The 144,179-nt window shown below is 38.2% G+C and overlaps 2 protein-coding genes across 3 annotated transcripts; one reads left to right on the top strand and one right to left on the bottom strand.

Moving 5' to 3' along the window:
- Nucleotides 1-80,629: 80,629 nt before the first annotated feature.
- Nucleotides 80,630-99,206, bottom strand: FAM76B (family with sequence similarity 76 member B). 2 transcript variants are annotated; one of them, XM_043579896.1, is made up of 10 exons: nucleotides 98,726-99,206; nucleotides 97,836-97,900; nucleotides 96,906-96,960; nucleotides 95,717-95,872; nucleotides 93,752-93,951; nucleotides 90,185-90,232; nucleotides 89,914-89,994; nucleotides 89,115-89,247; nucleotides 86,309-86,410; nucleotides 80,630-81,793 (listed from the first exon to the last, which is right to left on the bottom strand). In XM_043579896.1, the coding sequence occupies exons 1-10, from the start codon at nucleotides 98,810-98,812 to the stop codon at nucleotides 81,704-81,706; spliced, it is 1,017 nt and encodes a 338-aa protein (XP_043435831.1). In that variant the 5' UTR covers nucleotides 98,813-99,206; the 3' UTR covers nucleotides 80,630-81,703. The 2 variants fall into 2 exon arrangements, with proteins under 2 accessions (XP_043435831.1, XP_043435830.1); XM_043579895.1 differs by having other exon boundaries at nucleotides 89,115-89,250; nucleotides 98,726-99,203.
- A 365-nt stretch (nucleotides 99,207-99,571) lies between these two features.
- CEP57 (centrosomal protein 57) lies at nucleotides 99,572-140,942 on the top strand. The gene is made up of 11 exons (XM_043579894.1): nucleotides 99,572-100,093; nucleotides 114,347-114,503; nucleotides 123,492-123,671; nucleotides 124,050-124,171; nucleotides 125,511-125,627; nucleotides 126,214-126,291; nucleotides 129,266-129,373; nucleotides 129,932-130,009; nucleotides 136,508-136,749; nucleotides 137,326-137,470; nucleotides 139,114-140,942. The coding sequence occupies exons 1-11, from the start codon at nucleotides 100,049-100,051 to the stop codon at nucleotides 139,345-139,347; spliced, it is 1,506 nt and encodes a 501-aa protein (XP_043435829.1). The 5' UTR covers nucleotides 99,572-100,048; the 3' UTR covers nucleotides 139,348-140,942.
- Nucleotides 140,943-144,179: the final 3,237 nt, after the last annotated feature.

Genomic DNA, 144,179 nt, shown 5'->3' with positions numbered 1-144,179 from the left:
AGCTTCCCAAGACAGTGCTCCTTTCAGAGTGTTTTCTACATGTCATCAGAGTGACCTTTCTAAAAATAAAGTCTGCCCCTATCTATCTCTTACTCAAAACTTTCAATGGCTCCCCATTGCTTACACAATAAGGTACAAGCACCTTACCAAGTCATGCAAGGCCCTACTGCCTCCCCAGCCTCATTACCCACTGCTCCCTCCTTATACTCTCTGGCTCAGCAACCCTGACCCATTTGTAACTGCCCCCAACACATTCTGTTGTAGGAGGAGAGAGAGTAAAGAGAGGTGTTACTGCGAACAGAAGTAAAAAATATTTGAGATTGAGGAAGACTTCAGCAGGGTCAAGAAAGATCTGAAAATGCTTTCATAGTTAGGGGGCACCAAGGGCTTTAGAGAGAGCAACTCTGGGAGGAATGGGACAGAAGTGAGGAGTGGGGACAGCTGGACAGACGGCTCTGTCAAGAACTTGATCTTTAGAGGAAAAGAAGCAATACAAACATAGTCAAAGTGAAAGCCAGGGTAAACAGCAGACCTTTTTAAGTTACAGATTTAGGATCGATCATATTGACAGGTTGATAGGGAAAAACAACAGAGAAAGGTACACTGACAATACAGGCAAGAGAAAAGGCACCTTTATGAGCAAGCTCACTGCCCCCATAAAGCCATCTTTGAGCAGCCCCGCCACGTAACCCCAAACTAGGCGAGGGGCATTGCTTCTTCCCCAGGACACTGTGTACACCCTGTTGTAGCTCTATCATACCAAATTAAAATTCTCTGTGGATTTCCTCATCTCATACCCTGTAAGCCACTTCAATGAGTTGACTGTTGCTGCCCCGTAAACTTGGGGCGCTGGGTGGCTCAGTGGTTTGAGTGTCTGACTTCAGCTCAGGTCATGATCTCTTGGTTTGTGAGCTCAAACCCTGTGTTGGGCTCTGTGCTGACAGTTCAGAGCCTGGAGCCTGCTTGGATTCTGTGTCTCCCTCTCTCTCTGTCTCTCCCCCACTTGTACTCTCTGTCTCAAAAATAAATAAACATTAAAACAAATTTTAATAAATGCCCATAAACTTCGTGGCTTAAAACAACAAAAATGTATTATCTCACAGTGCTGGATATCAGAAGTTTAATATGGGTCTTATGGGTCTAAAATCAAGGTGTTGGTAAAACTGTGTCCCTTCTGGAGGCTCTAGGGGTCAATCCATTTCCTTCCCTTTTCCGGCTTCTAGAGGCTGCCCACTTTTCTTGAGTTAAGGCTCCTTTTTCAAATCACACAGACCTCTGCTTCCATTATCACATCACCTTCTCTCTGACTCTGATTTTACTGCCTCCCTCTTTCTCTTATAAGGACCCTTGTAATTACAGTAGACATACCAGATAATTCATGATAACCTTCTTATCTTAAGAGCCTTAACTTAACCACACCTACAAAATCTTTTGCCAGGCAAGGTAACATATTCACAGATTGGGAGGATTAGGATGTGGACTTTGGGGGGACCTTCAATCTGTTTATCACACCCTTCAAGGGCAGGTCCTCTATTAGTCATTCCTATATCCCAAATGCCTGGATAGTAGTATATTCTCAATAAATGTCAGTCATCTTTTCTGTCTACACTTTATACAGTGCTTTCATGTATTCTTTTATTCAGTTTGTACAGCTGCCCTATTGGAGATAAAATATTGTTATTTAGGAAAAAGTACGCCGGATTAGAAATAAGGGATCCAGGTTATTAGTCCCAGGGTCCCCATTTCCAAATGGGCAAACTGAGGCTCAGACCTCAGACCATAGTTAAATTACTATGCCATACCCAAGTGGTAAAGCTAGAATTGAAGCCCACTTTTTGTCATCTTAGTGCACTATTTTATAAGCCTGGAAGCAGGCTGTTTTACTATGCTGTGAAGGCAGGTCAAGATCCTGATCAACATCTTATGCCAATTAAGGGGGTTAGATGGAGTGGGTATTTGTAACAGTCTTAACTTCTCCAGAGGTTAGGTATGCATTTACTTAATCAGTAACCCTAAAGAAGTTATGCTTTGTTCTTACTGAGTAATTTTCCTTTTACCTCATTTGATTTCCAACTGTTTATTTCCAAAGGAAAGAATAATCCATGAACTTTTGGACCTTATGGTGCCAAACATAGGCCACACTTCCCTGTATTGTACTCTTTGTGTGATTCCTGACATTGGCACAAGCCTCCATCCAGATGAAGCTGTTTTATATCCTCTCTGGAAATTTCCTCTGGTGCTCAGGCTGCCTGGGGTTGGCTGTGTTGGTTTGCAGACAGGAATTCTGGCTGAGGTCACCATTGCACTTTCCAGCTCTTTAAAGCTTTGAAGGCATATCTGCATACCTTCTCATATCCACATATCTTCCCAGACAAAACTCCCACCTTTGCTCCTTCTTTCTTTCTCACTGCAAATCCACTTTGAGGTTTGAGTCTTCCAGGAAATCCACTCGATGCCATCCTAAACCAACAAGTAGATGACATTTAAACCGGTGAGACCACTTATTTCTGTCAATATCCATTACTCTAGTCCTCAAACATTTCCAAACTTCAGTTTATCCTACTTTTAATAGCACACTCTACTATTAACTATTCTTCAATACCGAAAACTTTCAAATGTTTAGGATGATCTTCAAATATTTTTGTCATTGTGATCATTGTTTTTAATTTCATTTCCTCTCTACCAATTTGTCCTTTTCCTCCTGCATTTCTTGCCTTATTATTCCACTTTGCATCTACTCCCTTTCCAAAGTTGGGAAAGGATTTAATTCTTTTTTTTTCATCTCTATAGTGAATGTTAGTTGTTTTGCCTGCTAAATATCGCTTGTCTTTTTTTTTTCCTTTTACAGGTAACTGTTTCTTTGGAGGTAACTGCTTTTACCTCCCTCAAAAAACAGTGTGATCTGGGGAGCTGCCAATATAGTTCCCCACACACGCAAACACACACATATGTATACGCACACCACCTGCCACAGGAGTGGACAAGCGACAAGGGCCGGTCCAGGTATAGTCCAGTTACAGCAATGTGGTAGGCTCGTGACCTTAGTTGAGCAAATCTGATTCTTTCACTGTGATTTATATGCATTGAAGCAGGGTGGAAAAGGTCCATCTGTTCCTCCGTGGTCACTGAGCTGGGAAGATTTTCCTTAAGCCTGGAACAATGAATAAATCATGTGAGCTACCTTGGCCATTTGCATGGAGAAAATATATCTACCATAGGACAAAAAAGTACCACCAGGCAAAGGAGAGCAGAGACAGTAGAGATGCAAAGAGAGACTCCTGGTATCCAGCTGACCTGAAAGCCAGTTGTACTTCATTCTTTCTAGCTTCATGAACCAATGAATCCCATTTCTTTAAGTTAATTTTGTTACTTACAATCAAAAAGTTCCCAATTAATACACTGGTTTTTCCCCACTCCTTCTTTTTTTCTTTTATTATATTTAGAATCTTTTATACAAACTTTATTTCTTCTTTACAGCTAATCTTATATCCTAAATCATTGTTAACCAACTCACAATCCCCTAAAACCAATAATGGATAGAATAAAACTTCATCTTGCTGGAGCATCAATAACCCAAAGATATACCCTTTCCCAAGATTGAGATGTGCCTTCCTGGAATACTCAACCTCTGATTCAGTTCTGAACATTATGGTATGCAGCATACATTGAATACTAAAGAATGTTACAATAATTTATGTACATAAAAACCCTGGCTCTCCTAACTGGAGTCCTCTGGTGCCATTAGACTTTTGGAATAGCTCCAAGTGCAAAAAAGCCCAGGAAACTTCAACAGAGCAAAGCAAAAAGTTCTCAGTGGTAGAGAAGCAATTTCTAAAACCCAAAATCAAATGAAGGAAACACAGAATTCTGAGGAGTTAAATTCCTCCCATGACTATGGGAAATGTAGGAAAAGACTCTCATTAGATGGCAATATCTATATATTTCATTATCCAAGAAATGTGAATAAAATGAGAGAAAATGTAAGAGGTTAGAAAGAAGGAAAGTAGAAAAAAAAGGAAAGAGGGAGACAAATGTGAATTAATATGGAGGTCATGGCAGAGATGGACACCACAGGTGAGAAGTTGCTTTTCTGGCACCATGAGAATGCCCACTGGGGGAAGATAGTTAAGAACTTGGCCAAGGGGAAAGAAGTCAAAGGAGAGTGCCAGCAGAACATAGGAGATCATAGGAGATGGGATTGGAAAAGAGGAGAAGCCACAGCCACCTGCCCTGTATCCCATACTCATTGAAACATCCAGGGACCTCATCAAAGGCACACCTGGCATATGGCTTAGTAGTCGGTGGAGTTATTTTCTGTTCACTGCATCAAGGCAGAACTAAGACTTAACAGTTACTTTGCTGGCACCATATTGTAAGCAAATTTTGGCATCTCAGTGAAATTATTCCTTGATACAAATTTCATTATTTTTTAATGAAAGGCAAAGTGCACAAATTTACAACATATTTTATGATCTTAAAAAAGAAAATAGACTATGTTCCCAGCTGCCCTAACTAGTACTGGATCATAGTGTTTGCTTGTTTGGTTGTCTGCACAGCTTTTGGGAGTAGGGAGTAGGGGAAGGAGGATAGGAATGGGGATCAGGGGCATGGGCAAAGGCACTGTTATGAGCAAAAGGTAACTCCTAAAGTCCTGTTGAGAAAATTACCCAAGACAGGATTTCCCTTCTGACAGGCAATGAACGGTGGATGGGGGGGGGGGGGGGGGGGGGGAGGGGGAGGAGGGGTCCAGGAAGAGCAATATATGGTGAAAAAGCTTAAGCTTTCCCTTTCTCCCTTCTGTTTGTATTTCCCAAGCCATCAGTCACTTTTGTTAACCTCATCAATGCTTTGGGAAATTAAGGACAGGGCCTGGGTCCATACAGGGACGTATCAGTTCAAGGAAAACAGCACTAACCTCGAGACTGTTATGGCAAGAGATGCTCAGAGCACAGAGAAGTCACCGGGAACAGAATGATCAGCTGAGGGGAAAGCCACACAAGGATAGATTTGTGGGGCATGTAGACATTCTTTGGGGATTCTCAGGAATATGTGGGGATGAATGATGATGAAATACAGCATTTTCTGGTCCTATGGAGAGGATGCTTACATCATCATCATCATCATCATTAATTATTCAGAGTAAGGGACCCTTAAAGACTAGAGAATTTGAGGACACAGAGCTTTCACTGAAAAGCAAGAAGAATGCTATAAAACATATACGTTGTTGAGGCATCTGGGTGGCTCAGTCGGTTAAGCATCTAACTTTGGCTTAGGTCATGATCTTGTGGTGCATGGGTTCGAGCCCCACATTAGGCTCTGCTGACAGCTCAGAGCCTGGGGCCTGCTTTGGATTCTGTGTCTCCCTCTCTCTCTGTTCCTCCCCTACTCACTTTCCCTCTCTCTCTCTCTCTCTCTCTCTCTATCTCTCTCTCTCAAAAATAAGTAAAAACATTTAAAATTTTTTTTTAAAAAATACAAGTTGGGGGCGCCTGAGTGGCTCAGTCGGTTGAGCATCTGACTTTGGCTCGGGTCATGATCTCGCAGTTGAAGAATTGGAGCCCTGCGTCGGGCTCTGTGCTGACAGCTCAGAGCCTGGAGTCTGCTTCAGATTCTGCATCTCCCTCTCTCTCTGCCCCTTCCCTGCTCATGCTCTCTCTTTGTCTCAAAAATAAATAAGCATTAAAAAAAATTTTTTTAAACATACAAGTTGGTCAGAACAACATTGTTTATTTACCTGCTGTGATATTGGTAATATGAAGAGGCAACTTTAGCCATTCATCCAAGCTTGCAGAGATAGAGTAAAGATGCACCTTTCATAAACCAAAGAGTTCACACACTTTCTCTAGTTTCCAGCCATACAACACCCTAATTATCCTATTTCTGGTTGAATGCTCAATAAAAAATCATGTTTTATGAATAATTGAAGCTGATGTAATCGTGTACATTTATACAAGGCTAATTTTCATGTCTCCAACCAAGGTATGGCAAACCAAAGTTAAATATAGTTGGAGAAAAAGATTCATTAAATCACATCTCACCAGAGAAGCTGCAAGTGGAAAAAAAAATATTTTGAAGATGTTTTCACTATCAGTGATGCAGAAACCAGAGAAAAAAATTAATTGCACTCACACAAGAAAACATCTCACCATACCCCACTAAAATATATGATGATTTTTTACCATATGGAGGTTATTGTGATAATATAAGGCATTGCATGACTAATTAGACTTGTATGAGTGGCTGGTCACACCTGAAGTGTATGATGTCATTCCTAAACTCAGTCACATAGGAAAGAGGCAAGTCTGGAAATACGGAATCCAGAACAAATCTGAAGATTCTTCTACAACAAGAGGATAGCAGACTTTTTCCCTTTTAAAAAAACTATTAAAGAACCCATTTATTTTGGGAGAGCTTGTGGGTTCCAGGAATGAAGATTACATTTCTTAGTCACCTTTGTGACTAGGTATAACCAACCATACGACCAAGTTTTGGCCAATGGGATGCAAATAAATCTGGAAAGTGTCCCACAAGGGAGAAGGGATGATTTTCTCTTCTCTTTTCCCCTTTCTGTTGACTGGTATATTCTGTTTATGTTGTGTGGGTATAATTGGGGCTCCAGCAGACATCTTGGAATACACACAGTGCCCCTAAGGGACAGCAGAGAGGTTAACCAGAGGAAGCCAGAGGGTCTAATGTACTTGGAGGATGTAGATTTCTAAGAAAGTGTTTATTGGGTAGCACATTTAAAAACTGATAATCAACTCATGGAGTCGAGCCGGATCCTAGAAAGTTACAGACCGAGGTCAATCGTTTTTACATCTCTGGGGTACAGATGGAATGGGACAGATCCTACAAGACCCGGAAGCAATTATACCTTGGAGGCCAGATTGTTTAGATTCATCCTACATAGGATCCTTCCAACTCTCCATAATTATTTCCCTACTTTTTTCCTTTACCAGGTAACGGAGTTTGGTTTGATTTGTTTTCCTTTTCCTCAAGCCTGAGTCTGGCCTGAGAGGACTTGAGGAAAGGAGCTTTATCCACGCTTAGGACAAAATGTAAAGAAGGAGGACATCCTGACGCTTTCAGACCCTTGTGGAGGTGGTAGCCGAAATAAGTAAGAAACACCTAAATGAGTGGTTCTACCCACCCCTCCCAAACCAGCAACATCTTTTTGGAACAAATATGTTGTAACCCTCTCTCCATTACCCTAAGACAAAATTCAGAGGGAATATAACTGATCTACATGTATGAATAAAGAAGTTAACATAATTCCCAAACTATAATATGATAGAAAAATGAAATATAAAGCATGTGCGTTTTTTTCTATGTACAATCACAATAGGAAAGCGTCCCCACCTTTTTTAGTGTTCCCCGGGGAAATGCTCCCTTGGAAGGTGATAAAACTCTGGGGTCAGAGTAATGTCTCATTCATCCCTACAGGAGTTTCTCCTTCCAGGAACAACACTGAAGGTGTTGATAGTTTTATTTTATTCAGAAACATAGCATTTTCTTATAGCAATATTACTTCAAATGTGTTCTTTAGCAAAAAAATTTTCTATTAATAGGTGTTATGTTTAAAAACATAAAATCTAATAGTTTTACAAACATTAGTTTAAGCAAATTGGAATGTGTTTTTCTGGCTCTAGGACATTTCTAGTGACATTTCCTGAAGATGTCACTGTGTGCTGTGAGTCTAATTCCCAAACGTATTTCATCACAGAATCCTTTTTCACTGAAACATCTCATAAGTCCAGTTTTTCATGGAAAAGACTTACAGAAACACTGCCTTACAGCCTGTCAAAGAGCACATCACCAGAGAGAAGGGAGGCCCTTCTGGAGGATCCAAACTCCACACATGAACAGCCTTTACTGAACTAATTCATTTTGCAGGAAGTGGCCAGAGCAGACTGTCTCAAAAGTCACAAATTTGCCATGTTCACCTGAATTTCATGAGAGGCAAATAAATGAGTAAAACTAATCTGACATCAGAGTCAATTTCAGGAAAGCACAATGCTAATGCTGTAGTGGTATTGACACGTATCTACACCCAGCTTTCCTACTGCAGGCACCTATCAATTTTAACAAGACATCACAGAAATTATCTATTTGTAACATTGGCAATGAGGCATTCCTATGTGGCTTGATATCTTTAAAGAGCGTGTTTCACAAGTAATATAATATTTATCATTTCGGAAATTCCTATTTTGTGTGGGAATGTTTTTATAATCATTGTTTCATTTCACACACAGAACACACTTATGAGCTACCATTGGTCCTATCTTACACATAAAGAATCTGCAACTCAGGCTTGTTAAGTCCCAACGTCACAGAATTTTTTAATGTTTATTTATTTTTGAGAGAGAGAGAGCAGGGGAGGGGCAGAGAGAGACAGAGACATAGAATCCAAAGCAGGCTCCAGGCTCTGAGCTGTCAGCACAGAGCCCGACACGGGGCTTGAACCCACGAACTGTGAGATTATGCCCTGAGTCAAAGTCAGACGCTTAACTGAGGGAGCCACCCAGGAATCCCCGCAGAGCTTTTTAGTTGCAAAACTTGGACTCAGCCTGGGTCTAGCCTGCTCTAAAGCCCTTGTTTTTTTCCATCACCTCCCTTAATTAAGGGAAAATTTCAGAACGTTTTCCATTTTGAAAACAATCAGTTACAGCAATTACAAGTCAGCCATTAACTACCAGGAAAAAAAGCCGTCATGATTACCAGGATCACTCATTCCTTGAGGATGCCGTAGCCTGTGTTTCAGTGCACATATTTTAACCGATGAACCTCCACAGAACTGCTAAAAGTTTATAAGGGCTAAAAGATGATCATGTTTTTCTTCCTCCCTTGGTGTCACCTGTTTTAACTTCAAGGTGTGTTCTTTGAAAACCACTTGTTTCCAGTGACTCATTTTGAAATCACTGATTTCATCTTCCTGGTTCTGTGCAAAGCCAGGAAGAGAGATCAACACCACATTGTTTTCACCTTCAAACACATTTACCCTGTAACCGGAAGAATCCAGAACTGTTATTGTTAATTCGTTGAATAATATGCTTTTCTTTCATCTTTTCACAAGAGCAGAAATTCATTCTGAAAACAGCGTGTCTTGCTTGCCATCTGTTTCACCCAATGGCAACATAAAGGATTCACCTACTTAGTCAACACATATTTACTGAACACCTGCTTTGTTCCAGATATTGTTCTGCATTGCGAGAGCGCCATAGCAAGACAGACTAGATCTTTTCTCTTTGGGGTTTACACTCTAACGACAAACATACAGCCAAAAATTGGCCTTTCCAGATAGTGAAAGGATCTATGAAGGAGAAATAAAAGGGGGTGGTGTACCACAGTGGGCCTGAGGTGAAAGCTTTCCTTAGATTTAGGCAGCCTTCCTGAGGAGGTAACATTTGAGCTGAGATCAGAATAATAATAAGACAGAAATGAGGTGATTTGGAGGAAGAGAGTTGGAGGTGGAAAGAAGAGCCTTAAAACAAGAACAAAACTTGGAAGCTTGAGAAATAGAAAGGAGTCAGGTGCACCTAGAAAGTGGTAAGAGAAAAGAAAAATAGTAGGTGAGATCAGAAACGTTAACGGCGTCCAGAGCCCATGATAGAGAACGTGGGTTTTATGCCAAGTGCAGCAAAAAGACATTAAAGGATTTTGAGGCTGAATTATTGACTCTAGTTTGGCAAAAATGGAGCAGCAAGGCCAGATAGGTCACAGACACATGAAAAGTGATTTATATCACTAATCATCAGGGAAATGCAAATCAAAACTACAATGAAATATCACCTCCCAGCTGTCAGAATGGCTAAAGTCAACAACACTGGAAACAACAAGTGTTGGAGAGGATACAGAGAAAGAACCTTCTTGCACTGCTGGTGGGAATGCAAACTGGGGCAGCCAGTCTGGAAAACAGTATGGAGACTCCTCAAAAAGTTAAAAATAAAACTACCCTATGATTCAGCAATCTCACTAGTAGGTGTTAATTATCCAAAGAATACAAAAAATAAAAATTCAAAGGGAGACATGCACCCCAATGTTTATAGCAGTATTTTCTAGAATAGCCAAATTAGGGAAACATCTCAAATGTCTATGGACTGATGAAAGGATAAAGGAGAAGTGGTGCATATACACAATGGAATGTTACTCAGCCATAAAAAAGAATGAAATCTTAACATTTGCAACGACATGGATGGATCCAGAGAGTATTAGGCTAAGCAAAATAAGTCTGTCGAAGGAAGACAAATACCACATGATTTCACTTATATGTGGAATTTAAGAAACAAAACAAACAAGGAAAGACAAAAAAAAAAAAAGGAGACACCAATGAAGAAACAGAGTCTTTTCTTTCTTTCTTTTAGTGAGACGGAGGGAGGGACAGAGGGAGAGGGAGAGAGAATCTTAAGCAGGCTCCACACTGAGGGGGCTTGACCCCACAAGCCATTGGTCATGACCTGAGCCAAAATCAAGAGCTGGACTCTCAATCGACTAAGCCACCCAGGCGCCCCAGCCAACTCTTAACTATAGAGAACAAACTAATGGTCACTAGAGGTACAGTGGGGGGGGGGGGGGAATGGGAGAAATACAGGACGGGGATTAAAGAGGGCATTGTCATGTTGAGCACCGGGTGTTGTATGGAAGTGTTGAGTCACTATATTGTACCCCTGAAACTAATATTACACTCTATGTTAACTAACTGGAGTTTAAATAAAAACTTTAAGAAAAGAAAAAGAAAAAGACCAGTCAGGCCAATTGCATATTTCAGGTGAGAAATAATAATGCTTGAACTGGATAGTTCAGTGAAGATGGGAAGAGGGAAATGACTCTCAGGGTGGAACTACCAGAATTGGCTGATAGATTGAGGGAAGTGAGAAGGGTTTCTAGAACCTTTCCTAGACAACCGGATTGATAATTGGTGATGCTTTCTGAACTGGCAAAGAGTAGAAGAGGCACAGATTTAGGGAAGGGATAGAAAATGCCATGTGCATTTGCACATGTTAACTCTGAGATCCCTTTTAGTCATCTAATAGAGGTGTCAAGGAGGCAGCTGAGTATACAAGAGGTCGGAGGAGGGGTCATAGCTAGAGATAGAGTCTCTTAAGGCCCTGACGGCTGAACTCTTTGCAAAGTGCTACCCCAGCTTTCCAACACAGTCATTCCCAATTCTCCAGGTGTAACTGACATGCCTAGAGAAAAATTTCCCCACAGAAGTATTAGTTTCAGTCTGATTTCCCACTCCCCCTGGGCTCTTTCTGGGCTCTCTCCCCTTATCGTGAGTGTCTTCTCTAAACGCAAACAGTATTGGTAGCCAACTAAACTAAAATTAAAAAAAAAAAAATGAAACAAAATCTTCTTCAGTAAGGTTGTAACTTGCATTCTAAGACAATCTATATGACTTTTGTAGGTTTCTTAAGAAGGATGGCTTCTGACCACCAGTCTGACCCTTGTCCTTTTCACCAGCCTTCACCTCTTCTTCATTCACTCCTGCACTCTTTACTTCCCCTTTCCAGGTACCTACCTGCCTTCCCCATTCATATAGGTCCTAGAGTTTGACCAATCAAAACTAATTAATCCTTGGATGTTTAAAAAACATTTTTTTTTACATTTATTTATTTTTGAGAGAGAGACAGAGCACAAATGGGGAGGGGCAGAGAGAGAAGGAGACACAGAATCTGAAGCAGGCTCCAGGCTCTGAGCTGTCAGCACAGAGCCCAACGTGGGGCTCCGGCTCACAAACCACGAGATCATGACCTGAGCCGAAGTTGGAGGCTCAACCAACTGAGCCACCCAGGAGCCCCAATCTTTGGATGTTTAAAGTCCTACTTATCTCCAGGTATATTTGTTTTTTACCTGAGAGATGGAAAGAACAAAAGATCTTGAGGATCAAATAAATGGCCCTCAGATGGTTGGAATTTGAGCAGAATTTCTCCAATCTTAACTGTGGCCTGCTCTCTCCATTGTTTTCTCGTATTTTCCATCTTGAAAATTCCCTTCCCCATGAAATTCTAACATATGCTATAACATGGATGAACCTTAAGGACATTATACTAAGTGAAATAGGCCATCACAAGAAGACAAATACTGTTGATTCCACTTATATGAGGTACCTAGAGTAGTCAAATTCATAGAAACAGAAAGTAGAATGGTGGTTTCCAGGGACTGAGGAGAGAGAAATGGAGAGTTGTTACTTAATAAGGTAGAGAGTTTCAGTTTTGCAAGATGAAGAAGTTCTGAATGTTGGTTGCACAACAATGTGAATATACCTAACGCTACTGAATTCTATACTTAAAACGGTTAAGATGGCGAATTTTATGTTATGTGTGTTTTACGACAATTAAAAAATTCTTTTTTAATTTTTTACGTTTATTTGTTTTTGGGAAAGAGCACAAATGGAGAGGAACGGGGGGGGGGGGGGAGACACAAAATCTGAAGCAGGCTTCAGGCTCCGAGATGTAAGCACAGAGCCCAATGTGGGGCTTGAACCCATGAACTATGAGATCATGAACTATGAGACCTGAGCCAGAGTTGGATGCTTAACTGACTGAGCCACCCAGGTTCCCCTAAATTTTTTTTTAAATACAAGCTAGTAGCGAAAAGAAAAGAAAAGAAAAGAAAAGAAAAGAAAAGAAAAGAAAAAAGAAAAGAAAAAAAAGAAAAAGAAAGATTTGCAGCATGAAAGGATTCATTTCATTGTGGCTTTGAAGATGGAGGGGACCACATGGTGAGGAATTCAGGTGCTATAACCATAAGGAACTTAATTCTGCTAACAACCTAAAAGAACTTGGAAGTAGATTCTTCCTTAGATTCTCCCCATAAGAGCCAACCTAAATGACACCTTGATTTTAGCCTTGGGAGACCCTGAGGAGGAAACCCAGTTAAGTCATGACAGACTTCTCATATACATATCTGTATGATAAATATGAGATAATAAGTGGGTGTTTAAGCCACTAAAAAAAATCTGTTCCTTAACCTCAAGCCCTTTTCTCCATAAGCTCCCATTCCACCTCTTCTTTCCTTTACAGCCACATTGTCATTCAATTTCTCCTTCGGCTCTTCCAATGACTCTACCTTCCCCCCAAAACGTCAGTGACTTCCTTTAGTTTCCAGTTCCAGTGGACATTCCAAAAGTTTTCTCTTACTTGACCTCTGTGACATTTGATGCTCTGGACTACTTTATTTTTTATGTAATGACTTTACTTTCTTCTTTGGATTCTGTAACTCAGTTCTCACCTGGTTTCCCTCTTACCATTCTTGCTGCTTCTTCCCAATCTCCTTGTAGATTCTGCAATCACTAATTAATTCTTAAATATTTTGTCCTCCAGAGCTCTGTTATTACCCTAGCTTTCCCACGCCATGTATTCTCCTTGAAGAATGCACCTACATACACAGTTTCAATTCTTAATTATGTGTGTATTATTGACTCCAAACATATTTCTTTGGCTTGTATCTCTTGGCCAAGCTTGAGATCTACATACGTAATTTCTTATGAGACAGTTACTCCTGGAAACCCCAAAGGGCTTCCAAGTCATTACATCCAATCAATCTTTACTTAGCATATCTGCACATTTTCTTACAGTTGCAACCTTGATAAATATCGGTCTTTCTAACTCAGTCACCCAAAGGAGAAGAAAATAAGTTTTGGCCATATTCCCCTTCACCCATGACCACCTTTGCCACAATCCAACTGCTTAGCCAAGTTTAGTAGATTCTACCTCCTAAATATCTCTTAAATCTGCCCCTATCTATATGTACTGTCAGTTCTTAGTCTGTGCTCTTTCACTTTATGCTTGATTATAATAATAGTTTCCTAACTCTTTTCCTAACAATTTCCTAATTTGTCATTTGATTTTCATTTTATTCCATTACAATTCATTCTCCATACCAGAGTGACCTTTCTAAAATGCAAAGCTGATAATATCACTTCTCTTGATTAAACTTCCATAATAACTCTTCATTTTTTTTTTTCTAATCTTTTTCTTAGCATGCAACACCCTACAAAGTCTGGCACTAGCCAAACTCCTTAACTCATCCTCTCTCTATGGACCTTTTGGTTGGGACGTAAGAAATTACTACGAATTCAATAATATGTCAAGCTATTTCTTATCTTTATTCCTTTGGACATGTTGTTCCTTTTGTCCATAATTCACCAATGCATTCTTCAAATCTTAGCCTCTTTAAAACCTGTTCTAATGACAGTTGCATTTACGTGTCCTCGTTATATCCTTTAACGTTGTACCCTGTGTAAATTGATAGCACTATGTCCTTCACAGTTCCATTAATAGTGGTCTTCTCTGGATCTGCCATTAGAATGTACACTCTTTGAGGATAGAGGATGGGCCTTATTGACCTTGCACACCTAATATCTAACAGTGCTGGGCACCAATCAGTGAAACAAGTATATTTTAATACATGCATGCATGAATTGTTCTTTATTCATTGCTTATTGAGAGCTGGCCATAGTTGAAAAGTGACACCAAGACAAAGATATTATTTTGCCAGCCTAGTAATAATAATAATAATAATAATAATAGCTAATACTTACTATGGGCTGGGTACTATGCCACTTTACCTTTGTGATTTCATTTTACTTAGAACATTTTTAAAAGATGTAAGTACTATAGTTATCCCATATTTTATTTTTTTAATATGAAATTTATTGTCAAATTGGTTTCCATACAACACCCAGTGCTCATCCCAACAGGTGCCCTCCTCAATGCCAATCACCCACCCTCCCCTCCCTCCCACCCCCCATCAACCCTCAGTTTGTTTTCAGTTTTTAAGAGTCTCTTATGGTTTGGCTCCCTCCCTAACTTTTTTTTTTCCTTATTTTAGTTGAGAAAACTGAGGCATAGGGAAATCAAGTAATTTGCCCTAAATCCTCAAATATGAAATCAAGATTCAAAACTCGATCTTTCTGCCTCCATATATAAACTGCCAACCATATATAATAAGCTATATAGACAGTCTAGGCTTTGAAATACTCTTTTCCATTATCAGACAATGTACCAGACCAAAATTTTAGTTCAGAAAATTGAACGTATCAGTATGTGGTGAATATATGAAAATGAGATAATAAAAAGAATGTTTTTTTCTTTCTTTTTTTCCCAAAACAATTGATCCACATACCTGGTCATGTAAGCAAACAGCTGTCCTCATAGTTGTTCATCTGATATGTGTTGTGTGTGTGTTCAAATAACTCACCACAAAGCAAGTTTCACACTGGCTACATTTTGAAAAGTAGTCCTTTCTTTTATTTACTTATTTTTAATGTTTTTTTCAATGTTTATTATTTTTGAGAGACAGAGCACAAGTGGGGGAGGGTCAGAGGGAGACACAGAATCTGAAGCAGGCTCTAGGCTGTGAGTCAGCACAGAGCCCGACGTGGGGCTGGAACTCACGGACCTGTGAGATCATGGCCTGAGCTGAAGTCGGACACTCAACTGACTGAGCCATCCAGGCATCTCTATGTATTTATTTTTTAATTTTTAATGTTTACTTGTTTTTGAAAGAGAGAGAGACAGACATACAAAGCGCGAGTAGGGGGAGGGGCAGAGAGAGACACACACAGAATCCGAAGCAGGCTCCAGGCTCTGAGCTGCCAGCACAGAGCCTGACGTGGGGCCTGAACTCATGAGCCTTGAGATCATAACCTGAGCCGAAGTCGGATGCTTCATCAACTGAGCCACCCAGGAGCCCCAGGAGCCCTCTTTTTAAAATAACATTTGAACTTTGGAAGTGCCTGAGTGGCTTAGTCAGTTGAGTGTCCAACTCTTGATTTCAGCCAAGGTCATGATCCCAGGGCTGTGAAATCGAGCCCCATGATGGGCTTCACACTGGGCATGGAGCCTGCTTGAGATTTTCTCTCTCCAACTTGCACACCCATGCACTCTCTCTAAAATAATAACAACAGTAATAATAATGATGCTTGGACTGTTTACATTTTGTAGTAGAATGTAACCAAGTTCCTGCTGCACAGAAAAGGTATGATGAAATTGCCCAAAGCTCCATAGGGCCCATCTGTTCCTCAGTGATGTGGGTGCAGTTGAAAAGAGGACTGGGCAACACGTAGACTGATGAGCATTTCAGACTCTGAGTCCTCGTAGTGGTTTCCACCTCTGTGGCTTCACTTTGACCTGTCTTACTTTACTAGACTGCTTTGCAAGATTTTATTTGAGAAAAAAGAAGTTTTATTTTAAATAAAGCTGGAAAACCATTCAGATTATGAAAGCAAATTTTCTATGACTCTGTAGTGAATTTTCCCAGGGAAGAATTTTTTTTGTCTGGGGGTGCGTGGTGGCTTTCCTTTAGGATGCTCCTTGCATATCTGCCACTTAAAACACGTTTTTCTCCTTCTGGTCAATGGGTTCTCCTCTAGATATTCTGAAGACTATAAGCCTGAAACATAAAATAGACTTATCCCACTCGATTATAATACAACAGTTTGAATTTAGGCAGAGTTGTGTTTGAATTGCATATGTAAGATCGAGTGTAAATTTCAGGTGCACCTGAAATTCACATCCTAGCTCTGCTACTTTCCAGTTGTGTGACCTTAGACAAGTCACTTAACCTCTCTCCACCTCCGTGTCTTCATCTGTAAAACAAAGTTATTAATAGAAGCTACTTTACAGTGCCGTGGTTAGGATCAAACAAGTTAAAATATGTAAAGCTCTTCAAAGAGCCTGGCATACAGTATGAGTTCAATAATTGATCATTCTACTGCTCTTATTACTTGTGCATGAGCATCCAATCCCTGAGGGCCACAGGAGCCAGCACTACTCCTGGCCAGCTCCATAAGAAGGACACTGTTGTTTTCATTTAAAGGCAACCTAAACCAACATAGCATTCATCTAGTCCTCACCCTTATGAAGACCCATTGATAAGTCTGCAAATTCTACCTCTCAGGGGAGGACCCGGTTGCTTAGGAACCCAGAAGCTTCCAAACTGATGCTCATCCATGTTCTTCACGGTGGGTGTGCTATTCCTTGCCTGAGAATGTGGAACCAGATACGTTGTTACCTCTGGGAGGAATTTGTTGTTATAAGTAGAATACAGAGAAGGAGCCACTGTTCAGCTTTTGTAAGAGAGGATATTGAAGCCCATGGCAAAACAGGAGGGATGAAAATCAGAGTTTGCTCAGAAATAAAGGTGTTCCTAAAGTTCAATAGCTTGGCTTTTCATACTAGGAGCAAAACTTGAAAATTTGAAACAAAATTTTATTATAAACTCTAGATAGAGAGAAATAGTAGGGATTACAATTTAAAGGAAGGTGCCACCCACCTAAGCAATGAGAAGGAGGCAGAAGGAACTTCTGACTTGAGGGACACTGGTCAGTTAGGGAGATCTAAAAAAGACCAGAGAGTGGAGAGAATGACCGGAGGTTCCTGAGTATATCCCCAGTACAGCAGCCAGGTGTGTGTGGAGAGAGGAAGATGTTGCCAGAATAGAGATCGCCACGATAACCCGCGACTTGTTGATGTGGAAATCAAGAACATTGGTGCCAGCGCCCTGTTCCCCAAGCTGTCCAAGCTGGCCTTGCAGCAGTAAAGCAGGGAAGAGTGGAGGAAGCGTCTGCAGAGGGGATCCGAGGACGGCATGCCTGACTCTGGTGTGGCACATCTGGTGCGGTGCTTATATTGTTTGGAAGGAACCCAGAAACTTCTGGATGCCTCACGGAATGTGGACCATAAGTGCTGGCTGTGAACTTGCTAGAGGCAAAGATAGGCCGAGCAGGGGATGGAACAGAGTCACCGGGGAGCTGAAGCAGTAACAAGAGTCAAGATGGGCCTCATTGACAAGAGGCAACGGCCAGGCTCTTTGGCAGCAAGCACTCTGTGCCGTCCATCCTGGACGAACCAAACTGAGTCATAACTGCTGATGCTCCACAGCAGTTTTAATGTGAATAGAGGCTGACTCCCAAAGACCAGGTGCGAGATGCTAAAGCAGAGGCCCAGAAGGAAGTAAAGGAGGACAACATTTAAATGATTCTTCACCTCTAGTCCATGCAAATATTCCCCCACTCAGACTCCAACAAGTCTCTTGAGAGAGAGAACCTGTGCAGCTTCTGGTTATCCAAAAGAGATAGAGTTGCCTTGAAAGGGGCAAGTTTAAGGTTTTCCAGCATTGCCAGAGATGAAGACACCAGAGCAAGATGAAGTCAGTTACCAAAAAAAAATTGAAAAGTACATACTTTGGCCCATCTAAGTGGTAAGTTATCAAATCCGGCCCGTTGATACTATTACCGAGTATTCATAGTGTGATGGGAACTAAGAAAGTCAGTTTTTTCAACTATGGAGTTAGAAAAAGCTTTCTAGAGCAGTAACATGGAAAGCAATTTTTGAAGGGCAAGCAGGCGTTATCCAGCTATGAGGAAGAAGTACATTTCAAGAAATGCAAAAAAGATGACTCAAGGTACACTGGTAAAATTAAGAACAGTATGTTCAAGGAAAGCAAAGTTGTCTGAGAGGAGGCCTGAGCTTAGGAGCAAAGAGAAAGGAGGTTGAACAGGTAGGCTGCAGGACCCTGCCAATGGCTGTAGAGGTTGTGACCTGCAAGGGCCTCCGAGTGGTTGGAGGCTGGAAAACAGCCTGTGCTCTGCCCCACAAGGACACCGTGTACCCCACAGAGGAGAGGATGCACCCTGAGGATGCAACCACCCTTTACAGTTCACGCGAAGACTTGCTTCGCCCTCCAAGTAGCCCACAGGGGGCGCCGTCTCAATTTTGCACATTAGCAGGGATCCTTTACATAGGGTCAGAATATGGAAGACCTTGGAAGTTACTTTAAAGAATTCGGACTATAAAGAAGAGAGCAGCCACTGAAGGTTTTCGGACAGCACTGTGACATGACAAAAGAAATTATTCCATAGCAGCTGTATGCAGGGTAGATTGGAGCCTAGAGATTGAGGAAGTTACTGCAGTGGTCCAGGCATGAAGCAAAAACAGAGATTCACTGGTATCCATGGTAACAGAAAGGGAAAGATATGGAAATTATTTTGAAGGCAGAAACAACAGGACTTGATTACTGATTGGATATGAGTGTATGGAAGAGGCGGCGGTAATAAATGACTCAGGGGTTTTGAGCTTAGAAAGCTATTAGAGTAAATCTGAAATAGGGATGCTGATCAGGAGGGCTGCTTTGAGAGGGAAAATAGAGAGTCTGGTTTCAAGCATGTTGAATTTCACATAATGATGCAATGTATAAGTGGAAATGCTCTCCATACACTAAAAAGGGCAAGTCTGGCATTCTTCCTTTTCTTTCTTTCTTTCTTTCTTTCTTTCTTTCTTTCTTTCTTTCTTTTTCTTTCTCCTTCCTTCCTTTTCTTTCTTCCTTCTCTTTCTTTCTTCCTTTCTTTCTTTTCTTTCTTTTTCCTTTCTCTTTCTACTATTTTTGCTTTCTCTCTATAATTCTGACTGTGTCTGAAGCTTTTTCTGAGGGCTTTTGGGAACAAATTTACTGCTCTCCTTACTATTCATAAACTCTGAAGGACGTTGTCGTCATTATCCTCACCAACCTTGCTTTCAAGGTATCACAAAGTGTTTTCCAACACCTATTTGTGTTTGTCACTTTTGTAGACACAGCTCACAGTTACAGATTCCATGCCCTTGAGAGATTTCCACTCTATGACAGCCGATATTTACAGGATCATTGCTTAGAAAACACACAGAGTGGAATAATCATTGAAACGAAATCTACACAAGATTAGAAGTAGTATTTTTGCTCTACAAACGGAAATAGGAAAGAAGAGGAGCAAAAAGACAAGAGGAATGGCATCGTGCTAGATAAGACCAGCGGTGGGATGTTGGTGGTTGGAGATAAAAAGAAAATTAGCTAGAATTTCTTTTCTGGACAGGGCTCATATAAGTCATCATCTCCTTAGGAAAGAAAGATGGATTTGGGATGCTGCTTAGATAATAACAATGATTATTTTCATTCATCTAGGACTTGACACTCTCTTTCCATTATCTCATCCTCTCCATGGATTCCAGGATTTGTACAAGAGCACATAACTATTTTTCAGGGAATCTGGGTCTCGAGCTCAACAGATTTCCAGTACAGCAGGCTGAATCACTTGAATGATGATAAGAGAGATCACTGTACTTTGTAAGGACTTTCAGCTACTTGAAAAAATTTAGATTGTAAGAACCCAAAAATATTGTTAAGGGCAGCTACTGTGGAAAGCTTTTTCTCTACCTTTTACAAACCGAGGTCCTTCTGGAGGAAAGATCCCAAGGGTGGGCTACTCATCTCTGCCCATTTGAAGAGCACATCCCTTTCACTCATTTGTCCGTTTGCCTTTGCTGCCGTTCCATGTATGGAGCGTTCTGTGGGTTTGTGGGAAATCAGCTACCTGTTACGTGCTCTCCCACTACCTTAGAGAGGAGGGTCAACTTTGAGCAAAGAGAGAGGAAGAAGTAACATGTTTTCTTCCTTTTCTACTTTATTAGTTTCCATTGAAGTTTAACATTGTGGGTCAAAATCTGGGCTCAGAGTCCAGTGACTCGGTTCATGTTTTTGGTCCACTGATGAGCAAATTGTTTAACTTCTGTGCCAGTGTTTCCTCTGATGCTAAAGAGGTTCACTAAAGCCTTGGATGGACGTTGAGAAAATTAAGTTCAATCAAGACGATGCCTTCTGGATACAGGTACCATTCAAATCAAAGTCAGCTGGTGCTGATAGAGTCCCCATTCCCACCTATACAAAACCCTGGGATTAATTTAAGTTTCCTTGTAAGTTGTAACCATCAAACATTCACCTTTTACTTACACAATGTGTTTTCTTCAAGTTTCCCTTGAATTGTTCACTATACTAAATAGAGGGACTTTTTCTCAAGTATCTTTATCTTTTGCAGCTAGTTCAATATATGAAAGCTTGATTTCTCTGCTACCCACACAGTTTCCTCTGGGGCCTTAGCCTTACCAGTATTCTATGACTCATTGCTTTACTTTTCATAAATAGATGCTAAATAACTGTCCCTGGGTCTGTTGGAAATGTCAAATAGAAATACTCAAGGAAAAATCTTAATTAACAAAGTTAGATATTCCCCTTCTCCTTTTTTTGTCTCCTTCTCTCTCTTTTTTTTCCCCTGCTCTCAGCTTGCTTGTCATAAACAGTGGTTGCCAATCTCTGTCAGATAACTGTTCACTGTATTTCTCCTTCCCCACAATACACAGCCTTTTATTAGAAGGGGAAGTGGGAGCCTTTGGTCTTCCTCTCTCTTTCCTCTTACCGTTCATTTGTCCAGCCCCCCCCCAACACTATATCCTTTCCTCTCCTTTTAATTCACTCCTCCTTGTACCTAGGTCAATCATATGTCACTGTTTACCCCAGAAAAAATTACTTCCTCCTACCAGTGACCTACTGGATTAGTCATCTTTCTTGGTTGCAAAGATCCCTAGGAATCCTTACTGGTTCTGACTCAAGGAAAACAAAGATACCCAGCGTAATTCCAAACCCAGCTTGAGAGCAGAAACTGGAGGTAGTGAGAACACTTGTATTCCAATTAAGAAGGTGGTCTAGAAATAGCAGTGGAAGAGAGAGAACACGCGTCGGGCATGGATACCACATTCTTTCAAGACAGTGTCTCCATGGGACTCTCATGTTTCTGAACATCTCATGAGTAGAGGCAATGACGTCCTTTGTTTTGGACTATCTTATCAAGGATATTTGTATAGAAAGTACCTTGGGAGATAGAGTGTTCCTTCCAGAGCAAAGGACTGAGCTACTTACTGTCCATTGTAGTGGATTTGGGACCCCCAAGCCCAGGGTTCCTCTCCTGCCATGCAACCTACTGCAAGTGCAGGTGTCACCCGGTCCTTTTTGTGGCACTTTGTAGGAACTGGGGCTCAGTGAACTGCCACAGAAAAATTTTGATACTCTGCTCCTTCTCTGAGTAATAAAGTTATCTGTCTCTGACCCAGGAGTCTTGTGTCTTCTGCCAGGATCCATGCAGCTGTAGCAGGCTAATGTATTAGCTTACAAGTAGGGTAGAATCTCAACCCTTCACAGTTCTTGACAGTTTCCAGACATTATGAGGTTTTAGGCTGTCGGTAAGAATATTAGACAGATCATAACATAGAGGCAAACTTTTTTTTTTTGCTATCAATATCTTGAAATAGTTAAATACTTCTCCCCCTCCCCTTCATCTCCCGCCTCCATCTCTAATGTACTTTCTTAACCTTGATAATGATGGGCTTTAATGGCCCATTTATTCAGTGGAGTGGATTTCTAAAACCCATTTCCAGATTACAGTTTGTGTGCCAGGATTACATTTGTTTTCATTAATAGAGAAAGGAGTCGGGCAGCAGATTAGGGCTGACTTTTCAATCACTTAGTCAGCAAATGCATCCTGAGCAACTTTGTGTGTTGTGTTAAGTGCTGCACAAAGCAGCCTCAGTTCTCAGGGCATTTTAACTTCCTTCACTCCAATGAAGAAAAACTTCCCTATAAAAAGAACCCAAATGTCCAAGCAATTCATACAGGCAGTAACCTGGAGAAACATTTCTAGAAGAGGGTTTTTAAAAGTATTCTCCCTCATCTATCCTTCTCCTAAGCAGGAAAGCAAACTCAGGACCCAGAGTCAATACACCTTTTTTTTTTCCTTTTTTTTTTTTTTTAAGAGAGCCAGCACTCACACAAGGGGGAGAGAGGGGCAGAGGGAGGGAGAGGGAGAGGGAGAGGGAGATATGTGCCCTTAAAAAAACAAAACACCTCTGACTTTTAGGGAACTCAAAGACTAAAATGCCCAGACCTACCAAGGCAACATATTCTGGTACTATTGATTTATAATAATAATAAAATAAAACCTTGCCATCTATCATTTCCAGTTAATTCAATACAGCATGATAATTGTTGGGGGAAAGAAGGCAGTGAATCACGGTAAGGCTCTGATAGCTGATAAAAGAGCCATGTGAACACAGATACACATAGACATACAGAGACAGTCACAGACTGACATACACGTACACACACACACACATCTTCACATCAACTTGAATCATGGCATTTCTTTAACAATTGTACTCAAAGGATAAACACATTCAGCCCAAACTATAACCTGTCCTCAGTCCTCCTAAGTCTCTGTGATCCCTAATTCAGTCCAGAAATTAGCCTCCAACCCAAAACAGTCCTGACCACTTTAGTTTCAACCACTGTCTTCAGAGAGACAAAGCTAGCTAACTGGTGCAGCTTGGTTATATGTGGAGATGAGGTAAGTCTGAAACCTCACTGAGTTCTATTACCAGGATACCTAGCAACCAGCCACTAAGCTAGTGAAGGGTTTATAAAGGATGGAATATTCTCAGGCCTTGCGTTCTTTCTATGGGAAAAAGCTGTTCTCCTCTCTCTGACCTACCCAACTATTCACAGCTGATTGCTTTTAGCAACACTGCCTGTTTTCTTTGTGCTGGTTTCCCTTTAGAAAAAGGACTACAGCATTCATCAGAGTGTGCCACAGGCACTGCTTCTGTTGTGGCCCCAAGACAAGAATGAGAACGAGTACCCAAGGGTGAAGAAAGATCCTTTCTAGGGTTGCATAACCGAATGGACAAAAAATGGTTAAAGACCTCCACGTACACCAAGAAGATCGAGGAATTAGCCTAAAGTTAATGACACTTTCATGACGACAAAGACTGCTGGGTCGTTCTACTTGGATGTTGTTTTCTCCTCAATTAAAAGCCAGAGTTTTATATATATGTATGTATATATATATATATAACTATACACACTGCCTCCACTAAGTGAGAGGACTGAAAAAAATTAAAACGTGAGGCATAGGAGTTAAGTCATTCTTAGGTGACCAATGCTGTGAGCTGACTGAAAAAAAAAATTAACCACAATTTCCAGCCTTACACAGAGTCTGCAGTAGTACTTAGGGAGAGGGGTAATTAGAGCTAAAGAAACACAGCTGACAGAAACTCATCTTCAAGTGTGAACTCCAACCAGCTGCAAACAGAGAGCCTAAGAAATCTCCATAGTCTAAGAACTCTGATTCGAGAAGTCACTGTTGCAAGACAGACCTATTAGAAACATGGAACAGCATGTCACGTAGATGATAAAATCATGTCCTAGAATTTGACAAAAAGTGGGAGGAAAGATGGAGACCTATATGTGGATTGAGCATAGACATTTCTCTTGGGCATTCCTGGCTAAATCTTTTACCAGTTCCCTGATGAGTTAAGATCCTGTGATTGCTTGAGTATATACTCTTTGTAGTTTCATGTGCGCATGTGCACGTGTGCATTTACTTGTTAACTATTCAGAACTTGGACGCAGTACATTCTTTGATATGTGTTTAATTATCCTCATTTAATCCTTTCTGTGTTCATTATAACAACCGATGTGAAACTCCCCCACAAATACTGTGAGGGATAAATGAGCTGGACTGGATGTGCCCAATGGACAATCATAACCAAGATTCTGGTGATTAGAGTAAACATTAGCCATAGCCCTTCCAGAATATTGCTTCAGCAGGATTATTTCTATCTGGGTATGCCACACTACATACTGGCAGATCACAGGGCTGCAGAAGAAGGGTCCCAAGGGATTTGGTTGCTATATATAACTCTTCTCAAAGACAGTGTGATTTGACAGAATCAAACGACCTACCTACCCCCAAATCATCTCCTTCACTAGCCTGACATGTGCCTAAAATTCTTCACTCCCTTTGTTAAAGCAGGCATAATGTTAAAATGTAATTGGGAGAAAGGAATGATTAACACTTTTAGCTCTTAACGTTACAAACACTGAAAAGGCCATTTCTTGATATTAACAAGCAAGGGGTCTTGAATACAGTGAACATAGTTTAAACTTGACCCAAATCTAGAATTGGTTGCACAAGTAAAAATGTAATTATGAACTTTAAAAATTTTTGAAGTCACAACAGTACTAGAAGAACAAATGTTAGGTTATCATAGGCATGAAACGAGGTTGTTTTCATGGAGAAAAAGGATGATGAGGCAACAGATCTGGGTGGAATGGAAGAGTGTGGGGCCATCATCACCAGGGAGCCTCACAGCATTTGCAAGAAGAATAGGAAAACGGGAAGGGAAAGGGAATCAGCTGGTTCTAAAAAACAAAATGTCACAAGGCTGCCCTAGGTGGGACTTTATGCTTCCACTTCGCCCTCAATATTTTTGCTGCAGGCTTCAGGGGAATAAAAAGTAAAGGAAAAGTGAGCAAATATAAAATATCTTTCTTCAACACAAAATATGGAGAAAGTGGATGCTCAACTCGCTATTTTCTGAGTCCCTATTCTGAGTCAAGTCCTGAGCCCAGCACTCTTCTTCCATTGGGCCTAGGACCAAGCCATAGAATACATGTTACAATAGCAACCAGTGAAAACACCTCACGTACCACCAACACTGAACTTTCTATTCTAAATATTCCTAATATTCATCTCCAATAGAAATAGACTTTTCTTCACACTTCTGAGAAAGGGCTGCAATTATTTATTGTTTATTAATTAATTTATTTATTGCCATAAAATTTAGCAATATCACGCAAAACCTAAGCCTTGGAAAAGAAATAAAATAGACCTTCAATGGGCATGCAAGTTGTTTTTCTTTGAAACACTACCATCTACTTGACATCCGGGCAGAATATTAAGAGCTCTTAATGCAACTCTCAATTCCATCTGCCAAAATGAGCTTTAATAATATCTTTAAGAAATAAATTTCCCAGCCCCTACCCCTCAAAATGTCACAAAAGAGTTAAAGAGTTAAAATTAAAGTTGTAAGAAATACTCCAACAAAGGCATGATGATACTTTTATCCAGTTGGGAAGCTCCTTACTTCAGATTTAAGGAAGGGTGGAGCTGGAGTCCGACCTTGCCTGGTCACCTAGTGCTGGCTCTTCCTGTCTTGGTTGGAGGGCGCCACCTACTGCATCTGCCCCACTACTTTCCTCACAACCATCCCTTCCTCAAGGCCAAGCATCCCAAATGCCCATGGCTTTGCAAGCCCAGAGCCATCTCTAATATTTATAAGCATCAATCGGACAAGTGTGTCTTGAACTGTAGGATAAAGAAAGAGGTAAGAACGGCCAGCTTTGAAGCCTGGAAAGAGTCGTATATTGGAAATTTGGAAGAAGGGTTTTAGATTTCTTCTTACCACCTAGCAGCCTGGTCTGACACACTCTGCTCCAGTCCACTTTTTCAGCCTCATCTGCCACCAGGTCTCTTCACCAGACTGGATTGCTCATGTCCTATATTTTTTTCTCATGTCTTTTCCCATTTCATTCCCATTGCCTTGGCCTCACCACTTAGCCCAAACCTGTCTATCTTTCAAGGACTAGTTAAGAGTATTTTCCTCCCTTCATGAAAGCTTTCTTGTCAGTCTTTACAGTTCTTCATACTACACGTGGTCGGTAACAGTTACTTATCAGTGAAACTGTCTAGTGGCACCTCTTATAAGTTTTATTATGTAACTCTTTCCTGGTCCTATAAGTAGGACCATGTTTTGGGGTGCCATTGCCAACAGGTTTTTAAGTTCCTGGAGGGCAGCAGTGACATGAGATATTTATCCATCTCACACAGCACCAAGAATAGGGCCTTGGGCCAGGAACTTTTTCTTTATCTCATCATTTCTTCTCCAAAACTTCTTTCATTGTGTTCTGTGTAATTCTTCAAAGGAGCTTATCTTTGTAAGAGGTTTCTGAATTCAGTTGTTAACCACATACCCTATATTCCCTTATCCACACAGCACAGTGGACAGAAGGATGGAGTGAGTATAGGCAAAGCCAAAGAATGAGTAATTTTTTCTTTGCTTCTAGGGATTCCTCACTATCCAATAAGCCAATGTACTTAATTTTAATTACCCAGTGATGCTATGGAAATTCTTGAAGTCCTTGTTTTCATTAATATTTAGCAATAGGTTAAGGATATAGCCAGCTCTAACGTATAGTAGCTAAGACTATAAATTTTAGAGAAAGAGAAAAAATTGAGTTTTTTCCATTCCCATCTCTACCATTTAAATCCCATATAACCTTGGGCATGTTTCCTGACAACATTAAACTTGTTTCTTCATATATAAAATAAAGATAACATTCACCTAATGGGATATTTGTGAGGAAAAAATGACTAATGTGTGCAAAGTGCTTATCACGGTGCTTAATAGTAAGCATTATTGGTGGTAGTGTTTATATTCATAAGGACTAGCATGGAGCCTGCCCCATAGGAAGTACTCAAAACACACACACACACACACACACACACACACACACACACACACACACAGAAAATAGAAAATAGACAATAGACAAGAATAGACTCATCCCAACCCAGGCCCAATGAACAGATCTAGCCAACCAAGCAATGGGCAGCAGGAATATGTAAAGTTCCAACTCCAGGCCCCAACCCTCAATTCCTATCATTTGTCCCCAAAACTCATTGATGACAATCTGCTCCTCTCACTCTCATCTTCTCTGTCTGAACTTTTCTCCCAACTTCTACTTCTGGCCACTTCTTATTTGTGGACACAGTAGGACATTCGCCTGTAGCCTGGCTGGTGTGTTCTTAGGCCAAGTTGAGCAGCCATAGTCTGGGGCCACATACTCTCCTCTGAGAAGAGGTTTTCTTTCCTTCTCATCCTGTCCAGGGAAGACTTCCGATCTCTCCAAGAAAGGGGGAGGGGCCACAAATATCCAAATGGGCAATTAGCTAACAAAAACAAAAATATCCGTCATCTACTTGAGAGATGACTACACATCCAACTTTGTGATCATATTTTCACTTGTTGCTGAAAAATAAAGTATTCCACATTCTAACATGTATACTAGTCTGCCTATTATTAGAGACTAATATTCACTACTGTTAATTTTTAACACAGCCTATAATGTGTGTCCTACGATTGGATGTGCCAAAGCCTCTTGCAATGGGATGCTGAATATCTACATATAGAGGACCCAAAAGGTGTGAGCTTGTCAAAGGCTGTCCCTGCTTTGTTTGCTGTGTTTAGTTTTGTTTTGTTTTGTTTTGTTTTGTTTTGTTTTGTTTTAGCACCATTCCCTGGCAAACTGATTCTGAGAATCACTGCTTTTCCTATTATTTCGCTTTTAGCCAGTTGTCAACGAATTATCCCTCAGTTATGGACTGACATTGACTCAAGGTGTTTTAAGTGCAAAAAAGTATAAGGCTTAAAATACCATACCTTCCAATGGTGTTTACACTTCTATATGGGAGTCTTGAAGAGAGACCCAAAAGAATGAATCTTTCAGGGTAAGATCTCAGATATCTTGACAGGGGTTGAAAATTACATCTGTTCCTGAAATTATATCATTTTGGGTCCCACTTACTCCACCATCTGCCAATGTTAGAACTCTGCACAGACTGAAAGTAATAGAAAGATGGAGATTAACATGTAAAATATGAGGCTCTCTCCTTTCACTTAATTTCTGAGTTTAGAAGCAGAGTCATCTGCTCCAACAAGTTTTAGAATAAGTAAGGCCAGTTGTGAAAAGTCTTCCCATGGTTTGGCTTCTGCGGCTGCCTTTGTATGAAAAGTAACAGCTCCTTTCCCTCAGGTAAAAAACCTGCAAAGCCTGTTCCAATAATTTTGAAAGAATATAATTTTGATACTGAAACTACCAGCACAGAGAGAAAGCAGAAACGTCCCTTTTAAGTGGGAGAGAGACAGAAAGGAGTGGGAGAGGGAGAGCGAGATCAGCAAAATGAGTCCTAAAGACTGGACATAAAGCTATATAATTCAGCCTACTTGATATTATTTTCAGGGGGCTCAGGGCACCATTTAGTCAGCTCCATGGCCCTAAGGCTAGCATGTTGTGTTGTCCCTATGCCAAGTTCAATATCACAAAAGTCACCAATTCATTTTGCTAATAAGAAAAACAAGTATACCTTGGAGGAGATGGTGAAGAAAGACTAAAGCAACAAGTACAACACACAATAGGATATTAAGAATGCATATAGTTTGGCTGAGATGTCAGAGGACCAAAGAGGAGGGGTGAAAATGGCAGTCAATGCTGAGCATGGCTCAGGTGGAGAGCCTCAAGGACAACTAGACACAACTCTGGCCAGAAAATAGGGACCTGCAGGTAAGGTATGGTGAAAGGAATTAAATCCCCATTCTGGAAGTATATATGAGCTTTGTGTATCAGAGTGAGCTTAAGTGGAATAATTCCTAGTCATTAAGTCATGACCTTGAACTTGGGCAAGGTCAAAGAATTTTACTACATGAGAACGTAGTAAATGCAAAGATGTGACAGAGGAGAGATTTCTAGCTTCATATAGTAACCTCTGAATTGATATTTTATCCTAATTAAACTTCAATCTAACTCTATGGTAGGAGATCCTTGCCTCATATAATCCAAGATTTATTATTGGGAGAAAGAAATATGCTAACCCAGAAATGTTCCATGAAACTAATTGCCTGGTAAATTTGCGGCGGCGGGGGGCGGGGGGGGTGGCTTTCTACAAAGTTATTAAATGGAAAAGCTGAAAGAAACTCTACTCTAAGGTCAATAGACTAAAATCAACCCATCAGTGTACAGTGTAGGATAATGCAGAGAATGTTTATTGGGGTGGATGGTAGGGAAATAGAATTATCTCTGGCATCTTTTCCAAACTACACATATCGCCCCACACATAGATTGTGTTGGAGGAGAAAACTCCCACCTTCTCCCCCCACAGATGGGTGAGAAGGACAGAAATCATCAGATTCACTGAGTGAGAAAAGGATGAGAAATGAGCAAAATGAGAAAAACCGTGGCCTACAGTCAGATGAAACAAGAATTAAATTTAGATTCCTATACATATGAAGTATGTATTGTCAGGGGCTATTATTTAATTTCTCTCTGCATCTATTTCCTTATCTTCAGGAAAAGGAGAGAATCGTTAAGAGTTACCTTACAAGTGTAATGTAAACATTAAATGAGATATATGATAATGATATTAAATAAATGTTAGTGGAATCCAAATTGTATTGTGCCATTTATAACTATGATATTTTATTAAATAAATATGTCAGACTCTACCCACTGTTTTCACTTTGCCTTATTTTTATTCATATCAATTTGCCCTGGTTTGTACTAAGAGGATTTCCTGTATTGTATAATTTTAATCAGTTTGTGGGAAAGGAAGTTCTCAAAGGAAAGACTCTTTGCTCTACATCCGATGGAATCACTGCTGTAGAATTTAGAAAGTTAAGAAATAACTCATTTATAATTATTTGATTTAGCATGGAAATTTCCTTTGCGTTTGGATTTCTTTTTGTTGATGTCGCCGGCACAAAGTGAACTGCTGAATGTGAAGGTATGAAGCCAGTATTAATAGAACAAAGTTGTGAAACTGCACCAACAAGCCCGAATTTTATTTTCATTGATGTTATCAATTAACTAGAAGTTGAACAAATAATTTTCTCATATTATAAGGTAGTCTGCCCAAAAGTCTAAGGAATGACACTTATCCATCAAAATAAATAAATATGGCATAATTCTAATGTAGAATACCACCACATAACTAGGCTTCTGTAAGTCAATGCTCTTATGAATATAGTCTTATTTACCCTTTTCTATTTATATATCACTAATATTTATGTGTTATTAATATTTACCACAGTCAACACTGTGTATACTAGGAGCACCATAAAATTTGCAGTTTAGTGGATCAAATGAGAAGATTATGCTGAGATTGACATACTCCTTTCTTTACCTCATGGTTTATTTGCCTAACTGAAGGTTACTGTGCTCTTTGGGAATTCATAAGGGCCTTTGGTGAAACTGACAAAATAATTCATTTTCCTAGAATTAATATTCATGTTGGAACCTTCAGAACCCCAGAAAAAATCCAGGAGTAAAAGGAAACTCCAAAGTGTGTTTAAGACCCCCCCACCACCAAAGAATTTTACTCTTTTCCCCATCACATACCTCTGTCCTTGATCTACCTAAAATTCTGAGAAAACAAATCAAGAGAGTTAAGTTAATAGAAGTGTGAGTTTATCATTATCTCTCTAAGTAAAATTATGCCCAGGCTTTACAAGCTGCATTCCTTCAGCTTCTATGCTGTCATAAACTGCAGTTTCATTTAGCTGAGGTTGAGAATATTGGGGAGAGTCAAGGTGAACATCTAGCAGAGAGCTTTGGAAACACTCCAGGGAGAAAGCTGAAGCCATTAGTCACCGGAACAACAAATGAAATGAAATCGTTCTAGAGTTTGCTCCTTCACCTCTCCCCCACCTCTACTTTCACTTGGTAACCAGTGAAAGAACCATTAAGTACTGGTCCTATGGCTGTCCATGAACTAATATGCCTTTTCATCTCGAACCAAGAAAATGGGGTGTTTCTAATACTTCCTCTCAAAGATGATTTTAAATGTAGTTATATAAAACATCTGAGAGTTTTTTTTAAATCATGTTATTAATAAGAAATAATTCTTAGATACAGAAATTTTGCCTAAAGAACCTCGTTCTCTGGAGTTCTGATAGTACAGAACAGATACTCACAAATGTTTAATTACAAAGTTTCACTCATAGGGGCGCCTGGGTGGCGCAGTCGGTTAAGCGTCGGACTTCAGCCAGGTCGCGATCTCGCGGTCTGGGAGTTCGAGCCCCGCGTCAGGCTCTGGGCTGATGGCTCAGAGCCTGGAGCCTGTTTCCGATTCTGTGTCTCCCTCTCTCTCTGCCCCTCCTCCGTTCATGCTCTGTCTCTCTCTGTCTCAAAAATAAATAAACGTTTAAAAAAGTTTTTTTTTCAAAGTTTCGCTCATAAAACAAGTATCTTACAAATGAAGAAACTAAGATTCAGGAACTGCAAATGGTTTATGTCATGCAGCTAGTTAATGAAAAGCAAGTTGCTTCCTATGCTAATTATCTTACTTTTTTATTACTCATTTATACAGAAATTCTATGATATCCACATTATTATTGAAGGGCTGTGAATCATACAAACCCAAATGAGTCATAGTTCCTGATCCCAAAGTTACTCTTATTAGATACTTTACACAGAGCAATAATAATAATTATTGTTTATCAAAATTCATCATGTGAGGAAAACTAGATCAATGCCAGGGTCACGGACATATCCTTTAGATAGGAGAGTTATGTTCCTCAGTTTACAGATGCGGAAGCTAGGATACAAAATAGTCATGTAAATGGTCTCAAAGTATACAATTCATCTAAAGCAGAGGTCAAACTTGAACCCAGACCTTAGTTCTTAACTATATCAAATCCTACAATGGAAACTTAACCCATATCCCCAGAGGCAATGGGAGCTACTTCAGCTAAATGTAAAAGGAATTTTTGAAAACAGGTTTATTAACTCTGGAAGAATTTATCATAGGAACCTACAAAATTTCATCTCCCCTCACCCCCAGGTGATGTAGAAATGAGAAGAAACTGTATTAGAGGTTTCATGTAAGAGTGGGCTCCCTGATTGCTTAGTAGGAAGTGATACCAAAGGACATTTCAAGCTTTCTTCCATCCTAGGGCTCTAAGGGAAAACAATAATAATCAAAACAACAGAACAAAACAAAACACTCTTCTGTGTTTTCCCTTAACATTCAAGAGAGCTTAAAAGTGATAGATTACAAATAAAGTAGCGACACAATACTCTTGAAAAATACTCTTGAAAAAATATGCTTGGTCTATGAAGTTTCAAGGTGGTCCCAAGGAGATTTTTCGGTCTTTCATAGTAAAGCCTGATACCGGAATTTGGGCAAAGGTGTGTGTTTGTGTGCAGTGACTAAGCCTGTGTGTGTGGGAGGCAAACATTGCAGATGGCTGAAAAATATGCTGAAGCTCGAAGACCCATGTGATGGCTGGCATCCTGAAAGAGAGACAGATGTTTCCTCAAAAGAAGAATTTTAGAACAAGTTGTTTGCTGTACTGTTTGGGCTTGGTTCTTTTGCTGCATCTCAAGGTCATATCCACATGAGAAAAATTCCAGCAGCAACTACGCTTCTCCCTCTGTATCCTAAGAAAGAGACAGAGCACCAGGAAAGATCCAGCTAATTAATCAAGGTCTTTATCGATACTGCCTTTCATTTGAAATACTTTTTTTTTTCAAGGTTTCAAGATGTTTTCATGTTCTGTAACACTTGCTTTGGGAATATTGCCTTTGTTCTCACGCTGTGGCCCCCTGCAGTGCACTGTGATGTTCCGTACTTTCTTTTCCATTAAAACCAATCCTCTACTATTTACTCTTTAATACAATATCTCTTTTCTCTGCTACAGTATATGCTCATTTCATGGCAGGCAGCATGACAATCTTGTTAACCCTAAAATTCCAAGGGCCCAACACAATGCCAGATGCATAATAACCTCTCAAAAACATTTTTGAGTTTCTCTACTCCTGAAAATAGAGATTCTCAGATAGTCTAGAGTGGCAGAGCCTAGATCGGCTCTTTCATTAGACTGCTGGAACCAGATCATTGATTTATTTGTTCATTCATTTCTTCAGCAAATATTTTTGAGTCTACGCAATGTGCCAGGCACCGCTGTGAGTGATTGGGATTTTGCAGTGAAGAGAACAGACAAAAACTTTTGCCCTCATGGAGCTTGCGTGTCAGCCCAACTACTTTTGAAAAAGAAATGTAAAAATCTGTTTTACTACAAAAGAATTTAGTTTTCAGAGTAGATAACATCGCTAGGTATTGTACAAATTTTCAATCTCAATCAGGGGGGATATATCTCTAGAAAACCAATAGAGTTCGAACCTGAGAAATAGAACTTAAAGTTGGAGGAATCTATCATAATGAATATCACGCTAGCTGCATACTACTCCGTGCCCCCCTTTCCATGTGTGACTTCAGAAGCTCCCAAAAGCTTTAAACATGAATACATGTGTCTTATTTTTTATTGTCACCTACCAGGATTCTGGATGGTAGGCACTAGGTTCTGATAGAAATAGAAATGTGTGGAATGTGGGAGTATTCATATGGGAGTATCCAGAGAAGGAAAGTGTAGCTAACATATACAGAGCTGTTTGCATGTGCTAAGTTATGACTGAAATTTTCACATGCATTTCCTCAGTTGATCTTGATGTTCAACAAAAAAATACACTAAATCGTGTGACCTCCCTTTTATTTTCTATCAACTGAGGAAATAGGAATAGACCTAGAGATGTGCCTTCACATACCAATAGAAATTACAGTTTTTGCAATGGCCAGAGTTCCTAAACCACAAATTAACTTCCTCACTAAGGGATTTCTGGACTTGCTTAAATGGGGAATAAATGAATGATCTCAGCAGACACTAAGAAAGTTTGTTGTTCGTGACCCTGTGCCAAAAAAGAAATAGAAAATCATCAGACCAGAGAGAATGGCTATCTACCTTCTATTCAGCCAGGCAAGATTTTATAGGAAAGATAACAACTGGCTAGAGCTGACCCCATTTAAAGAAATCCTGACTTTTTAATTTCTCCACTCCCTTTCTTAATGGCATCCTTTTTTCCCCTGTCCTTAAGGTCACAAACTTTTCTCCAGCTGAAAACACAGCTGCCTCACAGAAAATCTGCATAAGAAAATTAATAACAATAAAACCCAGAGGAATCAGGAATGTAGTGATAAGGCTGCTTTATACTTTTCCCTTATCCAACTGGGAACTTCCTGAGGGCCTCATTGCTGAGTGCTAGAAGGCCAAAGGAGAATGCTGGAACACATACATAGAAGAGTGCAAAGGAGGGGGGACAGGAGGGGTGGGGGGGGGGAGGAGCATACCGAAGAGGGAGCAAAGGGAATCTTAAAAAAAAAGAAAGGTCTGCAGCTGGGGCTGGCCCAAGAACAAATAGAAGGCCAGTAGAGGGGGCTTAACCCAATCCTCTCCATCTCTCTCTCTTCTCTACAACGTTCTCTTCTCTTCCAGTCCCCACCCCTTCCCAGCTGTGCTGCTTCCCACCCTCTCAACCACCTGAAACAACAAATGCTCCAAATCAGGAGTTAGTTTTGTGCGTACAGTGGAGCAAATTTATTTTATATTCTGACCCTAGAACCTAGGCTTGCCACTATTTTTTTCTAATCTTCAACCACAAACAAAGTCATTGTCATGTATTAAGGTTGCAGTGGCTTAAAGGTAAAAACCAGGACGGAATATGCCTTGCAGGCAAGCTTTAGAATTTACACCTGTCCCCCATTCTCCTCTAGAGATTTAACAGATTCTTCAAAGGCGGAATGTTGTGAAGAGCCAGACAGCAGAATATATGTACTCTTTCTATTCCAACTTTGATCTACATCAATGGTAATCACATTTCAATATGCTTAACAATTATTGAACAGCAAAATATTTTAAAACGACGTATAGGATACCTCCTAGGCTATCTAAGGGCTTTTCAGGCAAAATTGTTTCTCTATCAAGTTTTTATCTAGTTCTGACTTTTGAATATGCCTGGCTACAAAAGGCACTTCCACAGTATGTACACTTTTTCTGCGGAGAAGGTCTATAGCTTTTGAAATATTCTCTAAGGAGTCCACAACCATCAAGGGTGAGAAGCACTGCTCTTCCCACATCAGCTCCCCCATCTCCACATTCTGCTCCTTGAGGAATATCTTATTTTCTTGCTAAACTATTGTGGCTTAACTGATCAATTAATCTGAGTTAAATTTGCTTACGGCTCCTGCACCTAAATGGCACAAACGGCTTTAGTGCCTGAACCCAAGGGATTAGATACACTGGGGGAATTCCAAGAACTTTTACAGAATCAGGGAGGGAAATGCTTGGGTAAAGGAGTCAAAAGGATTTATAGAGCCTCTTAAAAACTTATCTTGGGGGCGCCTGGGTGGCTCAGTTGGTTAAGCATCCGACTTCAGCTCAGGTCATGATCTCGCGGTCTGTGAGTTCAAGCCCCGCATCGGGCTCTGTGCTGACAGCTCAGAGCCTGGAGCCTGCTTCAGATTCTGTGTCTTCCTCTCTCTCTGACCCTCCCCCATTCATGCTCTGTCTCTCTCTGTCTCAAAAATAAATAAACGTTAAAAAAAAACTTATCTTGTATGTAAGCTCTTCCTCCTCCTCCCAGAACTTTCTTCCCGCACCCACATCATGGCTGCTCCGTGGTGATATGAGGGGAACTCTAAATAACCTGAGTCTGAGGGTTTTCAGAGGAGTAACATAGAAAGGGAAGCTGAAGAGAATAAAATCAGAAAATCCTGTAGCTAGGCTTTTGAGATCCATCACACGTCTTCAGGTCACACAAGTACACAGGAATTACAGATCCCAAAGCAGTTCAGCAGAGTGAGTATACTTTTCCTTTAGAAAGTATTGCCCTTACGTGGAGGCTGACACCCAGAGTTAACAGCCACCAATTCTAATGGAGAGAAATAACACAGGCAACACCAATTCCAACTGGCACACCAGGCAATTGATCAACCTAAAGAATCCACAAGTTCTGTGCCTTTGGGGAACATTTTCAGGGCATACCTACTTGGGCCAAGTTCTCTTCCCTTCACAAAGCAAAACCCCATACCCTGGCCATCACGACAGCTTAGATCAGATCACGCATGGTGTAGAGAAATACAGAGAGATGAATCCAGGATCTTTCTGAGCTTTGATTGTAGCTGAGCAACTACATGAAAAAGATGGCTAGAGATAACAAACATCTTTGCACTCCAAACATTGCATCTGAACCTTGGGCAATCACAAATAGAAATACACACACACACACACACACACACACACACACAAATGCAATTCAATGTAAAACCCATGAAGAAAGTAATCTATCTTCAAAGAGAGTCTGGGGTGTAAGTATTATGAGGCACAGCAGACTAGCAAGTGAGGCCCTGGATAAAGGTCTAAAACAGAATTGTTTTCCTCGGTCATATCTGGCAGAAGGTTTCACCAATTCCTCCAAATTACTAAAGAACTGGATAATTTAGTGTGTTATATATAATAATAATAATAATAATAATTACTATTATTATTATTACTCAACTAACTATATAGTAAAGTTCATATCATTTAATTTCATAATATAGATTTGTTAACTATCAATTAATTCTTTTATTATCTTAATAAAATACAAGACAAAGAATTCCCCCAGATACTGGTAAAAAAAGGATTTCTGGACTGGGATGAAACTTCACTGGATTTTGCGGTCAACATTCTCGTCCAGACAAAAAGGTTAGGTAAAGAGCAAATGTTCTTATTCCATCTCTTTGTTTTATACACAGTAAATGTAGTAGGTAGGCCAGTATACTTCTCCCTCCAGTGTCCCATAGAATTGATTTAATCCGTGTAGGTTTTTAAAAAGATACAAGTTCAGGGTCAGGAAGTAGCATTGTTCTTACTACAAAGCTAACCGGACTGGACATAAAGTGACTTTTTGCCTCAGCCGCATAAACGTGGCCCCATATTACCTCATCTGTCTTAGTGCCTGGCTTCAAAGATTTGCTCATTCCCATAGTTCCCGCCTGTATTTCTGTCGTCTCATAATTTTCTTAAAAATATCCCTTGCCAGTGGGAGTTCTTCCAATTCTACCCACAAAAGCTAGCATCATTATTGTAAAAAAGAAAAAAAAATGATCACACTGATGGCCTTGGTATGATCTCCCTTCTGCCAAACTTCATTGGGAATTTACCAAGTCACTGGTCCTCAACTCACTGACTTAAAACAAGGGTTTGGTCCAGAAGATGATCTGTAAGTTACACATTCACAGGAAATGTGAGTGCATGACTTTTCTATAAAAAATACATCCACTTAACAACAAAGAAATACTACTACACAACTACTGAAGTTGAACTAAGAAAAAAATTCATTTGTTGTTGGTGAAAATGCAAATGGTATCACTACTTTGAAAGGCAGTTTGGCAGTTTCTTATAAAACTAATATAGTTTTAGCAGCAATTGTGCTCATGGGTATTTACCCAACTGACTTGGAAACATACATCCACAGAAAAATCTTCACATGAATATTTATAGCCGCTTTATTCATAATTGCCAAAAACTGGAAGCACCCAAGATGCTCTTCTATAGGTGAATGGATAAACAGAACTTGGTACATCCAGACAATGCAATACTATTCAGCGATAAAAACAAATGTGCTATCAAGCCACAAAAGGACATGAAGGAATATTTTTTAAATCGTTTATTTATTTATTTATTTACTTACTTACTTACTTTACATCCAAGTTAGTTAGTATATAGTGCTATAATTATTTCAGGAGTAGATGCCAGTGATTCATCCTCTGTGTATAATACCCAGTGCTCATCCCAACAAGTATCCTCCCTAAAACTCCTTCCCCATTTAGCCCATTCCCCCCACCCACAAACCCTCCAGCAACCCTCAGTTTATTCTCTGTATTTAAGAGTCTTTTATGTTTTGTCCCCCTCCTTGTTTTTATATTGTTTTTGCTTCTCTTCCCTTACGTTCACCTGTTTTGTACCTGAAATTCTTCATATGAGTGAAGTTGTATGATATTTGTTTTTCTCTGATTAATTTTGCTTAGCGTTATACCCTCTAGTTCCATCCACGTAGCTGCAAATGGCAAGATTTCATTCTTTTTGATTGCTGAGTAATACTCCATTGTATATATACCACTTCTTCTTTATCCGCTCCTCTGTCAATGGACATTTGGGCTCTTTCCAAACTTTGGCTATTGTCGATAGTGCTGGTATAAAAATTGGAGTGCACATGCCCCTTTGAAACAGCACACCTGTATCCCTTGGACATATACCTAGTAGTGCGATTGCTGGGTTGCAAGGTAGTTCTGTTTTGCTTTCCAGAGTGGCTGCACCAGCTTGCATTGCCACCAATAATGCAAAAGAGATTCTCTTTCTCCACGTCTTCGCCAGCATCTGTTGTTACCTGAGTTGTTAATGTTAGCCATTCTGACAGGTGTGAGGTGGTATCTCATTGTAGTTTTGATTTGTATTTCCCTGATGATAAGTGATGTTGAGCATTTTTTCGTGTGTCAATTGGCCATCTGGATGTCTTCTTTGGTGAAGTGTCTATTCATGTCTTTTGCCCATTTCTTCACTGGATTATTTGTTTTTTGGGTGTTGAGTTTGAGAAGTTCTTTATAGATTTTGGATACTAACCCTTTATCCGATATGTCATTTGCAAATATCTTTTCCCATTCTGTCGGGTGTCTTTTAGTTTTGTTGATTGTTTCCTTTGCAGTGCAGAAGTTTTCTTTTTATCTTGATGAGGTCCCAATAGTTCCTTTCTGCTTTTAATTCCCTTGCCTTTGGAGATGTGTTGAGCAAGAAATTGCTGCGGCTGAAGTCAAAGAGGATGTTGCCTGTTTTCTCCTCTAGGGTTTTGATGGTTTCCTGTCTCACATTTAGGTCTTTCATCCATTTTGAGCCGGTCTGAAAAAGCTACATACCATATGATTCCGATTATATAACATTCTGGAGAAGACAAAACAATAGAAATGGTAAACAGATCAGTGGCTGCCAGATGTTCAGGTAGGGGGTATGGTGGGTAGTAGTTTGAACAGGTGAACTGCAGGGTTTTTTTAGTGTGGCAAAACTCTTCTGTATGATACTGTAATGGTGGATACGTGACAGTATACCTTTGTCAAAGCGTACAGAATATTACGATACGAAGTGCTACCTTAATACATACAAATGTTTGAAAATCATTTTGGAAGTCAGGGGATCCCAGTCGTGAAAGCAGAAGGTGACAAAAGAATCAAATTGTATTATAAATGTATGGACAACCTCACTGAGTGGGTTGGAGGGTTAGGGTGCTGACCTAAATAACTTTAGAGATCAGTGGAATCTGTAAGTCTAAAGGCAAAGGGACTGTATATGTACTCCAGTTGATAAAGTTGCTTCCCACAAAGTCTAGGTTAACAATTCTGAAGCCACTTTACATGGATACTGGAATTCAACAATTAAGTAAATGGATAGCAGATGGTGGGAACCAGGTTTCTCACGAGTAGTATGGGAGATTACATATAAGCAGTGGGAGGAGCCTACAATATCCAGGAGTTAGAGTAGGAGGCATCAGAATAAACTAATGTTTAGCTTCATACATATACAGATGACTACCTATGGAAATGTTTATGGATATGTGTATAAATTCCAGTAAGAATATACATGTATATCTCCTTGCTCTGTCATCTGAGAGGATTTTGAAGCAATGATACCCCCCGTAGCAATGTGCATATCTGCTGCCCAGAGCTTAGTTTCTAATACCATTCTTCAATAAAAGAAACTATGTCCCCTTCAAGAAATAGCTGATTCTAGGACTCGGGCAGAAAAGATATAAGATGACACTAAAGCATCCTATAATGCCAGAAAGTAAGAAACTGTTTAAAACAAAATCTAGCAAAAACCCTGCTCGGGTGGGGCTATGTCAAAGGCATATAGGAGCCAACTGAAAGAGTTGAATGGCAAAGGTTGGAATAACTTGAGTAAACAAAATAATGGAGCATTGGATCCTAACTGAAGACATAAAGTAAATATCCGTGCGTTGACACTGATATGATTGAATACAGAAATGGGGACAAGAAACAAACGCGTACAGAAGAATTCCAAATAATTTATGTTAGTCCTCCACTCTAAAGCAGATGGAGCGCAGTGCTCCACAAGTGACTTTCTTCCAAAGAGTACAATGGCAAGGAGAAAAACAGAGTAACTTTACAGTGGAGAAAGCTGACAAATACCACCTCACAGCAGGTGACCAAGGTGAATATCAACAGCCAGAGGTCATACTGATAGTATGAACCCTTGATATAATGTAATGGCAATGGCATTTTACCTCTGTGGTTATTCTCCCAGACATGTTACCCAGTCTAACCATGAGAAAAAAATCAGACAAATGCCAATTAGGGGACATTCTATAAAATATCTGACTGGTGATCCACAAAACCATCAGGGTCCTCAAAACAGGGAAAATTTGAGAAATTGTCACAGGTAAAAGGAAGCATTACTACTAAATGCAACGTATCTTCGCTAGGATTCTGAACAGAAAAAGGACATTTGGTAAAAAAAAAAAAAGGCAGCAAAAGGAACAAACAAATGGATAAACAAAAAACATCAAGCTAAAGATATCACAGGAAATCTGCATAAAGAATGGAGTTAGTTAACAATAACATATCAATACTGGTTCATAATCGGACAAATGTTCCATACTAATGTAAATATTAACAATAGAGGAAGCTGGATGTGGAGTATATGGGAAGACTGCTATCTTTACAAGTCTGTAAATCTAAAACTGCTCTAAAAAGAAAGTTTATTTTAAAAATTATGCATTCAAGGGGCACCCGGGTGGATCAGTCGGTTAAGCATCCGACTCTTGGTCTCAGGTCAGGTCATGATCTCAAGGTTTCATGAGTCTGAGCCCCTCGTTGAACTCTGTGCTGACAGCACAGAGCCTGTTTGGGATTCTCTCTGTCTCTCCCTCTCTCTGTACCTCCCCCATTCATGCTGTCTCTGTCTCTTTCAAATAAATAAATAAACTTAAAAAAATAAAATAAAAATTATCCATGCTACCTTCAGCAAACGTTGCCATACTTTTGCATTGGACTGTGCTGCACTGCATATCAAGCAGTGAGCAAAACAAAACTGGCCCATGCCTTTGGGGAGCTTATAGTCTAACTTGAAGCAGTGACATTCAGCACACACACAAAGAGAGAGAGAGCACCTATGTTGTGAGGATTTCATTAAGTCTAATGGCCACAGGGTGTGTAAAGATGTCGTGAGACTGCTCCCAAAGGGAGAAGTGACATATCCTTTATTCTGGGCCCCACAGCCACGGACTGCCTTTTAATCCAGCCAACAAGCGCTTTGTTGATGACAAAGGGGACTCTGGAGAGGGTGGGGGTGAGCGGGGCATGAATGGACCTATTGGAATCAGAAGACCTGGGATCACATTCCACATTCTAGTCATTTCAATTCCTTGAGCTACAGATTCTTAACCAGTAAAACTTTAGATAATAATACTTACTCTTCAGAGTTGGTATGAAGATTAGATGTAATTGCATAAATTGCCGAGCACATTTACTGTCTACTTCCAGCAGCTTTGCTGGGACCTCACACAAGTCTCCTCCCTTAGTCCAGACCACGTTCTACTCCAACACGTTGTCTTCCCTTTTGTTGGAGAGATCCCAACTACAGGTTTGCTGAGTATGGTTTCCCCTTTCTCCCCTAATTTGCCTCTCTCTTCTTGAGAACTCTTGTCTCTCCTCACCTGCCTTTTTTTTTTTATCTGTAACAGCCTGCTGTGCAATGACGCCATAGCTCAACAGAGCTGCCCAAAATGGAAAAAGTATATATATTTTTCTAGTTGCTTTGCTTTCACATAAGGAAACGCAGTTTATCTTGCAGAGGGTGAAAGGAAGCTTTATCCAATTTATTTCTGGAAGCAGGGAATATGCAATAGAGAAAGGAAACACTAGACAGGCCATTTGAACTTAACATCTAAGCAACTTTATCTCATTAATTTGTACATCACTAATTGAGAATTTTTGACAATTCAGAAAGAATTCATGTGCTTCTATTGAATGAAAATGAAAGCTACAGTGTTAGGTATCTTGTGGTATATTCTATTTACATTAACTGACTTGATAGAAACACAACCATGTTAAGTTATATTAAACATCCAGGAGCACACCCTTTTAGATTTTTTTACGTACTGGATAATTTAGTCACAATCATTCAGGATAGGTGATATAATATTAGTGTCACCATGGCTACTTGTAACTGAACCCAAGGGCTCAACAAACATACAAATAGCTATTTGTAAAATAATGCTGGAAATGATGTTAGGATGGAAATGAAAGGAGAAAGCAACGTGAAACTCCAAATTAGAGGATGTCCTGGGGTGAACTGTCACCAGAAGTCATACAAATCTATTTAAGCCCGAATTCATTGTCTGGTTAATTTTAACTTTAACCTAGTTCGATTCTAATTTTAACCTAGTTCAGGTGATGATATCTAGCACCTATTGAAGAATTGGCTATCTTACCATCTTCACCAGCCCTGAAGCAAACATAGAATTAAACACTGTCCTTGCCTCCGCTCCCCTATCCTAAAATCTGGAAGTGTTAATGACTATTTAACTAGGTTGACGGTAGTATATCTAGAGAAGAAGATATCACCTGTATCAAACACTAAAAATACTACAAAGAAGATTCTGATGCAAATACATATTTCATATCTACCTATGATTTCATAAATAGATACTTTATCCTACCAAAAATCTTTACTCATTCAAATATATTATTATTTCTCTACCAGTTTTAGCTTGAATACTATTTGAAATATTTTTCTTACAGTACTTCCAAAAGTATTATGAGACAAGTTCATATATGAAAAGTTTGCATGCCTGACTTCTATAGAGAAACCGAGATAAAAGTCTCAACGTCCTTTTGTTTACAATTTTCATTATTAATACTCCACATTTTCTAGGCTTCATATTTTTCAATGCCTTTTTTGTAAAACGTATGTCATTCATAGATGACGTATGTCATAGATGACGTATGTCTGTTTCGTCGATGATGACATACTTTCGGAGGTACTAAGGGCCTGGATTAAAGTCATACAGCAAATAAGAGAAGGACCCAGGACCAAACTGCAGGTTTCCTGGACTTTACGAGTCCATACTATTTGCAGGACAGCTACAGTGAGAGTTGTTTATCAAAAGAACTTATTATGGCGATCACTTTGTAGTGTATACAAATTCCAAATTATTATGCAGTACCTATGAAACTAATATAATGTTGTATACCATTTTTACTTCAATAAAAAAGAACAATTTTCAGTTTTGTGGCTTATAGACATAAAGACACGAGACCGAGAATGTTAAACAGTGCAGTATCAGAAGAAAATGAAATCACCTAACAATCTGTTCAATTAATCAATGAAGACAACAAATCACATCAGAAAAAGAGTGGAGTCCAGAACATTAATTAATTGAAGAGAGCCTCCTTCATTCACTGAGATATAATTAGTGATGGGGTATTTTGGATAATCTTGAGAATCCTGAAAAACCGGAATGTTTTACAACAGGAAACGTAGCATACAATGTTCAGAGGCAAACATACCACCCTTCCTTCCACACTTGTATCATTCGAGATTCTGTCAGAAGTGACAGACACTAACTTCAACCTGCTTACAGCAAAACATAGGAATTTATTACAAGGACACTGTGCTGCCTCAGAATCTAAGATCATGTGGCTAGGGCTCATGATCCCAAAGACTCTTTTCAAACATTCTTTGCAAGAAGGCTTTCTTTATTGTCTGAAGGAAAGGAAAGGAAAAGAGACTGGAGTAGGAAGAGACATCTCCCCAGAGGATGCAGCAGGTAGAAAAATCTGAACAGACCTGTTTCTGCATGCTCAAGATGGTCACTAAGGATTCCCCCACTTAAGTGGAGAGACTTGGGCAAGGATGGGATTGGTAAATTCCTAAGAAGCCAGTGAATTCTGGACATTATGCTAATGTGATTGCATTTCTGCCCACAGACTGGAGAAGCCAGAGGACATGAGTCACACATATACCAGGGATGTGATACAAAGAGGGAGAGAGGGTTTCTCCACAGACCAGTGGAGAGCACAGCGTGAGATTTCTGCACTAAAGCTTCCCCCATCAGTGGCTCTGGCACAATCAAAGAGCTTTAGTACTCAGGAAAGCAGGAGGTGGGGGGTAGAGGGGAACCAAGGCAAGCGCCCTGGGCAGTAACATCTGCTCTTTGGCGTTGGGAAATCTGGCAGCAGACCTTACCCTAGGCAGCAAAGTTGGGGCTGGAAAGAAGTAAAAGGATGGTGTTTGGGTGTATGCATTATGGTGAAACACTCTAAGGATAACTCAGAAGTAATCTGTAAAGGTTTTAAAGGAGTCTGGGGTGAATTAGGCAGAGCCAGAGAAATAATACATTCACACTGCTATTCTGACCTTCTCCTTTTATCTCTTACTTAGTGTGGGTTGGGAAACATGGTGTATACATCACTAGAAATATGCGAAAATCCCTCTATCTCTGTATCTATAGAATTCTCAGTGTTGCCTCTGAACCATACTATTTCATGGTACTTCGTGGCATAGACGTTTTGTGCATGTGTTTGCCCTTGCCTGAATGCCTTCTGACACACTGTAGGAACTCAATAAACCTTTGTCATTTGTGTCCTGATGCAAAAAATTCTCCCTATGGTATTAGTCAGGATGTTAGGAAGTGATACATATGGACTATAGCAACAAAGATCTTTTGAAGCCCAGACAAACCTACAATTTTCATTTTAAAAGACGTGTCTATATCATGTAATACTTACATTTCTGAAAAGTCTATGTGTTATAATGAATTACATAAAAGGCAAATGACATTTTAAATACTGATCAATGAAAAATTCTAGAGTGAATTCATTTGCAAAGGAAATAATCAATCATCTCTCTTCCATTTCTTTGTAGATGGGTAGTTCCTCTTTAGTAGGTTTGCAGAAAGGGGATAGCACAGCAGAGTGAAAAAAGTAGGACTTAAAATCAAAAAGACTAAGAATCAATCTTTATCTGCCATTAACTAGCTCTATGTCCTGAAACTGCTTTCTTAGATTTATTGAGCATTAGTTTCCTCATCTGTAAAGTAGGACTGTTATTGATCTCACAACTTACTCCGAGAAACCATGTAAACAACTTATACATAGCAGTTGATCATATGCAATATGGCATGCTTTATATTATGTCTCTCTCTCTCTCTCTCTATATATATATATGTGTGTGTGTGTGTGTGTGTGTGTGTACACATACATACACTACTATATTACTAAACTTATATACTATCCATATATGTATCATACCCACATTTTTTATTTCCAAAGAAAATAGTATTTCTAGAATTTTTAGTGTGTATATAGGAAGTAAAAATTAGAAAAATATGTAACACAGGTAAACAATTACAACTCCTCAATATTCTGGGTAAGAACGATTAAATTTACATTTTTTACCAATTTTTTAATTTTACTAAAATTAACATATTAGCATACTATTTTATTACTGCCTAGATAAAGTCGACAGTTTCGCCTCAGTTCCTACTAAACGAAAAAATAAGTGAATTAGATGCATCTTTTCTACATTTGATGCCTCCATCTGTATGAAAACTTCAATCAACTGATAGTAACTGCCTTGGGCACAGGACTGTTTGGAGTATATCTGATAAGATCTTACTAAGTTTTTTTTTTTCCGTTAGAATGATGTACCCAGCTTCCCTCAGATCTTATTTTTGGTAATTTTATTGATCCTTTAAATTTTGGGAAAATAGCAATGCATTCCAAAAGTCCACTTCAGATGGTTTTTCTTGTTTTATAACAGACATAGTCACAGAGATACCATGACCATTAGCTGCTGTTTAAGCTTCAATATTTGTAGATTACAGTTGCAAAACGAGCCTCAAATATGTTCAAAACCAATGTGTTTCAATTGCAAAGTTTTTCCCAAGAGAGAAATTAGAATAAATTTCGTATGGTAAAATCACTGCTTTGCATTCTGTGGCCTTAGCTGATTTCTCTACTAATGTGGAAGAATTATAGGAATCATTTCTGCAACACATCCGTCATTAAGTTTGCTGGAAGATGGCTGTTTGAAGGCTTAAAGAGGCCAAAACATGAGTTGGAATGATGTGTGCCTCAATGTTGGGAACTCTTTGTGTCAAACAAATCTGTCAGTGTGTTTATTTTCCACAAAGGACATTAGTTCTTATTTTTAGATTCTCATTAAACCCAGTAAAGCAGGTGTCTGCATAAACTGAAATTTCGTTGATATGCTTGCTCTGCATACAGATAGAAATTACATTGCCCCTTATTATTGGTAGTGCTTGCCTTAAAAGCAGAATCTTAAAAGTATTTTAATAACTGAATTTTTAAAAAGCTCTTTCGTTTCTCTGTAACTCACTTGGTCAAACCCTGTTGTCACAAATGTAGTTTCAAAGAAAAAGAGATCACTATTTAGCAAACTGTTGGCTTAGTACCAGCCAGTGTGCTATGACTAATCTTAAGTGCTTCAAATCAAGTGATACAATTTGATATTTGGAAATGACCCTGTAGATTATCATATTGCCCAACCTACTTATTTTATGGGTGAGCAATTAATGCCCAGAGCTCTCTCTCACACAGATCTCATAGGGTCAAATGCTGATGTACCCAATTTTGTGAGCCATCTTGACTCACAGGATATAAACATGAAAAACCTGAAAGGTTTTTAAACCCCAATAACCAATAATAGTTATGCTCTGGTGAACACCCCACACCGTTTCCAGCCCATATCATTTTCCAGGCTGTGTAGCAGGCTCCCTGAAGGTAATTTATTCTGGTTCCACAGCTTTGTAGACACTTTCAGTTATTTAAAAAAAAATCACATTTTGGATCCTAAAACCGTGCTATTCACTTAGCTTAAACCTCAGATTTGATTCAAAGTCCTTTTCTTCTTCTCCCCAGCACAAGCTAAACACCTGACTCTTGAAGTTTGAGAGGAAGATGAAGACAACATGGTTATTGACCCCTCCCCCCTTCACCCTTCCTCCTCCTGCCATCTAATCCTCCTGTGATGTGGAGCCAGGGAGGAGGGAAAGGGAGAAGAAACTGTGTCTTCTGTACCCTGCTTTGATGAGGTTTCCATCCCTTTCCTGTGGTCGTATATCCTTTCCAGCCTAACATGGGCCAGCAATCCCTTGACTGTTGTTGACATCCAAATAATTTCAGATCTCTTTTTTCTCTTCACACTTGATTCCTTGCTGATCTCACCCAGTCTGGTGGCTTTTAGTAACTTCTGTATGTGAAGATCCCAATATCCAACTGCCTAATCATTGTTTCTACTTGGGTGGTCAGTTGGCAGCTCACACTTAACCTGGCCACAAAACGTGCTCCAGGTTTCCCCATCCCAGCCAATAACAACTTCATCTTTCTAGTCGCTCAAGCCAAAACTTGGAACCAAATCATTCCTTTCTTCCTCTTGAATCCCACATCCAATCTTTCCACAAATTCCATCATCTCTATCTTCAGAATTATATCCGACATCCACATTTGTCTATTTCCATTGCTGCCCCCCGTCCAAGCCATCATTGGCTCTAGCCCAGATTATTGCAATGCTCTTCGAATGGATCCGCCTGGCTTTCCATAGTCTTTCTTAACACAGCAACCAGAGTGATCCTGTTAAAACCTATATCAGATCGTTTTATGCCTCTGCTCCAAATCTGACAGAAGGTCCCTATTTCATCTAGAACGAAAGCCGGGGGCGTTACAATGGCCTAGCTGGCCTTATATGATTAGCTTCATCCCCTATTCTACTTTGGCCTCCTCTCCTGCTACATTCCTCCTCCCTCACTCCACACCAAACACCCTCATTCCCTGCTTATCCATAACAAACACTCTAGGCACTTTTTAAAAATTGAAGTATAATTTACATACTATAGAACGTGTAAATCTTAAGTGTACAGTTCATAGGGTTTTGACAGTTATAAATATCCATGTAAATACCACCCAAATCAAGATCTAGAACATTTTTGTCTCCTCAGAAAGTTTCCTCAGGACCTTTTCCAGTCAATTCCTCCCCATGCCCTTAAGCAACAACTTAAATTTCTGTCATCACAGATTTCGTTTCACCTGTTCTTAGCCTTAATGTAAACAGAATCAAATAGTATATATTCTTCTGTGTCTGGATTCTTTGATTCAACACAATGGTTTTGAGATTCATCACTGTTGTAGCAGTATTCATAGCTCTTTATTTTTTTTTTAATTTTTTCTTAACGTTTATTTATTTTTGAGACAGAGACAGAGCATGAACAGGGGAGGGTCAGAGAGAGAGGGAGACACAGAATCTGAAACAGGCTCCAGGCTCTGAGCTGTCAGCAACAGAGCCCGACGTGGGGCTCGAACTCATGGACCACGAGATCATGACCTGAGCCAAAGTCGGACGCTTAACCAACTGAGCCACCCAGGCGCCCCTCTTTATTTTTAATTTATGAGTAGTATTCCATTGTATCCATTGTATGGATATACCACAATTTATTTACCCATTCTCCTCTTAGATACAAGGCATGTTTTCCATTTGGGGCTAATATGAATAAAACCCATGTAAATATTAGTACACTGTCTTTGTGTGGACATTTGTTTTTGCTTCTTTTGATTGGATACCTAAGAGTGGGATTACTGGGTCATAGGGTAAATGTATGTTTAACTTTATAAGGCAACTCTTGCCTCTTGGTCTTTGCTTTTGCTGTTCCCTTTATCTAGAATGCTCTTCCTTCACTTCCTCAGCTCTTTGCCAAAAGTCACCTTCTCAACAAACTCTACATTAACCGTTCCAACCCTATCCTCTACCCCACCCTAACACTCTCGCTAGCTGTAGTTTTTCCATAGCACTTTTCCCTTTTAGCATACCATGCAATTATAACTTATTATATTGATCGACTGTTTTCCTTGTTTTCTTTGAAGACAAGGGATTTTTTTTGTCTGTTTTTATTTATTAATGTGTCACCATTGCCTAGCACAGAGATTGATACTTAAGTAGACACTCATATGTGGCACCTGGGTGGTTCAGTTGGTTAAGCGTCTGACTCTTGATTTTGGCTCAGGTTGTGATCTCATGGTTCATGAGTTTGGGCCCGGCATCAGGCCCTGCACTGTCAGTGCAGAGCCTTGCCTGCCTGGGGTTCTCTCTGTCCCTCTCTCTCTGTCCCTCCTCTGCTCGCTCTCTCTTTCTTTCTCTCTCTGTCTCCCTCTCTCTCTCTCAGAATAAATAAGCGTAAAAAAAAATTTTTTTAATAATCGTTAAATGGAAGGAAGGGAGGGAGGGAGGAAGGGAGAGAGGAGGGAAGGAAGGAAGGAGTCAGAAACAAGGGGACAATGTCTGAGATGTCTCTCAAAATGCCAGGACATCTCTACTCTATGTGACTTCTAAGGTCTCCGAAGCTGCTGAGACATTGCCAAATTCTTCCCAGTGAATTTCAGCGCTCACTTCCATTCTATCTGAGCTATTCGTGGAAATCCCAACTTTTCTCAACATGTGCAACCTGTTCTCTTGTGCAGAAAGCCTCAATGGCTTCAGGTGGAGTTACTAAAATGTTTCACCCGTCAGGAGATAGTCGACTTCACTTCTTGATGTGTCTCGATGTATCCATATAGGGTCCCTCCTTATCCCTTCCTGCCCCCCCAGCATATACCACCTGTTTGTGAGAGAGGTCTCAGACTTCCTTGCCCTCTCTTATGAGCAGCATGAAGCATATGCTCTTATGAGCATATGAAGTCTCTTATGACTTCACTTCTCGATGTGTCTCGATGTATCCATATAGGGTCCCTCCTTATCCCTTCCTGCCCCCCCAGCATATACCACCTGTTTGTGAGAGAGGTCTCAGACTTCCTTGCCCTCTCTTATGAGCAGCACCTAACCTCATCCCCACTCTGTCCCCATTTTCTCTGGCCCAGAAGGCACTCCTATACTCCACTTCCAGAATTCCTTCAGCTGAATAGACTCATGGCTTGTGTTTCCTTTCAGGGCATTCACTACATGGAAGTAGCTGTTATTTACCATATTACCTGGCAGAAAATTCTAAGAAGCTACATTTCTTTTGCCTTCTCAATATAAGCCCTCACAACAGTACTAGGATTTATTTATTTAGGCTTCTTCTTTTGAGAAAATAAAACCGTGATGGTCATGTGTGGGGAAAGGAGATACACGGGAACTCTGAAACTCTGAACTTTATACTCAATTTTGCCATGAACCTAAAAATTTTCTAAAAAATAAAGTTTATTAATTAAAAAAAACGAAGTGATAGCTTTGCCTTGTATATAACAGTGACTTTATGTGAGAAACACTGCCCATTCATTTTCTACTGGTCCAGTAAAGGAAATGTGAACTCATTCAGAATGTAAGCAAATTCTGTCATCATGTACGTCAATGTCTGTTACTATTACAGTTTAACAAAGCGGTTTGTCTCAGAAATCTTAAAATGATTATCAGTGCCCATTTCGGCCAGGGTATAGCCCGGAAAACACAACTCACTTAAAGGATTTAAAACAGAGATACTTAATGCAGGAAGTTGTTTGCAGAGGTGGCAAAGGAGCTGAGAAGCCAAATGGAATAGTGGGAGGGAATCCAGAAATTACTAATATCATGGAACCATCGCTATCCTTAGGCTGGAAAGATAAAGAGAAGAAGCAAAGTTACCAGAGCCCTGGTGTCAGGGTCAGCAAGCAGAAGCCAGTTTCATGGCAGGCCTGTCAGACAGGAATTAGTTCCATGGAAAATACATAGTTCATCCAGAGATACCCACAAGAAAGAGAGGGACAGAGAGAAATGCCCTGGCATCTTCAATTCTCTCACCCTCCAATCTCCCGCATGGCTTCCTGTTGGCCACCCTGACCCAGAAGCCAGCTGACGCACGAACCTGGGAAACAGCCCACAGGAATCAGCCCAGTCAGGCAGGGGAAGGACAAGGAATAGAGCTAAGGGCAGCAATCAACTCTGGGCCAAAGCTAGAATAAACACATATTGCAGAATTTGGAAAATGTTCAAAAATTTCTGTCAGAGTGGATGATTCCCTGTATGGTGCTATTCTGGAACATTTCAAATTGCATGTATCAACATGAAGGAGCTTATGCTTCTTCAAAATGCCAAAAGTCCTGGTATTCTGAGAGAGAGAGAGAGAGAGAGAAAGAGAAAGGGAGGAAGGAAGAAAGACAACCTAGTGATGAAACATTATTAGAATAAATCAACATCCAAGGAGAACTTCCCAGTGGGGGTCTTGTTGGAGTCCATCACACTACAACCCTATTCTTTTGGCCTCTCGTGGCATAGAGATTGGTGGTAATGAGGCAAAAAAAAAAAAAAGTGGGGGGGAAGGTTGGAAGTTTTCGTGTTATTTCTGGCTCTTCCAGTTGCAGCATAGGAAGAAAAAAAAGAAGGAGTAATGGTTCAAATCTTATCTTGACATGAATCTCAAAGGTTGGTATATTTTTAGGCAAATGAAACTAGTCAATAAAATTGGAAGATATGGTTTCCTTTTCATCTTTTTGACATTGTGAAGTTATTTAGAAAATTAAAACAAATTATGTCTGAAAAAAGATTATGACCCTAAAGTCCAAGGAATTCATGTACTTCTTAAGTCTGTAATTTTCTAGGCAGACTGCTATGACAAGACTAACAATCAAGCCATTGTTGTAGAAGGACTTTGATAACTCGGGAGCAGTAAAGAGTGCCCAGGATTTTGAGTTCCAAGACATGGTCTGAGTACTCCTTGGAGTACTTTCCTAGCTGCACATCTTTGGACAAACAACTTGACAACTCTGAGCCTCAGGTTATTTGAAATAAAACCATCACGGGCGTGGTATCACTCCACAGGGTCATTGTAACAACCTAGCAAAGCCGAGTTTGTGATCGTTACTGCACAAATGTTAGCTATTGTTGTTTTCCTTTTATTTCAGGGACCCAGGAATGAGCCTTCCTTTTAGCAGATGAAAATACATGGGCACAAACATTATGTAGTCAGAAGCAACCTAAAATAGCCACTGTATAATTAACCCAGTCTTCAGAAGAGCAAACAAGTACAGGATGAGACAAGGAAAAACACAGACAATTTTCAATCCCATCCCAGTTGCAGCAGCTGAAGGAAGACCCTCAAACCCACTTAGGCACCCAGCTGTGCTACTGAATCTTTACAGCCCTCAATATTCCAGATGCGTCCTGCTCATCCACGGTTGTAAGCCACTGAGCAAGCACACTGATGATTTTCCATAAAAACAGTGGGCTAAATCACCATCAGAAGAAACAAAGGCTACCTGGACATTTTTTATCTGAAAATGATCGCCAGAAGGGATGGGGAAAAATTAGTTTTGTAAGTCCAAGTTTCTTGTAGTAGTTCTCTTATCTAAGTACCTGCTGGGAAGCAGCTTGTTGTAACCAAATCACCAAGCTCTGGTTTCCCCTTCAGGGCTGTGTCTTCCTCTCTAAGTCAGAACCTGAGTATGATCTATTATAGCCCACTCACTCTCCTTCTCAAATGACACTTTTCCTTCATGAACCACTTTCCCTTGTTTTCATAGAGTGACTACCTCCATTTTGGTTCCTTGGAGGAAGTTGGCAAAGAGTTCATCATGCGAGGAGTATTTAAAGACCTAGAGTTGCATGTACTCTTCTAGGCACTTGGGGATACATTAAGGAATAAATGAAGTTCTCTGTCCTTGTAAGGGAGATGAACAACAAATAAAAAATGTAATAAAGAAGCAAATTATATCATGTGTTAAGGACAACTGTTATAGATTTTAAAATAAACTGTGGGGGCACCTGGATTGCACAGCTGGTTACACACCTGACTTCAGCTCAGGTCATGATTTCACAGTCTGTGGGTTTGAGCTCTGCATCCGGCTTGCTGCTGTCATTGCAGAGCTTGCTACAGATCCTCTGTCTCCCTCTCTGTGTCCCTCTCCTGCTTGCGCACTCTCTCTCTCTCAAAAAAAAAAAAAAAAAAAAAAAACCCAACAACAACAACAAAAAAACCGTGGAACAGAGTCAGCAGGATTACAACTGCTGAGTCGGGGTTGGGGAGAGGAGTAGAAAGCTCTCTTCTGTCTGTTCAACAGTCGGTATTCAGAACAGTGAGGGTTCTGTGAAGACATTCATCCTTTCCTCTGGAACAGGGTTTCATACTGGCAAGGAATAGCTTTGTTCCCTTCCCATTTAAGCAAGCAAGTGATGGAATTTTGCAAAGTCCTTTTGACTTTTTTAATTTCCAGATCTGATTTTGTGGAAGGACATATTAGGATACCCTGGTATCCTAATTATCTATGTCCATTATATTTCATTAGAACTAATTTGGCTTCTCTATCTCTAAGTACTCAATCTTTCCATCTTCCCTTCACGAATAAAATAATTACTGGTTCGTGTCCTTTGACGTCAGAATAGTACAACCACTGTCAGACTTCTAGAAGTTCAACCCTAAAGCTTTCATTTGACTCCCTGGACCTCATGTGAACTTCCACAGGCACAAGACTATCGTAATAAAATACATACTCACTCTGGGCGAAGTAGTGAAGCAAATGAAGGCTGGGAGGGAGCCCTGCACAGCTCATTTCCAAGACTCTCAACCCATTTATTACCACACTTCCCTTCTTCTCTTCCCCTTCTCCCTTCCAATGTACAGTGTTCTGATGATGGCCCTGACTTGTGCATATCTCCACTACTCAAAGCTTACCCCCTGTGTGGCATTACCTTGAAGACTTTCCGCATAAAAGATAAACCAGTTGGTTGGGAATAAATTAGTTGACACACAGTTACTTAATCCAAGTAAAGTGATCTTTTAAGTTTATTTATTTATTTTAGAGACAGAAAGAGAGAGCAGAGAAGGGGCAGAGAGAGAGAATCCTAAGCAGGCTCAGCACTGTCAGTGCAGAGCCCAATATGGGGCTCACACTCATGAACCATGAGATCATGACCTGAGCTGAAATCAGGAGTCAGACACTTAACCGATTGAGTCACCCAGCACCCAGTAAAGTGATTTTTTTAAAGGGGGAGGACAGCTTCTGGCTTCATCTTAGTCAGTGTTGTATCTACAGAGCTCAATACATGTTAGTGCTCACCATATGTTTGATGAGTCAATGAATGAACAACATTAATACAGGACAATGTAATCTGACAGAAAAAAAAACAACAACGTGAATTTTGTTCAAGTGGTTGAAATTGAAACCGTATTTCTTCTATAACCTTCTGCTTTATACCCTCTTCATGAATACTTTCATCTCACAGTGTTTCATGTTTGTCTGCCTGTCTCTCCCACTGGACTCTGAGCTCTCTGAGAGACTCTGTGTGTTTCGCTGTGTTATCTCCTGTCACTAACGTCCAGGGTGGGAGAACACTTGTTTCCCCACTTATTTTCCCCACTTGCCAGAGAGGAATGTCTACTCCCCTCCTCAGAAGAGAAAAACATGGAAGAACTGATGCTGGATGGGCCAAGGCTTGAGAGGGAGGGCCTCAGGTTCATCACCAAGACAGTTCTTGGCTTTGTGCTAGGAAGAATTCAAGAGCAAGCCATTTAGAAAATGGGACAAAGATTTATTGAGTATAGAAGTAAGGAAGGAGCTACTCCATAGACAAAGTAGCAGTCTCTCCTCCCAGATAAAGGGTTTTATAAATTCTTGTAAAAATTGGCCAACCATGCAGGGAGGGGCTTACTGTATCTTTGGGTTTATCACTTACATTGGGAGGTTAGTTTTTCCATTGTCTTAGGGTTGTGCAATTACCCACAGGGAGCAATTTTAAGCATGTCCAGGCTTTACGACTTTTACTGTGGGAGGAAGTAGGGTCTTGTGGTCTTCCATGAGTCAGATCTTGTGCCTCTTTTTATGACCTGATGACTTTTAGGTTAAGGGTCACCCTAAGACCAAAATGACTTTCCTTTGGTCACCTTGTCTCCCCAGCCTTCCTTCCCTCCTACTTCAGAATTTCTAGTATCTCTCTAAGCCTTCTTTCCCTCCTCTCTGGATGCTTACTTCATTGTGAAGTGTAGGAGAGGAAATCAGACCCATCCACGTCCCCTTTCGAGCCAGCCTGCTCTTCCAGGACCTGGGTGGGTAAGTCAGCCTCGCTCAGGAATAAAGTCTTAGATGGCTTACTGCAGATGCCATTTCTAAACCACAGTGTATAGTCAGCCTCACCAGAAAACCAGTTTTGCATCTATCTTCGATTCCCACACGTATGGCTAAATCAGCTCTGAATGCCACTGTTAAGCAAGGGCCTGATACACGCTCAAAAATGAGTAAGCTTAATGAAAGAATATTGTCAGGGATTTTGTGATGCTTGAATAGAAATGTGAAGAATGACCCAGATAAGCACAAGGCAATTCTAACGCTCAGGAAAATGGGGAGTCAGCTCTCACTCAAAAGTCCAGGAGTCATTAATTTATTTAGAACTCTGAGGAATAGGGATCAGGCTAGGCGGAGTGGAAAAATGTCTAAACTTGACTCTGTGTTTCCTTGTCTCCACTCTGATCTGGGGCAGTTCCCAGCAATATCTGATATCTTAGCCCTAGAAATGTCCTTCTTGAAGGGTGATTTGTGGGATTCTGCCTGAACAAGATAGTCTTTAGAAAAAATAAAAAGTGAAAAAGGAAGAAAATAGAGCATTATGGTCAAGAGTATGGGTTCTGCAGAAAACTGCTTGGGTTCAAATCCCAGTAGAGCTGCTGCTCATTATGACCTTAGCAAGTTTTTTGAGCACTCCAGGCCTCAGTGCCATCATTCCAGAAAATAAAGACACGTCATAGAATAGTTATATGGATTAAGCAAAATAATCTATATAAAATATTTAGTACACATTACATTTAATGTAATAAATACACAGGTGCCTAATTAATGCTGGCTTCCTTGTAAACATTTGACGATTTTATTACCTCCTTGCTCTTAAGAGATTTGCAATGAATATATATATGCTTGTGGGTCTGAAATACCCTGCACTGAAGAAACACATGAACTCTGTTCAGTACAGGACTTCCTAAAACTATTTCACCATGAACACTTTTTTGGTAGGTTTTAAAGCTATTCTGAACATCCATGCAAAACTTTAGGCAATATTGCCATTAGACTGTGAATATAACTGATGGACACACACACCCCTAGTGACCGTCAAACCCTAACAAAAAGGAGATGTAATTCATAAATACCCTCCCATTTGGCCAGTGACTCATTTCTGAAGCTGAACAGTTTAGCTTCCCTTCACCATCTGCCTTTTCATGACCAGTGCTGTGCATGGGCCTTAGTTAATTGAACATGCAAAGTACCACCCGCAGGCAGTGATCTCAGTATATATTTTGACTCATCATCCAACGAAATCAGAGATGAAAGCAACATCTAATGGCTTAGAATACATAAATAGCCATTTCCATTCACTTTTGATTACCCTGCAGAGGAATCTGGTCACAGATGAGCTCAGTAAATTCACAATATGTTATCCTCAATAGCCAAGCTGAGCGAAATCACCTAATTTGTTAGCACATTAATCCTCTAAGAGTGTGCCAACCCTAATCCTTTTATGGCTTCAGATTGCTTAATGGTAAAGCTAAGAGGACCCCCAGGGATGCCCAGGTGTGACCTTCAGTTAGTCAAGTGCAGACAGTCTCCTGGTCACATGGTTACAAGTTGTGCTGCCTCAATCCCTGGATTATGCTGGTGTGGCAGGTGCTCCAAACTCCCGTTGGCATGATGGGCCTTTCTCCAAGTCATCTTGGAAAAACGTCCCGTCTTTTGACAGCTACTATGACATCGTGTTTACTTCTGAATCCCCCAGTGATAAGCATAATACCAGGCACATAGAGGTCACTTGACGTGTATCTATTAAACAAAAGATAAGATAATTGATTGGCAGTTACCCTCAGCAAAGAAGAAAGAGAAACAGAGGGAGAGAGAAATAGAAAAAGGATTTTTTAAACTTCTCAATCTGAAGGTGGAGGTGAAGACTCTCTTTGCTTGATCCTATCTGTGAGGAATAGTTCTGAAATGCTGATAACTTCAGAGTACAACTGGTAGAATAATGTAACAATCTAAAATCACAGACTCCACGCCATGCTATATGGGGTTTAATCTTGGATCTGTCTCTTAGTAGAGGTGAGTTAGTTAGCCTCTCTGTGCCTTAGTTACTAAACTATGAGACAGGGATAATAATAAGGATTGTCATGAATACATAGATTTTATATATCTATATCTATCTATCTCTGTATTTATATCTATCTATCTATCTATCTATCCATCCATCCACCTGTATATCTGGTACAGAGCGAACACTATGTAAACTTGGGCCATAACTATGTGAAGGACAAGGAACAGAGAAGTAACAAGTTTATGAACACTTGTTCCCATGTAAATTTCCCTCTCTTCATGCTCTGTTCCCTTTTCTGCATCTCTTAGTATCCACTTCTCACAAGGCTGATACAACATGTGGGTCCAAAAGACCGACAGGGAATAGTATATATTTGTTTGGCCTTGCCCTCTACTTAGATCTCTCTAGAACCTAGTTGAAGTGGTGTGTGGTCAAGGACACCATTAACCACGTGGCAGATTTGTGCACTTCGGTCTTCCCTTTCCTTTACCTTTGGCATTTCTCACTCATACTTTCCACCATCCAGATCTCATGATAAATTGTAGCCATGCAAAAGCCCCACAACTGTACCAACGAAGCTATATTCACATCCTAGCTTGGATATCAAGTTAGTATAACACAAATTCTATAATTAAAGGATGATTATTACTGGCTGACCAGTGGTCATCTCAGGGAATCAATCATGCTTCATAGCAGCCTTCCTTTCTCCTGATGCAAATGTGTCTTAAAAAAATTTTTTTTTTTTTTTTTTTTTTTTTTTTTTTTTTAAATTTTTTTTTTCAACGTTTATTTATTTTTGGGACAGAGAGAGACAGAGCATGAACGGGGGAGGGGCAGAGAGAGAGGGAGACACAGAATCGGAAACAGGCTCCAGGCTCTGAGCCATCAGCCCAGAGCCCGATGCGGGGCTCGAACTCACGGACCGCGAGATCGTGACCTGGCTGAAGTCGGACGCTTAACTGACTGCGCCACCCAGGCGCCCCTTAAAAAAATTTTTTTTAATGTTGATTTTTTTTCTTGAGGGAGAGAGAGATGGAGTGTGAGTGGGGGGAGGGGCAGAGAGCGAGGGAGACACAGAATCCGAAGCAGGCTCCAGGCTCTGAGCTGTCAGCACAGAGCCCGACGTGGGGCTTGAACTCAAGAGCTGTGAAATCATGACCTGAGTCAAAGTCAGATGCTTAACAGACTGAGCCACCCAGGCACTCTGAAAATGTCTTTTTAAAAATCAACCTAATTGAGAAATAAATGATATATAATAAAATGCTCCCATTTTTAAATATTTAGTTTAATGAGATTGGACAAATATATTCACCTGCACAACTGTCTTCAATACATTTCCATCACCCCTAAAATTTCCCTTTCGCCCCTTCGTAGTAATTGATCTCCATCCCAGTCCCAGGCAACAACTCATCTGCCACTATGGATGAGTTTTGCCATTGCAAGAATTTTCTATAAATTCACTCTGTGTATTTTCTCATCTGCAACGTGTTTATTTTTATTTATTTTTATTTTTTTAACATGAAATTTATTGTCAAATTGGTTTCTATACAACACCCAGTGCTCATCCCAATAGGCACCCTCCTCAATGTCCATCACCCACCCTCCCCTCCCTCCCACCCCCCCCCATCAACCCCCAGTTTATTCTGTTTTTAAGAGTCTCTTATGGTTTGGCTCCCTCTCTCTCTAACTTTTTTTTTCTCCTTCTCCTCCCCCATGGTCTTCTGCTAAGTTCTCAGGATCCACATAAGATGAAAACATATGGTATCTTTCTCTGTATGACTTATTTCACTTAGCATAACACTCTCCAGTTCCATCCACGTTGCTACAAAAGGCCATATTTCATTCTTTCTCATTGCCAAGTAGTATTCCATTGTGTATATAAACCACAATTTCTTTATCCATTCATCAGTTGGATATTTAGGCTCTCTTGCACTGTTGCTGAGAATGCAAACTGGTGCATCCACTCTGGAAAACAGCGTGGAGTTTCCTCAAAAAATTACAAATAGATCTACCCTATGACCCAGCAATAACACTGCTAGGAATTCACCCACGGGATACAGGAGTGCTGATGCATAGGGGCACTTGTATGCCAATGTTTATAGCAGCACTTTCAACAACAGCCAAATTATGGAAAGAGCCTAAATGTCCATCAACTGATGAATGCAACATGTTTTAAGGGTTACCCATGTTGTTACATGTTTCAATGGTTTTTTGTTTTGTTTTGTTTTTTGCTAAGTAATATTCCATGTGTGGTTAGACTATAATTTGTTTATTCATTTATTTGTTGATGGACATTTAAATTGTTTTCAGTTTTTGACTATTATGAATAAAGCTTCTATGAACATTCATGGACAGCTTGTCATGTGGACATACGCTTTTATTTCTCTAAGTAGATTCCTAGGCATGATTGCTAGTCCTATAGGAATTTTGTGTTGATCTTTGTAAGAATCTGCCAGACTGTTTTCCAAAATGTTTTACCATTTTATAGTCCCATAAGTAATTTACAAGAGTTCCAGTTATTCTACATTCTTGCCAATATTTGCCCTTGCCAATCTTTCTAATGTTAGTAATTTTAGTGGGTGTGTGATTGTATCTCATTGTATTTTCAGTCCCTGATGATTAGTGATGTTGAGCATCTTCTCATGTGCTTATTGGCAATTCGTATGTCTTATTTGCTGGAATATCTGTTCAAATCTTTTGCCTATATTAAGCTTGGCTTTATCTTATTAAGTTCTGAGAGTTCTTTATATGTTCAGGATACAAGTTCTTTGTCAGATATATGTTTCAAAAATATTTTCTCCTAAGTTTGGCTTTTCATTTCCTTAATGGTATCTCAGGAAGAGCTGAACATCTTAATTATTATAAAGTTCAATTTTTCAAATTTTTCTTCATATTTCTTCATATTTCATATTTTGTGTTTCTAAGAAGTCTGTGCCAGCACAAGGTCAAAAAGATTATCTAATGTTTTCTTGCAAAAAAAATGTCATAGTTTGACCTCTACATTTAGGTCTATGACCTATTTCAAATTACTACAGGAGAATGAGGTGAAGTCATGGATGTTTGAATTATTTTTTTTCTAAATGAATACCCAGTTTCTTGTAATGTCTTAGTCTGGCTTTGTCATCAGAATAAGGCTGGCCTCATAAAATGAATTAAGAAGTATTTCTTTCTCTACTGCTTTCAAAAAAGTTTGTGTAGACTGTATTATTTCTTCCCTAAGTGTTTAATGGAATTCACCAATGAAGTAATCAAGAAATCTATAGTTTTCTTTGTAGGACATCTTTTAACATTAAATGCAATGTCTTCTATTGATACAAGCTATTTAAGTGTTCTACTTTTACGTATGTTAGTCTTGGTAAATTGTGCTATTCAAGAAATGCTTGTTTCATCCAAGTGGTCAATTTTTTAGAACAAATTATACATAATATTTCCTTATTTTCCTTTTAATTTATAGTGATAAATACTGTTTTATTCTTGATATTTGTATGTTATGTCTTTTTTTTTTTTAATCAGCCTGGCTACAAGCTTATCAATTTTATTCATCTTTTCAAAGAATCAGCTTTTGGTTTTATTGATTTTCTGTTAGTCTACTTTCTTTCTAATTACTTTCTGTTTTTATCTTTATTATTTTCATTTGTTTATGTTAGGAGTTTATTTCCTCTGGGGTGTTCAATACCATCTTCTTTTTTTTTTTTTAATGTTTATTTTTGAGATATAGAGAGAGAGTGAGTGAGTGAGCAGAGAGAGAGGGAGACACAGCATTCGAAGCAGGTTCCAGGCTCTGAGCTGTCAGCACATAGCCCGACGGGAGGCTCAAACTCAGGAGCCCATGAGATCATGACCTGAGCCGAAGTTAGAAGCTTAACCCACGGAGACACCCAGGAGCCGCATCAATAGCATCTTCTTAAAGTGGAAGCATCTTCTTAAAGTGATAATGTTCTTGTTTATCCTGATAGTAATTCCGTGTTCTGAGTCTAGTAGAGTCACTCTTTCTTTTAATTTGTTTTTTCTTGGTAATTTTTCATTCTTTTACTTTTAATCTGGGTTTTGATATTTAAGGTGGGTTTCTTACAGGTATCATAGAATTGAGTATTGCTTTTTTTAATCCAATTTGACTGACCTGGTCTTTTATTTAGTGCCTTTAGTCAATCTACATTTCATGAATTCTTTATATGGTTGGGTTTAAATCCACAATATTACAATGTGCTGTTTATGTATGTCTGAATAAACCTTTTTCTTACCTCAGTTTCTGAAAGATATTTTTGCTTAATATAGAATTCTATTTTTTTCTTTTTTTCGGTAGCTTAAATCTGTTTTTCCAGTATGTATTGGCTTGTATTGTTTCTCAAAAGAAGTTTGACATCTTTATCTGTGTTCTTTTTTTGCATTATAGGATAATTCTCTTTTCCTTTAGCTGTTTTAGGATCTTCTCTGTATCACTGATTTTCAGCAATTTGATTAAGCGATGCCTTGGTGGGGTTTTTTAATGTTTATCTGATTGTTAATTTTGATTAGGATTTGCTGAGTTTCTTGGATTTATGAGTTTGTGGGTTTTATCAAATTTAGAAATGTTTTCCCTTTATTTCATCAAATACTTATTCTACCATGTATGTAGAGTACTTGACATAATTGCAAAGATTGCTGAGGCTGTATTCAATTATTTCAGTCCTTTTTCTTTCTGTTTCCATTTGGATAGTTTCTATTCCTACATCTTTAGCTTCACTAATCTTTTCTTCTACAACATCCAGTCTTTTGTTATCTTTATCCTGTAACATGTTTATTGTAGACATTGATTTCTCATTCGTGGAGTCCCATTTGTTTCCTTTTAGACATTTTTGTTTCTCTCCTCACTAATTTCATGGTTTTCTTTAATTCCTTTAGAACATTTATTTAGAGCAATTTTAAAGCGATTATATGTTAATTCCATCATCATTTCTAGGTTTTTACCACTGACTTTTTTTTTCCTGGTTATGCCTCACGTTTTCTTGTTTGTTTACATGTCTAATAATTTTTTAAGTCTATTTCTTTATTTTGAGAGAGAGAAAGTATATGAGCAGGGGAAGGGCAGACAGAGAGGGAGAGAGGGAGAATCCCAAGCAGGCCCTGTGGTGTCAGGGCAAGCCCAATGCGCAGGGATAGATCTCACCAACTGTGAGATCATGACATGAGCAGAAATGAAGAGTCAAATGCTTAACCAACCGAGCCACCCAGGCGTCCCCATGTCTAGTAATATTTATTAGATGCTGGGAACCTTGACTTGTTACAATCTGCATGCCTGGATTTTGTCATCTTCCATGAAAGTGTGTTTGTTTTGGCAAGCGATCAAAGGTGAGCATGATCATTTTGAAGTTTGTTTTTAAGGTTTTAGGAATGTCTAGAGTAGCCTTTACTCTAGAGTTAGTCTAGCCCCACTACTGATGTATGAACCTTCTGGGGTCCCTATTTAATATTAAATGAAGCCTCACTACTTTGACTACTTGAAGTAGTTTTTAGTCAAGTATTATCTCTGAAAATTATTGATTTTACAGCTCCCTCGTGGTTCGTTGCTTGGCTGGGAGGAGTTTTCATGCTCTGCATAGATTAGTATTTAATAATAGACTCCAGTGGACCTCTATGCAAGTTTCTGGTCTTCTTTCTCTGCTTTCTACTCTCCAATTCACTGACCTACAAATGCCAACCACTTTAGCCTCCTCAACTTCTGGTTTCTGGGTCCTCCACACAACGAGACCACTGAGCTCTACTCGGGCTGTCCCTCTACAATTCTCCGTCCAGAAAGTACAGAAAACTGGAAAAATTGAAAGAGTGACTTCACAATGCCTTTTTACCTTCTCTCAAGGATTACAGGCTGGCATTGTCTGTTGTCCAAAGTCTGAAGACAGTTTATTGTATTTCCGTCCAATTTTCTAGTGTTTTTGGTGGAAGATAAAATCCAATCTCAGTTACTCCATCATATTTAGAGGTGGAAGTCAAACGTTTTGTTTTAATTGCTGTTACACTGCAGACAAAATGCTTTTCTGATTTAAGTAAAAATCACATTAATCTACAAAAGACTTAACCTTCCCCCTCCAAAGACTACAGTAATCCCTTTCCATCATTAAACAGATTTAAGGAAAAGCCAAGCATAAATGGTCAAAGAAATCCTGCTTTGGTCGAGTTGGCAGCATTTCCATTTAAAAGGCTATGTGTCCTTTTCCCTCAGCAACACTCCCTGCCTCACCGCTGTTCCTCAGCCACGTTCTTGGTTCTGGATTCCCCATGAAGTACCTCGTGCTCCTCATTCATTCCAAAATGTCTCTCAACAGAATTTCCTGCCCAATTAGCCATCTGTTCAGAGTCCAACTCCCCATTCAGGGACCATATTTGTGGGCCACACTTCGGTGGTGGTGGGAGACTAGCTCAAGGTTTATTGCTTTTGACCAAGGCAACATCTGTTCTTTTTAGCAGATACCTTCTGGAGACAACAGTTCTGCCTTTGTTGTTTAACCCAAAAGAGTACATCTAATCAATCCAGGTAGGAACAAAGGCCTCTTGGCCAGTCATTGGGAGTGAACATCTTAATTAGATCAAGTCTTTAAGTAATCTCCAGGTTGATAGTTAATAAAACTGAGACCTTTTAATAATATTAAATCAAATTTTATCTCTTGACTTCCAGTCTCCAGAAGAGCAATAGAAGGAAGCATTCAAAACAATTGCTACTTAATTGACTTCCATGGGATAATATACCTGACAAGTTTTTATAGGTTAGTTTGTTGTTGTTCTTGTTATTTTATTTTGTTTAATTTTTAATTAATGCGTTTTACTATTTTAAGTAATTTGTTAAATAGGGTATCTGCAGTAATTTGCTTATTAATTCGGAAACATTTCATGCTTATCATGTGTCATGCCCTGTGTTAGCCATTCCCTAGGTATGAGTGATATGGTTACCAGTCTCAAGGAGCTCACAGTCTCCTGGAGGAGCACGATGTGTAACTAGATCCTTATAATATAGATACAATATAGATCATTATAATATAATATTGACGGAGACTTGCTCAGAGTACTATAGGAACACAGAAGAGGGAATAATCTTCCATGCCATAGGAAAACCTACCCAGAGAAGGTACCATTTCAGTAGTAGATTATAGTCAATATAACTGAGTATCTCAGGACTGAGAGTTTTGAACTAGAGACATTGTAGAAATACAGGAAGCACAAAGTTAAACACTACAAAGCAAAATAGCTTTTTCCAGGACTGCTGATTTAAGGCTGAGCAAAGATATCCGCGTGGTCAGTGCAAAGATGGAAGGAGAGAAAGCAAGAGAACAGGTCTGATGCAGATAATTGCATGAAGAAAGAAGCTAGAACTCTGTTGAAAGGCTGGGTAATGACAGCAAATAAAGGAGAAATGTACTTGACTAACAAGCATGTTCTTCTTAGGAGCCATGAACCTCTCCATCTCTGAAAATTCTTACCACATTTTTGGATGTGTGCACATATACATTTTTCTGGGAAGAAGTTTTTTAGATTTGATCAGGTTATCAATTTGGATCAAGATCACATAACCACTACATGCTATGAACCACTGCTGTACAAGTAAATCATCATGTAGTGGCGATAAGTTACGAAGCCAAAACCTCAAGTTACCTGTGTGACCTTAACTACATCCCTTTATCTCTCTACACCTAAGTTCGCCTTGTGGAATTGTGAAAGTCCAAGAGGCTAATAAAACATAAAGTGCTACACTATTGCTATCTATAAAGATAAAAACTAACTTCAATAAATACAAATTTACCAATAAATTAATGTTAGAATTTCCTCATTGCTCTTTTAAATATGGCATATGCAGGGGCACCTTGCTGGCTCAGTTAATGGAGCATCGAACTCTTGATGTCAGGGTTGTACGTTTGAGCCCCATGCTGGGTGTAGAGATTGCTTAAAGGTAAAACCTTTAAATAAAAAAAAAACATAAATAAGCAAATTAATAAATAAATGAAATGAGGCAAATCTACTTTAGAGGTTAATTCCTATTTATATGTGAATGTGTGTCAATTTTTAAAAATTTTTCAACGTGGGGGCACCTGGGTGACTCAGTTGGTTAAGCCTCTAACTCTTGATTTTGGTTCAGGTCATGATCTCATGGTTCGTGGGTTTGAGCCCCATGTCAGCCTCGTGCTGACAGTGAGGAGCCTGCTTGGGATTCTCTCTCTCTCTCTCTCTCTCTCAAAATAAATAAAAAAACTTAAAACATTTTTTTCTAGTGTGAAAGTTTTCGAACATATGAAAAGAAGAGAAAAAAGTATAAAACCTCCCATGTACCCATTTCTGTAATTATATAGCCAATGTTGTTTCATCTATACTCCCATCTCTTCCTCCTTCCCTCACTGGATTATTTGGAAGTAAATCTAATACTTCATATTATTTACTTTAGTAAATAATATTCTGTATTTACTTTAGTACATTGTTAAATAATAAGGACTGTTTTTTTAAAAACAAAATGATATCATTTTTAACCCAGCAATAATGTCACTATCATACTCCAAAATTACAGTTAATCTTCCGTATCATCAAAGGTTCAAATTTCCCCGGTTATCTTCCTGAGTCGGGGTCCAAACAAGGTCCCACTGAGCCTTTGGTTGATAGGACTCCAGAGGTTCACCCCATACTGACCTTCCCTGATCTTCCCGGCACCCCCAGAGCCCTGGATGCCCTTCCCCTGAACTCCAGAGCTAGAGCTGATCAGGCCAGCTTCAGGTGGATTGGAAAGTTATTTTTGTTGCCATAATCCTTATCAACCAGGGGCTAGTCAGATTTTTCTTTGGGCTTCCGCTTTGATTTCCCTGATAAGCCATTGACCGTTTGTTGACTGCTTTCATGAGTAACTGTGGTGGCTTTAAAACGTGGCTACTAATTCTTTGACACGGCTTCTGTTGAGAAATGATGCCCATGCCCACTGGAATCTGGGTGAGTTTTGACTTCTTTGACTAATAAAGTACAGCAGAAGTGACACAATATGACTTGCAAACTGGATCATAAATGGCCAGGGAGCTCCTATTGATTTTGCTGGACTGGTCCACCATGCTGTTAGGAAACTCATACTTCATGGGGACTGCATGTGGGCATTCTAGCTGACAGTCCTGGTTGAACCCAGTCTGTACCATCCCACCAAGCACCAAACCCACAGTTGAAGAAGTTTCTAGGTGATTCCAGTCCCTATTCATTTGAGTCACTCCAGGTGGTTGAGTGTTCCCAGTTGAGACGCTGAGGTGAGGGACAAACATCCTTACTTAAGTTTTATTAGAGAATAGCCTGTCTGAAATCCTGATCCACAGAACCATTAGCATAACAAATGGTTTATGTTGTATGCCACTAAATTTTGTGCTGGTTTCTTACTAATAACCACAGTAATAACCACCCTAGGTCTTGTCATGCCTGTTCCCTTTAGAGAGCTAAATCCTCTCAAACTCTTGCCTCTGTGTAATACACTGAGTGCCCGTGATTTGAAAGGCCAGCTAGAGAAACAGAGAGATCTTATGATTCCCTATAAGGAATTCAATGGAATTGCTATTGCTAATAAAGCGACTCATTCTGACCCCAGGCTATGCCCATCATCACTAAGTCCCGAGTGACTTCGTTCCAATTTTTCTGGAAAATAAACCTTTATTTTTTTAAGTTTTTTTTTTAATGTTTATTTATTTTTTTCTGAGACAGAGAGAGACAGAGCATGAACAGGGGAGGGTCAGAGAGAGAGGGAGACACAGAATCGGAAACAGGCTCCAGGCTCTGAGCTGTCAGCACAGAGCCCGACGCGGGGCTCAAACTCGTGGACCATGAGATCATGACCTGAACCTAAGTCAGACGCTTAACCGACTGAGCCACCCAGGCGCCCCTGGAAAATAAACCTTTAGATGCCTGGGTTTATGGTGGTGGGAGAAGGGTTCGAATAGTCTAAATTTCAATCTTCATTAAGCCGTCCTCGCCCTGCCTCCAATTCCCCAGTCTTTGCTGGGTCCTGCGGAGTGAAGCCTCATTGTGGCATCCTTTCTGCAGACACTTATGTTTCAGCTGTTTTCACTTGGCTAAGTTGGCGTCCACCAGGTTTCTCCCTTCAACGGTATCTGTTGGCGTATCATCCATGCTGTGGTTTCCTATCCCCTTTATCCTTGCATATTTGTATCCTGTTTTATTCATTCTCGGGCTTCTGATATCCTGGACAGGGAGAGTGGCTGGAGAGCTAGCTGGTCTTATTTTCTGAATGTGGACTCGCACCCATTCCCTGCTTTCTCATCTGCCTCTCACCTTAGCCACACATGATGCCTGATACTGTTGATTTCTGAACTCAAGCTTTCTTTTGTTGGCTACAGACCTTCAAACAATCTTATTTTCAGCTCCGTGCCTCATTCCCAACTTCCATAGGACCTGACACCTCCAAGTTCTGAGCCTCGTAAGCTCTCTGTGGGGTGGACTGGCTCACTATAGGGAAGTCTCTTCTTTTGCAGACTCCACTTTTGTAAAGTTCTATCTGGCTCTCATAAAGATCTTAATTTTAACAGGTGAAAAATTAGGAAAATTTGAACACTGATAATACTACTAAGAGATTATAACTGAAAAAAAATTTTAATGTTTTTATTTATTTTTGAGACAGAGAAAGACAGAGCATGAGCAGGGGAGGGGCAGAGAGAGAGGGAGACACAGAATCCGAAGCAGGCTCCAGGCTCTGAGCTGTCAGCACAGAGCCCCACGCGGGGCTTGAACTCACAGACTGAGATCATGACCTGAGCTGAAGTCGGACGCTTAAGTGACTGAACCACCCAGGAACCCCAAGAAATTATAACTTTTAAGTGATAATGGGAGTAAGAGGTATGTTTTTAGACCCTTTTTCATTTAGATATACATACTAAACTATTTACGAGTGAAATTATATGATGATTAGGATTTGCTTCAAGATAAATGGCGGAAATTGGGTATATAGATATAGATGAAATAAGATTCACCTTAAACTTGAGTGAAACAGCTGGTCTCCTTTTCTTCTCCATGTAGCCTCAGACTTTCCTTTCCAGGTGGTCTCTTTAGCAGTGTAACTGGCCTTCCTGCATGAAAGATTCCCCAAGAACACAACACTGGAAATGGCCAGACCTTCTGATAGCTTAGGCCCAGAACTGGCACAGAATCACTTCCTTTGCATTATATTGGTTAAAAGAAGACACAGGGCCATCCCAGATTCAGTGTAGGAGGGAACTACATGAGGGTGTGATTACTGGAAGGTGTGATTCGCAGGCTACGTTTTGGAGACAGCTATCACACCCACATATTAATGGAAACTTTACAATTTTAAAGTTAAGATGTCTTCTCTTCTTCAACTGAGGATGCAGTGGACCAGCTACTTGCAGTCAGTAGAGAGATCATGATCCTTCTTTCCTCCTACTGAGCATTTGTCCTCTTCTGTGGCTTGCCTGTGTTTCTGACCCAACTAGCATCAAAGCAGGGACGTGCGAAGGGAGTTAGCAGAGTGGGAGTTCTTAATGATACTATTATAAGATGGCCTCACTCTCTGGTTTTGGCAAATGTTTAGAGCTGATGCCTTGTGATGGAACAGGTGGCTGTGGCAGCACTGATACCTTCTTTTGAGATCTTCCTCCATGCCACTGGGAACTTTTTATTGGACTTCCCATGACTTGGACGAGATAGTTTCCTATGGCTCACTGTGTGGCCTTAAAGCCCAGGTTTTCCTCTTGACTATTCAATGAAGATTTTTTTTTTCAATTTATTTATTTATTTCCAGAGAGAGAGAGAGAAAGACAGAGATGGAGGAAAAGAGAGAGGGAGAGACAGAATCCCAAGCAGGCTCCTCCCTGTCAGTGCAGAGCCTGACATGGGGCTCCAACTCATGAACTGTGAGATCATGACCTGAGCTGAACCCAAGAGTCAGATGCTTAACCGACTTAGTCACCCCGGTGCCCTATTCAGTGAAGATTCTTTGCTGGACTCTCCTCACTGCTCATCTCCTACCCACCCAAAGCAGCTCTCTTGGGCGAAATTTGGAACAACTCCAAGCAGGCTGAATCACATTTCCCACATTTGGAAAAACTACTCAGATGTCCTTGACCCAATAATCTCTAGGAATGGAAATTAATCTTGATATGGCAACATTTCCTTTGTTAGGGCCATCAGAGAAGCTAGTCAAGCCAGCCATATCTAGTAGAGGTGCGATATTCCAGGGAGAAGTCAGACACCAGTCCATTCTGTCCACACAGTGGCAGGAAACGTATCAAGTTCTTCAAGTGAACTCATTGAAGATCCCCTTTTTGAAGGGCTACACCCCACAAGTACTTCCTTCTGAGAAGATGAAGGGCTTGTAGCTCAGCTGTTTAAAAAAAAAATCTTCTCCTAGGTAACACTCTCAACCTTCTTAGACCCTTAGTGTTGGGGAAGGGTTGAAGAATTGTGTCCTGTGTTTTCAGTGACCTCCTTTCTACAGGTCTTCAAGGATGGCCCATCTCACTTTGGAATCTGCTGTCTGTTGAGTCTTAGTGTCTCAGTCATGACTTTTCATCGCATGTCCTGTCACAAATGATCTGGATGCACAAGCTGAATTCATCACCCAATTCCTAATTCAAATGTTTGTTTTGCACTCTTCATATATGCTCCCAAAAGGTACTCTGATACAGGTGGATTGAGAACAGTTACTTAAAAAACACAGACAACATATATTGCTTTATGTTTTAAAAATAATTTGTATCACAACATCCTCATATTTCTTTACCCAAAGGAGAGACTAAATACTGACAAATGCCCTTTTGTCCCTCTACTCTGTACAGCCACACAGATATTTATAGTCTAGGAACCAGGCCACTTTACTGACATAGATGATCTGGCATTGTGGGCCCATCTTGGTAACCATAGGAGCAGGCAGCCAATGACAACAGAAGCCTGCGTGTGGCTTCTGTTTGCTCAGTGCTGTTATGTTGAAGGAATCACAAGGTGATGTAAAGAAAACATTCTATAAAATGCCTTTCATTCCTTGGAAATGATTTCTAAAAGATTCATCTGAATTCCTGCAGCCATTTTTAAGCTGTCAACTTGTATTAATAAAATTTATATTAGAAAAGACTGTAAGATAATTTGAAAATGATGGAAAGTGATAAGAATGCAGACTCTATTAGCAGTTTGGTTGTCCCATAGGCAAGGGAGAAATGATTTTTCTAGCTGCATTGACAATTAAGAAATAAAAAGAGGAGCTTCGAATAGAAGCTGAATGCCCCAGCCCATGTGAGTTCCTGATACCTGGCAGATCTGAGCCATTACTAATGAATTAGGGAGGTCTTAACCCTCTCGAAGAAAAATCCATGTGACATGAAATGTGCAAAAATTGAGCAAAATCTACTGGGAAATGATCATTTAGGAGCCATCCAATACATTCAATAGCTTGACTCAGAGCATACTATTCAGCCCAGTGGGCCCTCCAAATCCCAGGCCACCATCATTCACGGCGACACGGGCTGTGCATCATATAACCCCGGGACTCCACCGTGCTGTTGAAATAGACAAATACGTCTCTGTTGTGTTCCTGTCAAATCTTTCTGAGAAACATTTCTTAGTGGGCCTCGGTAGGCTTCTGACTTAGAACCCTTGATGCCTTGACCTATTATGTTGCCCTTGTACTGGGTGCAGGAACTCCCTCACAGGTAGAAGGAGGGAGGACCTAAAAAAGGTTGCACTTAGTGCAAAAGTGTTACTGGCTTTAGGGAGAAAGAGAAATGTGCCCAAAAATTCAAGACAGAAAATTTTAAAGCAACTCTTTTAAAAATAATACTTCTGAATTCAAAAGCAATGTTTGAAGACAAACTCTTTGTGAGCTAATCCATTGACTGAATTGAAAAATTGTATGGTGGTAATGTGAAAAAAACAATTGCTTCTTACCGTATATAACACAATCTGTTTTAAAAAGGAGCGTTATGGGAATGCTTGCTCTTATCCCAGAAATGCTGTGGCCTTTCCGCCAATGCAACTGGCAGTGGTATTATTTAGCAGTGAAGCGCTCCACCTAGTGGACATAAGTAGGAATTTAGGCAAAAACAGTACAATCTTAAATACATTTCATTTCCTCTTTAATATTTAAATCATGGAATTAAGAAGAAGTAATAGCTGGTTCCCTGATGGGCCTTAAAAGCTATGGTGTAGTAGAAGACTTGTGTTAAGTTCAAAGCTTTTTAGGCCATTGTAAGAGTTGAGATGTAAAAACCACTTTAGGGTTTTGAGTGGCACAAGGTTTCTCAAGCTCAGCACTATTGGCATTTGGGGGCTGGATAATTCTTTGTTTGGGAGGCGGGTTGTTATGTGAATTGTACGATGTTTAGCAGTATCTCTGACCTATACTTAGTTGACGTCAGTAGCACCCCACCCCCACCAACCACCAGTCTTGACGGAGAAAAATGTCTGCAGACATTGCCAAATGTCCCCAAGGAAGCAAAATAGCACACAGTTGAGAACCATTGGAATAGAGTGATGACATGATAAAACATCATTTAACAGGCTCACTCTCTGCTTCTCTGTTGAGAATGGCCTGCGGGAAAGAGAGATACCAGTTAGGAATGGAGATAGTGAAAAGCGGTCAAATTCTGGATATATTTCGAAGTGAAAAGCTGACCGAAAATTTGAAGGAACAAATACGGAGAGAGAGAAGAGTCAAGAATGACATCAGGGATGTTAACCTGAACAATTAGAATCGAGTTGCCATCAACTGAGGTAGGAAGACAGTAAGAGGAGCTGGCTAGGGATTTGTTTGGACTTGGGGATATAGATCAGGAACACACAGTTGCAGGCATGTTACATTTGAGAGGCTTTTTAGACACCCAAATGGAGATGTCAAGCTACATTGGATATATAGTCTGGAAATTAGGAGAAAGGGTCAGGCTGTTGATATAAATTTGGGACTCATTATCTTATAGAGAATATTTAATGGGCTTATCTAGAAAGTGAAGAGTGGAAGCAGGAATCAAAATTATACTGTAATATGATCATAGCCATCATGGATAATTCCATAAAAAATGTACAAAACAGATTTTGGTAGAATTAAAGGTGGTCTTTTTTTCACCTTTATTTCTACTCATTTTTTTTAATATGAAATTTATTGTCAAATTGGTTTCCATACAATATCCAGTGCTCATCCCAATAGGTGCCGTCCTCAGTGCCTGTCACCCACCCTCCCCTCCCTCCCACACCCCATCAACCCTCAGTTTATCCTCAATTTTTAAGAGTTTCTTATGGTTTGCCTCCTTCCCTCTCTGTAACTTTTTTTCTCCTTCCCTTCCCGCATGGTCTTCTGCTAAGTTTCTTAGGATCCACATAAGAGTGAAAACATATGGTATCTGTCTTTCTCTGTGTGACTTATTTTACTTAGCATAACACTTTCCAGTTCCATCCACGTTGCTACAAAAGGCCATATTTCATTCTTTCTCATTGCCAAGTAGTATTCCATTATATATATAAACCACAACTTCTTTATCCATTCATCAATTGATGGGCATTTAGGCTCTTTCCATAATTTGGCTATTGTTGAAAGTGCTGCTATAAACATTAGGGTACATGTACCCCTATGAATCTGTACTCCTGTATCCTTTGGATAGATTCCTAGTAGTGCTATTGCTGGGTCGTAGGGTAATTCTATTTTTAATTTTTTGAGGAACCTCCACACTGTTTTCCAGAGTGGCTGCACCAGTTTGCATTCCCACCAGCAGTGCAAGAGGGTTTCCATTTCTCTACCTCCTCTCCAGCATCTATAGTCTTCTGATTTGTTCATTTTAGCCACTCTGACTGGCGTGAGGTGATACTTCAGTGTGGTTTTGATTCGTATTTCCCTGTTGAGGAGTGAGGTTGAACATCTTTTCATGTGCCTGTTGGCCATCTGGATGTCTTTAGAGAAGTGTCTATTCATGTCTTCTTCCCATTTCTTCACTGGATTATTTGTTTTTCGGGTGTGGACTTAGTTTGGTGAGTTCTTTATAGATTTTGGATACCAGCCCTTTGTCCGATATGTCATTTGCATATATCTTTTCCTATTCCTTCGGTTGCCTTTTAGTTTTGTTGATTGTTTCCTTTGCAGTGCAGCCGATTTTTATCTTCACGAGGTCCCAATAGTTCACTTTTGCTTTTAATTCCCTTGCCTTTGGAGATGTGTTGCATAAGAAATTGCTGTGGCTGAGGTCAGAGAGTTTTTTTCCTGCTTTCTCCTCTCGCGTTTTAATGGTTTCCTGTCTCACATTCAGGTCCTTCATCCATTTTGAGTTTATTTTTGTGAATGGTGTAAGAAAATGGTCTAGATTCATTCTTCTGCGTGTTGCTGTCTAATTCTCCCAGCACCATTTGTTAAAGAGACTTTTTTCCATTGGATATTCTTTCCTGCTTTGTCAAAGATTAGTTGGCCATATGTTTGTGGGTCCAATTTTGGAGTCTATTCTATCCCATTGGTCTCTGTGTCTGTTTTTGTGCCAATACCATGCTGTCTTGATGACAGCTTTGTAGTAGAGGCTACAGTCTCGGATCGTGATGCCTCCTGCTTTGGTTTTCTTTTTCAAAATTACTTTGGCTATTCGGGGTCTTTTGGAGTTCCATACAAATTTTAGGATTGCTTGTTCTAGCTTCTCTACTCATTTTTTGTATTGTTATTCCCCCCCCCCTTTTTTTTCCTGTGAGTATGTGTTTATAAAGTGAGCTATAATTTGGCAGGGGTGGTGGTGGTGGTGATTGCATTACTTTTTATTATGAAAAAAAACCTTAAACTTACATAAAGTGAATAGTTTAATGAATTGCCAGAACCCAATTACTCATTTCCCATAATTAACAACTCACAGACAATCCTGTCTCATTTATATTCCCATCCACCTCGCTCCCTGTATTATTTTGAAGAGTACTAAACATCATGATATTTCACTGTAAGTAGTTTAGCAGGTGTCTCTAGAAAGACTATTTAAAAAATTAAACGTATTTAGGGGACCTGGATGGTTCACTCAGTTAAGCGCCCAACTTCGGCTCAGGTCATGATCTCACAGTCCATGGGTTCAAGCCCCTCTTTGGGCTCTGTGCTGACAGCTTAGAGCCTGGAGCCTGCTTCAGAGTCTGTGTCTCCCTCTCTTTCTGTCCCTCCCCCGCTTGCACTCTCTCTCTTTCAAAAATAAATAAACATTTACAAAACTTTTAAAAATTAAACATATTTGCAAATTATACAAATATCAAATTATTATGTTGTATGCCTGAAACTGTTACATGTTAATTATATCTCAATAAAAAATTAAACTAGCTACAAAAATACCATTATCACACTTAAGGAGTTAATAAAGTTAATAATTCCTTAATGTCATTAAACATCATTTAAATTTCCAGTTGCATCATAAGTGATTAAATTTTTTTTTCAATTTTTAAGTTTTCTTTGATTCAAGGTCCACACATTGTGATTGATTGGGACCACCTAAGTACCTCTCACTCTATAGGCTCCTCTCCATCACTTTCTTGAAACAATATCCCAACTGCATCCCTTTGCTGTCATTCACCACAATCTCTGCCCTATTTCCTGAAAATTGGCACATGTCTGATCATATGTACATTTGATTCTTTTCTGGAAAAAGTATGGGTAGAGTATGTTCCTCTACCCACGTGATGCTAAAAATGGGTCTCTGTGTATTTTGAGCAGCGGACCTAAATATAAACAATGTTTATTTTCTCCATCAATCCATTAGAAGTTGCAAAGTGTTAATATTGCAATTTTAACCATTCCTTTTTCACTTATTAACTGGAATGCCTCTTCAAAAGAGATTGTACCCCTCATTTATTACTTACCTACCCAGATGTACAGTTTGTATGAGAACTGTAGGAAATATTGTTTCTTTTCTATTTATTTACCAATTTTTGAAATAATGAGTTAGCTCTCTAGCAACACCTAGTGGTGAGCAATTAGTGCTTTGTTTTTTGTATGGTGTATTTGTCTATCTGGCATCATTCTGAACCATGTATTTAAAACGTATGCAGTGTTTGGGGTGTCTGGGTGGCTCAGTTGGTTAAGCGTCCGATTTCGGCTCAGGTCATGATCTTGCGGTCCGTGAGTTCGAGCCCCATGTCGGGCTCTGTGCTGACAGCTCACAGCCCGGAGCCTGTTTCAGGTTCTGTGTCTTTCTCTCTCTCTGACCCTCCCTCGTTCAAGCTCTGTCTCTCTTTGTCTCAAAAATAAGTAAACGTTAAAAAAAAAATGTTTAAAAGAAACTTATTCAGTGTTTCAACGCATTGTGGCTATAATTTTCTATATTGATGTGCAAATTGTACAATCTTCCAATTGGCTTCTGAGTCTTTTTGAGAGCATACTAAATAGTCCTTGATAGTTTTTTATCTATCTGGCATGACAAGATGATGATGCATACTTTTCCTACCAAATATCTGGTTTTTCTTAGATAAAATATCTTGAGTTTATACTGGTAATTCTAACTAAAAACATGACCACACAGATTTTGCTGAATTTGTATCTCTTACCTCTTTAGTCAAGAATACCAGTCCTGAGCCAACAGGTGGAATAATAGAATATCCCATAATTATTGCTTTATTCCACAAAATCTTATCCCACGCAATAATTTCAGAATAACAATACTGACACTGTCATCAACAATAGGACTTTGGTCAACAGTGTAAAATTATTTTTGCAGTTCGTCTTTTACCTTAGAACATATTCCCACTAAGAAGGCACAAGTTATTGCATTTTATAGCAATTAGAATAATCTGTGTGGTTATGGTACCAACTGGCTATATATTTAGGTACAATTGTTTTGTTTGTTTGTTTGTTTGTTTAAGATAGTTTTACTTTATGGGTGAAGGAGAGTCGGAGATACAGGCTTCCAGTTATGGAATGAATTAGTCATGGGAATAAAAGGTCCAGCACCAGGAGTGTAGTCAATGATACTGTAATAGTGTTGTATCGTGACAGATGGAAGCTACACTTGTGAGCATAGATACCGTAATGCATCAACTTGTCTAATCGCCAAGCTATATACCTGAAACTAATGTGTCCAATATACTCACATAAAAAATTTAAAAACTTTAGATGGTTTTACTTTATAACCTTGCAAAAGTATTCAAGGGACTCCAAAGTCAAATCAACGAAACATGGTACGTTCAAAGAACTCCAGGCTCTAACCGTGTCTCCTCCAACATTTCTGCCCCATGCCTAATTGGTAACCATTCTAAACAATTATGGTTAAGGTTTCAATTTTTGAAAAATATAAGCAGATACTTTTGTGTATGTGTGTACAGCCCTCCCCTTCTCAGCATGCTACAACACCCTTTCCTCTAGTTTGCCTTTCTCACTTAACCTACTGAGTAATAGCTGAGTAAATTTTACAGTTACATAGATTCCGTTATATGGATATACAGTTTTTTTTCTTTTTAAGCAATCCCTTAATTTCAATTGTTTTCTGTTACTGCTACTGCAAATAACTGAGTTGCACATATGCCTCTTCATTTTGTAAGACTGTGTTTGGGATAGATTCCTAGAAATTGCATTGCTAGGTCAAAGCATAACTATATATGTAATGCTGCCAGCTCTTAAAACTCCATAGGACTATTTTGCAATGACCGTCAGGAATGTCGGAGAGTGTGTTTCCCTACAATTTTGTTAACAAAGTATGGTGTCAGGTTTGGAATATTGCAAACCTATAGGTGAGAAATGGTTAACTCCACAAACTTTTAATTTTATTTTTGATTTTTTTTTCTTATGAATAAGGTCATCTTTTCACATGGTTAAAAAGCATTTGCAGTTTCCCTTTGAATAGTCTACTCATTTCTCTGGCTCAGTTTCTATAGGGCTGTTGGTCTTTATTTTAGAAACAATTATTAGAATTGTTTAGAATTAGAAACAATTTAGAATCAATTATTATAGTCAAAATACAGTTCTCAACCCTCTAATCATGTAACTTCTCAGCGTGTATTTTTTTCTTGAAAAGTAGTGACTAGCACAAGAATTCCAACAGTTATACCAGAATCAAACAGGAGAGAAAAAAACACTGGGCTTGTCATCTACTATCCTCTTGTCAATTAAAAAACAAATTCTGCACCTTACATGCTGAGACATTGCTTAGAATTGAGACTTTTCTCTGCCCATAAGATTGTCTTCTCCATCTGACATCCAATGGATGATGTTCATCCAATGGATAACCTCTTAGCTATGTCTCACAGGACAACTATACACGTATCTTTGTAATACTGGTTTTCAGTTGTGTGGCAAACTGTCTAGGTACAAGTCACTTAAGCCAAGCTACCTCAAATTCTTTTTGGAAAATGGCAAGGCATTCATAAAAGTCAGTACTCAAGTCATTTACCACTTCCTGCTCCACTTCCCTGGCTATAAAATAAAGCAGTTGGAGAAAATGATACCTACAGTCTTTTCAAAGCATTAAATTATCTGGTCTTACATCACTTCCTTTCCAACTCTAGTAGAGACTACCCAAACTGCCTTGAAAATGTAGTTCCAAGTAATTTTTCCAAGTTCATTCCCCAATTCTTTTCAAAATTTCCTCTACTCGTTATCCCTGAAAACTTTTTGTGCTTTGTTTTATATACCACTTGTTTTCAGAGTGCCCACTGTTTCAGAGTGCCGGAAACATCAGCATTACCTGGGAGCTTAGAAGTGCAAATTCTCGGGACCGATCCCAGATTTATGGACTCAAGAAATTGGGGCAGAGGCCCGGCAACACGTGCTTCACAACCCCCCCCCCTCCATCCCTCCCTGTGACTGATACATGCTCAAGTTTGAGAAAGCAGTGACTTAGGCCAACCTTAACCACAATTCTTACATTGCCCTTGCTAAAGCTATTAGCTTCTTATTACACTTTATAATACCAAGGTTAAGTTCCAGATATTTTTTCATGTTTATGGTCTCCCCAACTGGACTATAAAGAATCAGATCCTTAACTCAATTCTATCAAACAACATTGCCTGGTTTTAGTCATGTTCCAAAGTTTGCAAAACTGTAACTACCTATGGCTTTATTTGCTTTATTGTTACCTTGAAAATACCCCAGTATCTCAGTAACAGTTATCTGAAAGCAGTCTTACTGAATATGCAGCAAAACTAAATGTTTGCCTCAGCCAGTTCTCTCAAATCTGCTGTTGTAAAGCCTCATTCTGGGAAAATGTAGATGAAGCTTACAGGTAGGCTCAGTAATGGTCCTCTAAGATGCCCATGTTCTAACCTCTGTGAATATGTTACCTTATGTGACAGTAAGGAGTGCAGAAATGACTAAGGATTTGAGATAGGAAGACTCCTGATCGATCATCCAGACGGACTCAATGATGTCCTTGAGAGGGATAATAAGAGACAGCAAAGGGAGAGAGCATGACTGAAGAGAAAAGACATAATGACAGAGGTAGAGGGACTTGAAGATGCTACACTTTTTGGCTTTGCAGATGGAGGAAGGGGCAAAGAGCCAAGGAATGCAAAGAACACAGTTCCCAGAAGCTGGAAAAGGCATGAAAACAGGTTATCCCCTTGAGGCTCCAGAAGGAACCGTCCTGCCAACACTCTGACATCAGCCCAGTGAGACTGATTTTGGACTTCTGGCCATCCAGAACTGTGAAAGAGAATCCATCTTTCCTATTTTAAGCCACTAAGTTTATGATATTTTATTACAGAAACAATAGGAAACTAACACAAAACTTTTTTGACAAGTTTTTATTGTGAAATATTGGATTTAGAAAAAAGTACAAAATGTCAACAGTCAGATGTGTACAAGTACAGTATTTCAATAGTCTATACATGTGAACAGCTTACCAGGTTCACCGCAGAATGCATCTTGAGACCAATACAATCTAAAAAGGACTGCAATATTCACAGGCTATTAATACATAAATAACTTGGGCCAAAATGACCCTCACTGGTAAATGCTAATTAATTGCGGAAAACGGGCTAAAAAGCACAATACGGCACACCATAGTATCTCCTTACAGGTCCACATTTAAAGAGTATCAGCTCATTATGTCAATACACTACAGATCCAGGACTGGGACTCAATTACTAGTTTATACAATTGCAAAAAAAATTAAGTTATAAAATACGGTCATGGAATAGAGAGATGGTATTTAATTAGGACTAAATACTGTGAAGCCCCTAAAAGGCTTTAGCCTTGGAATTTACAAAGCTTAATCATTTAGACTGATTTTCAATTTTTAATCTGTTTTGTAAAAAAAGGGGAAAGGGGCACCTTGTTTTTTAGTAGCAGCTCCAACAAGTTATAAGAACTATTACATAATTTATTTTTAAAATCATAATGACCTCTGTGGACTGATAAATGGCTATGAAACCAGAATATAAAACATTATAAATTTTAAAGAAAGGTAATGAGTATCTTACGAATTTAGCAAATCCTGCAAACATTAAAATCTGTGTTAAGAAGGCATTACCTACCATTGTTGAGAGTACTAAATTTAGGAAGATTATTGCATGAAGAGCTCATAAAAATAAACTGATTTAATTTTTCCAAGTCCGACTGATTCAATCTTTTTGCTATTACTTCAAAATTACCCTAGATTACATGTTTTCAAATTGGACAAAGAATTATCTGGTATCAATGTATAATGACAAGCTATAGGAATAATCTCCTAAAACACCAGTTATCTTAAAAACAATTATAATCATCCTGTGTTCTGAGGAAAGATGATCTTTGATGTGACATTCATAATCATTGTTTGTTTAAAAACAACTTAAAACTAATAAATTTAATAACAGTTTAATTAAAACAAATTTAGCCTTGCCCATAAATTCCTAAGAGAAGGCACTCTCTTCCACTCTGTACAGTATATCTAGCAATGCCTGATGCTTTAAAATTGAACTAAACGTCTGAACTGGCATTTATTAAGGAGGAGATCAATTCCATTAAAGACTGGAAACCACCGGATCAGAAAATAATTACTCAATAACTTTACATAACCTATCCCAACCTACCTTAACCTTTAATAGACAATTTTAAAGACTCTGATATAATTTTTTTATAAATAGTGCCTGTATCTTACAGTAGATTCCAATTTATTCAAAGATAATCATGGATTGATTTAAGTTATTTAAATTTTTCCAGATTTGCTTTAAACTTACAAATCAAGTACGGTGTACATAAATATTAACTTAGATAACCACATATTATAGGGAAAGCAGATATATGGACCACTGCAGAAAAATTATAAATTTTTAAAAAACTTTTATAAAACAAAAAGCAAAATATGTAACTCACAAAATATGAACATGAAGCCATAGGACATAAAAAATAAAATTACTCTATCAGAAATGATTTAAAATTAAATCTTTGGGGAAGTATTTTTACATAATTCAATGAATTCAGTGACCAATAGCTTCTCATATCACACACAAACCACAAAATCATCTAGAGTCTATATGCATTATCAGTTCTTAATGCAAACTCAAACATTTTACTAACAACTTTGATTTCCTTTTGAAATAGGCTTCTGTACATATGCATTTATATACAAACATTTATTAAACATGATTTTAAAACAAACCGTATGTACAAAAGATCGGCATTCCTATAAATAAAAACATTAGGTGGCAAAAAGGCACTTGTAAGTAAAAATCTACAGTAGTTTGTACAAAACAGAACACATTTTACCTTGGATACTGTACAATAAACATTAATTCCTATACGAATAATGAAAATACCAGTTTACTAACTAATGTTAATGATGTAACTTTTAAAAACATATTTACATATATTCTGAAGTTCATTTAATAAAAGCACCATGATTTTCTCCTAAGTTCATGTTGATGCAAAGTAAAAACACAATTACCAAAAAACCAGTGTTCACCATTTTCCTTGTTTAAAAGTTTTTGTATTTCTAAATTGAAAACTTTTATCCGAAATTAGTATAGTGTAAAACACAAAACAAAACCAACCCAAACCCTGCTGCTCTGACTTCCGAAAACCGTAATCTATTATTGCCTGTTGCATTTTATAAAGAGCACTACTCACGCACTCCTTTACAAGTGTTTAATACTATTGCTGGCAAAAAAGTTCCTGGATATCAAATAATTAAAAAGTAACTTCAAACCAGTTGAAGTTTTATTTGAACGTTTTACAACTTAAAAAATGCTGTGTATCAGTTACAAAAGTGAATAGGAAACACACCAATTCATTTGGTGTGCAAAAATATTTCTCCACTACACAGAATTTAAGGGCTTCACAGAATTTTTTTCAAATGTACATTTTCAGCAGAAACACTACATGAAAAACTACTTTCTCAAGGGGATGTTAGTACGCTTCCACTTTTGTCAAACTTTTTACCCTTTGACAATGCTGCGACCTGTTTGAGTAGTTCTCTGTTTTTGGCCTGTGGGAGACAAAAACATTTAAGATGAAAATGCTTGAAATATTAAGTCACACTGAAGAATACTACTTATTTAATGCTGTTCTTTTCACTTATAGAACAAGATTTCATTGAAGCACTTAAAATAAATGAAAGAATTAGTATATTTAGGTTCATCTCTTTAATGTTGGATATGGAGAAGGAAAATTTTAGATTGGTTTATCACCCCCCTTTGTAAAATGTCAATGTAAATGTCAAAGATACAGAAAAAAGGCAACTCAGAGTGAATCCATTTAAAAGAGGGCCAAATTTTAAATAAGGAAAACATATTTAGTTCTTTATCTTAAAGATGTAAAATGAAAACAATGAAAATAAATTTTATAATGACTCAAGTGATGATTTGGGAGGAATACTGCCCAAAAACTGTACAAAATCTTTCATATATTTACCTATTTATAGAATAAGCATAAGAGGTCCTTTTTGCAAAAACATTCACTCTTTATCACTTTGCCAATTTTCTCAACCTAATGTTCTTCAAACAATTTTTTTGAAGCACCCTGTCTGATCTTGTGTTCCTTTAATTGCCGTAACAGTCATTTGGTACTGGTTTTGATGTAATTTGAACATTTACACACCATCACTGTTTTCAGATTTGTGAAAGGTTGAAACTTTTTTTTCAAAGATTCAAAATTTCACTTTGCCCTCAATCTGAACTGTTTGTGCACATCATGCAAACGTTCCACGGACCACTGACAAAGACACTGTCCTTGAAACAATGCACTATGACAATCACCAGTGTTTAGTGAGGAGGAATGTGTAAGGAGGGACGACCTTCAAGTGAGTATTTTCACATTGACGGCCTTTGCCTCTCTTAACTGTGGAAGCACAGGTAATAAGGGCCCTCCATATCTACAAATACATTCACAATCAAATACCTTTGGAGTTTTTCAGCCCAAGTGTGGAGAGTGTTGACAGTGGACTAGAGTCTGAGCACTGCCCTAAGAACAAATTTTTTTCTCTGGTTTAGGGAGGAATACCATTTATTTTCCTTCACAAATCTCAAGATTTTTTATTACCTAGATATGCTTTTTAACCTCGGTGCTTCATCTTCTCTAATTTGGCCTCTGCAGGGCAAGAGAACACCCTGCCCCCTTCTCTGTGTCCCATCTTAAACCAGTTTCATGAAACATACACCTTTTCCAAGCTTTGTACCTCCACTCCCCCACTTTTCTTCAACCAAACTCTCCCCAATTAATACCTATTACCTCCTAAATGCAAATATTCATAGAACTATCTCGTATTCGCTCATCTAATCATTTTTATGTTCAACTGCATATACAGCATTTCTCTAACAGTTGTTAAATAAGATGGTAATTAAGAGTTTCAATTTCAAATTCAATTTCAATATGAAATCTAGAAAATCATAAAGAATTTAAAAGGATTTTTGTTTTTCCTTTAAAATTAAACAGTTTGAGAAACTCAGAAGACAAATAATGAGAATGTCTGGTAGTTAGTGGTAAGTCAAGTGAGTATACCAATGATCAACTGGTTTATTACTCGGCTGACCAGTCTTAGCCACTGTTATTAGTTTCAAATTGTTTTCTTTTTATTGTTAGCTACATGTTATATAACTTATAATTATAAAAGACTCTTGCTAAAAACAGAAATCTTAACAGAAAATTTAAAATACAGATTAGTGAAGGACATAAAAAAAATTATGTTTGCAGATGTGCCTCAAAGAGATTGCCATCAGATCTAAGTTTTGTTTATGCAAAGCCTTTTATATTGACATACCAAATCATTAAAAAGTTAATATTTGAATTATCTTTCCTCAATCATCAATTAGAAGCAAACACAAAAATTAAAGAGTTCATAATTTTCATATTCTAAGTATGAAACACAAGAACATTAAGTGTTGAAGGCAGTTCTTCCTTTTAATTTTTTAGCAGCTAATTTTCACTTTGCCTTTATATATTCAGTCTCCTAATCACATCACTAATAAACTTAGTTGCTGATAAGTTATGCAAGAAAAAAGCCTTTAAGAAAAATAAATAGTGCATCAGTTGTTAAATGGAGACAAGCCCAAATGTGTATTATTCTAATTTAGGTACATTAAAACATTTTATAATGCAACACTTAAATATGTATGCATTTAAAATTTTTATCCTAATGTTATTTCTTTATTATGCACCCTGCAAAAGATCATTTAAGACTCTTAACAAGTTAAGCTAAAAATGTTTAGAAACACTGGCCTAAAGGAAAGACTATCTGAAATCATACAGATTTTGTTACAAAAACTCGCAGTCTATTTTCTCATATGTAAAACAGAAATGTCACCACCCCAAGAGGAGTTGAAATAACTAACCAAATATATAAAACACTGAGCCTAACACAGAGGCTGATACATAGTAGGCACTCAAAGCTTGTTCCCTTTCTCCCTTTATTAACTTAGCTCCTCAACAAAAGGTAGAATTTTTTATTTGGTAGTCTTTTTAGACAACTTAGGTTGTTTATTTTGGTATTTTGCATAATTTTGCCTTGTAATGCTCCCTGATTTATTTCCCAGGTTTGATAGTTAAAAATGTTTTGAGAATTATTAAAACAAAGTAAGTCTTCTGCTACAGGTGCAGTATTTTATCACAAAAAGATAAGAAAAATAGTTAACTATATTTACACACCTAGGCAGAAAATCCTACTCGTACATGGTTGAAGGGAGTACAGTTAAAAGAGGGCATACAACTGTAACAGAATGTCTCCAGCAGTAACACAAAAGATATAGGGAAGTGGTCTGATAACAAGGATTAAACAGAAACCTGAGTGACCCGAGTTGGTGGGAACACAGGAGAAAGTACAGTTTAATCTGAATCAGAAGATGTATGTTTCTACGTCAGTTCTGATTAATTAAATGACCACCATTTCATCTGTAAAATGGGAACTCAAAGTTACTCTAAAGAGCAAATAAGACAGCCTATGTAAAATCATGTTAGAAACCTCATGCTTCTATATAAACATCAGTCACTCTTCTACTATATAAACCTCAGCAACACACCAAGAAAAGTTAGGCTTAAGATACCAATCAGACTAAGATGTCAAAAAGAAGGTCCTCTGTGCTTACAGCAGGAAAATAAAACAACAAATTGCTATTTTGAACACTGAGAAGTACTAAGTTTTATCATTTTATCATTTATCAACAGCTTCTGTTGCCAGGTAATCATTCAGTATTAATAACAGAATGAGAAAAATAAGAATACCATAAAGCAAATATTTGCTGCTGGATGATAATGTACAAGAACCCTAATCATATGGGTAATTTCTCAGGCAGAGGGCAGATGGACATTTCCATAAATCAACACTCATTCAACAAATTATTTGAGTGCCTACTATGTGCTAGGTTCCACACAAGGTTTCCCTTTAAAACTCTTTGTAAGATCATTAATGTAAGCATTAAGGCTAGGGCTATCACTCAAATTTCAGCAGGTTCCTAGACACACTTCACAATTTTATTCAATTTAAGCTACCTTCAAAGAAGCATGAGGAATTACAACCCAAAAGGTAGGAACAGCACATTTACCCTGATGCTACAATGATTAAAAACCCAGGGCAGTATTAATCCTTTCCTTCTGAAGCTGCACTTTTCCATCTGCAGTCTATGAGCTGGCACGCATCCTCTATGCTTTTATGACTTAAAACTACTGAACTTTAAAAACCCTGTTACCCAAAGATTAATTCTAAAAACGTCAGAATCTATAAATCAACAGAACATGTAATTAATTTAGTGTGGTCTGATTTCTAAATTTACGAAACCTAGGTGCAAAAAGGCTTAAATAAGGGAATAATCCGTGTCCCTGCTGGATGCTCTCCATCTCTGCATGCCGGATACCAGATACTGCCGTCTTTGTCACTATCGGGACCCGTGGCTTCACCATTCAGTTGTACATACACTGAAATTCTCCTGAGTATGCTTATCTTGAGGCTGGCCTTGGCCTAGATCACTAGAAGCTGCCCGCTGCGGCACACAGCAGAATCCTACTGAACACCTTGAACATCACAGCATGAAGGTTAAAGTGCACTCTTTTGCCTTTCATCACTGCATGTGGCATAAATTTCCTCCACTTGAGGTCCCTAAGAATTGGTTTTGTATGCCCACCTCCCATTATCTGGGAGGAAACGGGAAGAATGCTTATAAAACGTACTAAAGACCTTATTTTCACCTTAGTTTCATGAATCCAATTTTTAATTTTTTGCTTTCACCCAATGATCAATTGAACATACTCCATCGGTATCCTCCTCTGAAAACCCTGTATATCAAGTTTAGACAGAAGTTTTCAGAATTAACAGACTGAATCCCCTATCAAGTGATTTCAAGCAATAACACTTAAGGGGAGCAGGATTAACAAGTATTATAAAACCAACATTAAAATTGAAAAAGCACCAAATACACCTAAAATAGGGACACCAATACCAGTCCAAGATAATACATTATTAATTATAAGCAAGGTTAGCCCTCCTTGCCTAACAGTTTACATAAATGTTATTTACCTGAAGTTGTTCCACAGTTTCTTTGTGAGCTTTTTCCATACTGTTCATCTTTGTTCTCAAATTTGACTCTTGATACTGAAAGTCCGCCTTTAGTTCGGTTAGCTGAGAGATAAACAAGCATATATACATAAATATGTGTGTAGGAAAGTGTAATATATATACATGCACAAACACATTTTCAACATACTTCATTATAAAATCACAATTCATTACAGAAGTGGAAAATGTTAGCAGTTTGCTGAGTCTTATAACCTATTTAGAATTTGTTTTGTGAAATGAAAGCTACTACAGTGTATTTTAATGGTAAGATAATACCAAACTGTCAGTAAACCTTTTGAGAAGATGCCTCTTTTGTTTCAATTTAAAGATGGTTTCACTGGACATAGAGTTTGGCACCTACTATGCCAACAAAAAAGTTTAATGGCCAATACCGGGGAAAAATGCTTCAATTACAACATACTTCAATATTATACATAAGCAAACTAAATGCTGAAAGTGGTTTCAGGTTAAAATATTCTTTCATGAACAAAAAAGAAGGTTTCACACTGGGTGAAGTACAAAGAGGAATGGTTCTATCAACCATAAGCTATACTGCTTTTACTTTAAAATTTATGTCCAGAATTATGTATCTAATACCACCTAAGACTTGAAGTAAATTTAAGAACAAAGCACAGAAATACAACTAACACGGAATGAGAAAGAAAAGGGAGTTACTTTAAAATTTTGGCTAAATTAGACAAATTCAAGAAAAAAGTCAGTGGTTTGAGAAAGATACATTCTTAAGTATCAGTGGCATACATAAAAATACAAGATATTTACGAACTCAAACTAAAAAAATAAGTCCATATTTTATCATTTCATTATCAGAACCATGGAGAAGAAAACTTCTGGTTATTTTCAAATGGTTTTCATTACATGAGCTTTACAGGTTTGCACTTCTGTTTTGTAATTAGCCAGTAACCTCAAAGATGTATAACAGCAAAAAGAGAAAGGAATCATGGTGTATTATATTCTTATTGTCTGAATAAAAGCCCTTGCTTTTGCCAAATTCAAAGAATAACTGAATTCTCTCTCTGTTTTCTACATTAACAAAGGAATTCCTGTTCTGAAATGTCAATTCACATCAGATCAGCTAAGATAATTATTCTTGTCACTCCACTGTGTGTTGCCTTCAGATTATGAATTTCTGGAAGATAAGAATCAGGTCTTATTTATTTATTCATTCATCTTTGAATCCTCATGATCTAGTACATGGCTAGCTCTAGAAGTCACTGAATAAAGTGAAATAAACTCAAGAAAACGCCTTGGTTATCTTATATTTACATCATAAGAAAAAATAGCAAATATGTAGTTATTTTAGGCTAAGAATTATTATGTTTCTTAGGACACTATTATTTCCTTTCCTGTTAGTGTTTTTGTAAAAAAAGGAATGCTAACAAAGCAGAAAACTTCCAACAAACTGCACTTACATACAAGAGTCATGCTATGGAAAAAAAAATTTCAAACAGTCAAAATTCCACAATTCATTTGGAATGTTTTATAGTCAACTTACTGTTTCATTCAACTTTTACCTAGATTAATACAGATAAATCTTTATGCAATAGCAATGTCTCTAAGATTTTGTGCATAAAATAAATTTCCATAAAAGCTCAGTAATTCAAAAAATTTTGCTAATTAAAAGAACCATAAAAAATATGACAATCATTACTATCCTATTTTTAATCTTACATCAATTCTAAATCTCATATACTGAATTTGCTTAAAGTATAAGGTCCAAATGTATTAAGATAAACTTAAAACTACTAACCATCACAGCATAGGAAAACTGTAACACAAAAGTTGTGAAATGCCAAAGGAAAAAGTTCAGATTCAAGCAACACTATGGATACTCAGAGACCAATAATTCATACACATATTTATAATCGTGTCTTGTTCACAATTTTAAAAGGAATACGTTTAATGTTTTCCTATTGCATAAGATGTTTGAGTAAGTCAAACTAGATAGTCTAAGAGTATAAACAAGTACAAAAATAGGTTCTGCCCTCAAAGATGACCCAGCATCAATAACAGCAGCTATGAACACTCAACATGTGGCAGGAGCTGTTAGTACTTCATACTTTCATGTAATTGTAATAACTATCTCATGAGATGGTATCAATATTCCCATTTTTAAAATGAAAAAAAAAACAAAAAAACAAAACTGAGCACCAAAGATGTGAAACCATTCTGTTCAAGTTCACACACAAAAAGTGTTAGAACTTTTCACTAACCTGACAATATATTTGATATTCTTAATCTAACTGATAAGCAAAGTCCTAATAAATACATTTACTTCCTATAAAATGATCTTAGACACCTAACTCTAATCACTGACTACCACACAGGAAATTCCCTTTGGACTACTTTTCACCAGTTATTTGATCTGGAGTGAAATACATACATGATTAGTATGTCAAAGACTCAACTACCCTCTTAAATCATAAGAATTCACATAATATTTCATTTACGTGTCATTTCCAAATGAAGACATCGGGCCTATTTCTACACTACAGGTTTAGTAAAAACTAACGTTCAAATATTACAATTCTAATTAGCCCTCAGTTAGTTCTTACAACTAAAATTCTGAAAGACCATTTTTACCTATCTTCATTAGATGGCTTATGTTCCAGTTTGGCTTCTGTAATGTGTCTCGTAAGAATCACACACAATAAACATTACCAAGTTATTGAAGTCTAATAAAATTTGCAATTACCCAGCAAAAGTCAAGATGTAAATCTTACCAGGCTTCAATGAACCATGTCCTTACCTTTTTATCTTTTTCTAAAATGGTCTGGTCTCTCTGCTGTAAGAGACGTTTAAGTGACATCACTTCTTCTTTCAGTTGACTTATAAGGACAAAATTGTCTGTTCCCCCACTATCTGCTGACTGATTTATAGAGCTACTAAAAAGAAAAAAGTAAAACACAGTTAAATGAAGTAGAAGGAAAATTAGCAGGTGTTCAAATTGCATAAATTAGACAATTCCACAAACATCCTTAAGGCTAATGCAAAAAAATATGTACCTGACAGAAATGGATGCAACTGGCAAATTACCTTACTAATGGCACACATTACATACACCTGCAGAAATATAATTCAGTATTAGCTTTTAGGGGGTCAATACTTCTAGTGTAAAGCAATAGGCAGCCAATTTGTACAGTAACATCAGCAAACTTTTGGCTAATGAACTAAAACAAACTCACGCTCATAATACTTTAAATTTAAATACATTTTCCAAGCAGGTCAATTTAAAATATCACATTAGATTTGTGTTTCACTGAAGAATAATAAAGATAAATAGAATGTTCTATTCAGATGTTTTCCTTTTTTTTTTTTTCTTCAAAACCCAAATTTATTCCCCAAATAGAACAACAGTTCAGTGCCACTTGCTTATTGCCAAAATTAAGTTAAAATTTTTAACGGATTATGGTTACTCTTCTAGGTGACTCAAAAAAGTCAATGTAGAAGATACATGTTTCTATTCTTTTACCTAGTAATAGCTGGCAATCAACCATAACTGTTCAACTAACTTGAATTTTCACAGCGCTAAAGGAATTCATTTTTACCTATCTCCGTTAGATGGCTTAGATTCCAATTTGGGCTTTTTCTTTGGAGTTTCATTCTGAATTGCTGCAGAGGATTTATGGCTGAAATCAAACATTAATAACAATAATTAGAGTAAAAAGGGCAGAGGCACCATCTGATAATTCTTCTTCCTCTAAAATATTACCGATCATCATTGATTTTTTAAAAACATAAGTAACAAAGTTAAAGGGAAGTCACGTTAAAAAGAAAATACGTCTCAAAATACTTCAGAAAATATGTTAACATATTTACCTCTGTTTCCACAGTCCCTGCTCTTGTTCTGGACTCAGATTGCTGATTCTGAAAAATACATAAATGACATCTAACAACAACATTTATTTAATACATCTATGCTTAACAGCATTCTTCCCAATGGACTCAAATTACACAGGTTTAGAATTTTTTTATTCAGAGAAGACATATCTAAGTTTTCAAACTAAGATAATATATGTTGAATAAATCACATTCTAGTGAGATAACTTCTAATCAAGCAAGTACTACCCATCTTAAATTCTTTAACAAAGGTACAGTTATAGGGATTAAATTCTCTTCACCAGGATAAGGTTCTACAATTATAAAGTAGGACAGTCATCATACTTAGGCTGCCCTTACTACTTCAGACAGAAAATATTTGATCTTTAAAGTTAAGGCCTTCTTAATAATTCTGTATGAAGATTTCTCCTTTGGAGTAACTCCCGTTGCTCAGAACAGTGTGTCAACTTAAACCAAGAAATGTCTTAATTTGTTTCTTTCCTAGTTTTCCTTAGAACCCTTTCCAAAGTCTCTAGATCTTTCTCTGGTCAGTACTCTGGAACAGTCATGCTGAAAAAAACTGAGAAGTTTCACAATAAAAACGAATTTTACTTTTACTTACAATTAAATGCTGTATTATGAATTCTTTCCCATTATGCCATAATACTAATAACCACTTTATAATTCACTATGAATCCTACATGCTTTTCTCCTGCACTTGTGTATCAGCCAATCCTGCACTAACCCTTCGTTTATTGATTTGTGAATAGAGCATCTCCTATGTACCAGACGCCACATATTTATACAATGTAAGGTGTTAGAGAAGACCTGGGCTGTGTGACATTTTGCCAGTTACTTAAAATTCCTGAGCCTTAGTTCCCTCACCTGCAAAATGGTATGATATATACCTTATAAGTGTATGAGACTTAAATGAGTTTACGTACATAAAAGCACTTCATACACTACTTGCGTATATACAATAAATACAAATACGTATATACATTTGTGTGTATAAAATCCACTATTGTAGCTGTAGACGTTTTTAAAGCAAAAGTAAAAAAAGAAAAAGTCAGACTATGTTCTTTAGAATCAGTCATAAGATAAATACCAAGTTGGAGAAATAATGCCGTAATTCTATAAACCTGAGGTACTCTTTATTTGTGGCAATAAATGGCAACCCTACTGAGGAATTCAGTTGCCATTTCTTTTACAAATTTAATTATAAGCATTAGCAAACCATATAACCACACATGAATAGCACTATCCAGATCTCCAAGTGATCTGGGACAGTTGGTGTGTTCCAATCACATTAATAACGTGAGAATAATCACATTAATAATGATTTAAGGAAAACACTTGGAATTCTCATCTTTGCTTTCTGAGATGGCCATTCCTGGATCCAGACTGATCTGTTTTTGTTGTCCTCTAACCCCACCCATTACTATATATTACAATATGTATGCTCCTCATAATTGTCCCAATCTAGTGAACTTAAAATAGGATCTCACAAACTGACTGCCTACTCATCAAATGGTCTATGTCCATCAAATACAAAACAGTATTTTTATTTCTTAAGCAATAAAAAGGAAAAAAAAACTAAAGGTCAATACCATCCTTATTACCTTTACTTTTGAAACCTGTTATTCTTTCAAAAGATGAAGTTACTGTCACAGAATGATCTTTATAAACATACTCTCAGTGTGTCCTATCACATGCTAAGAAAAATTTATAAAGGACAGAGGAAAGGGATGCTTCAGTTGAGTTTCAGGAATATATCATTATGACAGTTATTTTGTCATATGTTTTCTTAAAAGAGCAGAAACAAGATGTTCATTTTGTTCCCTGGGATATTCTGACAGAAACACCGTAAGATTTCTTCAGAATAGCCAGATTAGAAGTCACTACACACTCCACTACTGTGACATCCAGAAAGCACGATGACAGGGTAAGGCAAGTGGAAAAAATGCGACTGAACATCACTACCTCAATAAAACCTCGTAATAAATGCTTGCCTACAATTTAAGATCAAATCTGTCTGTTAGAACTATATTATATTCTAAAAATATCACGTATTCTTAAATATTGTAGGCATCAATTTGCTATAAATGAATTTGTGTTTCACCTACCTAGACCTTTAAAGACTCACAGAGAATTCTGGTGAAAAATAAATTCTTCCAAAAATTGGTTATCACGTCACTGTTTTTTCCATTTTGATTTGTATTTAATTTATGTTGTAATACTCTTGATTTTTCCATGAAGACTAAAACCACAGTTCAAACAACTTTATACTACATACATATTACTACAATATAACTTTTTCCTCCCAAGGCATTTTAAAAATCAGTTTAGGGGCGCCTGGGTGGCTCAGTCAGTTGAGCGTCGACTTCAGCTCAGGTCATGATCTCACACTCTGTGAGTTCAAGCTTCGTGTAGGGCTCTGTGCTGACAGCTCAGAGCCTGCAGCCCACTTCAGATTCTATGTCTCCCCCTCTCTCTGCCCCTCCCCTGCTCATGCTCTGTCTCTCTCTCAAAAATAAATAAAAACATTAAAAAAATTAAAAAAAAATCAGTTTATATTCAAATAGAATTCCTGCCTATATGTTTTAAAAATGAACAAAGTACTACTAGTTTAAGAGATTATTTTTCATACACTTTTGGAACCTTCACGATTTAGAATGCTTCTATCATGATCACAAATGAGTCTTATAATTTGTTCTGCAAAAACACTGAACGTACATATCCTAGTCACTGGTTTAATTAAAACAAGTTACAAATTAATGATAACTGATAAACATAACTCCATATGACTGTGATTTGTATTTATAACTGTAAACATTTTTACAAGTAAAATCCTAACAATTATTTAAACAAAAAAAGAATATTGAGGCCTTTGATAACATAAACCAATGAAGCATTAACTAACTCTGGTTTGCTTGTATTTTGACTTCAAATGATCATAATTTTATATAATAATTCTTTAATGCCCTACCTATATTTTTGTGGTAAACAGTTAAACACACTCCTGTGTATAATTTTATACAGGCTTACCTCAAAGACACTGTGGGTTCAGTTCTAGACCATGTAATAAAAAGAATATTGCAATAAAGCAAGTCAAATAAAATTTTTTTGTTTCCCAGTTGCACATAAGTAATGTTTATACATACTATATAGTCTATTAAGTGTGCAATAGCATTACATCTGAAACAATATACATACTTTAAAATATTATTGCTAAAAAATTGGTAATGCCATCTGAGTCTTCAGCAAGTTATGAATCACTGATCACAGATCGTGAGATAAAGCTGTTGGAAAATGGCTGCCCATAGACTTGCTCAACAGGAGTTACCACAACCTCTCAATTAGTAAAAAACAGTATCTATGAAACACAATAAAGGAAAATATAATAAAACAAGGTACGCCTGTACACTGAATAAAGTAGGGAAAAAGCCCTAAACTCAAGATGCTTTCTATGTACAATGGAAACTAGTGTCTGCAAAAAGTTAAACATTTATATACGCCATTAAAATGCCAAGAGGATTTTAGAAAACATGACTTCAAAGTACTTACTTGTGATGGCTACTGCTGTGACGATGGTGATGGTGATGATGGTGGTGATGATGTTTTGAATGATGCTGGTCTTTCTCAGTAAGAGATGAAGAAGATGAGTTTGAATGTGAAGATCCCAGGCTCTTCCTCTGTTCTTTTGTCTTCTGTAAAACTCTCTTGTATGATAAAGTACAGAGCCAGCATAATAACTTTCCATCAACCTTTTTAAAGAAAATACTTGTATTAAAGGTACCTCTAAACTGAGTATAAGTGAAAGCAGGTAAGATAAACTATTCAATTCCTGTGTGCACACTCGTGTTCTCTCTTACACACACACACACTGAGATTGTTGCAAAATGGAAATAAAATTAGACTTCACTGAAACTTCAGAAAATGCTTGTTTGGCATATCATAAAATTGGTGAGGATGATATATGGACCTCCATTAGTTTTGAAGTGTTTTTTAATTTGGAGAAACTTTTCTTATTACAAGGAAAAAAGCATAAATTGATAATGTGCTTCAAAGATCTTACCTAAGCACTGGCCTGAATTCTTAATTCACTGTGTATTTACTAAATGACACAGTAGTTCCCACCACAGTGAAAACTGTTAGTTTTGGAAACAAGGAGAGCTTAAATGACATATACAGTTGATTCTCATTATTCGCAGGTTCCTATTTGCAAATTCACAACCTACTTGCTAAAATTTATCTGTAATCCCCAAATCAACTTACAGTGCTTTGGGGATCATTCATGAACATGCACACAGCAGCAAGAAATTTCTGTAGCCGGAGAGCAAATGTTCCCTATTGAAGTTTAACAAGGTGACACTCTGCTGCCTTCTTTGAGCTCTTATACCATAAACAAGTGTCCTTTGCATGGTCTATCTAGTGCCATGGTTTCTGCATTTGTGCTTTCTATTGATGATTCCACTGCTTACAATGAACCCCAAGTGTAGCGTTGAAGTGATGTATAGTGCTCTTTAGCACAAGAAGGCTGTGATGTACCTTATGTAGAAAATACACATCTTGGATAAACTCCATTCAGGCATATAGTGCGTTTGCCATGACTTCATTTAATCAAACAACAATTTATATCAAGTAAGATATCTTTGAAGAGAAGTATTCACAAAACAAGATTAAGTATTGATCAACTAATCACAACATTGTGACCACAGGCAAGAACCTAATCCTGTACTGCCCCCTTAGGAGCAATAGTTCAATATTCGTTAATTCAGTGTTTGCAGCAACTTTATAGAACCTAACTACCACAAATAATGAGGATCAACTGCACATGTGTCAAGCGGGAAGGGAAGAGACTTTTTTCCAAAATTAAGACTAAACCTGTAGAAATAAAATTTTCTTCCTTCTACTTGTTCACACACTAAGTGGTGGAGGGACATGTCTTACAACTAGGGTACAAATACTGCTGTGGTGGAACCTGCTTCTCAAAGAGACAGTCATCCTCCAAATCAACTGAAATTGACAGACAACAGGAGGCCTGTGTGAATGCTGATCAGCAGAGGAATGCCACAGGCATACACATACTTTTTAAGTCACTGTAGGTAGAGAAAAACCAACAATGGTTGAAAACTAAGCCCCGAATCAAAAGGCACAAGACTAACTTTGAATTACACATCTTAATGTGCCACCAGGTATTTTTTCACACCAGCAATTTCATGTAACCAGCAAAAGGGTAAGTAGCTGAAAGGATTTAAAAGCAATTAGTAATTCTGAACAAGACGTTGGATGACCAAATGGTACAGAACAGCCATCAGAGAATATTGCTTCAAAATACAGTAATCTCAACTAATCAACACACATTGTATGTGATGCAACAAGAAGAAAATGCACTGTCCCTACTCTTCCATCTAACTACTTGTTTTCAGGGACCCAAAGGACACATCAGGTATTAGTGCATTCATCACAATAACTTCCCACCTGTGTGGTGTTTTAGTTAATTCTCAGAAGATATCATACTATAAATACCTTTCTTCTTCCTTCCTCCTTTCGATCAAAAGCACACTGTTGTTTGCACTGTTCACAGGTCTGAGGTGGTCCGTATTTTTTTTCTGAATTTGTACAACGCTGACACTTTGTACCAATAAATGCTGCAATTATGTTACAGTATTGACAAGGCTTAGGCTGAAAAACAGATACACACTTTTACTACATTTGCTCAGTAAAACATAGACCAGTATACAATATATTTCTGGGACTAATTAAGGAAACAAGTAAAAAAATTTCGTCAGGTATGTCGCCCTCTCATATTTAACAACATTTATCATGTTTCCTATTTATTTATGAATGTTTATTTTTAGAGTCATGCAACTTTTTCTTAACTCTATTAAACAGTTACATAAAATCATGGAAATGCATTTATGACTGAATAGTATATTATATAATATAAAAGCTACATGTGACAAAGATCCCAAGGACTGAAAATAAAGGTACATACTGATATAAAAGTTTCCTATATTCAGCATTTAGGAGAATGAACTAATTTCATATCCTGGTTAGCTTAATTACTCTTTCATTTATTAAAAAAAACACTTAACAACTTCATCATCTACAGGTAAAGATGATGAAAAGAATATATATTATATGTGAGCTTTCAACTTAAGAACTGGCACAACCATATTCAACCTAAATTATGATAAACATACCTTGATTTTCTCTGATACTCAAAAGACAATTCAGGATTTTACAGAAACTTAAGGCCAGCACTTTGGGTAACCATGACTTTACTATACTAATGACTGTAATATACACATAACACAAAATTTCTTCTAGAATAATGTCAAGATTTTGTGAATAAATGCCTAATTGTGCTGTTATATAAAAACTGTCAGAGGTTCTGAAGAGAGGATAAAAGTGTGATTATGCAAACTTTAGATAAGTGGGTTCTCCATAACGAAGAGTTTGTTTGCTATGTTTGAGTCTTTATGGAATAAAATCATAAATTTCACGATCAAATTCAATATACACGTGTCCATAAAATGACTGTTAAATGTTGTCATCTTCCAATGAGACTATCTACAGAAAACTTCTTTCCTGAAATATTTCAATGTGTTGAATGTTTAAGGACATAGCAATACATATTTTTTACAAGGTCCGTCTTTGTGAAAAATGTTGACTAGTAACAATAACAAAATATAAAAATGTAAGACATACTTACTGTGCCAAATTGCTTCACATTTTGAGCACACTTCTTACATATTGTATTAGTTTTGCTGAAAAGGAATTGAATATAGATGAGCAAATTTACATAGCTGAGGTAATTAATACACCACTGGACTAAAGCAAATATAGTTTGGATTTGACTGTTTGCTTTAGTAGCTCTTAAAACTTACTCTAAAATAGACCAAAGACCTTTTTAGGGATGTGTATTATCCAAATTCAGTTCTTATTCATTAACTTTAGATAAATGTCTTTATACATTTTTATCATATATTTCTTGGTATAGAAAACAAAACCCCCCAAAATCCTCGTGTTTTCTATCCAGTTCCAAAATCTTCACATTTGCCACCATTTAGGGACAGCATCACATCTCCGTGCCTACCTAACCTTCCTCAGGGTCTTGTCCACTAGGATGATGCCAGTATCCACACATGAAGAAATTATTTGTCCTTCTCTTTAGGCTACTCTCTTGTATGTGCCCTGATCCTTAACAGGAATCACCCTCTTAAAAAGTATGTACTGTTCTTCTAATGGTAACAAGTTACTGGATTTCACCCTTGGAAGGTAGTTGGTAATATTATAGACCTTTCCTCATGTCCATGTCATCACTAATGATTTGTCTTTTTTTTTTTTTTTTAAGCTTCATAATAACTGTTTGTATTTCCATTTTTTGACAGCAAAGCTGCACATTTTCCATGCAATCATTTATTCTCCCTCTCTTCATGTCTAAACTGAAGTCTAGGTGACAAAAAGACCATTTTTTGGCAACACGGTCTCTCTCACCACACATAAACGGTTTACAACTTAAAATTTAAGAAGCTAAACCATTATTTAAGAACACTTTAATACAAATACGGGACGACAACCCCCAAGTGTTCCTTACAGACAGTGCTGTCTTTAACAATCAAAAACTGTTCGATATACAAACCTCTCTTGTTGAAATTCTGATCTGCAGTAAGTACATTTTACAATAGGATGCGCAATCCGACATTCCTGTAATAAGACAATATATTAGTATCTATCTCAAAGTCCCAAATTTCACTTTTCTGGTAGAAGATTATTACACAACCTAAACATCTCTAAAACATCGACAATACCTGTCCCCCAACGGACCCAATTGAGTGATTTATCATGTAAGTGGTCAATTACAGCATACTTCCTTAGGGAAGGCATAGGTGTCTTTGTCTTTATTTGATGTGGGGGTAATGCTACAAATAAATTAAGAAAGCTGTCAGGGCCGATTTCAAGGGTTGGTTAAATGTGAAACTACTTAATATTTTGCACCGTTGCTCACAGACAGCATCCCGGCTTTAATGGGATGGGAGGAGCTCCAAATCATAGAGCATTCTGTCCCCAAACCAGTCGCTTCGCTTTCCTGGACAGGGAAGAAGGATGCCATCAGCTTTGCGGCTTCAGGTTCCTAGCAAGAAAGTGCAAAAACCGTCCCCTGCCTCCCGGTGGAAGGAGAGGACAGACCAAGCAGAAAACCGAGATGAAAACATCTCCACCCCAGGGTCTCTGCGGCATAGACAGGTGGCTGCCTCCTCACTCAGCCCCACCCCTGAGACCCCTGAATGTTGTTGGGGCCCGGCCCCCTCCTGGGACGCCTTGGAAGAGGGCAAAATTTGGTCTTCCTCTCAGGGGCCTTTCCCATCTGATGCCCACGTCCTCGGATAAAGGGGTCCCGGCTGAGGAGGCGAGAGCTCCAAGCTCCGAAGGCGCCGGCGAAAAGAGCCGGGCTGCAGTGCAGCGGACACCCAGCTCCCTCGGGCTCCGACCAAGGAAACCCCGCCCGCCCGCCGCCCAGCGCCCACGGACCTTGCAGAGCTGCTGGCCCTGGGAGAGCTCCTCGAACGGATAGCGCTGGGTACACTTGGTGCAGGCATACAGGGCCGAGGCCGCCATCCTGCTCCTCAGTCTCCTCCTCTCTTCCACCGCAGCCCGCTCCGAGGCGGGGCCCTACGGGGAAGTCGGGCGCCGCCGCTGCCGCCGCCGCCCGGGCCGCGGGCTCCTCCTCCTCCCCCTCCCCTGCCTCGCGCCCACCAGAGCCTCGGCGCGAGAGCCCAAGGCCCTGCGGTCGACACTGTCTCCCTCCGCCTCCACTTCCGCCCCCAGCCCTCTCAGTGACGCCGTCCCAGCCGCTCCCGCTTAGGCCCCTATAGCGGCGGAGGGAGACGAAGAGGATACTTCGATGCGGTTTAGCTGCGCGGCAGCGGATCCGCTTCCTTCTCGGCCTCCCTTCCCCATCTCGGATTGGCTGGGAAGGCTACTGCGTCACTCGGTCGCTCCTCCCAACCCCTAACCCCGGGTACGCAGGGAGCTCCCACAAAGGGAGGAAGTTGCTGGCCAATGACAGCCCGACGCTATCAGCGCGCGAAATCCGCTTCAAACTCGCCCCGCCCAAAGCCCTCAGTAGCTGTATCTAGCAGCCAGTCGCAGGTTTGAGTGAGAACTCCCCAATCCAATTGGACAACTGTTGACGGAGGTTTACTCTCTGCCTCCAGTCTTTTTTTTCCCTTCACTTCCATTGGACCAAACCACTAAAGCCCCTCCTGATTCTATTTGTTATTGGCCAAAAGCTAAGTACTTCACCTGGAGAGGCGTCTCTGAGTGGGGCTCACGCTCTCTCCGGCGTTTAGTTCAAGGGAACTGATGGAGTGTTTGAACTTCGCATTCTCTTTCATTCAACTTCAGTCATTCGATTCAATTGCCACTGGAGACACCACAGCCCCAGGCCCATGTTTCCTCCTACAGGAGGCCCGCCCCTTTTGTAGAGTGCCGTCAGAGCGGTCCGGTGGCCGGCAGGATTACCGGACCCCACAGCTTCTGCTATGCGCTACCTTGTGACGTCAGCGAGGGAAGAAGCGGATTCTCTCCTACTACCGGAAGACGTCCGCTTTTTTGATTGGCTATGCAAGACGTCCGTTAGGACGTTGTTGCCTTTCCCGTGTGCACCGTGAGCGCGGGCGTCCCCGTGGGGGGTGTGCGCAGGGGTTCCCAGACCCGGCACCAGCGCCCCAGCCCCTTCCATCAGGGGTTCGGCTTAGGGTCGCCCCTGGTGGGCGGCTCTCGAATCTTGGGGAAGAGCTTGAGAACCGGCATCCCCCCAGGGCTGCGGAGGTCCTTTGGGGAGGCAGGAAGATGGCGGCAGCATCGGTCTCTGCGACTTCTGGTTCTCAGTTCTCGGTAAGAAGCGGTAGGCGTTCGAATAGGCTCGGACCTGGCGCCTCTTTGCTTTTCCTCACCCTTCAGAGTGCTCTCGGCCCAGAGTCTCACCCCATCCTGGGGAACGGCCGGGAGTGCCTGGTCGTCCGTGCTCCCCTGACGTCCAGTGCTCCTCTGTGAAGGCTGCACTCTTAGTATCGAAATAGGCCTGGCCCGCCTCCATCCCTTGTGCTCCCCTCACCTTCCGGCCTAGCAGTCCAGGTTGCCGAACATTGCCAGCGTTCGCTGGGATGGCTGCCCACGCCCTGGCCTTGCGAAAACGGTGCTGCTTTGGTCACGTGGGTGTAACGGCCCCTTGTGGAGAGTCTCCGAGACCAGGTAGGCGCACGGGTTGGCTTCATTGGCGGCGGCTGCATAGTCCGCAGCCTCAAGTGCTTACTCGTTGCTGCTTGTGCTGATTCCTTGCCTGCAGTGCTTCCCCTCGTACCTTCCCAGTAACTTTGTTCTCGCTGGTCTTAACCCAGAGCGCGCGCGTCCGACCGCCAGTATTACTTTGACTGCAACGTGTACGCGCCGTTTTAGGGCGATGGGGGAAGCTGAGCCTTAATATTGTTTTCGCCTCCACAAGGGCCACCAGCCGGTTCAGTCACTTATTTGTCGAATTGGGGTGTCGAATGCTAACTAAGCGTTTGGGGATCCGCCGCATTGGGAATAGGCAGGAAATGTGAGGTGGCCAAGGGAGCCTTTATGTCTTCACTTAGCTAATGCTGAGTGCCCGGCGTACTTTTGGGCTCTGAGATTGATTACCCAGGTGAACAGGATGGAATCCGTGCTGTGAAGAAGCAGCCACTGAAGAGAAACTACCTGTAATTAGGTTGTTCCCCAGTTCCGTTTGAGAACTGCTGCTCTACTAGGAGGACCTAGGCAGGAGTGGTTAGCAGCGCTTGGATAGGCTAGAAACTGTTTTCCTAGTAGGGGAGATGGAGCTAGCTAGCTGGGTGGGGAAGGAATTGTAAATGCTGGTCACCAGAACTGAAAAGAAGAAAAAGGCACCTCGGGCGTTTCTGGGTAGGTGCCAAGGCAATAGGAGCTTTGGGGGAAACGAATTTGGAATGAGCAGAGGTCGTGTGGCGGTAGGGTTGGGTTGAATTGTGGCAGTAGGTGAAAACATGAGAAAAGAGGGATGGGGAAGGAAACAGGAGATTATTAGGGTAAAGTTATGTCATAGACGCCAAGGGGGACAGATTAGGGAGTGCTAACAGCAGAGTTACCTTGGGGAAGACAGTTTTCCTCAGTTTCACCTTTTGGTGACTTAAGATTTGGCCTACCGAGCCCAGAAGTAACTCAAGAGTTTTAGCAGAATGGGAGTAACAAGTGTGCAGAAGGGAAGGGAAGATTAAGGAGAAGGAATGAATGAAGCACTCAGAGTTTATTCAGGAATTAGGTCAGTGAAAGGGAATAGAAAAAGAGGAACTATTAGACTATTAGGAGGAAGTATCTGTAAGTAGTTGGATGAGATTATATAGGAGTTGTGGTTAATTGGGAGAAGAAGGCTTTTCACTGCTTTCAAAACTTAGACTGAGCAAGAAGTACTCCTGTAAATGTTAATTGAGCCGTACTTTGCCAAGTCCATCTAGCTGTGCCCGGGTACTAGGATGTGATGTCAACCCTTGACCCCTCAGGTAGCCTGGACATAAATTTCAGAGAGTGTTCAATAGGAAAGCACATATGTTTTTTACATGCTTAGTTCAGCTTTAAAGTGGATTCTAAATATCAATAATATACTTTTCAAATATCTAGGACCTTTTGGAAATCAAAGTGTAACAACCGTCTCAATTTGACTTGCTACATCAGAATGTCTAATTTGAAAGTCACTGTCTCAAAACAAAAATGACTAAATTTAGTTTGTCAGTGTGTAAGAAATGGCCCTGCTTAGACACTTTAATTGTCCTGTCAGAAATAAGGCTGGCATTTCCAACAAAATTTAAAAAACATTTTAGCTTAATAAACAGATGATCATAAAATAAGGCAACACAAAAACACCTTTTAAAACTACAGCATAAACTCAGAGGCTACTCATATTCAGATTTTGGGATTGTGAGCATTAACAATTCATTTGTATTCAACGCTGATAAACCCAGCTTGGAGCTAGCAAATAGTGCTAAATAGAGGTGCTTTTGCTAGGCAAGGATTTTAACAGATGCGTTCAGGAGGAAGCAGCTACCATGTAAATCTCAAATGTGAACAAGATGGAAACAGGTGATACATTCACATCGTTTTGTTGTTTTTTTAAGTATATTTTGCAACAGCAGCAAGACAAGTAACAACAGCAGGTAACTTTGAGTGATTGCTATCATTTTCCTAGTGGCTGGCTCAGGAAAGCAAGTGTGGTTGGCGTAGTGATTTTCAGTGGAAGTATAGGCAGCATAGTGTTGAAGACTGTCTTTCCTGTCCATCCCTTTTTATTTTCCCAGTAACCGTAGTCAGAACTCTTAAGTGTCACTTTGGATTTAATAAGCTAATCTTCCTAACTGGTTTCCGTGGCATTTTAGCCACGCCCTTTAACTCTTTCTTTCTCTTAAAAGTTTTATGAATATAACACAGAATCTTATAACATTGAATATATAAAACATTTATTTTGGAGAATAATAAAATGAATACCTTTATGCCCCTTTTTGCATCTTCCTGCTTTTCTCTCACATACCACCACTATACGTTTTGAGATTATAGTAAAATAAACTTATATAGCACTAACTGGCAGTCATGATTTTAAATGCTTTTCATATATTAAGTCTTTAGTATTTCCATTTTTGAATGAGGAACAGAGAGGTTAAGTCAGGATTACACAACTAGTACATCATAGAGCCAGTTTGTTCACTAGTTTGCCAGCCATTCAAAAAGAGTTCTTTTGTGATCATTCCTATATGTGCCACAAGTGCAACAATTTCTCTAGAGCAGCAGTTTTGAAAGCATGTTCAGAAGACCTTTGGGAGTCCCTAAGTCCCTACAACGGGATCTACAATTACCTTCCTTACCCAGCCACTTTGTGGGAGACCAGATTTTCTTAAACGTCAGCCAAAATAACATCTAGCAGAGTGAATGCAAAGCTAATCTAAGAATCCAGCAGGCTTCTTTTACATCAAGAATTAAAGAGATTTGTAAAAATGTAAAAAAACAAAAAACAAAAAAAAACCTTTTCATTAAAGTTTTTGGATGATGGTTAATTTTCATTCAAAAGATACCATATGTTTTCACTCATATGTGGATCTTGAGAAACTTAAGACCATGGGGGAAGGGTAGAGGGGAAAAACGTTACAGAGAGGGAGGGAGACAAACCATAAGAGACTCTTAAATACAGAGAACAAACTGAGGGTTGATGGGGGATGGGGGAGAGGGGAAAGTGGGTGGAAGACACTTGTTGGGATGAACACTGGGTGTTGTATGGAAGCCAATTTGACAAATTATATTTAAAGATTATATTTATGGTAACATCATGGGTATATTGTTTTTAAATTAGTAAGTATCTTAACGTTTAGGTATAACCCACATGAACAAAAAAGCTGCTTGGGGTCTTTAGTAATTTTTAGAGTGTGAAGGGGTCCCTAAACCCAAAATGTTTGAGAGGGACAGCAGTGGTTTTCAAACTGCAAGTTGGGCTGTGGCTTATAACTAGGTGGTGAGTGGTGGGATATGTTTAGTGACTTGAGGGACATAATCTTTAAAAAAAAAAAAAAGAGGAGAGAGAAAAAGCTCAGCAGATTTTCTGTGATTGAAATTGCAGGGTCATAGAAGGTGCACCTTTGGCTTTCTTTGGTGATGCTGAATTGTTTTCTAAAGCAGTTGTACTAGTGTGTTCCCACCAACAGTCACCTTTAATCCGTATCCTTTTGAACAGGTGGTATTGTCTCACTTTTGAATTTTTGCCAAGAGAAGTGTGAAATGTTATCCTGTTCTTCTCACTGTGCTCCCCTGATCAATGTTGAAGATAAGATGCACCTTTTATTTTTTCATAACTTTACTAGTTTTCATGTTTTTTTCCCCTTCCGTGAAATGCCTGCTTGAGTGTTTTGCCTGTTTTTAATTGGTTTGTCTTTTCCTATTGATTTATAGTCATTTCTTATGTGTTCTAGATGTTAATCCTCGTCTGTTAGCTGAATTTTAATTGCTCTTTGGCTTGTCTTTTTAAGATATCTTTTGATGGGAGTTTTTAATGTTCATGGGATAAAATTTATTAGTCTTTTTATGTTTAGTACTTTTTGGTCATGAAAGTCTTATCCTATACTGTTAATGACGTTCTCACATATTTTTCTCTCCAAGTTTTAAAGTTGGAGCCTTTTAAATCCTTAATTTGCTTGAAATTAATTTGTGAGGTAGGAACCCAGTTTAATGTTTCTACTTAAGATCCACATTTGCTACATAATTACTTGTTAAACTTACCTTTTACCCAGTGGTTTACATTTCTAGCTATCAATATATTGAATTCCATATGGGTGTGTATGTTTCAGTGGGCTCTTTGTTCCAGTGTTATATTTGTTTCTCCTTGTGTCTATACTCACTGTCTTAATCATTCTCCTTTTTGTCTGAGAGAGTACCTGTTTTTAAAGAAAAATGTTAGCAATTCTTGGCCTTTTGCAGTTCTTTAATAGAAATTATAAAATCTTCTGTTGGAAATTCAGTTGAAGTTGTATTGAATTTCAGGTTCAATTTGGCAATAACTGAGGCCTTTAAGATATTGAGTCTTCTGTCTGAACATATTGTTACTCAGGTTTTTTTTTATCTTTAACATTTTCCAGTAAAGTTTTATAATTTCAAATCTTGTGAATCATTTATTAAATTTGTTTTTAGTTTGTTTTTTATATGTTTTCATAAATTGCATTTTATAGCTCGTATATAGAATTAGTATTCATTCCTTTCATATTAACTCTACTCGGCAAGTTTTCTTAAACTCAAACTCTTTTGTTTAATTTTTTTAAGTTTATTTATTTTTGAGAGAGACAGAGCGTGAATAGGGGAGGGGCAGAGAGAGAGGGAGAGAGAGAGAGAATCCCGAGCAGGCTCCACGGTGTCCATGCACAGCCTGATGTGGTGCTTGAACCCATGAAACCGTGAGATCATGACCTGAGCCGAAACAGAGTTGTCTGCTTAACCAACTGAGCCTCCCAGGCACCCCTAAACTCTTAATCAATTCTAATAATTGAAGACTCTTTGGTATTTTCTATTTATTTTATTTTATTTTTTTTAATTTTTTTTTTCAACATTTATTTATTTTTGGGACAGAGAGAGACAGAGCATGAACAAGGGAGGGGCAGAGAGAGAGGGAGACACAGAATCGGAAACAGGCTCCAGGCTCTGAGCCATCAGCCCAGAGCCTGACGCGGGGCTCGAACTCACGGACCGCGAGATCGTGACCTGGCTGAAGTTGGACACTTAACCGACTGCGCCACCCAGGTGCCCCGGTATTTTCTATTTAGATTATAACTGAAATTTTGATTCCTCATTTTAATCTTAACATATGTTACTTTTCATGATCTTAATATGCAGGCTACAAAATGGAGCACAACATTGATTAGAAGTTGCCTTGCAGATATCTTTGCCTTGTTCCTGAATTTAAAAGGAATGACTTAAGTTTTGTACCATTAAATACATTGCCATGATCTTTTTGTAAATTTCTTTACTGCTATAAGAAAATAATTCTTTAATAATGGCTGGAGAGTGAATTTTAATGATTGTTTTTTTGCATTTGTTGATGATCATATGGATTTTGACTTTAACATGATGAATGTTCTAATGTTCACCCAGTCTTACATTCCTGCAATAACCCCACTTTGAGTATACTGCCTTATCTTTTCTATATAGGTGAGTATGGTTTGCTAAATTGTATTTAAATTTTTATGTACCTGATGTCTTCCAGTCATGTTGCATATTCCATTTGAAAAGAAGGCAAATAATACACATTTTTCACCATCCTTCATACTTAAGGCAGTGACAGAGATGTTCAGTAAATATTTGAATCTTAAGTGTTCCTAAGTAGAAACTAAAGTTGCCAAGGAAGAAAGTGGTCAGGTTAAACATTTTGCCTTTAATCCTGAAAGTTTCTCTTAGGATCATATCATTTTGGTTGGAAAATATTTATTGAATGCTTGGGGTCTTGAGGAGTGCTGATGAGGAGTTAGGCTTGGGTTCCTTAGTAGCTATGGGACCTTAAGCAAACGGCTTAAGTTTTCTTAGCCTCGGCTTTTTTCACTACAAAATGGGGACAATAATATTTGCTGTGCTTCCTTCATGGGGTCCTTGTAATAACTAAAAGATAATATGAATGTGCTTAGAAAAAACACTGTGCTGACAAATCTAAGACACTATGTTCAGGGTTCTGAAAATGAATCCCAAATACAGTTTTCAGAATTCTAAAGTGGAAATGCTTTCTTACTTGTCAGGATGGGTGTGAGGGTCAACTCATAATGGAAATGTAAACTATAAAGTGCCATGCAAGTTTGAGGTTTGTGGGTTGTTTTTATTTTGCATATGTATATATTGCATGTATAATTGGTGGGGGGAGCATAAATATTCTGCTTGAAAGATCCTTTGGCCTGCAGTAGTTCTCAGGTGTTCATGATTGGATGGCCTGTGGCACTGAAAACAAGAATTCCCTTGAAATCTTCCATCATCTCAGATGACTGTTGTCTTTAGAAAGGCCCTGTTTACAAGGTTAGCTCTTTGGTAGGCAACTGTGGACTAAAATGGTAAACCATTTCCTACACTGATATAAAACTTTAACCTCAATGACAAGAGTGCCTCACTGTGCCTAAACTATACAATGTGGTTTCTGTTGTACACCAGCTTTCTTTTCGAGAGTTGGGAATGCGACCAGCCCCCCAGTGAAAACTTTGGCCACTGAGTCTAAGGAGCTTCCTTGGAAGATAACACTTCACAAAAGTTGTTACTGTTGTGGCGCTGTTGTGCTGGAGGAATTAAGCACATCCTGTAGGGACTCCACCCAGAGAGGAATTTTCTACCTGATATCTTACAAATTTCACCCCCCTGCATCTTTTCCCTTTACTGATTTGCTTTGTATTCTTTTGCTGTAATTTATCCTAATCACTAGAATAACTATATTCTGAGTCCTGTCAGTCCTTAGCAAATCATCGAAACTGGGCTGGTCCTGTGAACTGCTGACAATCACAGTGACAATAGTTGGAACCTTCCCTAAATTTAAGTTCCCAGATACCAGCCAGGAACCAACCTTGCAAGTAGACATTTCTAAGTATAGCAGTCTCATGTCTGCTATGTTCTCTTTTTACAGTCTTTCTATGACGTTTGTGCTCTTTGTTGTTATTTGTCATAAAGGAAATTATAATTTGTAATTTATATTTTATAAATATATTTGCAGTTATACTTTTAAATTTATATACTTTATTGAGTAGGATAATTCAGTCTATGGACAATGTGCAATTTTCCTGTTTGCAGAGGAATTGTGTAATTCATTCAACAGATATATTAAACTTCTATATCGAGTGTTTTTATTGGAATTTAAACTGTAGTGGGAATGACTGTGTTTTTCCAACATGAATTCTCCTGTGTCATTTGGGTATCCGTCATTCAATTCAATTCTGCCACTAACTAGCTGGAGGTAGTGCAGGCCACACACACCATAAAGGAGCTAGGTCCCACATGACTGCCCCTATTTCATTAGCCACCTGCAAGTCCTAGGTGCCCTAAAGGTTTTTGCACCTCTGGCCACTGAACTACAAATTAAGGAGTTCACATGACCCTTCCTCCTCACGTTTATTAATTTGCTGGAATGACTCACAGAACTCCGGGAATAATTATTATCACCCTCCCCCCCTTTTTTTTTAAACTTTTAGAGAAAGTGAGCAAGCAGGAAAAAGGTAGAGGGAAAGAGAGAGAAAATCCCAAGCAGGCTCTGTACAGAGCTCGACTTGACTCGGGGCTCTATCCTACGACTGTGAGATCATGACCTGAGCCAAAATCAAGGGTCAGACATTCAACCCATTGAGCCACCCAGATGCCCCAGTTATAGGTTTTTTGTTTTGTTTTGTTTTTTTTTTCTCCTTTTTATAAAGGATGCAACTCAGGAACAGCTAAATGGAAGAGATATATAGGGCAAGATGAAAAAGGGCTTCTGTGACAACTCTGGAACTCCTAGAACCTTACTGTCCAAGAGTTTTTATGGACATTTCATCATGTACTTATGATTTATTAAATTATTGGCCATTAATAATTGAACTCAGTCTCCAGCCCCTCCCTTCTTCCTTCTCCTAGGGTTAGGGCGTGGGGCCAAAATTTTTGACTCTAATCACTTGGTTGGTTTTTCTGGCTACCAGCCCTCATCCTCAAGTTACTAGGGGGTCCCACTATTAACATAACAAAGACTCCTGTCACTTAAGAAATTCCAAGAGTTTGTGAATCTGTATCAAGAACCAAGGACAAAACTATGTTTTTTTATTCCACAGGGCGTACAAATAATACATAAAATGGGGTAAGTTTTTAAAAAAGAATAAAAGAGATAGGCTGACAGAAGGACGCTACTTTTGATAGGGTAGTCAGGGAAAGCCTTACTGACAGACTTTTGAGCAGATGACTGAATGGCCTGAGACAGGGAGCAGATAAACATAGTAAAAGAGCATGAAGTGTACTGTGGATTTTAGAAATCTAAAAGTTGGTCAGTATAGCTGGGAAATGATGAGGGGGCAAAGGCGGTGTGGAGAGAGTGGGAGGGAATCAAGTCAGGGTTAGCTTGGGGTCAGACACGTGGGGCCTTAAAAGCCATTGTAAGAATTTTGGGTTTTATTCTGTGATGGAAATCTGTTGGAGGGTTATAATTAGGGGTATTACTCAAATTAATTTACTGTTTTAAGGGATAATGATTACTACTTGGAGACAGACTAAGGAGATGTGGACAAGAGTGATTAGGAGACTGTTAATGGCAGTCCACACAAAAGATCACAGTGGTGTCAACCAGGGTATTACTAGTGGAATTGATGAGAAATTGGTGAGTTTCTGGGCATACTCTGAAGACAAAGGCCCAACAAGATATACTGAAAGATTAGATATGGGATGTATGAGAAATGATTCCATCCAGGGGTTTTGACCTGAGCAGGTGGGTAAATGGTGGTACTGATGGTTGGGTGTGCTGGGAGAGGAGCAGGTTTTGGCAGTTGGGTTCAAGAATTTGTTATAGACATCATCTGAGGTACCCTTATTGACATCCAAGTGGAGATAATGAATAGGAAGTTTAATTTTGAATATAGAGTTCAAGAGAGGGACTTCTGGATTCCATATTTAAACTTGAAAATTTCGCAAATAGAGGCTTTTCAAAGCCCTCAATGTTGCTAGGATCAGAGGAACCCATGTCGATGAAAATGGAATGAGATCATCAAAGGAATTAATGTAGAAGAAAACCAGAAGAGGTGGAAGGACTAAGCTCTGGGGCACTGCAGCATTTAGAAAGAGGAAAGAGAGAGAGCCAGGGAGATTCTTAGGAAGAGACCTGTGTATCAGGAAAACCAGAGTGTGGTCTATCTTCTAAGGAAAGTGTTGAGATGAAGTGATCTGTATCACATGCTTCTGAAAGGTCGCCGAATTCAGCAATATAAGTCATTGGTGAGGTTAAGCTTTTTCTCTGACTTGGTGAGGACTCAAGTGTGATTGGAAAGGGTTAAGAGAGTGAGGTGATTAAAAGGCGGCAGCAATTACAAATAATTATTTTGAGGACTTTGTTGTAAAAGCTGAGAAATGAGGCAAGAACTGGAGGGGAATCCTCAAATTTAGGAAAGCTTTTGTTTTGTCCTTAATGACAATGTGAAAGATCTAGTAGGGAGAAAAAGCATCAGGAGGGGAAAAGGTTTTATAGGAACCAAGACTGAATAGTAGATGGAGCTAGGTCCATTAAACAAACTTTATTCCTTGTTTCAAGGGAGGGAAGGCAGGTTATATGAGAACAGGTGTAGTTAGGCTGGTGGTTCTCTTTGGAGAACTGGTTAATTGTTCAGTGAATCACCTAGAATATGGTTCCCCTGATTCTATAAGGGGAGGTGAGATAGGCAAGTCAACTGTTTTGAACTTCCTTTTCTCTTGTCAAACAAGGAAGTATACTAGATTGTTTCTGTGGTTCTTTCCAACTCTTAAAAATACTACTTTTCTAATCCCTGAAGTTTATAACATCCCCAATTGTTTTTCTCACTTGGAAAAACTGGCTACTAAGAACACATACGGTTTTTTCTAATTATATTGCTATTCTTAGGTGTTTACCTAACACTTTGTCATCTTAATTTTTAATTGTACAGTTCAGTAGCGTTAAGGGTATTCATATTGTTGTGAAACATCTCCAGACTTTTTCGTCTTACAGAACTCTCTCTCCATTAAATAGCTCTCCTTTGCAACCTCCCTGGTAACCACCATTCTACTTTCAGTTTCTATGAATTTGACTACTTTAGGTACCTTATGTAAGTAGATGGGGCGCCTGGGTGGCTCAGTTGGTTAAGTGTCCAACTTCAGCTTTGGTCATGATCTCATGGTTTGTGAATTCGAGTCCCCCATTGGGCTCTGTACTGACAGAGCAGAGCTTGGAGCCTCCTTCGGATTCTGTCTCTGTCTCTGTCTCTCTCCTGCTTGCTTTCTCTCTCTCAAAAATAAATGTTAAAAAAAATTTTTTTTAAGTAGAATCATGAAGTATTTTTTTCTGGACTGGCTTATTTCACTAAGCATAGTGTCCTTAAGGTTCATCAATTATGTAGCATATAATGGGATTTCCCTCCTTTTTAAAGCTGAATAATATTGTATATATATACGACATATTATCCTTTACTATTTTTATTAGACACATTTGTGTGTATATGTAATGAGTTGCCAGTTTTGTGTTTCTTGGTTTAATTTTATTTCAGAATACTTCTTATAAATAATTTTTGCAAGGCCATTTTATTTTCTGTCTTCCTTTTGCTTTTGGCTGATCTGTTACTCTTTCTATGCTTTAAACTGCTGGTAGCAAATGAGGACATTGACCCAACCCATTCGTAGTAACTGTGACTTTGCTTAAACCCAAACATTCAAAATGAGATGGCTGACTTAGAAAATGGAATACATTTTTAATAGCTTTTCAAAAGAATTTCATTATAACTTGAATCTTTATATAGAAAGTACTTTCATAATTTGCTGACCCAACCTGAGCAGTATTTTTATGATACATATGTGACAAATTTTGTTGGAAGACAAATCTTTTCTCTACCCAGTTTTATCGAGAAATAATTGACATGCGTCACTTGCCCAAGTTTAAGGCATACAACATGATGGTTTTACATATATTGTGAAGTAATTACCACAGCAGGTACAGCTAACATCCCTTTTCTGATATAGATACAAAGAGAAGAAAAATAATTTCTTTTCCTTGTGATGAGAACTTTTAGGATATACTGTCTTGACAACTCTCCTATATATCATACAGCCATGTCAGCTGTGGTCATCATGTTGTACATTACATCCTTAATACTTACAACTGGTAGTCTGTACCTTTTGACCACCTTCCTCTAATTCCCCTTTTTCCCAGTTTTTCAACTTGTAACTACAGGTCTGATTTCCTTTTCCGTAGAGTTTGGTTTTTTGCTTGTTGTAGATTCTACATAGAAGTGAGTTCATACAGTATTTGTCTTTCTGTGTCTGACTTCACTTAGCATAATGCCTTCAAGGTTCATCCATGCTTTTGCAAATGGTAGGATTTTCTTGTTTTGTTATGGCTGAATAATATTCCATTGTATATGCCACAACTTATTTATCCATTCATCCATCCATGGACACACATTGCTTCCACATCTTGGCTATTGTAAATAATGCTGCTATGATATGAACATGGAGGTGCAGAATGCTGGATTGTATCATAGTTCTATTTTTAATTTTTTGAGGATCCTCCATATTGTTTCCCATAATGGCTCTGCCAATTTACGATCCCAGGAACAGTGCACAATGGTTCCCTTTTCTCCACATCCATGCCGGCTTTTGTAATCTTTTTTCTTTTTGATGATGACCATTCTTAACAGGTGAGATGATAATCATTGTGGTTTTAATTTACATTTCCCTAATGACTAATGGATGTTGAGCATCTTTCATGTACCTGTTGGCCTTTTGAATATCCTTGGAGAAATGTTTCAGGAGGGGTAAATTTGGAACTTTTAGTTTTATAAGAGCTAGTAGGCAGTGAATTTAATGAAGATGGTTTATTTTCATTTGGTTTGGGTTTTTTGGGTAAATCCTCTATGCATAGTTCTGTTAGTATCTGTGCAGTGTTCAGTAATTCTAATAAAAATTGTTTTGAACATCTTAAGTGAATATACAGGTGATTTATGCTCATAAATATATATTGTTAAGGAATACTTACTAACCAGTGACTTTGAATGGTAGTTGTTAAATAATAGGATTCTAGTAGGTTGTATGAAGACCTAAGGTTCTCTGTGAAAAATCATATTTAAAATTAAGCTAAGTGACAATTTATGGTGCTTTGTAAGAGCTTTAGCAGTTTTATATATTTTACGAAATGAAATCTTACCCTGTTTTCCAGTCATCTCCAAAACCTGTCAGTTTTCCAAAAAGTTTGAAAAATGCCAACTCTTTTTTTTTTTTTATGTTTATTTTGTTTTTGAGAGTGAGAGAGACAGAGCACAAGCAGGGGAGGTCAGAGAGATAGGGAGACACAAAATCTGAAGCAGGGTCCAGGCTCTGAGCTGTCAGCTTGGAGCCTGATGTGGGGCTTGAACTCACAAACTGAGATCGTGACCTGAGCCAAAGTCGGACGCTTAACCTGCTGAGCCACCCAGGCGCCCTGAAAAATGCCAACTCTTAATCCTGTCCATGTGAAAACACTTTTTATATAGACTTAACATTGATTTCCTTGAGTACCACTTTGAGACTTCACTCCTATACCCCTTCCATGCTCTTTGCCCTCTTCTTTAGTTTTCATAGCTATAGTGTGTTCTGTATTTGTTTTTAAATCAGTGGGAAAATTGCATGATTTTACGTGGAAATAGTCTTTGGTTTTTAACAGAATGCAGATACAATATGGTTATTGTGATTGTCTTTGTTTATTCCAGGAGGTTGTTTACCGTTATTGTAAATATTCATTGTCCCTTTGTACTTTTCTGGATGTAGATTGTTCTGGAGCTGTATAGTATAATTCTCCAAAGATAAGAGTTGAGAACTTACTTTGCTGTGGTTATTTGAATAAAAAAAATGAATGAGAATTTTGAACAACTAGCAGTTCTGTCTTCCACCCTAGCTTTCAGCTTCTCCATTACTTCCCCCACTCCCGGTCTGCCTACCAATAGGGAGTCACCTACAACTAACAACATGCCACAGTTAGCATCCCTTCACTGAAATTGTGTGGAACGTAATCCCAAATTGAACAGAATCCCATTCATGACAGAATGAATGGAAATAAAATTCTCATTTGTGTGGAAACAAAATTGTATATTTTTGGGTATTTGATAAGCTTTTAATGTTTTCTAATTAAACCCCCTCTTCCACCTTTTTTTCTTAAGTAAATGTAAATTTTTTGAGGCAAGGACTATGCCTTTCTGTTTCCTGCAGAGTCTTGGACATTTGATAAATATTCAGGGAGTATTTAGTTGAGTGGGGATAGATTAATTCAGTCATTTTGTAACAGTTTCAGATACTATAAAAAATATTTACTTTTCTGAGTATATTTTACATTACATTTAAAAAAAAATTTTTTTTTAAACATTAATTCATTTTTGAGAGACAGAGAGAGACAGAACATGAGTGGGGAAAGGGCAGAGAGAGAGGGAGACATAGAATCTGAAGCAGGCTCCAGGCTCTGGGCTGTCAGCACAGAGCCTGACACAGGGCTCGAACCCACAAACTGTGAGATTATGACCTGAGCCGAAGTCAGATGCTTAACTGACTGAGCCACCCAGGTGCCCCTTACATTACATATTTTTAAGTAAAATATATTAAACTTAATTGTGAGTATATTTAAGTATTTCTGTGCAGTATTCGTATTCAAGTTGTGTGAACATTATTTCTTTTTTATAGTGTCTGGCAAATGGCTATGTGTAGTCAAATGTGAAACACTTTGGAAGTTTTATTATTTTAAAGTAATGTTTGAATTCTGTTATATAGTCAGTGGGCTCTGTTTTTTCTGTTATCTCCATCAGTGGAATATGGGCAATACATGAACAAATGTGTCTATGTATTTATATCCTATTGGCATTTTAAAATTTGAAAAGTAATTTCTGTATTTTTATTTTTCAGAAGAGCTTAGCCGAACCTTCAAGGTCTAATGGAAGTGTGGCTCGCCATTCCTCATCTCCATATGTAGTATATCCACCTGATAAGCCTTTCCTTAATAGTGATCTACGACGCTCTCCAAATAAGCCTACGTTTGCCTATCCGGAAAGTAACAGCAGAGGTAACAGAGCCTAACAAAATAGATTGGTTTTTTTGTTTGTTTGTTTGTTTGAATAGAGCCTAACAAAACAGATGGGGTTTTTGTTTGTTTGTTTGTTTGTTTATCCACTGCTTAAAAACCGTTATGTCTTCCATGTATTTTTAAAATTAGAGGAAAGTCTATTTTCCCCTTCCTGTTTCTTCCCTTCTCAAAATACAGTACCTTTCTTCTGTTTATTGATCGTTGAACACTATCTTCCACCAAATCATCAAGGCTAAATACTTTGGGAACTCTGGACTGCTCTGTCATCTGTAATATCAGTCAGGGACCAAAATCCGGTGTTTTGCCTCTGAAGTATCCCAAAGACTTATTTGTTCTGTCTCTCCATTCGCATTGCTTTAGTTCAGGCTCTCATCATCTATTGCATAGGTAATTGTAATGCACTCCTACATGATTGCTTAGCCTGTGGTTTGCCTTTCAGCCCCATTCCTGCCATTTGCTGTTATCCATCATCTCTCCCACTTAAACAAATTTCAGCACCTCTTCATGGCTTACATAACAAATTCGTAGATTTTTCATAAACTTGACTCAATATACCTTACCAGTTTCATCCCTTGCTTCTCTTCTGTTCTTCCTTACCCACACATCCTTCGCTCTGGCTTCTTTGAAATACCTGTATATTTGTTCGTGGAGCTTGCCATCTGTATTAGCTTTCTTGCTGTCTTAACAAATTACCATGATTCAGCAGCTTTAACACAAATGTATTATCACAGTTTCTGTAGGTCAGAAATGTGGATGGGCTCAACAGGGTTCTCTGTTTAGGGCCCTACGCGGCCGAAAGCAAGGTTTTGACTGGGCTGTGTTCCATACTGAAGAGTCTAGGGAAGAATCTGCTCTCAGCTCGTTCAGATTTTTGTTCAAATTAAGTTACTTGTGGTCATAGAGCTGAGGTTCGGTTGTCTTGCAGACTTGCAGTCAGTGCTGGATTTTGCTCCTGGAGGCTGTCTGCATTCCTTGCCATGCTTTCTTTATGTCCCCCTTCAGCAGTGGTGGGTCAGGTCTCTCTTCATGCGTCATACACTCTGACTTCTGCTGCTGCATCTTTCTAGCCACAGCTGGGGAAAATTGTCTGCTTTTAAGCGTTCGTGTGATTGGTTAGATTGGGCCGACAATGAGGAATAATCTCCCTATTTTAAGGCTTGCAACTTTAGTAACCTTTCCCAAAGTCCTTTTTGCCATATAGCAGGTATTTAGAATTTCAAGGAGTAGGACATAGCTATCTTTGGTTGTCCATTCTGCCTTCCACACCAGCCATGTGTCAGGCTTACAAGTCTTTCTCATGTTGTGCCCTCTTTTTGAAATCTTTCTGTTGTAAAATTATAGATGTTATTGGATTGATAAAAAAATTATAAAAGCTTAATGAATCCTAATTAAACAGTTCACAACACCATGATCTGAAGGGATAAAAGAAGCCTGTTTACTATCTTACACATTATATTTTCTTGTGTTTACTTTCCTCTTCCATCACCGTTTTTGCTTTTCTCTCTCATATTCCTTAAAACCACTAGTGACGCACAAGCAGAATTTAATATTATTGTTAACACACTGGTCTAAATACTAAATAAACATTTCCTGACTCTCTGCTCTATGAATAAATCTGCCCCGTTTAACTTTTCTTACTCTTTCATTCTTTAGTAATTACTTTTCTCTGAACTTATCTTAGAATTTTCTTTATATAGAAGTAAATATCAGAACTGGATGTAATGTTGTAGTGGGAGGATTGATTCCTAATTCCTAGACCACGTATTCATGGCAGACCTCTGTTGGCATGATTATTGTGTGTGTGTGCTAAATTATTACTAAATCTTACCTGATTCTTCTCCACTGTGGGCTTTGTATATTTTTTTGTGCTTTTTTTACCATATGTTGTTTGAATGTTTTGCAAGTTTTATTTTTTGAAATGGCCAATGTCTTTAACTGCTGTGTTCTGATGAGTAGCACTTTATCAATTGCTCTACTTAGCATTTTCTTTATTATCATCATCTTTGAGACACCGTATCCTGTAAATAAGAGGTTTCTAGTTAGTCAGTTGAGTATCGAATATATTAAAAAACACCAGACTTTGGGGCACTTGGGTGGCTCAGTTGGTTAAGCATCCGACTTCACCTCAGTTCATGATCTCGTGGTTGGTGGGTTTGAGCCACGCATCAGGCTCTGTGCTGACAGCTCAGAGCCTGAAGCCTGTTTCAGATATTCTCTCTCTATCTCTCTCTCTCTCTCTCTCTCTCTCTCTGCCCCTCCCCCACTCATGCTCTGTCTCTCAAGTCTCTGTCTCTCAAAAATGAATAAATGTTAAAAAAAAAAAAAAAAAACCACCAGACTTCTGGTTAAATTCATTTTAGTAAACACTTTTGAAACCTAGGTTTTTACATTGGTGACTATATTTAAATATTATTATCTACCTTGTACTGTACTACACAATCAGTTCACAGTTTACAAATGTCAGTGTAACCTATATGTGGTTGAAACATAACACTTCTTTTATGTAGAGAATCATTAGTAAATACAGTTGGCCTAGTACTAGTGATTAAACACAAATTTTAAAACAGCAAAATGTGGTTGTGTGGTAAAGTGAATATATTTCATTTAATTTTCACAGAACAATTGTATAATTATATTCAAAATGTACACATAGAGTAACATCTCAAATATGATTAGTTTAATATGTAATATTATAACTCTTTACTCATTCCACATTTTCCCCAACTGTTTAGTGGACCCTCAAATATTTATTGAATGAGTTAAGTCTTATTTTGAATAGATACTCCCTATTAAAAAATTTTTCTTCTTTACATGTAATAAATGCTTTTCTTTTTCTTTTTCTTTTTCTTTTTTTTTTTTGCACTAATACTTTAGGGGAATAAAGACTTGTGATTCTTCTTAAGTTCTAGTTTAATTTTTTCATTTGATAAATTACCATTTCACTTTGCACTCTGCTAATAACTTTGAAAATATAATTTGACTAATGCCATAGAAAGGGATAATTAAACTATGTTTCTTGTAATTCTCATTTTCATACTCATTTTGCGTTTTAGTTAAGAGGTGAACGAGAAATTGGAAGTTATTGGTGCCTTCAGAAAATGTATTGTCCTTGGAGCCCTTTAAAATAATGGTAACTAATGTATGTCATTCCAAAAAAGTTTAACCTGTTGTTTATGTTATTAGTTTAATGCATTTCAAATGATGGTAGTATGCAGCATGGCTTGGACATTTGAAGCAAGGTAACCAACTACGAGGCAATACTACTAGCCAGTGCTTCCAAACCTTTCATTTCATCATAGTACATGTGGAAAATGAAATGATAATACATGTACAGCTCATGGAGGTAAACTGATGGGGCTGATGGCGCCTAGTCTGGTATCTTTTACGGTGCCAGGCCACTCATGGCTGAGAGCTTAGAGAGAAACAGTCTTGAACTATTACAAATTTGTGTCACACTTACTGGAAAAAGCTCAGTATTCTTGTGATCAGTGAGAGGAGTCAAGTTATGGCTATGGTGTTAGGTATTAATAACAATTTACTGCCCATCTGTTCTCCTGAAGCATTTGTTCTCAAATTTTTTAATCCAAGAAACCCTAATAAACCCATTACATGTTTGCATAAACATTTTAATGAAGAATAACTATTTTCCAAATTTAAAAAATACACTGTTAAGAGTGACATTGTTTTATTTTATACTTTATAAATCTACTTGTGGCTTCATAAAAGACAGCTTGATTCTCCTCTATTTTTGCATTCCATTTATGTTGATAAGTTGTTTTGATTGAAGTATGAAAAAAAATCTTGCCTTACACAGATGTGTAGGTAGAAAATAAATAGTATTCTAATAATTTTTCCAACAATTTGTGGATATTTTTATTTGATACTACTCTAAAACGTGGCCATTGGTAGTTTCTTAAAATTTAGTTGCATTGTGGAAACTGAAAACATTGGTGAATTTTTCATATTCTGGGATCTCAGGGCCACGTATCCGATTAACTAGGAGGACTGACCTCACAAGTTTCAGAAGTGGTTCTAATTATGGCCGTGGCTTATTACAGTAGAATCTGAAGGAACCCAGATGCAGGCTTCTAAATTTCTCTCTTATGGAAGTCACACAGAAAGACACTTCTTCCTACAGCTGTAAACTGTATGATGTGTGCAGTGTTTCTGCCCAGGAAAGCCCACTTAAGGCTCAGACACTATGGCTTTTATTTGGAGCTGGTCACACAAATATTTGGCGCCTGCACAGTCATGCTATTCACCATAAAACACATTGTTTTCACAATCGAGACAGGCTTGCCCAGAAGGATTTAGTGTTAGAAATACAAAACAACCTTATTAATTAGTAACATAGGGAGCATTCCAAGAGCCTAGTTTCCAGAGGCTAGCCAAGGTTCAGGCCTTCTGTATAAACTCTTGTGTGAGAATTTATTTTTTAATTGAAATATAGTTGACATACAATATTACATTAGTTTCAGGTGTGAAGCATAATGATTGGACTCTTCTGTGTATTCTGTTCTCACCATAGTAAGTGTAGTTTGCTATCTGTCACCATACAGTGTCATTACAGTATTATTGGCTATGTTGCCTATGCTGTATTTTTCATCCTCGTGACTTATTTCATAACTGGAGTTTGTATCTCTTAATCACCTTCACCTATTTTGCCCATCTCCCACTCTTCTCCCTTCCGGCAGCTCCCGGTCCTCTGTATTTATTATGAGTGTGTTTCTGTTTTTGTTCGTGTGTCAGGTGTGGGATTTTTATTTTTGTTTGTTTTGGGTTCCACATACAAGTGAAATCATTTGGTATTTGTCTTTCTCTGCCTTATTTCATTTAGCATAATACTCTCTAGGTCCATTCTTGTTATGTATCAGCAAGATTTTGTTCTTTTTTATGGCTGACTAATATTCCATTGTATATGTATATTAATCCATTATGCATATATGTGTGGAATATGTAATATTTTATGTACCACGTCTTTATTCATCTATGATTTGCTTTTGTATCTTGGCTGTTGTAAGTAATGCTGCAATAAACATAGGAGTGCATATATCTTTTCAGATTAGCATTTTTGTTCTCTTTGGATAAATGTTCACTAGGGGAATCGCCAGATCATACGATATTTCTGTTTTTAGTTTTTTGAGGAGACCTCCATAATGTTTCCATAGTGGCTTCCCCAGTTTATATTCTTATCAACAGTGTGTGAGGGATCGCTTTTCACATCCTTGTCAACACTTGTCACTTCTTGTCTCTTGATACTAGCTGTTCTGACTAGTGTGAAGTGATATCTCATTGTGGTTTTGACTTGTATTTCCCTGATGGCTAGTGATGTTGGACATCTGTTCATGTGTCTGTTTGCCATCTGTATGTCTTCTTTGGAAATGTCTATTCAGATCTTCTTCCCGTTTTTAATTGGATCATTTGTGGGGTTTTTGGTGTTGAGTTTTAGGAGTTCTCTGTTTATTTTGGATGTTAACAGCTGATCAGATATATGATTTGTAAATATCTTTTCCCATTCAGTAGGTTGCCTTTTCATTTTGTTGATGGCTTCCTTTGCTGCATAAAAGCTTTTTAGCTTGATACAGCCCCAGTAACTTATTTTTTTGCTTTTGTTTCTTTAGCCTAAGGAGACATAGCTATAAAAATGTTAAGGCTGGTGTCCAAGAGATTACTGCCTGTATTTTCTTTTAGATGTTCTATAGCTTCAGGCCTCACATTTAGGTCCTTAATCCATTTTGAGTTTATTTTGGGGCATGGTGTAAGAAAGTGGTCCAGTTTCATTCTTTTGCATGGAGCTGTCCACTTTTCCCAATGCCACTTATTGAAGAGACCATCTTTTGCCCAGTGTGTGTTCTTGCCTCCTTTGTCATAGATTAATTGATCATATAAATGTACTTTTATTTCTGGGCTTTCTATCCTGCTCCATTGATCTGTGTGTTTATTTTTGTGCCAGTACCGTAGTGTTTTGATGATTACAGTTTTGGAATATGTCTTGAAATCTGGGATTGTGATACCTCAAGCTTTGTTTCTCTTTCTCAAGATGGCTTTGGCTATTTAGGGTCTTTTGTGGTTCCATACAAATTTTAGGATTATTTGTTCTAGTTCTTTGAATAATAGAGTTAGAGTTTTGATAAAGATTGCATTGAATCTGTAGATTGCTTTGGGTAATATGGACATTTTAACAATGTTTCAATCCATGAGCATGGTATATCTTTCCATTTTTTTGTGTTGTTGAGGAGTGTTTAAACAAAGAATTTTGCTGGTACATAAGCCACTCCAGAATGTAGAAAAGGAAAGCATATACCCCACCTTGGGTCTTTTTTTAATCCAGTACATCCCTGTGATACTACAGTTGCTGACATACAGAACAGAAAATCGTGTGTTCCAGCCAATTGCATTAATGACCATAGATGCGGAAGTAAAATACTAGCAAAATCATACACAATTATGTATAATCTAATGAAGGAATGCAAGAAATGTTTGGTATTACAAAGTTTTATTTAAAAAAATTCTTTTTAATATTTATTTTAGAGAGAGAGAGACAGAGTGTGAGTGGGGGAGGGGCAGAGAGAGAGGGGCTAGGCTCCAGGCTCTGAGCTGTCAGCACAGAGCCCAACGCAGGGCTCGAACCTACAAACCACCGGATGGATCATGACCTAAGCTGAGGTCGGACACCCAACTGACTGAACCACCCAGGCTCCCCTACAAAGTTTTATTTTAATAAATACTTCTTAGTGGTTGAGAAGAAGTTTTAAAAAACCTCAAATTGATATTAAAAAACATTTATTAATTTTCTCTTTTCATCTTACATGTGTTATATAATTATTCCAGGTATTTTAGAGAATTATTTAATTCCTTTAAATACTAATCTTAAATCTGGACTCTTCTATTCTCATAGTCTTTTCAGTTGATTTTTTAGTTTTCTAAGTTGTGTGTGTTTCATGTTTATGTTTAATTACACTGTAGTGTCACCGCATACTAGGAGTAAACTGGCTCTATTATAAAATGTATCAATCTCATGTTTGGGGCCTGTAACATTCTAGGCACTAAAATTTGGTGAATGAATGAATTACATTAATAAATGGAAAGGTGTGCCTTGTTTTGAGCGAGAACCCTCGATTTTTAAGACGGCAGTTCTTCCGACCTATTATGCGGTTTCCATGAAGTTTCATGGAAATCGTTGTTTAGGCAAAATGGTTCTGAATATTTAATTGGTAAGAATAAATAACTTTGAAATGTTTTAAAAGTTTATATAGTGTGGGAGACTGTCACTATGATGTTTATAAGGTTTTAATAGTTAAAATACTGGAATAATGAATCAGAATAAAAATACTGAAACTGTAATTTCAGGTATGTGTGTATGAGACTATGGTAGAAGGTATATGTGTGTTAGTAATAATAATACCTATATATCTTAGTACTTGTGTGAATTTGGTATATGAGGCAATCGCCCTTTAAAGTTCTTCCTTCAAAACAAAAGTATCTTTTATTTCACATAAAGAATTAAATGTAAGAATATGTGAAACTCTAAGTGTAACAAAAGGAACATGTAAAGTTTATGTATTCTTGACGTTGAAGAGCATTCTCTTTGTAAAGAACTTGATGCAAAAGATTTCTCATTATAATGATATAAAAAATCAGAACAGCTTTATACCAAAACTGACAGCATCTAAACTAGAATTAATAAACCAATGAAATCAAAGGGGCAACTTTTTCTTAAGGAATTCAAAAGAAAATTGGCCAATAATATATATTTAAAAATCTTCAAACTTTTAATAGAAATGCAAATTAAAATAACCAGTAGTAGCTTTTGTTTCTTAATTAGACTAACCGAAACAGAAATAGTGTAATTAATAGTGGGGTGTGTTGGCAAAGACACATACTTTTAATGAAAGTATAAATTGATACAACCCTTTATGAAGGTACTTTACTTTCAAGAGCCTTTCAGATACGGATGCTTCAAATATGGATATTCTTGGACCCAGTAACTTCATTTTTAATTTTTAATTATTATTATAAGGAGATAATCTTTTAAGATGATCTGATTATATGAGGGAATGCTCAGTTTATTATAGTGCTAAAGTGAAAAATCATAAGTTTTAATCTCAATTTATTTTGCATATATCAAAAAAGATTGAAAGAAATAACCAAAAATGGTAGTCCTTATCTCTTGGTAGTAGGATTATAAGTTATACACACACACACACACACACACACGTATGCTGCTTTTTTATATATATTCTTCTTTTATATATTTTATAATCAGAAATTTTTGGAGGTCAGTTTAAAGAGTGATTAGAATTTTTCCTATATAATGAAAAAACTGAGACTTAAAAAAATAATCCTTTTTGTGCCTGATATCTTTAACTCTACAATGGTATTCTGCATAGGATTCTGTCAATAAAACAGAAAAAGATTGACAGTTAATATACTTGAGGTTACATATGAATTTTGTATGATTAATTTTGTATGATTAAATATTTTTACCATTTTATAAAATCTTTGTAATCTTTTGCCATAATAATTTGTTTACTTGAGTACCTAGCACATTTCAGAGACTCAGAAGATATCTTTAAGTAGGTTTTTAAAAAAAACAATTATGTGGCAATAATTAACATTCCATTGTTCCCAAAGAGTGATTCTCTCCTGGGCCCACCTGTCAATTTGATTTTTTATTTAGATTTGCATATTTAAAAATAATTTTTTTAGTGTTTACTTTTGAGAGAGGGAGAGAAAGAGCACAAGCTGGGGAGGGGTAGAGAGAGAGGGGACTGAGGATCCAAAGCAGGCTCTGCTGTCAGCACGGAGCCTGATGTGGGGCTTGAACTCACCAACCGTGAGATCATGACCTGAGCCAAAGTCAGACGCTTAACTGACTGAGCCACCTAGGGTGCCCCAAGATAAGTATGTTTTTTATTGAACTTTCTCCATATATATTGTTACATTATTCATGTTTGGATTTGGCAGCCATATTTTCTGCTCTGAAGAATCTTCAAGATAAGATTCGACGCTTAGAACTTGAAAGGATTCAGGCAGAAGAAAGTGTGAAAACCTTATCTAGAGAAACAATTGAATATAAGAAAGTATTGGATGAACAGATTCAAGAAAGAGAGAATTCAAAGAATGAAGAGTCAAAGCATAATCAAGGTTTGTTTAATTATGAAGGAAATGAAACTTACAAATACACAAAATACAAAATGAAATATACAAAATAAGACTTGTAAAATTATTCTAAAAGCAAATTCACCATAGTGTTTTCTAGTGGTCAGTATCTTTGGGCACTCCAGAACTGCATTGTACTTGAGTACATTCTGAGGAACACGTGGTGATGCCTTGCATTATATTTACTGATCAAATTCAAGACAGATTGGACTAGCATATAGAAAGAGAATGACTTAGGTCATCTGAATAGGCTTCTAGAGCTATTGGAGAGGGTTTATTGTATACCCAGTATTAAATTCCCATTAACAGCTTGTTACAACTGTTGTATGAGTGAGCTAATTTCTGTTTATGTATTCTGTTTAGAATTGACATCTCAGTTATTAGCTGCAGAAAATAAATGTAATCTTTTAGAAAAACAGTTGGAATACATGCGCAATATGATAAAGCATGCAGAAATGGAAAGGACATCTGTCTTAGAAAAACAGGTATGGTGCCTCACAGATTCATTCACAGCAGTAGCTATGGGGGAAATTAGACTGACATAAAGATCTTTTTTTCTCAGTGAAGACTAATGGTTCTGTTATAATAATCATTTCTCCTTTAATCCAAATCACTGATAGTAGTACCACTAGTTCATTTTGAGAAACAACTAAGTGTAAGCTTTGAGAAAAATGTGATTTGTTGTTTTAACATAGCTATAAAGAGGCTTCCTTTTTGGATGACCCTCACACACACTGCATATCTTCTGCACACAGCTTTGATAGCTTCTGCTTTTGAACAATATAACAGCCCATGACTGAAATTACTTGGGATCGTTTATAGGGTGGGGAAGAGGGTAGTCCGTTCAGTCTGCCATATGATTGGAAATGGCAAAACATATATAGTAACATAGTCATTCTCTACTTTGGAATATTCCAGTTCTTAGCTTAGAAAGCATCTATAAGTGAGATGTTTTGACTAATCTCTATTAAGCATATATATTAAATAACCTTGTTTATTTATCAGTGAATTTTATCATCAGTGAATTTTAAATAGCCCATTTCATAAGAATGGTTCTGATACTGGAAATAAAATATGATTTCGCCAATTTTTAACTTAATGTATTTTTTAAGGGCAGCAAATATCCATAAAGGTGGATTGGAAGGATCCACTAAGGTGGATTGGAAGGAATTAGTAATTGACACAAACTCCTGGGGAAATTACTGCTTTATTTAGTCATATTCATATTTCTGTTAGTATGATATTTATTGCTATAGTCTTATCTATGAAGATATACTATTTATAAATTCAGGTTCTTAGTGTTTTGGCTTTTTACCAATAGACCTCAATTTAGCGTATGTCTACTACTTATCCTAGTTTAATGGTTTACCCTGTGACTGTCAGGGGGCATTCTTTTCAAAGCCTTAATACTAGACCTAAAAATAATAATAATAGATGTTTTGTATAGAATTCAGAGGAAGCATAAATTATAGATACAAAAAACATAATTATTGCCTTTAGAGATTAACTGTGCAAGAGAACCAGACTCATTGAAAGTATTAGCCCATATATCTAAAAACTCTCCGCTGAGTATAACGAAAGTCTCAGGGTATATAGAACCTACTGTTATAATGGTATATAGTAGGAGCAGGATTCCACTTGTATTTATTGATTTCTTTATCCTGTGGTTTCATCTTAACATTGTTTTCCTAGAATTTCTCTGTAGTATAGAAGTTCTGTGAAAGGCCAGATATTACTTATAGTATATTCTAAGTTATGCCCAGTATTAGTTGTGTTTTGTTTTTTTGTCAAATTCTCATGTTTGTGTTTACTACTATTTTCCAGGTTTCCCTCGAAAGAGAACGACAACATGATCAAACACATGTGCAGAGCCAGCTTGAAAAGTTAGATCTTCTTGAACAGGAGTATAACAAACTTACCACAATGCAGGCCCTGGCAGAAGTCAGTGCATGATACTGGTTCTTTTGTAAAATTGATCATTTTATAATACCGGCTATTCATAAGAAGAAAAGTGATCTTGTAGCAAAGAAACAGGAATTTTTAAGAGGAAGAAATGTAAATTTGGAAAGGGTGTTCACATTTTCTAATCTTGATTTACATAAGAAGTTCTTTTTGAAAGTGTTGGAAGCTTAAATGTTTTAAGCATCAATAAGACCTGTATCACTTGGTTTAAGTTGTTGCCTTTAGTTTTAATTGATTCACTTGGGAGGTGTTTAATACCACTGAGATTAACATTCCAAATTTAGCTTCCTTGTAGCCTATATGCCTTCATACGGAACTGTATTCTTTGGCCATAGATTTTACCCACAATTCTGTTTAACTACCTCACAGCTACTTCACAAATGACTAATAATGAATCACAGAGGAGAGCGTCATGGTTACTGGCAAGCACAGAGTCATTACTAGAGTGAACAAGCTTGTGTTTACTGTGCTAAAATTTTATAGCACATTCCTGTGTTGCTGTATTAAAATTTTACAAACAGACACTAAGTCTTTCACTAACCACTTTTAATATTTATATCACTAGAAAAAAATGCAAGAGTTGGAAGCAAAACTCCACGAAGAAGAACAGGAACGGAAACGTATGCAAGCTAAGGCAGCCCAGGTAAGCTGCAGTGTCAGCAGGCAGGCTTCCTAGATTTCATACACCTCTTTGTGTCAAAACAAAAGATTCATTGTGGACTTCTTACATCATTTATATTTTGGAGGAGTCTACTATATAAATTCTCAGACATAGCTTGATATAGAAAATTATTAACATATTTTTGTAGGCGAAGAGTAAAAGTTGAGCAGTTTTTTAGAGTTGTTCAAATTGTGGGTTTTAATCAGCATTTTAAAAAAATCAATGGACTAAAAACCATCAGAGTAATAATACATAAGGATGTAAAACTTCTCACTTGGGTCACTGTTGGAAATGTTGGAAAACCATCATTTAGTTTCATGCTTACACGTTTTCCTTTCCCTTGGTGGCCTCAAAACACCAGGACAGAAATTGAGGTAGTGGGCTGTCCCAATCAATAGTGACCATACCAATTCACAAAAGCTACTGGATAAGGAAAGTGAGCTCTGTTTGCTCCTAGTCTTTGATTTTAGCCCATGCATTGGCCACCAGGTAGAATAGGTGAGGCAGTGTGAATCCACACAAACATTGAATTTTTATGTATACGAACCAGAACCACATTTCTAAACGATGCAGCAATACTTTTGTTCCCAGTGAGTCTTACTGACAGGCTCAATAAAATACCTTGTTCGTAATTGAAGACTCTTTTAAGAGCTTATTTATTCAAATACCTCCTATTTTCCCTCCCACTTCCAGAGTCTTAAAACATTCATATGTATCTTTTCTCATATTAACACAAGAAGCAGGTCTTGATTCCAGAACAGTTAGGAGCAGAGGGTCTGCAGCTTAGGCTGTGGTCAGAGGCCAGCAGTGTCCTGAGTTCCGTTCATATGTGGGCTTGCAGGGCTGTAAACATCTTGTTATCCTTGTCACCTTGTCTGTTGCTTCCAGAACCTCCCAGAACTCTCTGATTTAACATAGTCTCTTTCTATTAAACCTGATACATTTTCTTTCTCAAATATTTACCTTGTGTTGTATTTTTTCCTCACTGTGCTGAGTTCTGTGGTCATGTGGCTTTATTTTTGATCACAACAAGTTTTGAAATGACTTGGTTTCTCTGCCCATTCTACTGTAAGGTCAGCCACTTTACTGTATGTCCATTTCCACACTTGTAACATGCAAACTCATAAATTGTGCTCTATATATGTTGTGGTGGTGAGTTTTATTGTACATGAAATAAAATTAAACAAGTTCATTATTTTATTAATTTAAAAAGTTATTTTACAGTATTTTCACTTTTTCATTTAGCAGGCATAATATCAGTTATAATATCAGTAAAGCTTTTTTGAATTCTGAGAGTGAATGCTATTCTAGTAGAATACCAGTGACCAGGGATCGTACATCATTCCAAGTCAAGCCAGCCTTAACTTGTATGGTCTTGGGCAAGATATTTAACCATTCAGAGCTTGGATTTTACCATTAATGAAGTGGTCTTCATTTTATATCTTCCTAGTGTTGGAGATATCAAATGAGAGAAAAGACAATGAAAGCACTTAAAAATGTTAAAACTCTGCCACACAAATGTATGACCATTACTGGGAAGAATTAAATAAACTGGAAGTTAAAACATTTTTAGGGGCGCCTGGGTGGCGCAGTCGGTTAAGCGTCCGACTTCAGCCAGGTCACGATCTCGCGGTCCGGCAGTTCGAGCCCCGCATCGGGCTCTGGGCTGATAGCTCAGAGCCTGGAGCCTGTTTCCGATTCTGTGTCTCCCTCTCTCTCTCTGCCCCTCCCCCGTTCATGCTCTGTCTCTCTCTGTCCCCAAAATAAATAAATGTTGAAAAAAAAAATTTTTTTTAAATAAAATAAAAAAAAAAACATTTTTAAAAAGTTGTTACTTTTATACTATTCCAACCCATTGGCTTCATAAGTCTCACACAGTAGTAATTTTATCAGACTAGTAATTTTATGTTCAATGAATTCTGTCTATTCAGTTGACTGTGTATAAAGCATTGTTAGATGCGTGAGAATGTAGATGCTCCCGAGGGTAGGCATCCCTGTATTCCTTTGTCTCTGAATAGATTCTGTCCCTAAAGAATGCAGTCATTGTGGGAGTTAGTATTCTCGGTATTTCTTTTTAACCCATCCATTGGTTCTGAGTGTTCCAACTCCATCATAATTTCCTGGGGAACTTTAAAATAGTTTTAAAAACGATGAGGTCCAGAGAGGATCCTGACAATCTGAATGTTTCTCCTAAACCCCAGACGATTTTGATACATAAGCTCGTTTGAAAACCATTATTCTAGACAAAGACAAAAGGTGTGATAGTATTTGCTGACGTACCTTCCAGTTCTTTTGGACATAAAATTTCCAGTTTTCATTTTCTTATGATGTAAGGGTGTTAGTTTTTAAAGAGGGAGAAATGTATTTTGCTCTCCAGCCGCTTTGTGTCTGGCACTGATGTAGTTGCCATGTGTAAAAAAGAAGAAAATACTGAAGCATTGGTTTGGATTCAGATATATTGTATTTAGCTCATTAGGTATAATTTATGGAGCAACTACAAATAATGGAGCTAAACGGTTCCAAACTGGGGGGGGCGGGGGGAGGACAAGTTGTAGCACAGTACTTCAGGATAAAATGAGGGACTTGTATTGATTTAAAATATTTGGGGTGCCTGGGTCAGTTGGGCGTCCAACTTCGGCTCAGGTCATGATCTCACGGCCCATGGGTTCGAGCCCTGCGTCGGGCTCTGTGCTGACCGCTCGGAGCCTGCAGCGTGTTTCGGATTCTGTGTCTCCCTCTCTCTCTCTCTGAAAAATAAATAAATAAAATAAATAAATAAATAAATAAATAAATGAAAATATTTGGAAAATGTTCACAGATTGATTCAAGACATAGTTACGCAGCTATGATAATGTTTTTCTGTTTCTCTATTATAGGTTTCTACAGATCTTTACATGGCAAATCTAATAGCTTTTATTTCTGTAACATTAACTTTAGGCTGTCCTGTTTTTCTTAGTTGCAGACTGGTCTAGAAACAAATAGAATTATCTTTGAAAATAAGGCAGCTCCATGTGTTCACAGTGCAAGAAGAGTTAAAAAAAAGAAGTCAAAACCACCAGAAAAGGTATGAAAACAGGACCAGTAAGTCAAAGTGCTGATTGTTACTGAGTGTAATTTGTGTGAAAATACTCCTACAACTGTGTGGTACCCAGTCTTGGAATAAATCTTCACTCTCCGTTTCTTCATTGGGAAGATGGGGATAAGTAGTATCTACTTTTAAATTTTACCCTGGTAGTGAGATGGTATATATGAAAGCATTTTAGAACTGCAAAACATTGCCCAGATCTGTATTATTCAGTATTGCTCAGTGCTTTTATGTATATGTGAATATACATACATATATATATATGTATATATATATACTGGTTCTTAGACTGTACTTGCTGTTTTGGCAGGTACGATTTTTTTCCTTCCTAGCCTTCCCGAGGCTAAGAGGCATGTTGTCAGGTATTACTAGGAGCTCAAGAATATACCAATATCAGTAAAGCAAGTAGTAGCCCAACAGTACACTGAAATTTTAGATTAGTCATGTGAGTAAACTTGTAAGTAAACTTATCATCATGTGAGTAAACTTGTTGTTTTTTGTTTGTTTTGTTTTGTTTTGTTTTTCCTTTCCATTCAGAAAGGTTCTAGGAACTATTTTACTGCACAACCACATTATAGATTATGCTTGGGGGATATGCCTTTTGTAGCTGGAAAGGTGAGTTGCTCCAACTCTGGATTTTTTTTTCCTTTACAATTTAGCTCTTTGAATTAAATCCACTCATCTGCCTGTATGCCTGTAAATGGTGAAAACATTTTTCTGCCCTTATACTCGTATGGATCATAGTGATATAAGAAAGAGATGGAGGAAGGTTTTATGGGATTGGGGGAGCAGGGAAAAGGCTAGGAGGACTTTAAAGCAGATAAAGTATTTGTGGAAATAAAGATATGAACAATATCACAGACTCTGGTTTAGAGAAGGTATGGTTGTAGATAAGAGTAAATGAAATGGCAAATGGTATTACTTGTAGCGTTGGAATTTTAGTATCAGTCCTGCTCATTTATATTTAAATATAGCAGATATTTAAATAAATAGAAATCACATCCTATTTGTCCTCACATGCATCATTCTCCAAGAAGCAGTCATAAATAGACCTGAATCTTATGTTCCTTTAGTGTTTAAATGTAGAGATGATAATTTTGTCAAATATCAGGAAGTACTAAGTGATTTCTAATAAGTGCTTAGCACTGTGTTAGTTTATAGCACTTTTTCATTAGCTCTATGTTGCTGGTTGTTTCTTGCATAGATGCCTTGAATACCCAACTAAGTAGTGAGTTTGAGAGGCTTAGGGAATAGATTTTAATCTTATTTATTTACTTGTTTTAACCCCACAATAAATCCTTGGTGAAAGCTTGGGGAGTGAACTAATTTCTAACTTTTCCATTTGCCCTTTGTGGATGTGTGAGGCACAAATCACTTAAAAAAAAATAGATATATATATATATGTGTATGTATATATACACACATATACGTGTATATATATCTATATATGTATTTATATTTAAATAATGCCCTTGTCTCTATGCTGTTCTTTACCCTCAATTTAATCTCTTGTTGGATTGCAGATTATCTTTTGACCTGTGTTTCTTCCTTTGTCTCTTAGTCCTACCAACCTGCTTTTGCTTCACCGTAAAATCTGTTGGGTTGGAAGTAGAGGTTCTCAAGGGCTGACCAGCTACATTAGCATCACTGAGTACTGCATTTGAAAAAGCCGATTATGAAGCCCCACCACAGTCCTTCTAAGTCAGAATTTTCTGATGGGGGCCTAGAAAGTTGTGTGTGTGTGTTTGTTTTTACTGTTCCCTGATTTCAGTCTAATGTTCAGTTAGATTTGGGACCCACTTAATAAAGTTCTCTGCCTAGTGTTTTTATTATGTAAATATCCAAAACAGTGGTTGTGTACTCTGTTCAGATGTATTTCTAGACCACTTTATTTGTAAGTTCTTAAGTGAGTTGAAATCTTTCACTGTGTAAATTCTGTTCATTGCTCTTTTTCTGCTCTCAGGGATCCACATGAGCCCTTGACTGTAGGGAAATATTTAAACTTTTGAAAATAACTTTATTCTCATCTCCTTATTCTATTTTGGGTTATAAACAAACACTTCCTTTTTCTTCAGCTATGAGTGGTTTTTTTTTTTTTTTTTTTTTTTTACCACCTCATCACTCTCTTTCTAAATTGAATGTAGCCCTCTAAATGCAGTGTGACTAGCACAGAATAGTCTTTGTCACATTCTGGGAGTCTGTCAACTCAGCCTAGCATCATATTAATGTTCTATGGGAAGCTTCATCCTCCCTCTCATTAATAAAAAAAAAAAAAATTTTAATGTTTATTTTTTTGAGAGAGAGAGAGAACGCAAGCAGAGGTGGGGCAGAGAGAGAGAGGGAGACACAGAATCTGAGACAGGCTCCAGGCTCTGAGCTGTCAGCACAGAGCTCAGTGCAGGGCTCAAACTTGTGAACTATGAGATCATGACCTGAGCCGAAGTTGGCCACTTAACCGACTGAGCCACCTAGGCGTCCGGCACTTGTTAATTTTTAATGTTTATTTATTTTGAGAGAGAGAGAGGGAGGGAAGGAGAGGGAGAATCCCAAGCAGGCCCCGTGCTGTCAGGGCAGAGCCCGATACAGGGCTTGATTCCACATCATGACCTGAGCCAAAATCAAGAGTCAGATGCTTAACCCATTGAGCTACCCAGGTGCCCTTTAGAGTCAACTGAAGTAACAGGTATTTTCCTGAAGCTTTGGATCAGCTGCTGTAGGTCCTATACTTGTGGATTTAATTATTTTATACAGAATTTGTAAGTAAAGGAGACTCTATAAGTAGAGTCTCACCCTATCCTATATTATATTAGAATCTAATTCATTATTTGTATTATTCCCAAATATAATTGCCTATCTTCAGTAATTCTCATTGAAGTCATTTAATGACTGATCTTTGAAGATCAGTCTTTTCAATCTGAGTTCTCTTTCTGAAGTTGTTGGTACTCTGTGAAATAATTATTCAAACAGCTAAGAATGTGCTGTCACCTAGCCGAGTGTTCCTCAAACTATTGTGAAGGTCCAGTTTTTATTTTTAATTATACATTGTCATAAACCAATACATATGTAAAATGCAATAAAAATGAATTACTAGAAAAATGAAATTAAAGACACAAAATACACGTCCTGATTTTTAAACTAGATTGAACAGACATAAAATTCCGTTAATGGGTACAATCAGAAAAGTAACAGGAAAAAGAATTTTTAAAACTATATACTGTTTATTTTGAAGCATATATAGGCATTAGTATAGTGAATATATAACTTGTATATATCAAATTACAGGTGAAATAGTGATTGCACATACTCATATTTTCACACTTTAAATGAATACCATGTAGATCAGCATTTAAGTTGTTATTGAGACAAATGAATTTGGTTCTTGATATTCAAGGCTGTATTGATGACTGCATAGCTACAAGGAAGAATGTATAGCTAAACCATTTAATTGTAGTGGAATTTAAATTATCTTGATAAAAACGTAGATTAACTTTTATTTTGAAATGATTCTAGATTTATAGGAAGTTGCAAAAATAATAAAGGTCCATGTACCTTTCACCTGGTTTACTACAATGGTAATATATTATGTAGCTGTAGTATAGTATCAGAACCAGGAGACTAAATCCACAGACCTTATTGAGATTTCTCTAGTTGTACTTGTGTATATATGTGTGTGTGCATGCACACCCATGTACAGGTTAGGTCAGTGTAGTTTTATCACATGTAGGTTCGGTAACCACCACCACTCCGTATCTACAGTTTTGCCATTTCACAAATGGGAGTCATACAAAATGTGACCTTTTGAGATTGACCTTTTTATTCAGTATAACTCCCTTGAGATTCATCAAACGGTTGTGTGTATCCATGGTTCTTTTCTTTCTCTCAGTTAAATATTCCATGGTGTGAAAGTACGACAGTTTAAGGATTCACTTATTGAAGGACATTTGGGTTGTTTCCAGTTTGGGGAGTTTACAAATTAAACCAGTGTAAGCATTGTGTATAGGTTTTTGTGTGGACATAAGTTTTCACTTCTGTGGGATAAATCTCCAGGAATTTGATTGCTGGATTGTATGTGTAGTGTATTTCTTGTTTTTAAACTACCCAACTATTTTCGAGCAACTGTACCATTTTTCATTTCCAGTAGCAGTGTCCCAGAGATGGAGTTTTTCCACATCCTTAACCAGCATTTAATATTGTTACTTTTTAGTTTAGCCTTTCTGCTACGTATGTTTGATATCTCATAGTGCTTTTATTTTATATTACCCTAATGGCTAATGATGGTGATCATCTTTCTCATGTGCTTATTTACCATCTGTGTATCCTCTACTGAAATATCCATTTGTATTTCTTGCCTGTTTTAATTGTTTTTGTTTGTTTACTATTAGGTTTTGAGAGTTCTGTGTTTTGATACAAGTCACATATCAGATACGTAGTTTGCAGATATATATTGCAGATATATTCTCCAAGTCTATAGCTTTTCTTTCTTCCTCTTAAACTGTTTCACAGAGCTGCTTTCTGTTTCGCTGAAATCCAGTTAATTGATTTTTGCTTTCTCTGGATCATACTTCTGTCAGGTCTAAGAACTCTTTGCCAGGACCAACATCCTATACATTTTCACTTATTGTACGGGTTTTATGTTTTATGTCTAAATTTATGATCCACTTGAAATGATTTTTGTATACAGTATGAGGCTTGTTGGGTCAAGGTTTATTTTTTTATTCTGTTCCATTGATGTGTATGTTTACTTCTTTGCCAGTACCATTTTGCCTCGATTACGTCGATTACTGTGGCTTTATGTATAGTAAGTCTTAACATCAGGAAGAGTGATTCTTTGTCCATTCTTCTTTCTCAAAATTGTTTTAGCTCCTCTAGTTCCTTTTCTCTTTATATGAATTTTAGAATAAACTTTTCTCTATCTACAAAAAAAAAAAGTCTTGCTAGAATTTTGATTGGAATTGTATTTTATTTACAGATCAGTTTAGGAGAATTGACATTCTTGTCAAGTCTTCCAGACCATGAGTACAGTGTAGCTTTTTTTATTTAGATCTTTGATTTCTTTCATCAGTGTTTTGTGGTTTTTGTCATATTGGTCCCATATCTGCTTTATTGTATACTCACATATTTTTTTTTGAGCAAATGTAAGTTGTATTTAGTTTTAATTTAGTTTCTATGTGATCATTGGTAGTATAGTAAGTTTTTGTATGTTGGTCTTACATTTTGTGATTTCATTGAATTCCTTATTAGTCCTAGGGATTATTTTTTTAGATTGGTTAGAATTTTCTGTGTAGAGAGGTATGTCATCCTGTAAATAGGGACAGTTTTATTTTTTTAATTTGCATGCCTTTTATTTCCTTTTTTGCCTTACTGCACTGGCTAGGATTTCCAGTATTACTTTAAGCAAAAGTGAAGAGAGTGGACATTCTTGTCTTTTTCCTGATCTTAGTGGCGGAGAACATTCAGTCTTCACCAGTAAATGCAATGTTAGCTGTAGGTTCTTTGTCAATGCTCTTCACCAACTGGTGGAAATTTCCCTCTGTTTCTGCTTTTTTGAGTACCTGATTGGGTGTTGGATTATTTTATATGCTTTTCTTTATTAGATGGTATGGTTACGTGATTTTTCTTTTTTACTGTCGATATGCTAGACTACACTGATTTAATTAAATAATTGACTAGTTCAATTCAGTTATTCCTGGAATAAACTCACTTGGATAGGGTATACATACTTCTTTGTATATAATGCTGGATTCAATTTGCTACCTGGCAGTAGAGACTAGGATAAAGAGTATCTGTTAGCTTAGCACAGTGGCTTCCAAACCTGACTGGTCAGAATCACCTGGCAAAATTAAAATTACACATTTCCAAGCCCTGACCCACACTGATTGAGTTTGGAGTGCTGCCTGGGGATCTGCATTGTAAACAAGCCGTCTAGATGATGCTTATGGAGCCAAGTTAGTCCAGCCATCTTTTTGTAAATTAAAATAGCATATTGAGATTATTGTTTCATATTAAAAATGAAACCAGAAATTTTGAGAGGGCTACCAGCTTTTCCCTATTGTTGTTTATGTTATGTTTTCCTATTATGTTTATGTAAACTTAGATCCCCCTACTATTTGAGGATAGAGAAATGAATGCAGTGACTGTCTTTACCACCTGGAAGCACATATGCTATTTAACAGGTGAAATAGACATGGAAACATGATTATAGTGTATTGCGATAAATTCACTGAGAGAGAGAAATGCTCTGGGTGATTTGAGAATGGACTGCTTAATTGGACCAATTCATTACCTGGAGGTTTTAGGGAAGTCTTTAAAAGTTGTATATTTGAGGGGCGCCTGGGTGGCGCAGTCGGTTAAGCATCCGACTTCAGCCAGGTCACGATCTCGCAGTCCGGGAGTTCGAGCCCCGCGTCAGGCTCTGGGCTGATGGCTCTGAGCCTGGAGCCTGTTTCCGATTCTGTGTCTCCCTCTCTCTCTGCCCCTCCCCCGTTCATGCTCTGTCTCTCTCTGTCCCAAAGATAAATAAACGTTGAAAAAAAAATTTTTTTAAATAAAAATAAAAATAAAAGTATATTTGAACTTTGTTTTAAAGAATGGTAAAATGGTGCCACACAGAAGAAATGGCATGTGCAAATACAGTTTATGGAAATAATACAGAGAAATTAGGGGATGATAGGACAAAAGGCCAGGGAGTAAAAGTTTTAGCTCAATGATAGTAGACCCTTTGTCTATGCTAAGGAGTTTGGACATTAGCATTAGTGGGCTTAACATCAAAGGATTTCAAATAGGAGAACACACTGATATTACTGTTAGCATATTATTTTAGGAAGATAGCTGATAGCCTTATTGAATTAGAAACTGAGGAGAGCGATGCCAATTGCGATCTTCTTCCTATAGCTAGTGGAGATGGTTGCATAAACCGAGGAATGACAGTAGGGTGGAGAGTAAGAGGTGGATTGGAGGTATTTCAGAAGTTAAGTCCATGGGACTTGGTAATTGGATTTACTCTAGGAAGTTTATATCATAGGCTTTTTATGGGTAGAGATCTTTTTATTCAGGGAGTAAACAAGAAAACAGATTTAGACGATGTGGCTTCAATTAATTCTCATTTTTCTTCAGTCCACCAGTCCTAGCCATGCTGTGGTAGCCAATGTTCAGCATGTCTTGCATCTGATGAAGCAACATACTAAAGCCTTGTGCAATGATCGAGTGGTCAACAGTGTTCCTTTGGCAAAGCAAGTTTCTTCACGAAATGGTAAAAGTAAGAAGGTGTCAGTAACGCCTCCCTCCTCCAGCAGCATTAATGAAGAGTTGTCAGAAGTCTTACAGACGTTACAAGATGAATTTGGGCAAATGAGCTTGTGAGTTTTAGTTTTTGTTTTTTAAATTATATTTAGCTGTAAAACTTTAAGTTCTTGGTGACTTCATTAATCGTATTGTTAATTTATTCTATTCAGCAAGTATCAGAGCACAGTTCTTGAAGCAACCACTGAGCGATTTACTAGGACCTTAACAAATGCAACTGTTCTAGGGGCAATCTCTCCCTTTTTGAATAGTGTTAAATGTTTTGAAGACCAAGGTTCACACTTCAGTTTTATTTCCTTGTTTGGGAGCTTGATATACATTGAGTTTAGTTAAACTTGAATAGGTTAGGATGTATTTGAGGAACAAGATCCTTGCTTTCTTTCTGGGCCTTCCTTTCTACGTATGTAATATTGTAGGAGGTAGAATAAAAATAATTAAGCCTTTGAAATTAAGAACTGCTTTTACATTTACCTCCAGTGCCTTTCTTGAACCTTTAAACCATCTTGTTGCTCCGTTTAAAAACTGGAGTCATTTTTAATGCACAGAGCAGTGGTCCCATGGTGAGTGGGACATGGTGGCCCTAACCATGAAACAGGAAGCTTTATCAAGCCCTACTTTTGTTTTTTATATAGTGATCACCAGCAGCTTGCGAAACTTATCCAAGAATCCCCAACTGTGGAACTGAAAGACAACTTAGAGTGTGAGCTGGAGGCGTTAGTGGGAAGGATGGAGGCCAAAGCTAACCAAATAACTAAAGTTCGAAAATACCAAGCCCAGGTAACTTCATTTCCCTTTCCTTGTTTCTAATGATTATAAAACAAGAAGGCAGAACCAAAAAACCCTTTTCCCCAAATACATTGATTGATGACATTCGAGTGTATCACAGATAGGGAGCTACAGGAAGTATTTCTTTAGGAATCGAAGTTAAGTGGGCTAAGAAGGAAGACACCATCTTGTAATCTGTGAGAGTAGATTTTATCATCTAAGACACTTCTTTTGAATATTGAATGTATTTAATATTTTTACCTTTATAAGAACAACCTTTAACTTCTGTGATGAATTTAAATGGTTCCACATTTTCTGAAGTCTTTTAAAAAACACCTGGAAATTCTTGATTTCGAAAGGAGTAAGTAGATATAAATATGTGAAAAAAAATCTTTATGTTGCTAATTAAATTAGTAGAGCAGCCATTTATTTAATATCTACTAAGTGCAGTGGGGAGGCATACTCCCAAATTTTCATCTGGAGAGATACATAATGATTCGTGTCAGAGATTATTGGGACCACTGGGAGTGGGCTGGACACAGGGCAGAGGGGCCGAGAACAGCTCGGCCGCCTGAAGCTCTTCTCGATCAGAGGTTGTGAATGAGTGTAGGTGGGGAAAAGCGGGCAGATCTGAGGTAGGTCTTGGAAGTAGAATGATCAGGGCAACTTGCTGCTGAGTGTCATTTGGAGGGAGAGGATGGTGGTACCCCTGATGGAAATGGAGAAGGCTGGGAACAGAACAGGTGTGGCTGACGTTTACTAATGGATTGCTCTATAATAGGCACAGTGTTAAGTGCTTGTGAATATGTCATCTTACTTAATTTTCGTAGAAGACTTGTGAACTGGGCGTACTATTTTACAGATAAGGAAGCTGGGTTGAGTGTCCTGGGAGGTAGGCGTATCCTCAAGTGAAATTAAGTAACTTCTGTGTGAGGACATACCAGCTCACTGGTGAATGGCAGAGCTGGAATGCAAACGTGGTTCCTCTGAACTCCAAAACCAACCGGGGCTTTTAAGCATTTTTTGTAAAGTTCACATTAAAAAAAAAGAATAAATAGGAGCAAATGATCGCTGCAGGAGTAATGGTCTAATTTGTTTCTTATACATCAGGCTCAACCTTATTCTCTCTAACGGAATACCAACCTAGCAGCAGCTTAAAGTAAAAGTAAAGCTCTGTAAAAATAAGTAAATATAAGCTATTTTAAGTTATTCTAAAGTAGTGAAATAACAAAAACCTTTTGTTAGTATTAATACATTACCATCACATCTCTTCATCCATCTGGAACATGTTTCGTTACCTCCTCAGACTAGTTTCTAGAACACCTTTCTTTTGTTTTCTGTAAGACCTTCCCCAGACCCTCTTGTTTCTTACTCGCTCTGTTCTGCACTTTGGCCACACGCTGCCTTACCTTCTGAAACAGCATCAGTATTGATGTGTTTACTTCCATTCACTCATTTGTATGTTGCTTTCTGTTTTTAAGCACTTAGCGTCAAATCACTAGTACCAGAGATTTTTGAAGACTTTATAAAAAAAGAAATACACTCGGAATGTATTATTGGCATTTTAGCTTGTATGAGAATTAAAAATACCAGTTGCCAGAAGAGGACATTTTCATTGAATCCTCCTTTTTCCCTGCCTTGGTTACTTGCTGTAGCTGGAGAAACACAAGATAGAGAAGCAGAAGAGGGACTTGAGGACCCCCAGAAAGACTCTTGATGAAGAAGGAAACAGCAGCAGTCGTTCTTCTGGAATCACGGGGACCACAAATAAGAAGGACGTTGCCAAACCGAGACCTGGCGAAAAAAGCAGGAAAAATCTTCAGTTGTTGAAGGACATGCAAACCATACAGAGTTCATTACAAAGCAATAGTTTGTGTTGGGATTACTGACTGGTACCAGGTCATAAATTCTATTCAGATAATCTGTACCTCAGAAATCAGATTTTGGCAATTTACCCTCCAGGTCTCATACTCTTATGTTGGAATTAATGAATAGCAGGTGTTAAGGGGCCCAAGCTTCATTACACAGGCGTCCTGTGTTACGCATCATGACTAAATGTTAAACCACCTAAATGGAAACCAGGGGAGTTTTAAAGGCTGGGAGGCCACACACTCTGCATCTTTGTTTGAGATGAATTTGCTGTACTGAAATACTGCACTTTGTAAACAGATTACCAATTTTTTACTTGTGGGTGTGATTTTTAAAATAATTCCTTAGATATCTAAGTAAAATTAGGTTTAAATTATCAAAATAGGAGGCTATCCCATAGGCAATGTTTGCTTAAAAAGTCTCATTTTTAATCTTCCCCTGGCATGAATCGCCCATTTCTCCTTTCCAATACATCCATTAAATATATTTTGTTTTGACTATGGATACAGGTTTTCTATGTGTAAGTATTTATACGAATTTAAGAGGATTGGTTTGTTTCACTTTTTGACATTTTGAACACTGATCAATATTAAATACACTTCTATTGATACAATCCATCATTAAAAATTTTTGAAAGACCCAAGCATTCATTGTCAGTTAACTGCAAAAATTATAAAGCATTTTTTTAAAGTATAAACGAATCATTAATGAAGTAAATGAGGTTTCTGAGTGAAGAGAAGAGGAAGTGTTGTATAGCATATGCATATGTTGTTTTTAAATAATACCTGTTTATAATCATGGTATTCAGTTCAAAGCATTGTGGTTTTTAATCTTAAAAACTCAGAAGAGCTCCTGGGACCTGTTATCGGTGTATAGTATGAGTGCAGTATTAACTGTACATGTGCCATTGTCATTGTGTTAATAATGTAAATCATAATTTTGAATAGATCAAGACATGTTAGCTTTTTTATAAATTTGCCACTGAAGTCAATAAAGCAGCTTTATTAAGGAAACACTGAAATTTTCCTTAACAGCCTGTTAGCGAAGGCTATATTTGTTGTAATCTCTCCAAAAAAATGCATTTCTAAATAGGACATTAACATATTACGAGAAACAATAAGAATATATGCTATTATATAATTTATTTGCCTATCTCATGCTCACATAGAAACTAAACCCGACAAGATTGAACTGTCTCAAGGCCTAAAGAGTCCTAATGAACACATTAACCAGGTGTTAAAGAGATTTTGTTTTTATGCCTCCCCTGGGATCGAAATGGAGTTCTGGGCTTTTATCTGGGTAACCAGCATGAAATGCAGTGCCTCTCTGGCACTAAGCTTATTAGGCCTCTTAATTGAATTAATTTTTCACAGAGTTCTTGATTTAGGGTCCTTCAACTTGGAGCTATTTGTGAGTGTTCTGAAATTGTAAACCTTTGCTTGAGTGTGTGGTTTTGTATCTTCATTGAACTCACAACAGTGAGTCCACAGACCCAAGGCAATCACTGCTCTGGTGATATGGAAAACATTTGTTGTGTCTCAACCACCATTTCAAACTATTAAACTTTTGTTATCTCTGTGTTTGAATTTCAGGTCATTAAATTGTAGGAGACTCATTTTGCATTGTAGTGGCTCTATGTCCTAATTAGAAGCTTAATGGTGTTAAAACCCACCCCATCCCTTGGGTAAGAGTCAAACTAAAATATCCACTCCAGCCTTTAATACGCTCAGGTGAGAAGTGAAAATAAAATGCCAATGCCGCTTCAGTTTCCTTATCTGAGAGTTTATAGCAGAGGAGTACGTGGTCACACATGTACTTTTGTTGTGAGAGCACTGTTGAAATGCATTTCTTTTTTTTTTTTTATTTTTTTTTTATTTTTTTTTTTTCAACGTTTATTTATTTTTGGGACAGAGAGAGACAGAGCATGAACGGGGGAGGGGCAGAGAGAGAGGGAGACACAGAATCGGAAACAGGCTCCAGGCTCTGAGCCATCAGCCCAGAGCCCGACGCGGGGCTCGAACTCACAGACCGCGAGATCGCGACCTGGCTGAAGTCGGACGCTTAACCGACTGCACCACCCAGGCGCCCCGAAATGCATTTCAAATACAAGTGTCCTCTATGTGTAAGATGCCAATCTCTATACCAGGCTAAGTAAGAAAGGTATGCTTACAGGTAGGTGGTAGACATCTGAATTACGTCAACACCGTGTGGTTAATGCAGTGGTGATAACATGGACACAGCGCTGTTGGGGACACAGAGGAAGGGGGCAGGCATGGCAGAGAGGAGTGATGAACAGGGGGTAACATCCTGGAGGGAGCAGTGATCGCTCAACTCTGGAGAACTGGAATTAGCCAGAAGGAAGAACAGTTCCAAGTCAACAGGAGAAAAGAAAAGTGTAGAGGCCGGAATCTGCAGTTGACACGGGAGAGTTGTGACCAGCTGAGTGGTACTTGTACATAAAAGTTGAGGTGTGCAGGTGAGAGTAGAAGGGGAAGCCAACAAGTTACAGGAGGCTAAAGAGCTTAGACATAACCACATAGGTCTCTGTTTTTTATAGCCCCAATGATAAAGGAACCAAGGGCACCTGCACATCCAGTAAGTAGTCTGTCAACTCGAAGTTCTGTTGGTGTGGATAAATATATAAAAAATGCTAACACTCTCCTCCCCTGCTTCCACCCCACCCCCCCATGAATTGTGCTTTTTTCCAAGCTTTGTTAGAAACTTTTTTTTTAATGATTTAAATAATTTCTACACCCAGTGGGCTCAGACTCACAACTCTGAAATCAAGAGTCATAGGCTCTGCTGACTTACTCAGCCAGGTGCCTCAGAAATCTTTTTAATGTGTAAGGGTGTGTGTGTGTGTGTGTGTGTGTGTGTGTTTGAGTAAATTTGACATAAAACTGTAAATTTAAGATCTACAATGTGTGACTTGGATACATTTACATATTGTGATATGACTGCCATTGTTGTGGTATTTCACATTACATACTTACAGTTCAACATTGTTGTCTATATTCCTTATAGTGTGCATTAGATCTCTCTGGCTTTTTAATACTACTTGTTGCAGCTTTATATCCTTAAACAGCATCGGTCTTATCCTCTTCTCCCATCCCTGGTAACTAACCTCCTCTCCTGGTGATTGCTATTTTACTCTTTTTTACAAGTTTGACTCTTCTACATATAAGTGATAACATAAGAGTATTCATCTTTGACTTCTCTCAGTGTGATGTGCTCAAGTTCCATCCACTTTGTTGCAAATGGCAGGATGTCCTCCTTTCTAATGGCTGAATAATACTCCATTGTGTACCTATAGCACATCTTTTTTTATCCATTCATCCTCTGATGGGCATTTAGGTTGTTTCTGAATCTTGGTTATTGTTAATAATACTGTTGTAAACATGGGAACACATACATCTCTTTGAAAGTCTGTTTCCATTTCCTTTGGATATATAACCAGGAGTGGAATTGCTGGATCATAAGTACATCTACTTTTAATTTTCTGAGGATATTCCATATTGTTTTTCATAGTGGTTGGACCAATTTGCATGCCCACCCACAGTGTATAAGGATTCCCTTTTCACCACATCCTTGCCAGCACCTGTTGTCTCTTGTTGATATTAGCCCTTCTAAGAGGTGTGAGATGAGAACTTAAGGTTTTGCCCTGCATTTCCCTGATTAGTAATGTTGAGCATCTTCATGTGCCAGTTTGCCATTTTGATATCCTCTTTGGAAAAAAAATGTCTATTTCGTTTTTCCTGCCTAACTTTTAATCGGATTGTTTGCTTTTTTGTTATTTAGTTGTATGAATCCTTTATATATTTTGGATATTAACTCTTCATCTGATAAATGGTGTGCAAATATTTCTCCCATTCTGTAGGTTGTCTTTTTATTCCTTGTGTGTAAGCTTCTGAGTTTGATGTAGTCCCATTTGTTAATTTTTCCTTTTGTTTGTGCTTTTGGCATCGTGTCAAAAATCATTGAGACCAACATCGAGGAGCTTCCTCCTGTGTCTCCTAGGAATTCTGTGGTATCTGGTCTTACGTTTAAGTGTTTGGTACGTTGTGAGTTAATTTTGTGAGTGGTATGAGATAGGGGTCCAATTTCATTGTCCTCTGCATGTATTTCTCCAGTTTTCCCAGCACCACTTGTTAGAGAGACTGTCCTTTCCCCATTAGGTGTTCTTGGCTCCCTTGTCAAGTATTAGTTGATTATATATGCCAGGGTTTAATTCTGGCCTCTATTCTGTTCTATTTATTAGTCTGTGTCTATTTTTGTGCCAGCACCATACTGTTTTATTACTCTGGCTTTGCAGTATACAATTGACCCTTGAACAACATGAATTTGAATTCATGTGTGGGTCCGCTTACACATGAAATTTGTACAATATTGTATTTCCCTTATGATGTTCTTAAACATTTTTTTTCTCTCCGGCTTACTTTAAGAATACACGCTGTATAATACATATACAAAATATGTGTTTTTCAGCTCTTTGTTATTGGTAAGCCTTCTAGTCAACAGTAGGCTATTAGTAGTTAAGTACTGGGGGAGTCAGAAGTTACACTAGGATTTTAAACTGTATGAGGGGTCTGTACCCCTAACTGCTCGATTGTTCAAGGATGCCTCTGGCACTGGTCTTTTTCTTGGGATTACTCTGGGCATTTGGGGTTGTTGGTGATTCCACAAACATTTTTGGATTGTTCTATTTTCTGTGAGGAATGCCTTTCATATTTTGATGGGTATTGTGTTGAATCTGTAGATGGCTTTTGGTAGCATGAACATTGTAACAACATTCTTCCAGTCCATGAACACAGGGTGTCTTTCCATTTGTCTTTGATTTCTTTCAGCAAAGTCA

This window comes from Prionailurus bengalensis, chromosome D1 (genome assembly GCF_016509475.1).
Source record: "Prionailurus bengalensis isolate Pbe53 chromosome D1, Fcat_Pben_1.1_paternal_pri, whole genome shotgun sequence".
Classification (NCBI taxonomy): Eukaryota; Metazoa; Chordata; class Mammalia; order Carnivora; family Felidae; genus Prionailurus; species Prionailurus bengalensis.
Note: the sequence above shows the minus strand (reverse complement) of the source record. Positions and strands in the feature narration are given on the sequence as shown.

What these genes read in the sequence shown, in the direction of transcription:
- FAM76B (XM_043579895.1), bottom strand. Translation starts at nt 98,812, where the DNA reads ATGGCGGCCTCGGCCCTGTATGCCTGCACCAAGTGTACCCAGCGCTAT. An exon ending in AGGAGGAAGGAAGAAGAAAG is followed by an intron (nt 93,952 to 95,716) that starts GTATTTATAGTA and finishes TTCTTTAAAAAG; the next exon opens with GTTGATGGAAAGTTATTATG. An exon ending in TTTTAGAAAAAGATAAAAAG is followed by an intron (nt 86,411 to 89,114) that starts GTAAGGACATGG and finishes TTTATCTCTCAG; the next exon opens with CTAACCGAACTAAAGGCGGA.
- CEP57 (XM_043579894.1), top strand. Translation starts at nt 100,049, where the DNA reads ATGGCGGCAGCATCGGTCTCTGCGACTTCTGGTTCTCAGTTCTCG. An exon ending in AGAGTCAAAGCATAATCAAG is followed by an intron (nt 123,672 to 124,049) that starts GTTTGTTTAATT and finishes TATTCTGTTTAG; the next exon opens with AATTGACATCTCAGTTATTA. An exon ending in CATCTGTCTTAGAAAAACAG is followed by an intron (nt 124,172 to 125,510) that starts GTATGGTGCCTC and finishes ACTATTTTCCAG; the next exon opens with GTTTCCCTCGAAAGAGAACG.